Source organism: Hyperolius riggenbachi, chromosome 7 (genome assembly GCF_040937935.1).
Source record: "Hyperolius riggenbachi isolate aHypRig1 chromosome 7, aHypRig1.pri, whole genome shotgun sequence".
NCBI classification, from domain to species: Eukaryota; Metazoa; Chordata; class Amphibia; order Anura; family Hyperoliidae; genus Hyperolius; species Hyperolius riggenbachi.
The window spans coordinates 67,945,242-68,089,420 of record NC_090652.1 but is presented as its reverse complement, the minus strand read 5'-3'; the positions used below and the strand labels follow the sequence as shown (position 1 = coordinate 68,089,420).

The 144,179-nt window shown below is 45.4% G+C and overlaps 1 protein-coding gene and 1 long non-coding RNA gene across 2 annotated transcripts; both read right to left on the bottom strand.

Moving 5' to 3' along the window:
• Positions 1-56,269: 56,269 nt before the first annotated feature.
• On the bottom strand, positions 56,270-134,138 carry LOC137525544 (serine/threonine-protein kinase Nek7-like). The gene is made up of 12 exons (XM_068246674.1): positions 134,030-134,138; positions 131,916-132,005; positions 123,652-123,741; positions 115,550-115,606; positions 105,675-105,764; positions 101,919-102,008; positions 85,966-86,055; positions 79,110-79,184; positions 76,931-77,117; positions 75,353-75,485; positions 56,975-57,082; positions 56,270-56,887 (listed from the first exon to the last, which is right to left on the bottom strand). Exons 1-12 carry the CDS (start codon positions 134,055-134,057, stop codon positions 56,462-56,464), a joined length of 1,464 nt encoding a protein of 487 aa, XP_068102775.1. The 5' UTR covers positions 134,058-134,138; the 3' UTR covers positions 56,270-56,461.
• A 2-nt stretch (positions 134,139-134,140) lies between these two features.
• On the bottom strand, positions 134,141-143,748 carry LOC137525545 (uncharacterized). The gene is made up of 3 exons (XR_011022935.1): positions 143,540-143,748; positions 139,119-139,462; positions 134,141-134,212 (listed from the first exon to the last, which is right to left on the bottom strand). It is a non-coding gene; the product is annotated as an uncharacterized lncRNA (long non-coding RNA).
• Between the last annotated feature and the right edge of the window lie 431 nt (positions 143,749-144,179).

Here is a 144,179-nt window from a genome sequence, read left to right as displayed (position 1 = left end):
AGGATGTCTTGCTCTGACAGCCTCCATCACACAGTCTTGTGACTCGCCTCCCCTCCTCCTGCGGGCTTTCTGAATCTTCAGCAGCCAGCATGTGTCCCCTTCAGCTGGAAGAGAGACCTCTGTGCAGCCAGCCTTCCAGCATACACACACAGCAGCAGCCAAAATGCCTCCATTATCCTGTCTAAGTAAGTGGGCTGAGGGGGGAGAAGTCTGGAGGAATGTGTGTCTTTCTGTATTGTTTACATATATTGCTGAGTATACTGCTGTATTGTGAGTTTGTAGAGGTTTATGCAATAGTGTGTGTGTGTGTGTCTGTCTGTGTGTGTCTGTCTGTCTGTGTGTGTCTGTGTGTGTCTGTGTATGTCTATCTGTGTGTGTGTCTGTGTGTGTGTCTGTCTGTGTGTGTGTCTGTGTCTGTCTGTGTGTGTGTCTGTCTGTGTGTGTGTGTCTGTCGGTGTGTGTCTGTCTGTCGGTGTGTGTCTGTCTGTCTGTGTGTGTGTGTCTGTCTGTGTGTGTGTGTCTGTCTGTGTGTGTGTCTGTCTGTGTGTGTGCATGTCGTATTCATTTAAAATGTTATAGTGTCCCCGTTACCTTTCCTATGTTTAGCAGTCTAAAGGTGAACATTTACAGTACTATCCTGTAGCCAATTAATTGTTTCTTATTGCTGGGGTAATGGATTGTTCGTGTCCTATAACTGCTGAATTCCCACTAACCAAATTGATCACATCAGTGGAATTGATCTGTTTTTCGGATCAATACCATTTATTTGATCTTATTAGTTAGCAGGAATTTGAGAGTTAATAGGCACAACCGATTGCTTCCAATCCATTACCAAGAAAAGTCTCAATCTTCTAACTGTAATATTAAATACTTAACGCAGGAAGAAGTGAAGGCAAGACTAAATAAATTAAAATTAGACAAGGCACCTGGCCCGGATGGCATGCATCCTCGTGTCCTAAGGGAATTAAGTTCAGTTATAGATAAACCCCTTTATCTTTTCTTTTGTGACTCTCTTTCAACTGGCAGAGTCCCAGTGGATTGGCGCACAGCCCACGTTTTCCCATTATTTAAGAAGGGCAAAAAATCAGATCCAGGAAATTATAGACCTGTAAGCGTAACATCAGTTGTATGCAATCTATTTGAGGGGTTACTAAGAGATACTATACATGACTTCATAGTAGAAAATAATCTTATTTCTCAGCATCAACATGGGTTTACTAAAGACAGGTCCTGTTTGACTAACATGCTCAGCTTTTATGAGGTAGTGAATGCTAATATGGATATTGGGAATGCTGTAGATGTGAGGTTTTTTTTTGCCTTCCTCTTGATCAACAGGGATATGTGAGGGAGCAGGCTGGAGTTGTACTTTGTACTGGTTGAACTTCATGGAAGTATGTCTTTTTTCAACCAAAATAACTATGTAACTATGTGATCAGGAATGATTGATTGGCTCTGGAATTGTACCGGTAATGGACACCTTGATGCTCCCTGCACACTGCACGCGATTCCGATTTTTAATCAGTTTTTACATCCGATTCCGATTTTTAATCGTTACTGCATGCTGCATTTTTTTATCCGTTTTTCTGTTGATTGCATTCAGGGAAAATCGGAATTGCAAATCGGAATGACAAAACGGATTTGCAGTGTGCAGGGAGCCTTAGACTTGGCACTGACTTCCCCGCTCTCCACCTATACCTAGCTAACCTATATTGGCGGCACCTATACCTAGCTAACCTATACTAGATGCACCTATACCTAGCCTACCTATACTTGTGGCACCTATACCTAGCTAACCTCTACACACTCACATCTATTGGCTGTACCAATACTTAGCTAACCTACACTAGGAGCCCCTATAGCTAGCTATCTATACTGGGGGTACCTGCAGCTGGCTAACTATCCTGGCGACACCTATGCCTGGCTAGCAATACAGGGGCACCCATACCTGACTTACCTATACTTGGTTTGTAGTATGGATTTGCGAGTCCGGGGGGGGGGGGGCAATTTTTACACCCTCGCCCTGGGTGAACTTTAGCCTAGAAACTGCCCTGCCTCCTCCAGCCTTCTGGCTAGCTCCTTAGCCCTGCAGGTTCTTGCACTATGATGCATTTATACACTTCCACTCCACTCTCTGATCCTAAGGTAGTAGAAAGAGGAGGCAATTGCAAATGCATCATCAAGGGAAATGAGAATGCAGCTGGACTAACATAAAAGAAGTACAGCAATTCCTCAGATTAAAGGAAGCATAGAAGCAACAAAGATTGTGACACAAGTGTACACTGATTTATGCAATAATAATCAGGCGCAATGTCTATCACACACATTCAGAGTTAGCAGCTAGAGATGGCCTGAATGGTTCGCCGGCGAACGGTTCCAGGCGAACTTCTGGTGGTTCGCGTTCGCCATCCAAGGTGAACTTTTCCGGAAGTTCGGTTCGCCCCCATAGTGCACCATTAGGGTCAACTTTGACCCTCTACAGTCAGCAGGCACATTGTAGCCAATCAGGCTACACTCTCTCCTGGAGCCACTTCCCCCCTTATATAAGGCAGGCTCCACCGTCCATTACACTCACTCGTGTGCCTGCAATAGTGAGAGAAGGGACATTTGCTGGCAGACTCTCATAGGGAAAGATTAGTTAGGCTGTTATAGGCTTGTTAGCTTGCTCCTGGCTTCTTATTGCTAAAATAGCACCCCACAACAGTTCTTTTGAGAGCTAATCTTGTTCTTGTGATCTATTTTTTTTCTGTGTGGCCCACTGACACTTGTGCTGCATAGACAGCCTTGCTAATTCATACTGTCTGTGTGCCACTACCAGGCCCAGCACATTCAGTGACTACCTGTGTGTGTGACAGCAGGTGCACATTGTAATACCCATCACTGCATATACCTACCTGCTGTGTTTAGTGAACCCACCTCATCACTGCATATACCTACCTGTTGTATTGAGTGAACCCACCTCATCACTGCATATACCTACCTGTTGTGTTCAGTGAACCCACCTCATCACTGCATATACCTACCTGTTGTGTTTAGTGAACCCACCTCATCACTGCATACACCTACCTGTTGTGTTGAGTGAACCCACCTCATCACTGCATATACCTACCTGTTGTGTTCAGTGAACCCACCTCATCACTGCGTATACCTACCTGTTGTGTTCAGTGCACCCACCTACGTATGTGAGTGCACGCAGTGTGATATACCACTCCGTGCATACCTGTTAACTGCACCTGTGTGACTGCACATTGTATTAGTCAAGTCAGTGCATACCTTTCACTTCATCCCCCCGATATGGACAAAACAGACAAACCAGGTAGAGGAAGAGGTAGAGGCAGACCCAGAGGAAGGTCACCCGGCAGGTCTGTGCGAGGTCGTGTTGATGTGGTTTCGTGCGGCACTGGCCCAAAGTACAGTGCTCAGAAGAAGGCACGTGCCATCAACTCCCAAGATTGTCAGGACGTGGTTGACTATTTAACACAAAACACCTCATCTCCCGCAGCCACCAGCGCTACTACAAGCATCACGTCCGCTGCATTTGACACTTTGCAGGAGTTATTTGGTGGTGAAATCACTGATTCCCAGCCACTGCTGCAACAATAAGATGAAGGCGCTAAGCAAGTTACATCACCTCATATGTGTGAGTTAGGCAACACTATGGACGTAACGTGTGAGGAGAAGGATGATGAAGTACCTGCTGTTGGTGCAGTTTTTGAGGTGTCTGAGGCAAGTGAAGCTGGGCAGGATGATTATGATGATGACGATGATACGGATCCCAAGTATGTTCCCAATAGAGGAGATGAACAGGGGGACAGTTCAGAAAGGGGGTCAGAGAGGAGTAGGAGGAGACGAGTTCCTGAAAGAAGCAGGGGGAGGGTAATGATCTGCTCTGCTGTCTGCACTAGCAGACAGCTTTTTGACCATTTCTTAGGTCTGAGTGCTGCAGGTCCTTGGAAAAAAGACCTGTCTCCACTCTGCAAGTTGCAGAGCTGCTGTTCTGGGGAGGAATTTGCATACACTTGTCATGCAAATTGCTTAGCTGCTTCCTTTGATGGCTTGCAGTATAAATACCATTTCTTCCCAGAATTCCCTGCTGGTCATAGAGGTTTGTTCCTGCTAACTTACCTGGAGTTCAGCCCTCTGCTACTGTTGCTAATATTATCTTAGTGGAGTTAATTCTTGGGGAGTGCTTCTTGCCCTCCTACTTAGTGCATCAGGTTGTGTTTAATTTGTACTGCCTATTCTGTCTTATCTGTTGCTATTGTCTTGTCACCAGCGGCGGTCGACAGGAAATCGTTCTGTCTGTTGGGATCACATTCGCCCTAGCGGTAGAGGCGGTGGTTCCTTCTGTACTCTGTCTTAGGGATGCAAGCCAGAGCAGCGGTTGCTACTGGTTGCTCCTTCTGTCTGTCTGTCTGGATCGCATCCGCCCTAGCCGTAGAGGCGGTGGTTCCTTCTGTGCTCTGTCTGGGAGTGTAGGCCAGAGCTGTGGTTGCTGCTGGCTACTCCTCTCTGTCTTCTTTAGTACGAACGCTTGCTGTAGGCTCAGTGAGGTAACCGTTTTGCAAGCGTTTGCGTTCTCTATTTCGTGTTTGTGGTACATTAGTTAGTTAGGGTGGCACGCTAGGGTGGCATCACTGGGCGCCTAACGTGTGGTGATCGTGTCTTTAACGCGTTCACTGTTGTGAATGAGTGCGGAGTTCGCGTTTAGTTAGTGTTTGTTATTTTCCTTGACGTTCTTATCATTGTTATTTGCTATGTCTTTCTTGCTACACTTGTGCTCTGTCTAACTCGGTCTTGTGTCACTATTGGCAATCGCCACTCTTGCGATTGTGTTCCCACTTCATTTCCACTGTTGTGTGTTCACCGTCGCTGGGTGGCGACTAGATTGGTGGACACACATACATTCTGTCTCTGTGCTCACTCTCTCTCTCTCTGAGGGCTATCTTGCCCTGCATTGTTGCAATTCGTACAATTCCCATCTGGCATCTGTGGCAGTGCAGAGGGGTTGTTCCTCTGCACTCCACAGCTCCATCTGCCGGTGGGAATTTCCTTCTATGAGTGCATTGCACCAAGCTGGGTTCTGCCATTTTATACGCTTGTGGAGGACTTCCGCAGTGTCAGCGCACATCTTGTGCGCTGCCCACTGAGATAATTCCACAATCGTTACAGTATGACCAGCCAAACCGAAATTCCCAGTGTAGAGGGAATTTCCGATTTGTACGTTTTTGTCGAATATGGTTCTTATACCTTTAAGAGCTTTAAAAGACTAGATTCTGAAACCAAAGAGGACTTCCTTTCTGAATGTGTAAGATTTTTTGTGAATCCTACCTTTCAAACTACTGATCCATCCACGCCGTCTCTCCAATTAGCTTATACGCTATTGCAAGGAGTTCTGTTTGTGTGGGCTTATGAGATTTTGAAAAGTCATTCCTGGAATGATAATCCTTATCAGTTTCTTACATTGATTTTTTCCCACTGGTTTAAACTGCCTTGTTTACCATCTATTCTTGACGAGTGTGTACCTGCTAATCAGTCAGCTGTTCTATCCATTCCATGCAAAACCATTCAGTGTGATAATGAATGCAGTACCAGCTCCCTTTAATCTAGACGGCAGCCACTTGTAGCGGCTAAAACTAAAAGGAGAAAATCTAGGAAGGCTTCCCAGCGGAAAAATCCGTTGCCCATAGCAACTACAAATAAATAAATTATTTCTGTAAAGTCTGAAATGTGGAACACACTTGAATGTGATGAATCCAGAGAGACTTCTCAGTCTCAGGTGTTGTTGCCCCAGAGCAAAAGCATATGTGGATCCTATGATAGGCAGAATTATTCAGTATATTAAAGGTGTAAGAAAATCTATGCATGTTCCTGATCCCAACCCGTATGAGTGTTACCTTGATACAGGGTTGTTTGAGCCTCCATTTGCTTCATGGGAGATTGGGGCTTTGATTGAGGAGTTCAAGATTGATTGGAAGGCATTTTGCGATGTTTACATCACAAAAAGCGAAGTGATTCTTAATGTTTGTGTTAATTCAGACATCACCTTGGTGAATAACCATGGGGCTGAAGATAATCCAAAAGGCAAAGCATTGAACTGATAATGTCTTACCTCTGTCTCCATCTGTATTGCAAACCTTAGATACTGTTGTGAGGATAGATGTATTGGCAGGTGGAGATAGGCATCTTTTAGGTCTAGGGATGCTAGATAATCGTCCCTTTGTAACACACGAATTACTGACTGGATGTTGTCCATCTTGAATCTTCTGTACCTTACTGACTGATTCAGATTTTTCAGGTTCAGAATAAAACGAAAACTGCCCTGTGGCTTTTTTACTAGAAACACCGGGGAATAGAACCCCTGTTCCCTTTGGCATCTTGGAACCTCTCGAATCACTCTTTTCTGTAGTAGGGAGAGAACTTCTGCTTGAAGAGCTACAACCCTTTCTGGATCTCTTGGATGGGGAGTAATACAAAAGTGAGTTGGAGGAAGTTGGCTGAATTCTATATTGTAACCTTCCAATATTACTTTTAGCAACCACTGGTTTGGGAACAGAGGTTGCCACAACTCGAAGAAGTTTGCAACTCTCCCCCCCACTGGGATCCTGGCGTCATTGTTTATCTGGCTTTTTAGAGGGAACAAAATTGGATCTGGGTTTTTCTGGTCTCTAAGGGGCCCATCATTTACCCTTAGAGGACCTGGGATCTGGCTCGTTCTTGGATAAAGGACGAAAAGGACGTTTGTTCTGAAAAGGCCTCTTTTTAACTTGAAAATTTTTCTTGGTATCTGCTGCTCTGTCCAGAGTATCATCCAGCTTTGAGCCAAACAGCAAACCCCCTTCACATGGGATACCACACAACTTTGATTTTGAAGCAGTGTCACCACTCCAGGTCTTCACCCATACTCCTCTTCTTGCCGAATTAACCAAAGCTGTAGTTCTAGCAGTTAACTTAACTGTATCATCTGAGGCATCAATCAAATAATTAGAAGCATTCAAAACTTTAGGAAAGTAATTCAAAATTTCCTCTCTAGGTACTCCAGAAGCAATCTTATTCTGTACATCCACAAGCCAGGTCTTCAAAGATCTGCTTACAGCTGTGGAGGCTATGGCAGGCTTAAATGTTAGAGAAGAAGATTCCCATGCTCTTCTTAAGACATTGTCCATCTTTTTATCAATTGGATCCTTAAGATTCCCAAAATCTTCAAAGAGTAAGTCAGTCTTTTTTGACACCTTTGAAAAAGATGGATCCAATTTAGGCGGAATACCCCAAAAAACCTGGTCTTCAGGACTGAAAGGGTAACGTTTGGATAGGGATTTGGGCCAAAAAGCCCTCTTTTCCGGATTATCCCAATCCTTTTTAATCATATTTTTTAAGCGTATTATGGACTGGGATAAACCTGGATTGGGGATCCGCCAAACTCTCATACATTTCATCCAAGGGTGTCAAAGATTTCTGCTCTGACCTGATACCCATAGTGTCATGCATGGCAATCAATAAGTCTTTCATTAATTCGGGTGAAAATGAAAACTTTGGTTTATCAGGCTTAGATAAATCATCTTCTTCATTAGAAATCTCATCAAAAGGCGAAATTTCCCCATCTGATAAACCAGAACCTTCAATATCGCTTTCTCTTCTCTGTCTCCTAGAAGTAGGAGGTACGACTGGAGCTACCGTTATACTTGGAGATGATGGATTAATTACTATAGGTATTGAGTCTACAGCAGAACTGGTTCCAGGATTATCTGAAGCAGCTGAGGCGGTAGAGGCAATAGCAGAATCCTTCATTTCTTTAATTGCTGTGGACATTTCAGCCCGCATCCAACCCATTAAATCCTTGAATATGACAGGGGATTCCTCCTTAACAAGCTTATCTGTACAATGACGACACAATTTCTTAGTAGAAGAAGATGATAAATGGCTGTTACAAATGGCACATTTCTTTTCCATCTTGCTAGATCCATGCTGGCTGGAATGAGCAGAAGATCTGTCAGACTTTTCAGCTTCTTTAGCTTTATCACTTTTATCTTGTCTTTTAGGCTATAAGACATAATAAAAAATAACCAGCCAGTAGATCATTCCCTCCAGATATAATTATGTATATCAAATGTATAGCTAGCTAAGCAGAATATCGTAATCCATCTACTTGCCAGAGAGGGTTCTTGGGCAGTCTTAGCAGATTGTGCAGGAGCTGACCCAGCGGCGTCCTCCATGATTCACAGTCACAAACCAACTGAATCATGTCCACACATACTTTAAATAGATGCTGCTGATTTCATTAATCATGCGGCAGCTGCCGCCCATTGTATGCTAATTTCACCTCTTACCTCCAGGGATCAGCTGAGTGCTGATCCCAATCACCGCCGCGGCCCCTGCCGCTCAGCTCAGACCTCAGATCACGCGGGACGCCATGCGCGTGACTACTTCCGGTTCAACCGGAAGTGACCTTTCTTCCATGCGTGCGCCTGTACGCATAAATCCGCTGCCACCAATGGAGAAGCCTCCTACACGCTGCAGGGCTCCAGACTGTCTCCCTGTACAGCTGCACCTGGAGCCCTGAAAAACGCTGCCCCTGCCGCCTGACATGGATGGCACTCCTGGAGACATCGCCCACGCATCCCGTCCGGGACAGGAAACTAAACTAAGGTACTGTAGCTTGAATGTATCTTATATACTGCTGCCTATTGCTTATGCAAATGTTTGTTTTAACAGTTTCCTGTCCACAGTGCGGAGGGAGATGGGTCTCATCCAGGGGTGCTGTCCGAAATGACGTTCTGGGAAAATACACCTAGCTTGCAGTGATTAATCAAGCAGAAGCTGAGCAAGTCAGCCAGTCAGTTGGAGAGGGCTTCAGTTGCATATAGACAATGGCTATATGACCAGCAGGGGGCACCAGCGTGCAGGATATTCCCTCTCATCTGCCACCCTCCTAACTAAACTGCATGGGATACTACAATAAAATTAAAAACAATGGTGCATGAGCCAGCCTGGGGCCCCGGGAACTCTCACTGCCCGGGGCCCCAGAACCAGCATCTAACACCATATGTGAGCACAGCCAAACCCTTGGAGCTGCCACCCCAAGGCCTGTCTCCTACTGCTCTAAAACTTACCAAACACACAAATGGAGAAACTCACTCCTAAACAGTTCTCTGCTGCTTTATAAAGCCTGCAGGCTGCTTATACGCCAATGAGAAATGCACACATATAATACACCTAGCTTGCAGTGATTAATCAAGCAGAAGCTGAGCAAGTCAGCCAGTCAGTTGGAGAGGGCTTCAGTTGCATATAGACAATGGCTATATGACCAGCAGGGGGCACCAGCGTGCAGGATATTCCCTCTCATCTGCCCCCCTCCTAACTAAACTGCATGGGATACTACAATAAAATTAAAAATAATGGTGCATGAGCCAGCCTGGGGCCCCGGGAACTCTCACTGCCCGGGGCCCCAGAACCAGCATCTAACACCATATGTGAGCGCAGCCAAACCCTTGGAGCTGCCACCCCCAAGGCCTGTCTCCTACTGCTCTAAAACTTACCAAACACACAAATTGAGAAACTCACTCCCAAACAGTTCTCTGCTGCTTTATAAAGCCTGCAGGCTGCTTATAAGCCAATGAGAAATGCACACATATAATACACCTAGCTTGCAGTGATTAATCAAGCAGAAGCTGAGCAAGTCAGCCAGTCAGTTGGAGAGGTCTTCAGTTGCATATAGACAATGGCTATATGACCAGCAGGGGGCACCAGCGTGCAGGATATTCCCTCTCATCTGCCCCCCTCCTAACTAAACTGCATGGGATACTACAATAAAATTAAAAACAATGGTGCATGAGCCAGCCTGGGGCCCCGGGAACTCTCACTGCCCGGGGCCCCAGAACCAGCATCTAACACCATATGTGTCAGCGCAGCCAAACCCTTGGAGCTGCCACCCCCAAGGCCTGTCTCCTACTGCTCTAAAACTTACCAAACACACAAATGGAGAAACTCACTCCCAAACAGTTCTCTGCTGCTTTATAAAGCCTGCAGGCTGCTTATAAGCCAATGAGAAGTGCACACATAATACACCTAGCTTGCAGTGATTAATCAAGCAGAAGCTGAGCAAGTCAGCCAGTCAGTTGGAGAGGGCTTCAGTTGCATATAGACAATGGCTATATGACCAGCAGGGGGCACCAGCGTGCAGGATATTCCCTCTCATCTGCCCCCCTTCTAACTAAACTGCATGGGATACTACAATAAAATTAAAAACAATGGTGCACGAGCCAGCCTGGGGCCCCGGGAACTCTCACTGCCCGGGGCCCCAGAACCAGCATCTAACACCATATGTGAGCGCAGCCAAACCCTTGGAGCTGCCACCCCCAAGGGCTGTCTCCTACTGCTCTAAAACTTACCAAACACACAAATGGAGAAACTCACTCCCAAACAGTTCTCTGCTGCTTTATAAAGCCTGCAGGCTGCTTATAAGCCAATGAGAAATGCACACATATAATACACCTAGCTTGCAGTGATTAATCAAGCAGAAGCTGAGCAAGTCAGCCAGTCAGTTGGAGAGGTCTTCAGTTGCATATAGACAATGGCTATATGACCAGCAGGGGGCACCAGCGTGCAGGATATTCCCTCTCATCTGCCCCCCTCCTAACTAAACTGCATGGGATACTACAATAAAATTAAAAACAATGGTGCATGAGCCAGCCTGGGGCCCCGGGAACTCTCACTGCCCGGGGCCCCAGGACCAGCATCTAACACCATATGTGAGCGCAGCCAAACCCTTGGAGCTGCCACCCCCAAGGCCTGTCCCCTACTGCTCTAAAACTTACCAAACACACAAATGGAGAAACTCACTCCCAAACAGTTCTCTGCTGCTTTATAAAGCCTGCAGGCTGCTTATAAGCCAATGAGAAATGCACACATATAATACACCTAGCTAGTCACAACCTCTTCTGCAAATACATCTATTTGTCGCTCTGTTCACACCTGTAAAGGCACGTTGCCAGATGACAGTTGTTCCAGTTTTTCTGTCCTGAACACTTTGCAGTCTGGTCCACAGATCGCGGAGGCTTGCGCTTTGGAAGCGTCAGTTTCACAACCTAAAGCGATCTTAGATTCGCAAATTTTCCGTACTAACGGATTCGACATTGTTAACCGCGTCTAAGGGTGAGACAGCATTTTGGTTTTGCGAATCTGATACTGAGGGATCTTTGCGTTGTCCAGAGAAGGTTTCTGTGAGCCTGCCCTGTACCATGAATGAAACCATGGTGTCCACTCGCACTGACATTTGTGAGTCCCTTTCTTGCTCTGAAGATAGTACTGACTCTCCACCCTGTACTCTGGATGAATCAATAGTGCCCTGCATAAAATCTCCTGCAGTGACCCTAGAGGCTCATCTAGGTATTGCTACTATTCTCACCTGTTTTTCTGCTATTTTGGAATTACAGTCTAGTTTGACTGCTATGCAGAATTCTGCGTGCAGGGAGATTAGAGTCAGGCAGTCAGTGTGTGTTCCAGTAAATATTCCTGTGCATCTTGTTCATGAAGATGAAACTCAGTCTCAGCAGATTGTAGAACCATCCCTGGGATATTTGCTCTGTCCGCAAAATGTATTTGATGTTTTGCCCTGTAACATGGATAGTTCAGAATCCTTGATTTCTTTGTCAGAAAACTTGGGAAACGGTGCTTCTGAGCTTTTGTTTGATGTCCTGGAGGTCTCCGAGTTCCTCCCAAAGGGTGCAGAACTTTTAGGAGGTGCCTCCTGCCCCGCTGGGCTGTCTGAGGTATTGTCCACTTCAGTAGGCATCGCTGTTATATTTACTACTTTTGCAGCTCTTGTGGAGCTTCAGTCATGCGTAGTCAATGATGAGTTTTGGTTAGATACCATTACAGTCACATAAATTTCTGAGTCCAAGTCTTCTTTTGAAAGTCCAGTACTTGTGACCACTACTCGTGATGATCCTCTACCCGGTCCTGGTTTTGGTCTTGTCGTGACGGACTCTGAGGTTGGCAGTTCCTCGACATGTCCTGAGGTTTCTCTTGTGCTAGTGTGCCCCGATGCGCTCTGTGAGCCAGAATGCCCAAGTGTGCCTCGGTTACCAGCATGCTCAGATGCTTCCTCTGTGGAGACATGTTCTGATATTGCCTGCTGGCCTGCATGCCCAGAAGTGGTCCCTGAAAGCCCTGATCTTGATGCTTGTCCTGGTAATCCTGAATCCGGAATTGTCATGGGTTCCATAGGGGTTTTTGATAGTTCTCCATGTGAACCTAAAGATCATTCTGGTCTCTTAGGATCTCTGCGGAGCTTCAAAGTGTTCTGGGAGATTCTGGGAGAAATTTTTTTTGGTACCCTGGATGGGATCAACAGTGGCTTCTCTGTTGATACGGACACTTCGAATAGGTATTGTGGGAGGTTTGGTATTTTGGACAGTCCCTGGAAGGTGGTGGGTATTGCTCGGAGAGTGTCGATGGGTTCTTCTCTGGCATTCGCAGTCCTGATGGGTGTTACGCTGAGGCTTGTAGTACTGATGGGCATGTTTCAGAGGCTACTGCTTCTGACGACTTCGGTCTCGGGAGGATTGGGCCTTGTCGGGCTGTCCCGACCTTCATGAGTGTTCTGTCAGATTTGTTTTTTGGAAATATCAGTTTTGAGAGATGTCTGGAAGCCGTCCCTAGAGGCGGGGCGGGGGGTACTGTAATGATCTGCTCTGCTGTCTGAACTAGCAGACAGCTTCTTAACCTTTTCTTAGGTCTGAGTGCTGCAGGTCCCTGGAAAAGAGACCTGTCTCCACTCTGCAAGTTGCAGAGCTGCTGTTCTGGGGAGGAATTTGCATACACTTGTCATGCAAATTGCTTAGCTGCTTCCTTTGATGGCTTGCAGTATAAATTTCATTTCTTCCCAGAATTCCCTGCTGGCCATAGAGGTTTGTTCCTGATAACTTACCTGGAGATCAGCCCTCTGCTACTGTTGCTAATAATATCTTAGTGGGGTTAATTCTTGGGGAGTTATCCTTGCCCTCCTACTTAGTGCAGTCAGGTTGTGTTTAATTTGTACTGCCTATTCTGTCTTATCTGTTGCGATTGTCTTGTCACCAGCGGCGGTCGACAGGAAATTGTTCTGTCTGTTGGGATCGCATTCGCCCTAGCGGTAGAGGCGGTGGTTCCTTCTGTACTCTGTCTTAGGGGTGCAAGCCAGAGCAGCGGTTGCTACTGGTTGCTCCTTCTGTCTGTCTGTCATGTCTGTCTACATCAAAACCAGATGTTTCCTCAACACCTGCAGCAGCACAGAGGGGGGAGGAGGAGGAGGAAGAGTCGTGTGGGGAAGAGGATTCAGACTCTGATGATGAGGAAGGTGTTTCTGTGGAGGAGAAGGAGGCGGCGGCAGAAGAACAACCACAGCAGGCATCGCAGGGGGCTTGTTCTGCTCAACGTTCCCGTGGTATTGTTCGTGGCTGGGGGAGGAGGAGGACTTACCTGACATCACTGGGGAAGAGCAAGAGGAGATAGAGAGTACGTCTGGATCCAACTTTGTGCAGATGGTGTCTTTCATGCTGTCCAGCCTGTTGAGGGACCCCCGTATAAAAAAACTCAAGGGGAATGAGCTGTACTGGGTGGCCACACTACTAGACCCTCGGTATAGGCACAAAATGGCGGACATGTTACCAAGTCACCTGAAGGCAGAAAGGATGCAGCACATGCAGAACAAGTTGGCAAGTATGCTTTACAATGCGTATAAGGGTGAAGTCACAGCACAACGCAGTAAAGGTACCACTGCCAGTAATCCATCTCCCATGTCTACGCAGGCAAGGAGAGGATGCTCCAGCGATCTCATGGTGATGTCGGACATGCGGACATTCTTTAGTCAAATTCCTCACCTTAGCCCTTCTGGATCCACCCTCCACCAACGCCTTGTCTGGCAGGTAGCCGACTACCTGGCCTTAAGTGTGGATATAGACACTGTGAGCAGAGATGAACCCTTGGACTACTGGGTGCGCAGGCTTGACCTGTGGCCAGAGCTGTCCCAATTTGCCATCCAACTTCTGTCTTGCCCTGCCTCAAACGTCCTGTCAGAAAGGACTTTCAGCGCGGCTGGAGGCATTGTCACTGAGAAGAGAAGTCACTTAAGTCACAAAAGTGTTCAGTACCTCACCTTTATCAAAATTAATGAGGCATGGATCCCAGAGGGCTACTGCCCGCCCGAGGACTAAGTCAGTCCCCACACACACTGCAGGCCGCTTGACTGCCTTCTCCGCCACCACCAACAGGGTCCAGGACTTCAGGTGGATTCCTGAATTTTTAAGGCCGCTGCTAGCAGCGGCCGCTATACTAACTTTTCTGGTGCGTGTACATGCCTGCCTAATTTTTCTAGTTGCACTGCAGCTGCAACAACAAAACAAAAGGCATGTACATGTGCCCATTCCCCTTCGTGATCATTACCTTGCTGCAGTGAAGTACCTTGCGTATCACAATGAAGCAATGACCACCGGCTATATGAGTGTCACTGGGGTTGGCACACCAAAGACAATAAGGTCATTGCTTCATTGCTGTCAGACCAAATTTGATCAGCTGGACAGTCACTGTTGTTCTATCATTGAGCTACTACAGCCCAGCGACCATATAGGCTTGAAAACCGCCATGGCCTGCACTCTCGCCATGGTGTGCATCATTCCAGCACGGCCATCACTACACAAACAGCTGTTTGTGGTGCGTTACACAGTGAATTTGGTGTGTCAGTGTGAAGCAGTACTCTAATTACACTCCCTGATTGATGTATACACATGCAAGATGTTTGAAAGCACTTTAGGCCTGAAAATTAGCATTCAATGTGATTTCTGCCCTTAAAACGCTGCTTTGCGTCAAATCCAGATTTTTCCCCAGGACTTTTGGCATGTATCCCACTCTGCCATGCCCCCTCCAGGTGTTAGACCCGTTGAAACATCTTTTCCATCACTTTTGTGGCCAGCATAAATGTTTCTAGTTTTCAAAGTTCGCCTCCCCATTGAAGTCTATTGCGGTTTGCGAAAGTTCACGCTAACCGAACCTTCCGCGGAAGTTGGCGAACCCGGCTACCAAAAATCGGAAGTTCGGGCCATCTCTATTAGCAGCATGTGTAACTGGTTCATGTTTGCTAGATACAGATAAACATTCTGTAAATTTCCATCCATGTTGTTTGAAGGCCACACATCTCTGTACTTTGAATATATGAAAACTGGAGTAGCTACAAGATCTCCCCGATCAGAGTGTAATTTATATCTACCTATAAAGAGTACAGAATGACAACATTGCACACAGTCCGAGTCAAATGCTAACCAGGACAACACAAGCCACTGACGGAATATAAGAGCTTCTTTTGTGAGATGTCTAAAAAATAAATTACTTAGCCATGGATCCAAAAGTCATTGTTCCTATTTGTGTAATACCGTGTGGGATAATCTGTGGCATATTCAGCACTTTATTCATCATGTTAACAATTTTATTTGACAGTCTTAAAAAACAGACCACAAACTCTGCAGATAAAATTGTGTTTTCCATGAGTTTCTCCAACTTGTGTTTCTGCATCTTTCAGCCCGTTGTCTATTTCCTTCCAATTTTTACAAAAAACCCAAATGAAGCTCTCCTTGTCATCATGAAAGCATTGGATCATTATGCAAGGTTCTCATCTATGGGGCTAATGTCATGTCTTTGCTTCTTCTACTTCATTAAAATTGTCCAGTTCAGCTCCAGGTTCCTCTCCTGGCTGAAGATGAAAATCGATGTGCTGGTCCCATATCTGATAATGATAGTGGAGTTGGTGACTATTGGCTTTAGCTTCCTAAGACTAATGGTGAGGAATTCCAAATATTTCAGCATAATAAATTTCTCTCCATTAAATAAAACCAGAAATTACTCACCAGCAGAGAATCAAATAATTGGAGTGGATACAGTTATTTCCTTCATCACCGTTGTGTCCTTTGTGCTTGTGATTCTCATCACTGCCTGTACCTCAGTCTCCCTTACTCTGCATATTAAAAGGATGGAAAGAGCCACCAGCTCATTCAGTACTGTCAATGCTAAGGCTAAGAGAGTAGTACGTACTATGGTGTGTCTCTTGGTCTTCTATATGCTATATGTATTTGGCATTGCTGTCTTTATGTCCAGATACCAATCTGTTTTACATTTTTCCCTTTTACCAGTTCTGTCGTCCTCCTTCTGCCCTATTCAGACTGTTATTATAATTCTTGGTAACCCAAGATATAAGGAGAGGTTTAGCTCCATGATAGTGTGCTGTATGGATAGGAATGAGTGAGCAAGATTTTCAAGTTTTTGGATTATGCATTCCACATTGAAGTCAATGGCGCTGAGGCACTGATTTCTGTGGATAATTGCAAAGCCTGCTTACATTCTATAATTAGTCTTAAGGAAAATAAAAAAAAAAAACAAGCAAGCAAAAAAAAAAAAAATGAACAGAAAAAAATATTTTAATGTTCAAAATACTTACCTTGAGGCTAGGTTCACAGTTGGACTTAATTGTCCTGCATTATAAAGCCATATAACGCAGGTTTCCGCACTGCATTGTTAAGGCTATGCCACGTTCACAATGCAATGTTAGTGTTGAGTTGTAAATGTTGCGTTATGGTAGCGTACTGCTGCAGTGCATTACCTCCAACTGCATGCGTTACCAGATACAGGGAAGCATACTTTCCATTGCCTGTATGTATGTGACGTTAATGTTACTTAATGTGCGTTGTGACTTTTTTGTGCGTTTCATTGTAATTTTGAGTTGCAACCTTAATGCTGCATCACAATGCAATGTCCAACTGTGAACCTAGCCGTAAAGAGAGCCCGAGGTGGGCTCATAATATTAAAAAAGGAGGCTACTTGACCCGTGGGGCTGTCCAGATCAAGTAGTCTCAAAAACTGCAGCTCTCCACCGCTCCTGTGGGCCGCAATGGCCCACTTTCACTTGCGTGATCTCTTGGTCACGACACAGCAAGGAGAGACTGTGTCTCTCACCAGCACACAGGAAGGCGGTGGAATGGCAGAAGGCATGGCTAGGGAGAGAGAGCTGCCCAATGGAATCCTTCTCCCCTGTGTTTACCTCTGAGAGGGCAGAGCCCCTCAGGCATTTTATATATTAATGAAAAAAAAGGAAAAAAGGAAAAATTAAATTAAACAAGTCACTCCTTATATATTTTAGACACTCAATTTATTAAGCATATTTTTAAACACAGGTTTAATTTAAGAACCAGGCTTATCACTTTCCACCTTTAAGAACGGTACATTCATTTAGAAGAATTCTGCTTTTGAACTGGTAACAATCGTGATTGCTCCTCGGAAAGCTGTTCTGAAGTCCTGGTTTCTCAGGCTGTAAATCAGGGGATTGAGAAGTGGAAGGATCACTGTGTAGAAGACAGACACCACTTTGTCAATGGCAAAGTGAGAACTTCCACTTGGGCGAAAATAATGAAAAAAGAATGTGGCATAATATATGAAGACTACAGACAGATGAGAGGAGCATGTAGAGAAAACTTTACTTTTATTTCCTTTGTGTTGCATCTTTTGTACTGTTTTTATTATGAAGACATAGGGCAGGATGGTCATGGCAAAGCATCCAAGTCCCACAAAGCCTCCCAAGACAAGGATGAGCAGGACGTTCACATAGATGTCACTGCAGGAGATCTGAAACAACTGAGGCAAGTCACAAAAAAAAGCTTTCTACAATATGTGATTCACAAAATGTCAGTCGTACAGAACAAAGGGTGTGAATTAAAGAGTAAGTGAATCCAATAAACCACACATAAACTGTAAACTGTATACATACTTTCCAGTTAATTATCTGCATGTAGCGTAAGGGGTGACAGATAGCAATGTATCGGTCATAGGACATAACAGACAACAGAGAAATTTCAGAGGCAGCAAAGAAAATAAAGAAGAATAACTGGGTCAGGCAAGCTGTTATTGTAATTATCTTTGTCTTGGTATGAAGATCAAATAATATCCGTGGAACGATGACAGAAGAACAACAGAGGTGTAAAGTGGCCAGGTTTCCAAGAAAGAAATACATGGGTGTGTGGAGATGGGCATCAGTTATTATGAGTCCGATGATCAGCAAATTCCAGATTATTGTCAGGAGGTACATGAAAAGAAAGAAAAGAAAGAGAGGAAGCTGAAGATTTGGGTTTTCAGATAATCCAGAGAGGAACAAATCTTTTAAAGTTGTTTGATTTGCCATTAATCTATGTTAAGTCACTTGTAATAATCATGTCAAGCAAAATATTCTGCAAAGGCTAAATAAATTATTTATTCAGATTGTGTTGACAAACTTTATATTAATTGATGAATCACTTAGTAGACTGTCACTGAATTAATATTTTTCTTAAAATACAGAGGATAACATTTTCTAATGTGCAAGAAACACAAGAGAAATTTGATTTACAAATGTGCTCTCTGAAATACCTAGTCTATTGAAGAGAACCCTACAGAATGGTATTCAGACAACCCTCGTAATACCCAATGACTTGTCTTCCCTCACTTTGACCACAATCTTCTAACCTTCACCATCACTACTGTTCACTCTTTGTCACTCCCTCTCATACCAACATGATTGCACAGGGACTATTGTATCCTAAACCATACCCTGTTCACATATTTCCCGCCCCCTTCCCCCCCCCCTCCCCCCTGATTCCAGCCATAGTGTCAAAAACCCGAGTGGTTCTTGTCTTTTTCATGATTGCAAACTCAGTAAAGGACCAGCCCTTAAAGTGTTGCTATCATGTAAATCTGGCATAGCGGGGTCTGAACCCTCTATAACAGTAATTATAGATTGACGGTATACCTTGAAATGAATCAGAGCACTCAGTATATGATTTTATATCAAAAATTTTATTTGCTTATCATACAGCATATATACAAAATATGAACAGTTCCAAGTAGTGTTTCCTTTTAACAGCATTCCATCTTATCAAGGCCTTTATAGCCAAGCAATCATCAATCTTCTAAGTACATTCAAAAAAAATATAACAGTTGTGTTATCCTACTAATATAATAAATGGGAAAGTTCGGATGTTTGGATGTTTGGCTGTTTGGATGTTTGTTACTCGATCACGCAAAAAATGGCTGAACGGATTTGAATGAAATTTGGCACACACATAGTACGTTACCTGGAATAAAGTATAGGATACTTTTTATTCCCATAACCAAAAAGGGGGCGGAGACAAATACAAATTTCACTGGAAAATGTAAACTGCAGCCATTTTTACACTGTTATTGGTGGGGTTCTCAAACTTTGCACAGTTGATCGCTGGGTGACTGGGATTAATATTCAGAAAGGTGGGTGGAGTCTATAAAAGCAAATCAAAATTAACCTATTGATTTTCAAGGGGAATATTTACATTTCTGCCATTCTTGCACTGTTAATGGCACAAGCCTCAAATCTGGTACAGTTGATCATTGGGTGACTAGGGTTCAATTTCAGAAAGGGGGTGGAGCCACAAACAGCCAATTAGATTTGTTTCATTTCAATGCAAATTATTGATGCAAAACACCGCAAATATCACAAACTTGGTAATTGGTTAATTGTGTGTTAGGGTTAGAAAAGTAGGCACAGCCAACACCAGCCAAATACATAAGCGGGCAACACCGGGTCATAAGTGGGCGGAGACAATACACATTTTACTGGGAAAATGTAAACAGCAGCCATTCTTACACTGTTAATGGTAGGGTTCTCAAACTTTGCATAGTTGGTTACTGGGTGACTGGGATTAATATTCAGAAAAGTGGGTGGAGTCTATAAAAGTCAATCAAAATTAACCTCTTAATTTTCAAAGGGAATATTTACATTGCTGCCATTCTTGCACTGAAAATGGCACACGCCTCAAACCTGGTACAGTTGATCATTGGGTGACTACGGTTCAATTTCAGAAAGGGGGTGGAGCCCCAAACAGCCAATTAGATTTGTTTCATTCCAATGCAAATTATTGATGATAAACACCGCAAAGCTCACAAACTTGGTAATTGAGTAATTGATTAATTGTGCCTTAGGGTTAGAAAAGTGGGTGAAGCCAACACCAGCCAAATACATAAGTGGGCAACGCTGGGTCATAAGTGAGCGGAGACAAATACAATTTTTACTGGGAAAATGTAAACAGCAGCCATTCTTACACTGTTAATGGTAGGGTTCTCAAACTTTGCACAGTTGGTTACTGGGTGACTGGGGTTAATATTCAGAAAAGTGGGTGGAGCCTACAAAAGGCAATCAAAAATTACCTATTGATTTTTCAGGGGAGTATTTCATTGCTGCCATTCTTGCACTGTTAATGGCACAAGCTTCAAACCTGGTACAGTTGATCATTGGGTGACTGGGGTTTAAATTTATAAAAAGGGGTGGAGTCACAAACAGCCAATATAATTTGTTTCATTTTAATGCAGGTTATTGATGCCAAAGACCGCAAAGCTCACAAACTTTGTCATTGAGTAATTGATTAATTGTGTGTTAGGGTTAGGAAAAGTGGGCGCAGCCAGCACCTGCAAAATACATAATCGGGCAATGCCAGGTCATCAGTAGGCGGAGACAAATGCAAATTTCACTGAGAAAATGTAAACTGTAGCAATTGTTACACTTTTAATGGTAGGGTTCTCAAACTTTGCACAATTGGTCACTGGGTGACTGGGATTAATATTCAGAGAATTTGGTGGAGCCTACAAAAGCCAATCAAAATTCACCTATTGATTTTTAAGGGGAATATGTAATTGCTTCCATTCTTGCACTGTTAATGGCACAAGCCTTAAACCTGGTACAGTTGGTCATTGGGTGACTGGGGTTCAAATTCAGACAAAGGGGTGGAGCCACAAACAGCCAATCAGATTTGTCTAATCTCAATGCAAATTATTGATGCAAAAGACCGCAAAGCTCACAAACTTGGTTATTGAGTAATTGTGTGTTAGGGTTAGAAATAGTAGGTGGAGCCAACACCAGCCAAATACATACCTGAACAATGTTAGGAAATAAGTGGGTGGAGAAAAATACAAATTTCATTGCGCAAATGTAAACTGCAGCCATTCTTACACTGTTAATGGTAGGGTTCTCAAACTTTGCACAGTTGGTCACTGGGTGACTGGGATTACTCTTGAGAAAAGTGGGTAGAGCCAATAAAAGCCAATCAAAATCCACCTATTGATTTTTAAGGGGAATATTTAATTGCTGCCATTCTTGCACTGTTAATCACCTGTACCTGGTACAGTTGGCCATTGGGTGATTGGGGTTCAAATTCAGAAAAGGGGTGGAGCCACATCCAATCAGATTAATTGTATTTCATTGCAAATTATTGATGCCAAAGACCGCAAAGCTCACATACTTGGTCATTAAGTAATTGTGTGTTAGGGTTAGGAAAAGTGGGCAGAGCCAACACTAGCCAAATACATACCCGGGCAATGCCGGGCATCCAGCTAGTGCAGAATAAGATCAAAAGTAGTCTCATCTCTATCAATAACTGTGTATCTAGTAGCTGTGTAAAACTTGTAGTAATCTTCTTAAAGAAATAGAATAAAAAATAGCTTCTAAAAAAACTTCTTGCCAACATCTTAACAAAACTAAATGCTGAAAAATTTATAAAGTAAATCACCAGAATATTAAGCACATTACCCCTTCTCTGTCATCTCTTCAGCATCTAGAACCATGTGTGGGAAGGTAGCTTCTGCCTCATGTGTCTTCTCAGGAGATTGTTGGGCTTCTGCAAACTATGAGCTTTCAGTTCCTACTTTTGACACACACAAGCAATAGAACACAGCAATACATGCATGCAGCTACATTTGAGTCGTCAGCAGGTGCTCGTCAGCCAATCAGGATGCACTGTCATACACCCTTTACCTGCCATACCACATCTAGCAGCCATTAGCATTCAGGTGGGAGGCTTCAGTTGGACGCAAATCGCAAGATTGTGTCGCTAGCAGGACCGCCCCGTGCAGGCATCCCTCCCACAGGGGTCCCTCCCTAACCGCTCACCTGTCCGCCATGTCCTAGAGCTGAAAATAAATGTTTAAAAACACACGATTGGTTCGCACGATGGCCAGGGGCCCCGGACCTCTCTCACTGGCCGGGGCCCCAAGGCCAATGCGCGATACCTGGAGGGGAGTGCAGGTGGGCCTGGACCTCTCACACCCAGGCTCTGGACCTCTCACATCCAGAAAACCCACCAACACTGCCTCCATACTGAATGCTAAATTCGACACACACAAGCAATAGAACACAGCAATACATGCATGCAGCTACATTTGAGTCGTCAGCAGGTGCTCGTCAGCCAATCAGGATGCACTGTCATACACCCTTTACCTGCCATACCACATCTAGCAGCCATTAGCATTCAGGTGGGAGGCTTCAGTTGGACGCAAATCGCAAGATTGCGTCGCTAGCAGGACCGCCCCGTGCAGGCATCCCTCCCACAGGGGTCCCTCCCTAACCGCTCACCTGTCCGCCATGTCCTAGAGCTGAAAAAAAACGTTTAAAAACACACGATTGGTTCGCACGATGGCCAGGGGCCCCGGACCTCTCTCACTGGCCGGGGCCCCAAGGCCAATGCGCGATACCTGGAGGGGAGTGCAGGTGGGCCTGGACCTCTCACACCCAGGCTCTGGACCTCTCACATCCAGAAAACCCACCAACACTGCCTCCATACTGAATGCTAAATTCGACACACACAAGCAATAGAACACAGCAATACATGCATGCAGCTACATTTGAGTCGTCAGCAGGTGCTCGTCAGCCAATCAGGATGCACTGTCATACACCCTTTACCTGCCATACCACATCTAGCAGCCATTAGCATTCAGGTGGGAGGCTTCAGTTGGACGCAAATCGCAAGATTGCGTCGCTAGCAGGACCGCCCCGTGCAGGCATCCCTCCCACAGGGGTCCCTCCCTAACCGCTCACCTGTCCGCCATGTCCTAGAGCTGAAAAAAAACGTTTAAAAACACACGATTGGTTCGCACGATGGCCAGGGGGGCCGGGGCCCCAAGGCCAATGCGCGATACCTGGAGGGGAGTGCAGGTGGGCCTGGACCTCTCACACCCAGGCTCTGGACCTCTCACATCCAGAAAACCCACCAACACTGCCTCCATACTGAATGCTAAATTCGACACACACAAGCAATAGAAAAAAGCAATACATGCATGCAGCTACATTTGAGTCGTCAGCAGGTGCTCGTCAGCCAATCAGGATGCACTGTCATACACCCTTTACCTGCCATACCACATCTAGCAGCCATTAGCATTCAGGTGGGAGGCTTCAGTTGGACGCAAATCGCAAGATTGCGTTGCTAGCAGGACCGCCCCGTGCAGGCATCCCTCCCACAGGGGTCCCTCCCTAACCGCTCACCTGTCCGCCATGTCCTAGAGCTGAAAAAAAACGTTTAAAAACACACGATTGGTTCGCACGATGGCCAGGGGCCCCAGACCTCTCTCACTGGCCGGGGTCCCAAGGCCAATGCGCGATACCTGGAGGGGAGTGCAGGTGGGCCTGGACCTCTCACACCCAGGCTCTGGACCTCTCACATCCAGAAAACCCACCAACACTGCCTCCATACTGAATGCTAAATTCGACACACACAAGCAATAGAACACAGCAATACATGCATGCAGCTACATTTGAGTTGTCAGCAGGTGCTCGTCAGCCAATCAGGATGCACTGTCATACACCCTTTACCTGCCATACCACATCTAGCAGCCATTAGCATTCAGGTGGGAGGCTTCAGTTGGACGCAAATCGCAAGATTGCGTCGCTAGCAGGACCGCCCCGTGCAGGCATCCCTCCCACAGGGGTCCCTCCCTAACCGCTCACCTGTCCGCCATGTCCTAGAGCTGAAAAAAAACGTTTAAAAACACACGATTGGTTCGCACGATGGCCAGGGGCCCCGGACCTCTCTCACTGGCCGGGGCCCCAAGGCCAATGCGCGATACCTGGAGGGGAGTGCAGGTGGGCCTGGACCTCTCACACCCAGGCTCTGGACCTCTCACATCCAGAAAACCCACCAACACTGCCTCCATACTGAATGCTAAATTCGACACACACAAGCAATAGAACACAGCAATACATGCATGCAGCTACATTTGAGTCGTCAGCAGGTGCTCGTCAGCCAATCAGGATGCACTGTCATACACCCTTTACCTGCCATACCACATCTAGCAGCCATTAGCATTCAGGTGGGAGGCTTCAGTTGGACGCAAATCGCAAGATTGCGTCGCTAGCAGGACCGCCCCGTGCAGGCATCCCTCCCACAGGGGTCCCTCCCTAACCGCTCACCTGTCCGCCATGTCCTAGAGCTGAAAAAAAACGTTTAAAAACACACGATTGGTTCGCACGATGGCCAGGGGCCCCGGACCTCTCTCACTGGCCGGGGCCCCAAGGCCAATGCGCGATACCTGGAGGGGAGTGCAGGTGGGCCTGGACCTCTCACACCCAGGCTCTGGACCTCTCACATCCAGAAAACCCACCAACACTGCCTCCATACTGAATGCTAAATTCGACACACACAAGCAATAGAACACAGCAATACATGCATGCAGCTACATTTGAGTCGTCAGCAGGTGCTCGTCAGCCAATCAGGATGCACTGTCATACACCCTTTACCTGCCATACCACATCTAGCAGCCATTAGCATTCAGGTGGGAGGCTTCAGTTGGACGCAAATCGCAAGATTGCGTCGCTAGCAGGACCGCCCCGTGCAGGCATCCCTCCCACAGGGGTCCCTCCCTAACCGCTCACCTGTCCGCCATGTCCTAGAGCTGAAAAAAAACGTTTAAAAACACACGATTGGTTCGCACGATGGCCAGGGGCCCCGGACCTCTCTCACTGGCCGGGGCCCCAAGGCCAATGCGCAATACCTGGAGGGGAGTGCAGGTGGGCCTGGACCTCTCACACCCAGGCTCTGGACCTCTCACATCCAGAAAACCCACCAACACTGCCTCCATACTGAATGCTAAATTCGACACACACAAGCAATAGAACACAGCAATACATGCATGCAGCTACATTTGAGTCGTCAGCAGGTGCTCGTCAGCCAATCAGGATGCACTGTCATACACCCTTTACCTGCCATACCACATCTAGCAGCCATTAGCATTCAGGTGGGAGGCTTCAGTTGGACGCAAATCGCAAGATTGCGTCGCTAGCAGGACCGCCCCGTGCAGGCATCCCTCCCACAGGGGTCCCTCCTTAACCGCTCACCTGTCCGCCATGTCCTAGAGCTGAAAAAAAAACGTTTAAAAACACACGATTGGTTCGCACGATGGCCAGGGGCCCCGGACCTCTCTCACTGGCCGGGGCCCCAAGGCCAATGCGCGATACCTGGAGGGGAGTGCAGGTGGGCCTGGACCTCTCACACCCAGGCTCTGGACCTCTCACATCCAGAAAACCCACCAACACTGCCTCCATACTGAATGCTAAATTCGACACACACAAGCAATAGAACACAGCAATACATGCATGCAGCTACATTTGAGTCGTCAGCAGGTGCTCGTCAGCCAATCAGGATGCACTGTCATACACCCTTTACCTGCCATACCACATCTAGCAGCCATTAGCATTCAGGTGGGAGGCTTCAGTTGGACGCAAATCGCAAGATTGCGTCGCTAGCAGGACCGCCCCGTGCAGGCATCCCTCCCACAGGGGTCCCTCCCTAACCGCTCACCTGTCCGCCATGTCCTAGAGCTGAAAAAAAACGTTTAAAAACACACGATTGGTTCGCACGATGGCCAGGGGCCCCGGACCTCTCTCACTGGCCGGGGCCCCAAGGCCAATGCGCGATACCTGGAGGGGAGTGCAGGTGGGCCTGGACCTCTCACACCCAGGCTCTGGACCTCTCACATCCAGAAAACCCACCAACACTGCCTCCATACTGAATGCTAAATTCGACACACACAAGCAATAGAACACAGCAATACATGCATGCAGCTACATTTGAGTCGTCAGCAGGTGCTCGTCAGCCAATCAGGATGCACTGTCATACACCCTTTACCTGCCATACCACATCTAGCAGCCATTAGCATTCAGGTGGGAGGCTTCAGTTGGACGCAAATCGCAAGATTGCGTCGCTAGCAGGACCGCCCCGTGCAGGCATCCCTCCCACAGGGGTCCCTCCCTAACCGCTCACCTGTCCGCCATGTCCTAGAGCTGAAAAAAAACGTTTAAAAACACACGATTGGTTCGCACGATGGCCAGGGGCCCCGGACCTCTCTCACTGGCCGGGGCCCCAAGGCCAATGCGCGATACCTGGAGGGGAGTGCAGGTGGGCCTGGACCTCTCACACCCAGGCTCTGGACCTCTCACATCCAGAAAACCCACCAACACTGCCTCCATACTGAATGCTAAATTCGACACACACAAGCAATAGAACACAGCAATACATGCATGCAGCTACATTTGAGTCGTCAGCAGGTGCTCGTCAGCCAATCAGGATGCACTGTCATACACCCTTTACCTGCCATACCACATCTAGCAGCCATTAGCATTCAGGTGGGAGGCTTCAGTTGGACGCAAATCGCAAGATTGCGTCGCTAGCAGGACCGCCCCGTGCAGGCATCCCTCCCACAGGGGTCCCTCCCTAACCGCTCACCTGTCCGCCATGTCCTAGAGCTGAAAAAAAACGTTTAAAAACACACGATTGGTTCGCACGATGGCCAGGGGCCCCGGACCTCTCTCACTGGCCGGGGCCCCAAGGCCAATGCGCGATACCTGGAGGGGAGTGCAGGTGGGCCTGGACCTCTCACACCCAGGCTCTGGACCTCTCACATCCAGAAAACCCACCAACACTGCCTCCATACTGAATGCTAAATTCGACACACACAAGCAATAGAACACAGCAATACATGCATGCAGCTACATTTGAGTCGTCAGCAGGTGCTCGTCAGCCAATCAGGATGCACTGTCATACACCCTTTACCTGCCATACCACATCTAGCAGCCATTAGCATTCAGGTGGGAGGCTTCAGTTGGACGCAAATCGCAAGATTGCGTCGCTAGCAGGACCGCCCTGTGCAGGCATCCCTCCCACAGGGGTCCCTCCCTAACCGCTCACCTGTCCGCCATGTCCTAGAGCTGAAAAAAAACGTTTAAAAACACACGATTGGTTCGCACGATGGCCAGGGGCCCCGGACCTCTCTCACTGGCCGGGGCCCCAAGGCCAATGCGCGATACCTGGAGGGGAGTGCAGGTGGGCCTGGACCTCTCACACCCAGGCTCTGGACCTCTCACATCCAGAAAACCCACCAACACTGCCTCCATACTGAATGCTAAATTCGACACACACAAGCAATAGAACACAGCAATACATGCATGCAGCTACATTTGAGTCGTCAGCAGGTGCTCGTCAGCCAATCAGGATGCACTGTCATACACCCTTTACCTGCCATACCACATCTAGCAGCCATTAGCATTCAGGTGGGAGGCTTCAGTTGGACGCAAATCGCAAGATTGCGTCGCTAGCAGGACCGCCCCGTGCAGGCATCCCTCCCACAGGGGTCCCTCCCTAACCGCTCACCTGTCCGCCATGTCCTAGAGCTGAAAAAAAACGTTTAAAAACACACGATTGGTTCGCACGATGGCCAGGGGCCCCGGACCTCTCTCACTGGCCGGGGCCCCAAGGCCAATGCGCGATACCTGGAGGGGAGTGCAGGTGGGCCTGGACCTCTCACACCCAGGCTCTGGACCTCTCACATCCAGAAAACCCACCAACACTGCCTCCATACTGAATGCTAAATTCGACACACACAAGCAATAGAACACAGCAATACATGCATGCAGCTACATTTGAGTCGTCAGCAGGTGCTCGTCAGCCAATCAGGATGCACTGTCATACACCCTTTACCTGCCATACCACATCTAGCAGCCATTAGCATTCAGGTGGGAGGCTTCAGTTGGACGCAAATCGCAAGATTGCGTCGCTAGCAGGACCGCCCCGTGCAGGCATCCCTCCCACAGGGGTCCCTCCCTAACCGCTCACCTGTCCGCCATGTCCTAGGGCTGAAAAAAAAAGTTTAAAAACACACGATTGGTTCGCACGATGGCCAGGGGCCCCGGACCTCTCTCACTGGCCGGGGCCCCAAGGCCAATGCGCGATACCTGGAGGGGAGTGCAGGTGGGCCTGGACCTCTCACACCCAGGCTCTGGACCTCTCACATCCAGAAAACCCACCAACACTGCCTCCATACTGAATGCTAAATTCGACACACACAAGCAATAGAACACAGCAATACATGCATGCAGCTACATTTGAGTCGTCAGCAGGTGCTCGTCAGCCAATCAGGATGCACTGTCATACACCCTTTACCTGCCATACCACATCTAGCAGCCATTAGCATTCAGGTGGGAGGCTTCAGTTGGACGCAAATCGCAAGATTGCGTCGCTAGCAGGACCGCCCTGTGCAGGCATCCCTCCCACAGGGGTCCCTCCCTAACCGCTCACCTGTCCGCCATGTCCTAGAGCTGAAAAAAAACGTTTAAAAACACACGATTGGTTCGCACGATGGCCAGGGGCCCCGGACCTCTCTCACTGGCCGGGGCCCCAAGGCCAATGCGCGATACCTGGAGGGGAGTGCAGGTGGGCCTGGACCTCTCACACCCAGGCTCTGGACCTCTCACATCCAGAAAACCCACCAACACTGCCTCCATACTGAATGCTAAATTCGACACACACAAGCAATAGAACACAGCAATACATGCATGCAGCTACATTTGAGTCGTCAGCAGGTGCTCGTCAGCCAATCAGGATGCACTGTCATACACCCTTTACCTGCCATACCACATCTAGCAGCCATTAGCATTCAGGTGGGAGGCTTCAGTTGGACGCAAATCGCAAGATTGCGTCGCTAGCAGGACCGCCCCGTGCAGGCATCCCTCCCACAGGGGTCCCTCCCTAACCGCTCACCTGTCCGCCATGTCCTAGAGCTGAAAAAAAACGTTTAAAAACACACGATTGGTTCGCACGATGGCCAGGGGCCCCGGACCTCTCTCACTGGCCGGGGCCCCAAGGCCAATGCGCGATACCTGGAGGGGAGTGCAGGTGGGCCTGGACCTCTCACACCCAGGCTCTGGACCTCTCACATCCAGAAAACCCACCAACACTGCCTCCATACTGAATGCTAAATTCGACACACACAAGCAATAGAACACAGCAATACATGCATGCAGCTACATTTGAGTCATCAGCAGGTGCTCGTCAGCCAATCAGGATGCACTGTCATACACCCTTTACCTGCCATACCACATCTAGCAGCCATTAGCATTCAGGTGGGAGGCTTCAGTTGGACGCAAATCGCAAGATTGCGTCGCTAGCAGGACCGCCCCGTGCAGGCATCCCTCCCACAGGGGTCCCTCCCTAACCGCTCACCTGTCCGCCATGTCCTAGAGCTGAAAAAAAAAACGTTTAAAGACACACGATTGGTTCGCACGATGGCCAGGGGCCCCGGACCTCTCTCACTGGCCGGGGCCCCAAGGCCAATGCGCGATACCTGCGATTGGCCTTGATACCTTGCTTTTGGCCGCGATACCTGCGATTGGCCGCGATACCTTGCTTCTGCAAACTATGAGCTTTCAGTTCCTACTTTTATAGGGGTTGGAGGCAATATGGCTGCCTAATCTGGACTTTCCCTGAATCCCAGGCTCTGATTGGCTAAAGCTTCCGTGCATCAAACGCTATCTATGTTTTGAATACCTAAATCACAATATTATTGTTTATAAATTCTTAATTACCTTATCTTGTGGGAATTTACATAGGTTTGCAATGTTTACACATTCTAATCAGGTCATTTCTGACGCAGTTAATTAAATGTCTGCTGGCTGCCCCAGACATTAAGACTAAACAATGTCATTCATGACGCATTTCTGATAAAGTGTTCTCTGCTAATTAGGTTTTGGAATGTGTCTGTACTTTCACAGGTCAGGTTGACCCTATAACACTGTACACATATCTGTAAGAGCCTTCAGCAATTTAAGGCTTATTGTAGCATACAGGGCTTCTAATATACAGTGGGTTGCAAAAGTATTAATCCCCCTTGTAGTTTTCCACATTTTGTCACATTACTGCCACATACATGCATCAATTTTATTGGAATTCCACATGAAAGACCAATACAAAGTGGTGTACATGTGAGAAGTGGAACGAAAATCATACATCATTCCAAACATTTTTTACAAATCAATAACTGCAAAGTGGGGTGTGCGTAATTATTCAGCCCGCTGAGTCAATACTTTGTAGAACCACCTTTTGCTGCAATTACAGCTGCCAGTCTTTTAGGGTATGTCTCTACCAGCTTTGCACATCTAGAGACTGAAATCCTTGCCCATTCTTCTTTGCAAAAAAGCTCCAGCTTAGTCAGATTAGATGGACAGCGTTTGTGAACAGCAGTTTTCAGATCTTGCCACAGATTCTCAATTGGATTTAGATCTGGACTTTGACTGGGCCATTCTAACACATAGATATGTTTTGTTTTAAACCATTCCATTGTTGCCCTGGCTTTATGTCTAGGGTCATTGTCCTGCTGGAAGGTGAACCTCCGCCCCAGTCTCAAGTCTTTTGCGGTCTCCAAGAGGCTTTCTTCCTGTATTTGGCTCCATCCATCTTCCCATCAACTCTGACCAGCTTCCCTGTCCCTGCTGAAGAGATGCACCCCCCTGAGCATGATGCTGCCACCACCATATTTGACAGTGGGGATGGTGTGTTCAGAGTGATGTGCAGTGTTAGTTTTCTGCCACACAAAGCGTTTTGCATTTTGGCCAAAAAGTTCCATTTTGGTCTCATCTGACCAGAGCACCTTCTTCCACATTTGCTGTTGTGTTTGCAATTTGTAGTGTGAACTAGCCCTAAAAGAGAGGAAGATTAAATAATTGAAAATAATAAGGCAGAATCGTAAATACCTGATGGTTATTCAGGAGGCTAAAGACAATATTAAATTCTGATTGGCTTTTGTTAAACAAGATTATTGCCCTCATTTAAAAAAGGTTTTACAACATTCCTAAACAAATTCAAAGCCACCTTTCAGAATCATAACATTCACATTTTCTAGCATTGTAGGGACTTTTAGAGGACTCAGGTCTGGTGAGTTTCGGGCCCCTAGACCAAAGAGGTCATAGCCTAGGGTCACAAAGCTTTTTTTTTGGGCAATGATGCTGGTGACGAACGTAAATCCCCGCCATGGTCCTTAGCAAAGTCCGAAGCTCACGACATGTTGCATGCATGTAGAAGGCTTATTGTTGTACTTGCACTTCAACTTTGGGTTCCCTACATCTCTGCAAACTAGAGTTATGGGGGTGCAAAAGTGCTGAATTTTGCCATTGGCTTTCATTGGGCTTCCTATTTCACTTTCCAAAATCTCAAATTTTTTCAAAGGATGATGGCTAAGCAGTGGCAAATTTTCTAGCATTGTAGGGACTTTTAGGGGGCTCAGGACTGGTGATTTTGGGGCCCCTAGGCCAAAGAGGTCATAGCCTAGGGTCACAAAGCTTGTTTTTTTGGCAATGATGCCGGTGATGAACATAAATCGCTGCCATTGCCGTTAGCAAAGTCTGAAGCTCACGACATGTCCCATGCAGGTAGAAAGCATATTGTTGTACTTGCACTTCAACGTTGGGTTCCCTACATTTCTGCAAGCTAGAGTTTGGGGTCGCTCAGCCGTACCATTCGGCAGAAACCTGCACTTTTGTACCCTCAAAACCAATAAAAGCCTATGGGAGATTTTAGCACTTTTGCACCCCCATAACTCTGGCTTGCAGAAATGTAGGAAACTCAAAATTGGAGTGGAAGTACAACAATAGGCCGTCCTTTTGTACCTCCATGTGCCTTTTTTCACTGTACCTGTTGGAATAAATTTTCACTGAAGCATTGAGACTGGTGCCGGACCTGCTTTTCTTCTCAGCAATACAACAATATGCCTGCCTTCTACCTGCATGCGACATGTCGTGAGCTTCAGACTTTGTTAACGGCCATGGCTGTGATTTACGTTCATCACCGGCATCATTGCCAAAAAAACAAGCTTTTGTGACCCTAGGCCATCGTCCTTTGAAAAGATTTGAGATTTTTGAAAGTGAAATAGGAAGCCCAATGAAAGCCAATGTAAAAATTCAGCACTTTCGCACCCCCATAACTCTGGTTGGTTATCACCCGCCGACTTAGTAGTTAATAGCAAAGGCCCCTTACATCCTACCAAGACCAAATTTGCAGGATATGTTAAAAAAAATAGCAGGAAACAATATTTATATATATATATATATATATATATATATATATATATATATATATAATTTTTTTGTGTGCTGAGTGTGGGAAATCTTAAAAAAATGACGTGGGGTCCCCCTACTGAGCTCTCTGTAACCCCTTGTCCCCCATGCAGGTTGGAATAACCAGAATTCGGAGCCCCAGCCGCGTGCACTTCACACCCTGAGCTATACCAGCCCGCATGGTCCATGGTATGGAGGGCTCCGGGGGAGATGGGCGGCCAAGCCTTCCCCTCTCCCCCCGAGCCCATGTCTAATCCATGGACAAGGGGCTCTTCCCCACCTCTGGTGCCGCAGGTGGAGGTGGGGGCGATGTCTCCCTGGGGGGGGGTCACGGTGTCATCTGGGAGTCCCCTAAGAAGGGGACCCAGGTGCCCACCCCCCTCCCAGGAGAAATGAGACCCCTTACCCATTTCCACAAAGGGTGAAATGAAATAAAAACACGACGACGAAAAAAGTCCTTTAATGTTCTTAATTAATCAGAAATACTTACCTGTACCTTTAAAAAATGTTCCCACACCAATATCCTTGGAAATGTCTCATGGCTACAGTATCCTCTTATCTTGCGATCTTCAATTAAGTTGATTGAAGATCTCCACTGACTGGGTGCCAGCCTAGGTGGGAGTTGACAGGTGAAGGCAGGTGGGGAGAGACAGCGGGAGCTGCAGCTATGTGTCCTGTACAGGACGCATTCTAAGCTATACTAACCGCTTCATGAATGATCCGGTTCTTTTTAATTAATTGAATTTTCCCACGGTCAGAAGGAGAATTTCCTTTGAAACTTCAAAATTGATTTTCTCAAAAACTATAATGTCTTCTTGAAAAAAAAAAAGTTTCCTCTTGTAGTCACTGTCCCCCTCTACATACCCTGCAAATTTGATGTTTCTACTATGTAAGGGGACTTTGCTATTAACCGCTAAATTCGCTGGGCGTTTAATTTTCCCACGAGCAGGAGGACAATTTTAAAATTGATTTTTCTCAAAAACTATAAGGTCTTTTTGAAAAAGAAAATTTCCTCTTGTAGTCACTGAAAAAATTCAGGTGTTAGACCCCTTGAAACATCTTTTCCATCACTTTTGTGGCCAGCATAAATGTTTGTAGTTTTCAAAGTTCGCCTCCCCTATTGAAGTCTATTGCGGTTCGAAAAGTTAGCATGAACCCGAACTTTTGTGGAAGTTCGAGTTCGAGGTTCGCGAACCTAAAATCGGAGGCTCGAGACATCTCTATTCAGGAGGAAGCCAATTAACTTATCCATGCCGACATGGGGAGAAAATTCACACTTCTTGCAGATAGTGCCCTGGCTGGGTTTTCAACCAGGGACCTAATGCTACAAGACAGGAGCGCTAACATGCTGCCCAGTAAGGCTAAGAGAGATGTACGCACAATGGTGTGTCTCCTGGTCTACTATATACTATTATAGATAATATTCTAGCTTGTATGTTTCTCAGGCATTTCAGCCATTCAGTTATATTCCGATTTTTATGGTTGTTTGCTTTACCAAGTTGGGCTGTTTTCTTTCAGTCCTGATCTTTTCATTATTGTTATTCTTAGTCCCCCAAGATCTTAGGTGAGGTTAAGCTCCATGTGATTGTACTGTAGGTTGTGTGGAAAGAGGTATCAGGCACACGCAAGGTTTATTTTACACAATTTGTAGGACACCACTGAAATCCCAGATTACTGGTAGAAATAGGCACTCTGTGTACAGAATAAGACAACACAGAAAAAAAAAAACATTTCTTAGCACCACCAATCAACATTACAAAAAGTCCAAAAGTGTCATAAAGTTTAGTCATAATATATTTGTATCCCACCTCCACGCATCAATTAGCAGTTGACAGTCAGTGCTCCTACTGTACTGGGATTAAAAAAGGGGCCCTATAGGTCCAAAAATGTAACTCTTGATAATAAAAGTTGAAATGGATGAAAACATGAAGAGAGAATGATGAATAAATACATGAGCATAGCTGAGTATCCTTCTAAACACAGCCACCATATGTGCAAGGCTTACTGAGCTGCCTCAGTGTAACAAGCTTACCTTCCAGCTGCTCACGCGCGACCCAAAGGTCGCATCACACACGCGCAAGTTTTAGTGAGCCTTATAGACTCAGGAGGAGGATTTAGGATGACAGCAGGTGATGTCATAAGTGACATCACCAAAAGGGGAGTGGCTACTGATTGAGGTGTTTTGTATTTAAGACCAAGAGCATTCAGTGCTCGCTGGCCTTGATACTAATCAGTTCGCTGGTTCTTGGTCTAGTTAGCTACTTTGAGTTACATTAATATATTGTGTAGACGCACAATATATATGTACTCCAGTTAGTCAGTCTTTGTTGTTTTTTATATATACATTTGTAATTCTTTCATTATATCCTCTTGATATTGTTGAACATCTTACTGTATATTTATCTGTGTACCGATTTCTTGCTTGTTTCCTGACCTCGCTCTAGTCTAGTCCTTCTGTTCCGCTGCCATCTGATTTACGTTACCGACTCGGCCTGTCCCTGACTCTGTTACTGCCTGATCCTTGCAATACGACTGACATCTGATACACATGTATGATCCTGCTCGAATATGACTACGATTTAGCTTAACGATTCTGTTCCTCGATATCTCTAACTTGTGCACAAGTTCTGACCGTTAGATTACGCCTTGTACTTTTGTTGTGTATTTATCTGTATGTTACTCATCATCACGCACCAGCGTGATATTATCAAGGTCAATATAAAAATATATAATGGGGAAATTGCGAGAACAGATTCAGACTGTTGCCGGTACAGTTAATCACCTCACTGAGCAACTGGCCAGCCAGCAAACGCAGATAACTCAGTTATCAAATGCACTCGCTCAGATCAATTTACCAGTGAATGTTCAGCAATCTCCTCCACCGGCTCTTAATCCATCTATTGTCGAGCCGAAAATGCCATTACCTGAGAGATTCTCAGGTGCTCATTCTGAATTTTCTAATTTTCGTAATCGATGTATGTCATATTTTGAAGTAAGGTCTACATCTTCTGGTACAGAGTCTCAGAAAATGTCTCTGATCAAAACGTTATTACAAGGTGACTCGCAGACTTGGGCATATGGGTTAAGTTCTGAGGATGTAGCCCTTTCCTAAGTGGAACAGTTTTTTGATGCTATGGCAATAATTTATGCAGACCCAGATATTTCAGATACAGCCACTTGCAAATTGCGAGACTTACGTCAGGGAAAGCATACTGTCGAAGTATATGCGGCCGAGTTTAGAAAATGGTCAGTATCTGTTAAATGGGGTGAGGCAGCACTCCTCGACCAATTTCTTTTTGGCCTAGCTGATTCAGTAAATGACATGCTTGTGAGTCATCCTGAACCCGAAACTCTGGACGATGCTATTTCCCTGGCCATAAGGGTAGACAGACGGATCAGAAACAAACGTCAAAACAAAGTCTATTCTGTCTCAGGGGACCCTAGGCCAGGTAGTACATCCTCCAGTGAAGAGCCGATGCAACTGGGTTTCTCATGACTCTCACCAGCAGAGAAACTCAGAAGGAGACATGCTGGGCTTTGTATGTATTGTGGGGAGAAAGGTCACGTGGCTCAAAATTGTCCTGCAAAGGAAAAACACCAGCGCCTAGGTGAAGTTGGGGAACCTCACCTGGGCGGGCCAATTGGTCCCCTTAAAATAAAGAAAAAATCCTTTTGCCAGTCACCTTACACTGGGGTACGGCTTCATTCCAAACCGAAGCTTTTATTGACTCAGGTGCGGCAGGAAACTTTATTGATTCTGTCTTTGCAGCCAACTTGGGTATCCCAGCACTCTCTTTGCAGAACAAACTATGTCACGGCTATAGATGACACTCCTTTGCAGCCCAAACAACCCATTTCCATCACACCAGAGATTTCATTGCAGGTTGGGGCTTTACATCATGAGCAAATGCAAATGTATGTTTTCCGTATGCCTTCTAGTCCGCTTTTGTTGGTGTTACCTTGGTTACAGAAACACAACCCCCATATTAATTGGTGTTCAGGACAACTTAGGGATTGGTCACAGCATTGCCAGGATGTATGCCTACGGGGTATCCCTCTCCTCAGTCTGGGGTCAAACAGATAGCATTACCACCACCGTATGAGGATTTCTCTGATGTGTTCTCTCCTCAATCAACCGATAAGTTACCACCACACAGATCTTACGATTGCCCTACTGATTTGTTGCCCGGTACCATGCCCCCGCGAGGTCATTTATACAATCTCACAGGGCCTGAAAAACTTTCTATGAAGGAATATATTAAGGAAAACCTGGAGAAAGGTTTTATTAGACCATCCACTTCACCAGCCGGCGCCATTTTTTTTCATTGAGAAAAAAGATGGTGGGATACGCCCCTTTATTGATTACAGGGGATTGAATAAGATTACGGTTAAAAACAGATACCCACTACCTCTGATTGATGATCTATTTACACAGGTTTCAGGGGCTAAGATTTTCTCTAAATTAGATGTGCGAGGGGCATACAACCTGATCAGGGAGATAAATGGAAGACAGCCTTCAATACCCAAGACGGGCATTATGAATACCTCATGATGTCCTTCGGGTTATGTAATGCACCAGCTGTCTTCCAAGATTTCGTGAATGATGTATTTAGAGACGTATTGGGAAGATTTGTGGTCGTTTATTTAGACGACATTTTGATTTACTCTGATTCCTTGTCTGAACATCGGAGACATGTGAGATGTGTGTTACAAAAATTAAGAGAAAATTCACTGTTTGCCAAATTTGAGAAGTGTTTATTCGAAGTTGCACAGGTGCCTTTCCTGGGCTATGTCATCTTTGATACTGGGTTGTCTATGGATGAGAAAAAACTATCAGCAGTACAGAATTTGCCTCCTCCCAAAGGCCTCAAGGTCATTCAACGTTTTATAGGTTTTGCTAACTATTACCGCAGGTTTATAAAAAAGTTTCCTCTTTGGTTGCACCATTGACTGATTTAACCAAAAAGTATGCAGATCCAAACAATTGGTCACCCCAGGCTTATAAGGCATTTTCGGATCTGAAGAATGCATTCTGCTCAGCTCCGGTCCTCTCCCATGCTAATGTAAATGTACCTTTCATACTCGAGGTAGATGCTTCTGATCTAGGGGTAGGAGCCGTACTTTCCCAGTATTCAGGTCGCCCAGAAAGGTTGCATCCTTGTGCCTTCTTTTCTAAGAAATCTTCCCCTGCTGAACGTCATTATGAAGTGGGTAATTGTGAATTACTAGCAGTAAAGATGGCCTTCGAGCAGTGGAGGCACTGGTTGGAAGGAGCAATTCATCCTATAACAGTGTATACGGATCACAAGAATTTTAAAGATATTGAGGGGGCTAAATGACTAAATCCTAGACAAGCCCGATGGGCACTGTTCTTTTCTCGCTTTAAATTTTGTGATAACATACAAACCTGGGTCTAAAAACGTTAAGGCTGACGCCTTATCGAGAACTTTCGAACCTGAGTCATCCCAGGACGCAGTCCCTGAAAGTATTGTATCCTCTCAGTGTGTTCTGGCCGCCACTCATGCACAAGAACTTCCTGATTTGTACGTGGCCTTACAGCAATATCAATCAGAAAGTCCTCCGGGGAAACCCCTTAATGTTGATTATGTACCCTTGCATCTCCGACTCCAGATGCTACAGATCTTTCATGAATCCAAACTAGCAGGGCACCCAGGGGAAACCAAGACTTTGGAACTTATGTCCCGTCATGTGTGGTGGCCTTCCATTAAGAAAGATTGTAAGGCATTTGTGGCAGCCTGCACCACTTGTGCCAGGTATAAGGTATGTCGGGTGGCTCCCCGAGGTCATCTTGTACCTTTGCCCATTGCGTCGAGACCTTGGTCACATCTTTCAATGGATTTTGTAGTTGATTTACCTTCTTCAGAAGGTAACAAAGTTATTTGGGTAACAGTCGACCGATTTAGGAAAATAGCACATTTTGCACCTCTCTCTGTGTTACACATATTTTCAGATGGGGGATTCAGTTTGTGTCACATTTCTGGTGTCCTTTTTGTGATCTTTTAGGCATTAAACTCTCTTTCTCCTCTGGGTTTCATCCGGAAACCAACTGGCAAACAGAGAGAACCAACCAGTCCCTGGAGCAGTATCTCCGTTGTTTTGCATCTGACTGTCAGTACTCTTGGTTGGATTATTTACCATTTGCCGAGTTTGCATTTAATAACCTCCCTAGTTCATCCACCAAACTCTCACCATTTTGGGTTGTCTCTGGTCAGAATCCTAAGTTTACCCTTTTCCCATCTTCTCCTTCTCCACTTCCAGCCTTAGAGGAATGGAGTACTCGCATTTAGCGGATTTGGCCCCAGGTAGAGCAAAATCTACGCAGTGCTGTATCCAGACAGAAAAGATATGCTGACGCTAAACGTTCACTTGAATTAGAATTTTCCCCAGGGGATACGGTATGGGTTTCTACCTGGAATATCCCGTTACGTCAACCTTCTGCAAAATTGGGACCTAGGTTCATAGGCCCTTATCCCAATCAAGAGAAGACTAACGATTTGGTTTATAGGGTAACATTGCCTCAATCTATCAGAGGAGTTAACTCATTTCACGTTTCCCTTTTAAAACCAGCAGCAAACACAATGCTATCCTCAGCCCCTCCTCCACCCATAGAGATGGACGGTAAAACAGAATATGAAATTGAGAAAATTTGGACTCCAGGAAAATTCGGGGATCTATACAGTACTTAGTGGATTGGAAAGGGTATGTGCTGGAGGAAAGGTGTTGGGTTCTGGCCCGTCAGATTCATGCTGATCAGTTAATTCAGGATTTTCATCGGGAATTCCCTGATAAGCCTGGAGGAGAGTGTTTGGAGACCACTCCTCAAGGGGGGGGGGGGGTAATGTAACAAGCTTACCTTCCAGTGGTAGGTCACCGTAACTATGATGTATTTACTTCCACCCCACTCTCTGCACTGATCCTAAGGTAGTAGTAGGAGGAGGCAACTGCAAATGCATCATCAAGGGAGATGAGAATGCAGCTGGCCTAATGTAAAAGAAGTACACTGTCATGATATAGCAGCTAGTTATGATGTTGGGATAATACAGGAGTATATTTTCATTTTTCTATCTGCTGTGTATTAGGTCAGAGATGTAGGTATGCCAGGCTAGCAGCTGGCTTCCTAGAGTTCTGTATGTACATGTAAATTAATGCTATCATTGTCTGCTTCTAATTAGGAAACACTTAAGAGCAGGGAATGCTAAATGGATTTTCTAGCCTCTGGCAAGGAGATTGCTACTTAGTCAGTAGCCAGTCAAATCCTTACCTTTGATGCTAGGAAATACTGTCACCAATCTGTTGTCACCTGTAGCCTGTAGTGGGGAAGTCTTTTGTTGTGTGTGTGCGAAAATGCACTTTTACATGTGGAAGTTAGATCTCTGGAAATTGAATTATGTCTGAGATTTAATTAAACTAGTTCCCCGTCCAAACGGGCTTTCAGCCTCAAGGCAAATATTCCAGCATAAAAGGCAGGGGCAGATACCTAAAATCAGTCCACTCCTGACGGGAGCTGAAGCTGGACTCCCGGTCCAAGCTAAGTGGCTCCTGGTCCAACCAGAACTGTGTCCGTCTACAAAAACCAAGTCCAAGGTTCTTCTATCTTGATCCCTGTTTATGTTGGGTAAGCAAATAGCCTTGTGTGTATCTTTGTAGTTTTTATCGTTGTAACTTTTATTTTGTAACTTTTTACTTTGTTTTTTTGTACATCTTTTGTATATATTATTTTCTGCATTGTTCCACTTTTTTTTCTGGAATATTAAATCGTTATTTAATAAGTTTGACTTCTGCTGTACTAAACTAACACTCATAGCCTAGAAGAGACTGAAGTGTAACTGTGTATAAGTCCATGCCTGATTGTACGTTTGGGCAACACTACCATATGAGATTTTAATTGCATTGTGTGTATGGGCATTTTTGCGCTCGAGAGCAGAGTGGCTAACAGTATCGTTCGGAGCGACTGTTAGTGGTTTTGCTGCACGTCAGTGTAACTTGCATTACGAGTCAGTGCCTGATTGTGCCGTGTTACTGTACAACTGTACTGTGTGTGTGTGTGTGTGCGTGGCGTTCCCGTATTCGGCCTAAAGCGCAAAGCTGACCCGAATACGAAAACGCAGATTGCGCGCTGAGCACTTGACAGCTAAGTGGACGTGTCTAGCAACAGCTAGTGGTGGCAGTGAGAAGTGTTCTGAGGGGTCACAGCCTTGTTTTAGCTTGACTAAGGCTGCTTCCCCTCTCGATCTGGTCAAACCCGCAGTCGGGAACCGTATACGCAGGCATGCCGTGGGCCGGTTCCTGACATACACCAATTCCTCAGGTCTTGAATCTTTTAAAGGAAGCATAGAAGCAACAAAGATTGTTACACAAGTGTACACTGATTTATGCAATAATAATCAGGGGTAATGTCTAACAGTATCGTTCGGAACGACTGTTAGTGGTTTTGCTGCTGGACAGTGTAACTTGCATTACAAGTCAGTGCCTGATTGTGCCGTGTTACTGTACAACTGTACTGTGTGTATGTGTGTGGCGTTCCCGTATTCGGCATAAAGCGCAAAGCTGACCCGAATACGAAAATGCGGATTGCGCACTGAGCCCTCGACAGCCGAGTGGACGTGTCTAGCAACAGCTAGTGGTGGCAGTGAGAAATGTTCTGAGGGGTCACAGCCTTTTTTTAGCTTGACTAAGGCTGCTTCCCCTCTCGATCTGGTCAAACCCGCAGTTGGGAACCGTATACGCAGGCATGCCGCGGGCCGGTTCCTGACATAATTGGCTGGCAGTGGTGGGAACGTTTAGTACATTAGTACGCAGTTTAGCTCTCTATTCTGTGTACTAAAGGCTGAAAGCTGTTAGAAGCAACTAGCCTACAGAAGTCTTCTCAGTGCAGAATCTATATACTTTTTTTTTTTCAAGGATACACACTTGGTATTTTGCTACATCTCCCCCTTTTTCTTTTAATTTTACCAAACGGTGGCTCAGAAAGCAACCAGCTATGCAAGGCAAAGCAAGGAAATACTACTCAACCTGTGTGAGCACAAAGGCATCGAGACGGCGAGCGGCCAGACTAAGGAGCAGTTAGTTCATGCCCTCGAGGAGTATGATGAGGCAGAGCAAGCCCGTGCTCCACCGCCAGCGGATGCAGCTCACAACACGTCAGAGACACGTCACGGCACAGAATGTGAGTGGGGACGATGTCCTGGATGATCCACCGCACATGGAGATGACATCTCTGGAAGCTGATCTACAGCTACTGAACTCGGCTGATCCTTAACTGCGCCTAAAGCTGATCCTGGAACATCGGCAAGCCAAGAGGGAACGAGCTGAACAGCGACACCAGCTGGAGCTGGCTAAATTTCAGCAGCAGAACCGGTCTGCTGGACCCGCAGAACGTGAAGGTGAGCGAGTCCACAGAATCCCCCTGGATAAATTCCCCACTATGGACAAAGACTCTGACATAGACACTTTCCTACAGGGGTTTGAGAGGACTTGTCGGCAGTATGGGGTGCCCCGTGAACAGTGGGCAAGATATCTCACACCAGGGCTGAGAGGCAAGGCCCTGGAGGCGTTTGTGAGTCTCCCCCAGGAGGAAGAAACAGACTTTGAGGCAATTAAGAAAGCCATCACTGCGGGATACCACCTCACGCCAGAGGTGTATCGCAAACGTTTCAGGACAGTGCAGCGAGGTCCTAATGACAGTTACCTGGATCATGCTTGCAACCTGCGCACTGCCTTCCAGCAGTGGCTAAAAGGACTGTCAGTTGAAATCTTGGATGCCCTGCAGGAACTAATGATAAAAAGACCAGTTCCTCCACAATTGTCCTGTTAATGTCCGGCTGTTTGTGCTGGATCGAGAACCAAAGACAGTGGATGAGGCTGCGGAAATGGCCAATTCCTACACGGCCCATAGAGCACCCGAGTCCCGGAGGACTACTCCATCCAGCTGGAGGGGAGAACAGATTGCGAAACCTGTTTCACCCAGCACCCAGATGAGGCAAGCTGTCTCCTGGATTCAGGCAACCAACCACTGACACTCGGAAATGCTTTGTATGTGACATGGTTGGTCATATCAGCATGACTTTCCCAGAGAGGAAGAGGGAGGCCCCAAAATCCCAATGAGGCCTCAAACCCCAGTGAAGTCCCAACTGCTTTGTGTGCTACCAGAAATGCCACTGGCTATGCAGAGAATCTGCAGCTTGTCACGGTTGGGGGTACAGTTGCCACTGGGCTGAGAGACACTGGAGCAGAAGTGACTCTCATACATCCCCAGCTTGTGAACCCAGAGCAGTACATACCTGGGAAAATGATTGCTGTCAGAGGAGTCGGGGGTGTCACCCCAGCCATACCCACCGCCTTGGTCCACCTGGATTGGGGGGCCGGCAGCGGAATGAAAGAAGTAGGGGTAACTGACAAAATCCCTACCAACGTTTTGCTGGGTACTGACCTGGGATGGTTAGTAGCCCGGTATGAGCCTGATCTAACCCCCATGGAGCCCGCCTCCCCAGCAGAAGTTCAGGACTCTTGCAAAGTACTGTTTGATAACTCTGTGCAAGTGGGGGGTGCTGGTGGGCCTTCCGGGGCTATGGACAGTATAATAGGAGCCAGCCCTAGTGAGTCTCCAGTGCCTAGGCCTGGAGTGGGACCTGGTGATACCGAGAATGCAGAAACTGATGATGTCATTTATGACGCACGGACTATTGGGGCGATCGATGCAGGAACTGTTGATGCTACTTGTGCATATTATTTTATGCATTGTTCCACTTTTTTTCTGGAATATTAAATCTTTATTTAATAAGTTTGACTTTTGCTGTACTAAACTAACACTCATAGCCTAGAAGAGACTGAAGTGTAACTGTGTATAAGTCCATGCCTGATTGTACGTTTGGGCAACACTACCCTATGAGATTGTAATTGCTTTGTGTGTATGGGCATTGTTGCGCTCGAAAGCAAAATGGCTAACAGTATCGTTCGGAACGACTGTTAGTGGTTTTGCTGCTGGACAGTGTAACTTGCATTACAAGTCAGTGCCTGATTGTGCCGTGTTACTGTACAACTGTACTGTGTGTGTGTGCGTGGCGTTCCCGTATTCGGCATAAAGCGCAAAGCTGACCCGAATACGAAAATGCGGATTGCGCGCTGTGCACTCGACAGCCGAGTGGACGTGTCTAGCAACAGCTAGTGGTGGCAGTGAGAAATGTTCTGAGGGGTCACAGCCTTTTTTTAGCTTGACTAAGGCTGCTTCCCCACTCGATCTGGTCAAACCCGCAGTCGGGAACCGTATACGCAGGCATGCCGTGGGCCGGTTCCTGACATACACCAATTCCTCAGGTCTTGAATCTTTTAAAGGAAGCATAGAAGCAACAAAGATTGTTACACAAGTGTACACTGATTTATGCAATAATAATCAGGGGTAATGTCTATCTCACACATTCAGAGTTAGCAGAATATGTAAATGGTTCATGTTTGCTAGATACAGATAAACATTCTGTAAATTTCCATCCATGTTATTTGAAGGCCACACATCTCTGTACTTTGAATATATGAAAACTGGAGTAGCTACAAGATCTCTCCTGATCAGAGTGTAATTTATATCCACCTATAAAGAGTACAGAATGACAACATTGCACACAGTCCGGAGTCAAATTCTAATCAGGACAACACAAGCCACTGACGGAATATAAGAGCTTCATTTGTGAGATGTCTAAAAAATGAATTACTTAGCCATGGATCCAAAAGTCATTGTTCCTATTTGTATAATACCTTGTGGGATAATCTGTGGCATATTCAGCACTTTATTCATCATGTTAACCATTTTATTTGACAGTCTTAAAAAACAGACCATGATCTCTGCAGATAAAATTGTGTTTTCCATGAGTTTCTCCAACTTGTGTTTCTGCATTTTTCAGCCTGTTGTCTATTTCCTTCCAGTTTTTACAGAAACCCCAAATAAAGCTCTCCTCGTCATCATGAAAGCATTGAATTATTATGCAAGGTTCTCTTCTATGGGGCTAATGTCATGTCTTTGCTTCTTCTACTTCATTAAAATTGTGCAGTTCAGCTCCAGGTTCCTCTCCTGGCTGAAGATGAAAATCGATGTGCTGGTCCCATATCTGATAATGATAGTGGAGTTGGTGACTGTTGGCTTTAGCTTTCCAATAATAATGGTGAGGAATTCAAAATATTTCAGTTTAATAAATTTATCTCCATCAAATAAAACCAGAACTTACTCACCACCAGAGAATCAAATAATTGGAGTGGATACAGTCATTTCCTACATCACCGTTGTGTCCTTTGTGCTTGTGATTCTCATCACAGCCTGTACCTCAGTCGCCCTTACTCTGCATATTAAAAGGATGGAAAGAGCCACCAGTTCCTTCAGTATTGTCAATGCTAAGGCTAAGAGAGTAGTACGTACTATGGTGTGTCTCTTGGTCTTCTATATGCTATATGTATTTGGCATCATTGGCTATATGTCCAGATACCAAAATGTTTTACATTTTTCCCTCTTACCAGTTTTTTTGTCCTCCTTCTGCCCTGTTAAGGCTGTTATTATTATTCTTGGTAACCCAAGATATAAGGAGAGGTTTAGCTCAATGCTAGTGTGCTGTATGGATAAGAATGAGTGAGCAAGATCTTCACGTTTTTGGATTTTGCATTCCACATTGAAGTCAAAGGTGCTAAGGCACTGATTTCTGTGGATAATTGCAAAGCCTGCTTACATGCTATAATTAGTCTTAAAGGAGTCATCAGGCAAAACAAAAACAAAAAAAAAGCTTTACAGCCCCTAGCAGCCGATTGTTCCACGCTGACCACTCTGCTCTCCACCACCATCCCAGGCTCCCCGCATGGTGAAGAGGCCGACCTCAAGGTTGTTCCTTACTGCGCCTGCGTGAAGCGCCGCTGTCAATCATGGCCACGCTGCGTACTGCGCAGGTGCAGTAGTTCTAAGAAACTACGCCATGGCCATGATTGACAGCGTGCCTCATGCAGACGCAGTGAGGACTTCGGCCTCTGCACCGTGCGGGGAGACCAGGACGGCGGTGGAGAGCGGAGCGGTCAGCGTGGGACAGACGGCTGCAAGGGGCTGGAGAAAGCCCCAGGTGAGTAAAGCTTTTTTATTTATTTTTAGCCCGATGACTCCTTTAAATAAAAAAAGGGGGTAAAAAACAGAAAAAAAATATTTTATTGTTCAAAATACTTACCTTGAGGCTCTGTTCACAGTGGAACTTAATTGTACTGCGTTATACAACTACATGGTGTTTTTGAAAGTTTCTTTTTTTTACTTGTACCCACTATTCTCCTCAATATATGTAGCTATTGGGGACCATAACCGGTATGGGGGCTTTACTATTAACCGCTAAAGTCGGCATACAATTAAGTGGAAATTGTGCAAAAAAAAATATGCAAAATTACAAATGGATTACACAAAATCAGTTGAAGTTAAAAATTATATTTTATGTATGGGTGTAATTAAAGTAATTCCTAGGCAATCCCAAACAAAATAACAGATACTTGCCTAGGTAGACCCTCCAGAAGCTTCCTACCACCACTGCCTGGGACCATCTGGAAGACACAACTGTACTTTTGCACTTGCAGTATGGCCACACTCGTGCATGAAAAGGAGCACCCTGTTGGTGGTGGCGGAGAAGGCAGTCAAGCAGCCTGCGGGCAGAGATGCTGTGTGGGGACCGACTTAGTGGGGCAGGCAGTCATACAGTGTGCAGGCAGAGATGCTGTGTGTGGGGACTGACTTAGTCTTTGGGCAGGCCTGACCGTGCTTTGCAGACCAGGCATCCGTGGTCAGATGGACCTTTGACCCAACGCGGTGTGCCAGAGACGACACCACTTGCCTTTCAACATCACGGTACCATTTGGGTATCACCTTTTTTGAGAAATAGTTGTGGCCTGGTATCTTCCACTGTGGTGTGTGGCTTTGCTTTTGTGTGCTGCTTTTCCTCAGGTGGTCATCCCATTGCAGTTTGTGCTTTGTCATCATGTGCCTTCATAAGGAAGTTGTCCCTACACGGGTCTTGGTCTTTTAACGGCTCAATTTTCAGTGGCAGAGAGTTGAGACGGCATTGCTCTCATCTGAGGCAGACACACAAAAAAATTTCCACACCGCTGAACCCTGGGATGATGGCACTTTGGTGGCAGCCGACTGAGTGTTAAGTGGGGAGTCAGAATCAGAGCAGGAGGAGGAAGATATGCCACGGTTCCTTGCGGAAGCTGAGGAAGATGAGGTGTTCTGTGTTAAATAGTCAACTACGTCCTGACAATCTTGGGGGTTGATGGCACACGCCTTCTGAACACTGTACTTTGGTCCCGGGCCGCACAAAATCATGACAGCACAACCTCGAACAGACCTGCCGGGATGCCTGCCTCTGGCTCTGCCTCTGCCTGTTTTCTCCATATTGGGGGGGGGGGGGGGGGTGAAGTGAAAGGTATGAACTAACTTGACTAATACAATGTGCAGTCACACAGGTGCAGTGAAAAGGTATGCACAGACTGATATTACAAATGAGCAGCTGGTACACACACAGATGCAGTGCACAGTTTGGCAGTCACTGGTATATAAAACTGCGTGCAGTCTGACAGGTGCAGTGAACAAGTATGCACAGACTGGTATTACAAATTACAATTGTGCATCTGTCACACACACAGGTACAGTGAACAGTTATGCAGTGACTGGTATATAAAAGTGTGTGCAGGTGTAGTGAACAGGTATGCAATGACTGGTATCAATACAATGTGCAGCTGTCACACACACAGGTGCAGTGAACAGGTATGCACGGACTGGTATTTAAAACTGCATGATGCAATCGATATCCGCATAATGTTTTCCAAAAATCCAAAAGTTTATTTATTCAGGACGTATCCCATTACATTTACTGGCCAGTATGGAGACCCTAACTTGGGAACATAATTGGAGTTGGCTGACGATTGATGTCAAATCTCTGTACTCTTGTATACCCCATCACTTAGCCCTTACAGCACTTCAGTACCATCTTGAGAGATACTCGGACTATTCTTCGGACCTCTGGGTGTTTCTCTGTACTGCTGTAGAATATCTCCTGGCCCGCAATTATTTCATGTTCGACGGCGCCTTCTATCTCCAGAGGTGTGGAGCCTCCATGGGAGCAAAGTTCTCCCCATCCCTGGCCAATTTATACATGGGATGGTGGGAGGAGTTCCACGTCTTTGGAGATGGGGGGCGCCCGAAGGCAGGTGTTGCGTGGTACGGGAGATTCATAGACGACATTCTGATCATTTGGGACACTGACCCGACTCATGTCGGCCCTTTTATAACTCATCTGAACGACAATAAGTGTAACCTCCAGTTCACCTATGTATGGCAGCAAGATAGCATAGACTACTTGGACCTTACCCTAGGAGGAGATAGGGAAACAGGGATTATCTGTACAAAGACTTACAGAAAGTCTTGTGCAGGCAATTCTATTTTACGTGCCAACAGCTGCCACCCCACACACACTGTACGAGCGATTCCGGTGGGAGAATTCATTAGGGCCCGCAGGAACTGCTCGGACACAATCAGTGTTAATTTGGAATTTGATTTAGTGGAGAAGCGCCTGCTGGCTAGAGGATATCCCAAGTGGAACATTGATAGGGCAAGGGCAAAAGCCAGTGCCATTCCTCGGGACAAACTGGTCAGATCGAATGGGTCTAAAAAGAAGCCGTTGGAAAAACCAGTTTTTGTCACAACATACAGTGTAGAGTTCCGTCAGGTAACCAATGTGGTGAGGAAATATTTACCTATCTTGGAGGGTGATGAGGATCTACGGCCACTTCTTCGAGGGGGAGTCAGCTTTGTTAGCAGAAGGGCACCCACATTGGGAAGTCTTCTGTCGCCCAGTCTTTTCAAGCCCTCATCTAGCACCCCGACATGGCTTACTCTTAAGGGGTCATACAAATGTGGAGTGGCATCCTGCCACTATTGTCCCATGCATCATAAAACCCAGACTATTGTCTCCCTATCCAATGGACATACCTCCCCCATAAAACATTTTATAAACTGTAATACACAGAATGTAATTTATTTGATTACTTGTATTAGTTGTTCTTTACAATATGTAGGATGCACTACTAGGCCTTTGAAGGCCCGTATTGCTGAACACTATCTGGGGGCCGGTTGGCTCACTAGTAGTATTTCAAATGTGGCGAAACATTTCCGCTCAGAACATGGGGGAGATATGTCCACCTTTAGATTTCAGGGCATTGAGAGGATCTCTCTACCCAAAAGAGGGGGAGATCTTTTAGCCATGATTCGCAGAAGAGAGGCTTATTGGATCTTCTGTTTAGGGACTAGGACCCCTCTGGGCATGAATGCAAGGTGGGATTTAGCTCTAGTGACCAGTTAGATCACATATATTAGATATAAAGAACCATCCTGCTTTATTCATTTTGTCTGTGATGTTGTTTTTTGTTTTATGCTTCATCTATATCCTTTTCTTAGTCAAATGATTCCATAATGTATGGAATTATTTTGTTTTGCTACACATTGATCTGTCTTCATCTAAAGTGCGCTTCCCTGTTCTCTGGTCTTTTATATAATTGTAGGTTTTTAAACACAAATTTTAAATGTGTTATAGAGGCTGCTGTGGTGACCCTTTTCGGAGTGTGCAGACCTTTTGACTCCATCCTTGTTGGGATTGGCTGGTTTGTCTCACTTCCTGGTCCCGCCCACCATCCCCTATAAAACCATGTGGATGTAAGTCATAAAAATGGCTATGATTAAGAACCGGGATGGTTCGAAACATGTCAGTCTAAGTACTCGTTTTTACATGATTGGGATACGTCCTGAATAAATAAACTTTTGGATTTTTGGAAAACATTGTGCGGATATCGATTGCATCATACAGTGTTCCGGGCCAGGCAGCCCTTTTCCTCCAGCACTGTTTTCCATTCTGTGAGTGGAGCGGTATCTCTCCTGCTTTTTCCTATTTAAAACTGCGTGCCTTCACACAGGTGCAGTGAACAGGTATGCATGGACTGGTATCAATACAATGCACAGCTGTCACACACACACAGGTACAGTGAACAGGTATGCAGTAGTGACTGGTATATAAAACTGCATGCTGTCACGCAGGTGCAGTGAACATGAACAGGTATGCATGGACTGGTATTACAAATGTGCAGCTGTCACACACACAGGTGCAGTGAAAAGATAGACACTGAATGTGGCCCGCCACAGTATAGCAATTAGCAAGAGCCAGCTGCGACAGACAGGACTGTATATGCAAGTTTCAGTGGGCCACACAAAAAATAAAAACACATCACAAGAACATTCGCTCTCAAAAGAGCTGTTTTGGGGTGCTTTTTAGCATTAAGTACCAGCAAGGAGCAAGCTAACAAGCCTAACAAGAGCCTAACTAAGTTTTCCCTATCTCGTCTCCAATGTCTCTCCCTTCTCTCCCTAATATCTGAGCAGACTGAGTGAGAACATGGCCGACGCTGCTGCCTTTTATAAAGCCTGTTTAGCTTCCATGTGTCTGCTGACTGTAATGTAGAGGGTCAAAGTTTAGCCCAACGATGTAGTATAGGGGGCGAGTCGATCTCGCATAAAGTTCGCATTCGGTCACAAACGCGAACCACCTATGTTCACGCAAATAAGTTTGCATGCAAACAGTTCGAACCATCTCTAGCCCCAGTATATACTTCACTACCACAAACACACTTCTGCTGCCACTAGTCAGATCCTTTGTCCCCAGAAAGCATAGTGGGGTATGTCACAGCACTGACACAACAGCACAACAATGGGCTCGATTCACAAAAGGGTGCTAACTTAGTTAGCACGCCTAAAAGCTTTGGGCGTGCTAACTAGGGTGCTAAGCAGTTAGCACGGCCAAAGCTTTTATTGTTCGCGCACAAAGTTTTGCATGCTAAGTTAGCATGCGAAACATCGCATCGGGTGCGCTGAAAACATTGCATCAGGAGCGCCTAAAACATCGCACTGGGTGTGCCCGAAGTTTCTGCACACCTGATGCGACGTTTTGCGCGCATCGCGCAGCACCAAACTTTGCGCATGCTAAATTAGCACGCAAAAGTTTGTGCGCCCTAAAGACCTTTGGGCGTGCTAAGGGACTTTTCACAGGCGTGCTAACACTTAGCACCAGTGGTGCTCATCAGGATCTCATGAACATGGGTAACCCATGATCACAAGTTTTTTAGCATGAATCCGGGCTCAAATTCGTATCCGGAGGGTCGATACCGGTCACAGGTCCGAATTTGAATGCATCCAGATTTTACACTCAAATCCGGCCGTGATCACGAATCCAGATTCTGCTAGGCGTGCAGTATCCAGGGGATGACATCGTTGGACCAATCAGAAGGCCCCCAGGCCTGGCCCTAGCAACCAATCAGAGGAGGGGAGCCTGGCCCTCTTTTAAATAACACTAAACTGAATCTAAATATGGAATATGGGATCAGAGGCAGACTAAACCAGGGATGAGCAGAAACTACGCCAGTGCGAATTTACACATCGTAGTTCGCATCTACGCATCGTAGTTCATAGGCGAAGTTTCAAAACTACGCTTGCGAATTTACGCGTAGCAAAGTACCGCTACACGTAGCTTATGCCCACTATGCGTAGTTAACATGTGTATTGCGTAGTGAACTACGAATGCGTTACTCGCGTTTAATTTTCCGCATGCGATTGTATGCATACAAATTTACGCATTAGAAAGGGGACTGTACGCATAGAAGGGTTCACAGTATATGCCTTTATAAAGAAATTAATGCGTACAATTTTCTGCATACGGGCATAAAAATCTGCATACACTACACTTCGCACTACGCGTAATTGCGTATTTTAACGCGTATTCTACAAAATGCATACGAAGCGAAATTTGTTTTCGAAGCCGTAGTTTGGTGAAGCGTAACTGCGTAAAACTACGCGTATTTCCAGCGTAGCGAAGTTGGCTGACTACGACCATCCCTGGACTAAACATCAATAGAGAGAATCTTTCTATCCCTGATACATGGCAACACACGAAGGATTATGCCCTGCTACCCACACTATAGATTAAGAGAGACACCCCCCCCCCCCCCTCTCCAAGATCAGCTACCCACTAGATACAAAATCAACATTTAATATCCACAATAAAGGGCATACCTTATAATATAAGATGCAGTTAAGTAAACAAATAGTTAAATGAGGTCTCAGTTAGACCTAAGTTGATGGCTATTAGGTTTTATCTACGTATACAGTACATGCTTAAGTGATTTTGATCTCTCCAGATGTTAACAATAAGTAATAGAATGAACGAATAATTATAGCTGGGAAGATGACAGGTTTACAGCTTTCGCTTTGTTGTTGGTTTCGGCCGACTGAAGACACCAAAGCCTGGACATATGGAAGAGGAACGGCCATTGGATACCGATATGGTCATGCAAATTCCAATGGACTTTACTCATATCTAGGAGAACTTTCCTGTCCTGCCTTACTTACTGTTAAGATATGTCAATGCTTCAGATGTAAAATTGTTTTATGATCAATAAAACATTTCTATTGATAAAAAAAAAAACGTATATGTGATAATGATGTCACCAGATGATGTAGGGTACTTGTACTTTATTAAAATTGCATTTGGACTTTCAAGAAAATCAGCACGGAGTGACAGACAGCAGAGTAGAAGACACTAGTACACTAACTGTCTAACTGTCACACTGACACTGCTGCTCAGCACAGCAGCACTGCAGTAATCTGATTCTGTAGTAAGCTAACACAGTATTACTCTAACAACTGACTAGCACTGCAGTACTAACTACACAATAACACAGTAATCTTACCTATACTGTAGCTAAGGCTAATAGCAGGCCAGCAGCAGGCTTAGCCTGTGCACAGCACATACAGACACAGGACCTAACTAGCAGCTGCTGCAGCCCAGAGTCTGACTGACTGTCACACTAACTAAAATCAAAATACAAGCTAGCTAACTAAAAAACAATAAAATAGTGGTATAGTACAGGTGTTTATGTGTAAAAACGCTACAGTATACAGCACTTGCTTAGCCAACAGCACCGGAGATGTCTCTCAGAGAGCAGTCACAGCAAGGACGATTTTCTCATTATGGCTCCTGACTTATATACAGGAGGGGCTGGCCTGGGTTCTCCTCTGTGATTGGTTGCTAGAGCTTTGGCTGGGAGCCCTCTGATTTTCTCAATGAGGTCATGGAGCCCTCTGATTGGCTCAGTGACATCATCTGTGTAATGCTACCCGGATTCGGATATCCGACCCAGATATCCAGATTTCTATCCGGATTTTGCATGTGTATGCGTATTCAGATTCCGGATTTGGACCGCTATTCGGAATCCGGATCTGAGGTCGGATAGCTGAAAAAGTTCAGATAATCCGGGTAGTTCGGGTACCCGGAATCCGGATGAGCATCACTGGTGGTCGTACAACATGGCCAGCTGCAAGATGGATGCCCTCGTGGAGAGGTAAGTAAACGCTGCCCCGCCCAACAAGCACATCCTTTACAAACCTCCCTTATGGATAAACTCTTACATTCAGGTCCATACACCATGGACCCAACCACAATATACAGAGGAGCTGCTGACTCTGGCCCTAGTATAGTATAATGGTGCGGGTATTTTTCATGAGAAGAGCAGATTCTGACTCTGGCCCTGGTGTCAGCTCGAAATTACATGAAAATTACACAAAATTTGTGAAATTACAGTTCCTGATTACATTTAAACAAAATAATTTGCAACAAATTTTTCATTATGATTTTGCATTGTAATTGCAAATTAGGATGCATCATTACAATTATGTGAAATTTGCGCTCATCAGTCATCACTAGGTAAGTGTTTTTTTCATAGATGGGTACATCCTACTAATATAATAAATGGGAAAGTTCGGATTTTTGGATGTTTGGATGTTTGTTACTCGATCACGCAAAAACGGCTGAACGGATTTGAATGAAATTTGGCACACACATAGTACATTACCTGGAATAAAGTATAGGATACTTTTTATTCCCATAACCAAAAAGAGACAAATACAAATTTCACTGGAAAATGTAAACTGCAGCCATTCTTACACGGTTACACTGGAGGAGTGTTTAGCTTCTAAGGGTAGAATGGTTAATTTGCATATTTTCAGCAGTGATGCACTGGGAGACATCTCAAGCTCACTCCAACCTGAATTATCACAAATTATTTCTGTTTTAAGAAAGCAAACTTTTGTTTTTCTTAACATCTTAGTAAGGGGGCTTTTAGGACCATTGTAGTCCCTTACACACTCCAATGAGTTCTGGGTCACCATGAGCTCGCTGTTTAGTCTGTACCTCTCGGTGTTACAAGCCCTAATGCATAGAGCCACATTAATCCATGTTATGCACTGATGAGGATCAAACAATCCAAAACAGACTGTATGCATGTTGGATTATTATGGCTCTGTACAAATTAACAAGATGACACATCATTGCATTCCAGTGGTTCTGGAGGTGTGTTTAGCTTCTAAGGGTAACAATGGTTAATTTGCATATATTCAGCAGTGATGCACTGGGAGACATCTTAAGCTCACTCCAACCTGAATTATTGCAAATTCTTTCTGTGTTAAGAAAGCAAACTTTTGTTTTGCTTACACTGTTAATGGTAGGGTTCTCAAACTTTGCATGGTTGGTTTTCAAGGAGAATATTTCTGCCATTCTTGCACTGTTAATGGCACAACCCTCAAACCTGGTATCGTTGATCATTGGGTGACTGGGGTTCAATTTCAGAAAGGGGGTGGAGCCAAAAATAGACAATCAGATTTGTTTTATTCCAATGCAAATTATTGTTGCCAAACACCGCAAAGCTCACAAACTTGGTAATTGAGTAATTGATTAATTGTGTGTTAGGGTTAGGAAAGTGGGCACAGCCAACACCAGCCAAATACATAAGCGGGCAATGCAAGGTCATAAGTGGGCGGAGACAAATACACATTTTACTGGGGAAATGTAAACATCAGCCATTCTTACACTGTTAATGGTAGGGTTCTCAAACTTTGCACAGTTGGTTACTGGGTGACTGGAATTAATATTCAGAAAAGTAGGTGGAGCCTACAAAAAACAATTCAAAAATTACCTATTGATTTTTCAGGAGAGTATTTCATTGCTGCCAATCTTGCACTGTTAATGGCACAAGACTCAAACCTGGTACAGTTGATCATTGCATGACTGGGAGTTAAATTTATATAAGGGGGTGGAGCCCCAAACAGCCAATCTGATTTGTTTCATTTTAATGCAGGTTATTGATGCCAAAGCTCACAAACTTGGTCATTGAGTAATTGTGTGTTAGGGTTAGGGTTAGGAAAAGTGGGCGCAGCCAACACCAGCCAAATACATAATCGGGCAATGCCGGGTCATCAGTAGGTGGAGACAAATACAAATTCCACTGAGAAAATGTAAACTGCAGCAATTCTTACACTATTAATGGTAGGGTTCTCAAACTTTGCACAGTTGGTCACTGGGTGACTGAGATTAATATTCAGAAAAGTGGGTGGAGCCTACAAAAGTCAATCAAAATCCACCTATTAATCTTTAAGGGGAATATTTAATTGATGCCATTCTTGCACTGTTAATGGCACAAACCTCTTGCACTGTTAATCACCTGTACCTGGTACAGTTGGTCATTGGGTGATTGGGGTTTAAATTCAGAAAAGGGGTGGAGCCACAGCCAATCAGATTTAATTTATTTCAATGCAAATTATTGATGCCAAAGACTGCAAAGCTCACAAACTTCGTCATTAAGTAATTTTGTGTTAGGGTTAGGAAAAGTGGGTGGAGCCAACACTAGACAAATACATACCTGGGTAATGCCAAGTCATCAGTGGGCGGAGACAAACACAAATTTCACTGGGAAAATGTAAACTGCAGCTATTCTTACAGTATTAATTGTAGGGTTCTAAAACTTTGCACAGTTGGTCACTGGGTAACTGGGATTAATATTCAGAAAAGTGGGTGGAGCCTACAAAAAAACAATCACAATTCACCTATTGATTTTCAAGGCAAATATTTAATTGCAGCCATTTTTGCACTGTTAATGGCACAAGCCTCAAACCTGGTACAGTTGATCATTGGGTGACTGGGGTTAAATATTTAGAAAAGGGGTGGGGCCACAAACAGTGAATCAGATGTGTTTCATTTCAATGAAAATTATTCATGTCAAAGACCACAAATCTCACAAACTTGGTCATTGACTATTGACAATTGTGCGTTAGGGTTAGAAAAAGTGGCCACAGCAACAGCAGCCAAATATATACCCGGGAGACATTAGGACATCAGTGGGTGGAGAAAAATACAAATTTCACTGCTAGAATGTAAACTGAAATTTGGCACACACATAGTACATTACATGGAATAAAGTATAGGATACTTTTTATTCCCATAACCAAAAAGGGGGCAGAGACAAATACAAATTTCACTGGAAAATGTAAACTGCCGCCATTCTTACACTGTTACACTGTTAAGCTTCTAAGGGCACAATGGTGAATTTGCATATATTCAGCAGTGATGCACTGGGAGACATCTCAAGCTCACTCCAACCTGAATTATCGCAAATTCTTTCTGTTTTAAGAAAGCAAACTTTTGTTTTTCTTACACTGTTAATGGTAGGGTTCTTAAACTTTGCACCGTTGGTCACTGGGTGACTGGGATTAATATTCAGAAAAGTGGGTGGAGCCTACAAAAGCTAATCAAAATTCACCTATTGATTTTCAAAGGAGTGGAGCCACAGCCAATTTGATTTATTTCATTTCAATGCCAATTATTGATGCCAAAGACCACAAAGCTCACAAACTAGGTCATCCTTGAGTAATTGTGTGTTGGGATTAAAAAAAAAAAGTGGGCAGAGCTAACACTAGCCAATTACATACCCGGGCAACGCCGGGCGACCAGCTAGGGTTATAATAATGTTGAGAAACAATAAAAAAGACCATAATAACAGGAAAAAATGTCTTGACCTGCTGGATCTTTTTATGAGAACCCTTCTGAAGATGTTTGGAGCTTTCTGGAGATATTTCAGTAAGTCAGGTCCCAGTGTGTTGCAATAAGTTGGTTTCAAACACAGTATACAAAAGTGATTTAGATACTTATCTTTCCTTTAAAAAAAAAAGTCCATATAACTGTTGTTTGAAAACTTTGCCTAATAAACATAGTTGAAACCTTACTGTCTCTGCATGGTGCTCATGTTTGTCTGAATCTAAGCAATGTAAGATAATAGCTGATAACCTGGTCACCATGTGTAGCCATAGCGTTTTGTGAGGTCCACACCTTCCATATTCTTCATAGCAATAACCATATCGGAGGCAGTTGGTCGCTGCTTTGGGTCATAAGACAAACAGGTTTTCACAATAGGGAGCTGTTTAAGATTCATTGAAGCTAATGGCCGTGGTGGCAGTTTCAGGAACATGTCATGAAATATTTCTGTATATGTGTTCCAAGGTTTTTGCTTAGTGAAAAGTTCAGCAATTGTAGCTCCAACTGACCACATGTCAGACATTTTGGTTGCTGGTTGGCTGTCCATGACGCATTCAGGAGCCATGTACGCAACAGTCCCTCCGCTTGGTCCAATCATTTGATACATTTGAGTACAAATCGCTACTCGAAGATTTGCCATCCCCCAGTCTGTTAGACGAGTTTTTTTTGTCCTGGCTTCAACCTGTGAAAAACAATAAATGGGTTGTTTTCAAAACAATCAGAAATAGAAGAAAACAAATCTATAAGAAAAACACATTTTTAAACTTACCAGAATATTAGCCGGCTTGATATCTTTATGTATTATATTTTTGGAATGAATATACTGAATGGCCAGCGACATCTCTAGGCCAACATATAATTTGTCTTCCTCTGAGATCTATAAAAAGAAACATATAATTATGTAGATTGTGTCGCAGCCTGATATGAAGACATACTGTACACAAAGATTTTTTTTTTCAGCTGTTTTGCTCAATAGAATTCATGAAAAGTGAAAGAATACAGTATGCACATTGTGGACTGCTCAATAAAGATCCCCTAAACACAACCCCTGACTATTTTTGGCCTAAGCATAAAAGCTAAAGGTCCCTGAGCTCTGTTCTCGCAAATTTATAGCAGAATAGAAGCTAAGAGAAAGCTTCCTTTTATACTGTACTAGCCGACCCGTGGCGTAGCATACGCCGCATAAGAGGGTAGAGGGCAGGAAGGGGGTATTGGGCACAGCGGCGGGGAGGGGGGTTGGACCACCCCTCAACTGAGTCCCCCGTGTGTGCTCTACCTCCAGCTTAAGCTCAGCAGGAACCCCCCCTGACCTGGGTCCCCCATGTGCCCCCTCCTGCTTAAGCAAAGTACTTACTTACTATTAGTAAGAGGCAGCAGGCAGGGATGACTCACCTCTTCCGTGTTCCATCGTGCGTTCCACTGTCGTCACTTCCTGCAATGCCACACACTGTATTGGTGTAATTTGCCTTTTTAAAACAGAAGAAAAACTGCAATAATTCAGCTATAAGTGAACATTTGTGGTTACCCACAATGCACTGCTACTAAATATGCAAATTACCCCTTTTCCCCCTTGGTAAGCCAAGCAAGCATCCAGAACCACTGGTGTATAGCAAGCCTATAGCTTTCAATTTTACACAGCCATATCAAACCCACATGTAGACAGCCTGTTTCAGACTTTTGGTCCTCTTCAGTACATGGCAGGGATTGATACGGCTGTATGAGATAGGGCTTGGACCAGTACAACAGAGTAACCAAGCAGCTCAGGGTGACCCCAACCACTCGGAATGTATAGGGGGATAAAAGGGACCAAAAAGACCTCCTACTAAAAAAAGCAAAGCTTGCTGTAATTTGCCTTCCTAAAACAGAAGGAAATACGCAATAATTCAGCTATAAGTGAACACGTGTGATTACCCACAATGCACTGTTACTAAATATGCAAATTATTCCTTTTCCCCCTTGGTAAGCCAAGCAAGCATCCAGAACCACTGGTGTATAGCAAACCTACAGCTTTAAATTTTACACAGCCATATCAAACCCACATGTGACAGCCTGTTTCAGACTTTTGGTCTTCATCTGTACATGGCAAGGATTGATATGGCTGTATGAGATAGGGCTTGGACCAGTACAACAGAGTAACCAAGCAGCTAAGAGTGACCCAAACCACTCGGAGTGTATAGGTGGATACAGGGCCGCCATCGGAAATTTTGTGGCCCCTCACAAATCATCAGTCCGCCCCCCCCCCCCCCCAAACTGAGAAATGTGCATAGCCATTACATGTTGGCAGAGCTAGTTGGAGGCTTGCTGTCCACAAATTAATCACGAATAACCACAGTGGATACTCGTGATTCAAGTTAGCTCTAATTGCCACAGCTGAGCGGCTAGATGCGGCAGGGTTAATTACCCAGAACGCCGCTCTCCGTCCAGCGTTTCAATGAGGTGCAAGTGTCCGAATGGACGCGTTGCAAGCCTCGATATCAAGCACTTCCTCCTTCAAGCCGGAAGGAGGAAGTGCTCCATCATTTTTTTAGAACCTCCCAGTTTTATTTTCTGTTTAAAAAAGCTAAAAAAGTAGGTTTAATGCTATTGTCTCATATGGTAATGATTCAGCTTTTCATATAGTCTCGCAGTTAGCAATCATGTGACCCCCAACAAGACAAATTCAGCAATCATGAGGCCCCCAACAAGACAAATTCAGCAATCATGAGGCCCCCAACAAGACAAATTCAGCAATCATGAGGCCCCCAACAAGACAAATTCAGCAATCGTGAGACCCCCAACAAGACAAATTCAGCAATCATGAGGCCCCAACAAATCATGAGGTCCCCAACAAATCATGAGGCCCCCAACAAGTAAAAATTCAATCATTAGGCCCCCAACAAGACAAATTCAGCAGTCATGAGGCACATAAATAGACAGCATTTCACATAAATAGGCAGAATGCCCCCTTATTATGGTAGACACCTCTCACCTGGATTCTGACAGGGACCCCCAGGTTAGGTAGTGAGTGACATGGAGCCCTTTTAGGTAGTGAGTGAGTGACAGGAAGCCCCTTTAGGGAGTGAGTGAGTGACAGGGAGCCCCTTTAGGGAGTGAGTGAGTGACAGGGAGGCCCTTTAGGGAGTGAGTGAGTGACAGGGAGCCCCTTTAGCTAGTGAGTGAGTGACAGGGAGCCCCTTTAGCTAGTGAGTGAGTGACAGGGAGCCCCTTTAGGGAGTGAGTGAGTGTGACAGGGCGCTGGACGCACCCGCTCTATATGCGGAAGTGACGTCACTTCCGCATATCAGTGCGGGCGCTGGGTCCTAGCGCTCGCACTATTGTCGCCGCCTGATCGGGGTCTGACGCGGCGGCGGAGGCGGCGGCTAGAGGGATGGAGGGAGGGAGCAGCGGCCAGGGGAGGTTGAGTGGCGGTCGGGCGGCACCCACTAGGGCCGCGGCGGAGATGGGGCCCCCCTGCAGGCCCGGGCCCGTGACGGGAGTCACGGATGTCCCCCCCTGATGGCGGGCCTGGGTGGATAAAAGGGTCCAAAAAGACCTTCTACTAAAAAAACAAAGCTTGGTGTAATTTGCCTTTTTAAAACTGAAGAAAATCTGCAATAATTCAGCTATAAGTGAACATTTGTGATTACCCACAATGGACTGCTGCTAAATATGCAAATTATTCCTTTTCACCCTTGGTAAGTCAAGCAAGCCTATAGCTTTAAACATACTCTGAAGCGAGAATAAATCTCGCTTCAGAGCTCATAGTTAGCAGGTGCATGTGTGCCCCTGCTAAAACGCCGATATCCCACGGCTAAACGGGGGTTCCTTCACCCCCAAACCCACCCCTGCAAGACTAGGTCGCAAGTTGGTCGTAAAATTTTCTCTTCCTGGAGGCAAGGCTAACGGCTGCAGCCCTGCCTCCAGTCGCAGAAGGAAGACTGAGAGGGGCAGGGAGAGGCAGAGATACGCGTCTGACAGACTCACGTGGGGCAGCGCTGCGGCGGTTAGCCCAGCCCCAACCAGGAAGCGATCCCCCACTGTACAGAGGGGATTTGGGGGTGGAGGGACCCTCGTTAAGCCACGTGATAGCGGCGTTTTAGCAGGGGCACACATGCCCCTGCTAACTATGAAGTCTGAAGTGAGATTTATTTTCGCTTCAGACTCTCTTTAAGTTTTACACAATCATATCAAACCCACATGTGACAGTCTATTTCAGACTTTTGGCCCTCATCAGTACTTAGCAGGGATAGATATGGCTGTATGAGATAGGGCTTGGACCAGTACTACAGAGTGACCAAGCAGCTCAGGGTGACCCAAACTACTAAGAAAGTATAGGAGGATAAAAGAGACCAAAAATCCCTCCTACTAATTACACTCCTGGTGTAATTTTCCTTCTTAAAACAGAAGCAAATCTGCAATAATTCAGCTATAAGTAAACATTTGTGGTTACCCACAATGCACTGCTACTGAATATGCAAATTATCCCTCTTTGCCCTTGGTTTGATATGACACTACTTTTCTTCTTGCTTGGACCAGCCCCTTCTTCTTGCTTGGACCAGGCCTGGGGGCAGGGCGCTACTTCTTCTTCTTGCTTGAAGGTTGAGGCACTTACTCTATTATATATATAGATAGAATCCAGCCAGATAAAAAGTGTAGGATTGTGTAGGATTTCCCTGCAAAGAATACAAATATAGTGCAATATCGTTTTCAGTGAACCACCCAGTGATTCACTTCACACAACTGTGTAAGAGATAGCCTCCACCACAAAACAGAGGAAACAGGGGGGTATTTTCTTCCCCCTTAGTGAGTCTCACTCACCAGAAGCTTGCTTGTATTTCAGCATATAAGCCCTCCAACCTGGGCAACAACTGTATGGGACCTTCAGATATAGAAAAACGGGACTCGCATAGCGTAAAAAACCTTTTACATTTATTGCTAAAACCTTGTATAAAATATGCGTACCAGATTGAAGTTTTCACAAGCGTTTATCTATGGTGCCAGCACCGCCGCGGTCGGATCTCCGCTGCACGCCACAGTTCCCCGCCTGGATCACTTCCTCCCTTCGTCCCTCGTGACTCCTTAGCTCCGCCCTAGGGACGAAGGGAGGAAGTGATCCAGGCGGGGAACTGTGGCGTGCAGTGGAGATCCGACCGCGGCGGTGCTGGCACCATAGATAAACGCTTGTGAAAACTTCAATCTGGTACGCATATTTTATACAAGGTTTTAGCAATAAATGTAAAAGTTTTTTTACGCTATGCGAGTCCCATTTTTCTATATCTGAAGGTCCTATACAGTTGTTGCCCAGGTTGGAGGGCTTATATGCCCGAAATACAAGCAAGCTTCTGGTGAGTGAGACTCACTAAGGGGGAAGAAAATACCCCCCTGTTTCCTCTGTTTTGTGGTGGAGGCTATCTCTTACACAGTTGTGTGAAGTGAATCACTGGGTGGTTCATTGAAAACGATATTGCACTATATTTGGATTCTTTGCAGGGAAATCCTACACTCATGCTGAGATCAGGATTGTGATCGCAACTTTTTATCTGGCTGGATTCTAACGGAGGAGTGTGTGTACTCAAGCAAAGTCTGCGGATCCCCTATATACATTGGTGACATTTGTGCTATATTTATCTATACAGATCTTGTCAAAAGTGCTGTGGAGCGCAGTCCTTTCTTGCCTTTTGGGGCATTGTTGATTATATATATAGATAGGGGAGTGGAGACCTTGTCCAGGTCACTCACTGCATTCTGGATTCTGGGACCAAACAGGAAACTAAAGCTCCACTACTTCAGACATGAGCCTAAACACTTTTCGTGTAAATCCAAATGCAGCTCCCGACCACCTAACGCTGATGGGTGGTGGGAGCATGGCTCACTGGTGCCAAAGTGTGGTGGGCGGGATTAGCAGGGAACATGCACTCGCTCGCACGTGCGTTCCTTGCTCATAAACAAAGCAGGGGACAGAGATCAGCCTGCCAGCCACGATCTGAGCTGGCAGGCTGAAATAAAGAAAAAAAGAAACAAAAACATAAATATATGAGTACAGTGCTGTGATCTAGAGCAGCTCTGTACAGAGGCCATCCCTGTCACTAAACTGTCCATAGCAAAGGCTCACAATCTAATACCATGCATAGGCTGATGCTTATGCATGTATAATGCAGTGCACTCTAAAGATTGCAGCAGCAATCAGAGACCACCAAAAGATAGCTCTATTAGAGGGAAGAAAAGGAGGTAAAATGAATTTGGGTGCTAAGTTGTATGACCGAGCAATAAACTGTTAAATTTGTGAAGTGCTAAATTGTAAAAAATGGCCCGGTCACCAGGGGGGAATAAACCTCTGGTCCTCAAGTGGTTAATAGAGATGGTCAGCAATGCTAATTTCCAATTCCAATGGAATTTCACAATCCGAGAAGTGTCTTTCTGATTTCCGAGTAAATTGTAATTTCCTATTCCTTTGTAAGGTTTTGCAATTGTTGTTAATAAAGTTAGCTGATTAGATCTGATTCAAATGCCCTAAATAAAGATGGACCAACAGGTTCTGGTTAATAATATTATCAAATGAAGTTACATATAGGTATGTCCCTTTTAGCCTTCATAAGATGCTATGATATAGGCATAAAGGGCTTTTGGGGAAAACTAGACTTTCAACATATTGTAATGGATAGCGGAGATACGGCCACAACAGCAAGCGGCATGGCGGCTATCTCCGCGTCGCAGCCGGCGGTTTCCGCCACGCAGTTACACGCTGGTGCTTTGCCTGGTCCTTCTATTGCTCATAGACTAAGGGCTACGCATGCGCGTGCCAGGCGACAGGACCTTTATGCAACTAGAAGGGGAGTCAGCTAATCAGGCGATCAGCTGACTCCAGCTATGCTCCGGATTGGTTGAGTGTCTGGGGCGGCGCTGTAGAGCGCTTGCAGTATATATAGGACAGGTCATTCAGTTGCTCCGTGTCTGCTGTTGCAAATGCTACGTGTTAGCACTCAGACCTAGTCAGATCCCAAAGTGTGCTAGAACCAGCAGGAGCTGGGGATCCATACTTAGCCAGATTCTGTTGATAGCTTAAAGTACTAATTGAATTGTATTATTTGTTATGACCTTCTGCTAGCTTGACTACTCTTCTGTTTACTGATCCTGTACCTTTGCCTATCTGATATAGTTGCCGACTCTGCCTGAAACACTACTCTGATCTAGCTTTCTGTCTCTGTACCGTATCTGTCCGCTCGTTGCCAAACCTGCTTGTCTGACTCTCCTGTCCTCACCAGTGAGCCTAGTCACTGGTGAGGGATCCTCTGCTAGCATCACCTGCTTCACAGGTGAATACTGGCTGCAGTACTATCTGAATCACCTGCCACACAGGTGATCAGTAGCTGCAGTACAGTCTGAATCACCTGCTCCTCGGGTGGTCAGTTGCTGCAGTACAGTCTTTATCAGCTGCTCCTCAGGTGAATAGTCACTACAGTACTATCCTTTCTAACCTGCCCCTCAGGTGATAGTGACTACACTACAGTCTGAATCACCCGCCCCTCGGGTGACCAGTACGGTTGTTAATTATAGTTCTACCCGCTCCTCGGGTGAACTATCTCACTATTGTCTGTATCTCCAGCTTGCTGGAGTTTGTATTCCTGTGTTATATAGAGATATTCCTATCTCCCAGCTCCTCTGGGAAAGCGGGTATCTCTATCATTACTGTTGCACCAAACACCAACCCTTACATTGGTTGTCCTGTTTCTGGCTATACCAGTATTATTGGGGATTCTGCAGATCACATATAATCAGGTATAGCATCTGTATTATTGGTGATACTGCAGATCACCCATAATCAGAGAAATTCTGTTCTCGCTGACACCAATCGTTTCAGAACAGCAGACCAAACATTATGGATGCACTGCGTAGTCATGTTGAAGTCCTGACCACCGTGGTAAACAATCTTTCCGGGGTGATCATTAACCAACAAATCCAGATTACACAACTGTCTGGGGTTGTTCAGGTACTTCAAACGACTATAGATACAGTGCGATCTCCTCCAGTCACGGAACTTCGTTTGTCCGTACCTGAAAAGTTTTCTGGGCATAGATCTGACTTTCAGAATTTCAGGAATCGTGTGTTGTCTTACTTAGAGTTAAGGTCCAGTCTGTCAGGATCTGAGAACCAGAGGGTAACATTTGTAAAGACCCTACTGTCAGGAGATTCACAATCATGGTCATATAGTCTGCAGGCTGAGCATAAGGCCTTATCTTCAGTTCAGGAGTTTTTTAAGACCATGGCCGTTATATATACGATGATCCGGATATTGCTATCACTGCTGAAAGGAAACTAAAGACTCTCAGGCAGGGACGTAATCCGGTGGAGGTTTATGCCGCAGAGTTTTGGAGGTGGGCTGTATCAGCTAGATGGGGAACATATGCATTGTTAGACTGTTTCCTATCAGGATTATCTGATGCAGTTTCTGATTTGATGTTAGGGCACCCTGAACCTAAATCCCTAGACGAAGCAATTTCGTTGGCGGTACGGGTTGATCGCTGCCTTCGTTATCAAAGACAGACCCGTGGGAGAAACGCTGTAAGATCTGTTTCCTACTCCTCTTCTCCACCCTCGTCACCTCAAGACAAACCGATGCAGATTGGTCATTCTAGGTTAACGCAACTGGAAAAGAATTGCAGAAGGTCAGAAAGACTCTATCTATACTGTGCTGAGGAGGGTCATATTGTCCAGAATTGTCCTAAGAAGTCGGGAAACGCTGCCGCCTAGGTGTAGTCAGAGGTAATACCCTAGGCGAGTAGTTTCTACCTCTAAAAAATAACTGTTTGCTCCTCCCTTGCTCCATTACCTGGGAGGGTCGGGCCACGGCCACAGAGGCATTCGTGGACTCGGGCTCTGCAGCTAATTTTATAGACTATGACTTTGTGAAAAAAATTGGGTATTCCTTTACTCCCGCTGGATCGTCAGATTCTGGTCACAGCAATAGATGATTCTCTGTTACAGTGTAGACAGCCTCTTTCCCAGGCTCCCTCGTTGTTATGTACTATAAGGGTGCTACATAAGGAGAAACTTCAGTTCTTTGTCCTGCAAATGGCAACCTCTACCATTATCCTCAGTGTGCCCTGTTTGCAACTACACTCCCCTCAGATTGACTGGGCTTCCGGTCAGCTACAGAGCTGGTCAACCCATTGTCATCATCATTGTTTGGAGAGAGTTGCTGTCACCAAGGTTCAGGTGAAAGGGGTGCCAGTGCAGTACGCAGAGTTTTCTGACGTGTTTTGTCCCAAATCAGCAGACAAACTCCCACCTCATCGAAGTTTCGATTGTCCCATTGAGTTAAGATCAGGTTGTATGCCTCCTAGGGGTCATCTCTATAATTTGTCTGGGCCCGAGAAGATGGCTATGCAGGAATACATTAAGGAAAATTTGGCCAAGGGCTTCATCCGTCCTTCCAGATCCCCAGCGGGGGCTGGGTTCTTTTTTGGGCAAAAGAAGGACGGTGGGCTCAGACCTTGTATTGACTATCAGGGGTTAAATAAGATCACAGTGAAAAATCGCTATCTACTGCCGTTGATAGACGATCTGTTTTCTCAGGTGACCAATGCCAGTATTTTCTCTAAACTGGACCCTCGAGGGGCATACAACCTGGTACGCATTAGGGACGGTGACGAATGGAAGACGGCATTCAACACGCCCGACGGGCACTACGAGTATCTGGTCATGCCCTTCGGGTTGTGTAATGCGCCTGCCATCTTCCAAGAATTGATTAATGACGTTTTTAGGGAGGTTCTGGGAAAATTTGTGCTAGTGTATTTATACCGGTTGAACTCGATGGACGTATGTCTTTTTTTAACCAAAATAACTATGTAACTATGTATTTGGACGATATACTGATCTTTTCACCCAACCTAACTGAACATCGTAATCATGTGAAGTTTGTGTTACGTAAATTAAGGCAGAACTCATTGTACGCCAAGTTGGAGAAGTGCCTCTTCGAGGTCACTCAAGTCCCTTTTCTGGGCTATGTTATTTCCACTTCAGGCCTTTCCATGGATCCTGAAAAGGTCTCTGCTGTGTTGGAGTGGCTGCAACCTGTAGGTTTGAAGGCACTCCAGAGATTTCTTGGCTTCGCCAATTACTACAGGAAGTTCATCAAAGGGTTTTCCTCTGTAGTGTCACCCCTAACCAACCTTACCAAGAAAGGGGCTGACACTTACCATTGGTCGGCCGAGGCACAGTCTTCCTTTGCGGCACTTAAAAAGCTATTTTGTTCTGCTCCAATTCTGAGACACGTGGATGTCACTTTCCCCTTCATCGTTGAGGTATATGCATCAGAGATTGGGGTTGGGGCTGTACTGTCTCAGCGCTTTGGCTTACAAGGCAAACTCCATCCCTGTGCCTTCTTTTCTCGTAGGTTCTCTCCAGCTGAGAGGAACTACAATATTGGCATTCGGGAGCTTCTGGCCACTAAGTTAGCCTTTGAAAAGTGGCGTCATTGGCTTGAAGGGGCAGAACATACAATTACAGTTTATACTGATCATAAAAATGTGGAGTACATTGAAGGGGCCAAACGACTCAGTCCAAGACAGGCCCGCTGGTCCCTGTTCTTTTCAAGGTTCAGATTCATGATAATGTACACCCCAGGAAGTAAGAATGTAAAAGCAGATGCATTGTCTAGGTGCTTTGAGCCTGAGACAGTTCAGCCTGCAACCCCTGAGACAATCTTACCTCAGAAACTGGTGGTAGCAGCCACGGAAACCTGGGAGGATTGGGCATTTACGTTAGGGCCTTACCAACAGGATATCCCAGAAGGGAAGCCCGAGGGGGTTCTCTTTGTACCACTTCCCTTTCGCTTACAACTCTTGCAACTATTTCATACCCATAAGAATGCAGGGCATCCCGGAGCTGCTCGAACTCAAGATCTTTTGGCCAGATGTGTATGGTGACCATCTTTGATTGCAAGGAGTTTGTAAGGTAATGCTCTGTGTGTGCCAGAAGTAAGCCATCTCGTCAGGCACCGGTGGGTACACTTCAGTCTCTACCAGTGCCAAACGAACCCTGGACTCATTTGTCTATGGACTTTGTGGGAGAACTCCCCAGCTCTGAGGGCAAGACGGTCATCTGGGTGGTAGTTGATAGGTTCAGTAAAATGGATCATTTCGTACCTCTGAAAGGACTCCCCTCGGCCCAGGAATTGGCTGATCTCTTCATCCAGCACATTTTCTGGCTGCATGGCATTCCGGAAAATGTAGTGTCAGATAGGGGAGTCCAGTTTGTGTCAAAATTCTGGAGAACCTTTTGCCATCAGCTCAATATGAACCTTTCATTTTCATCAGGCTACCACCCACAGACCAATGGATAGACCGAAAGGGTTAACCAGTCTTTGGAACAATTTCTTAGATGTTATGTGGCAGATGCGCAATCAGATTGGGTAAAGTTCCTGCCATTTGCGGAGTTTGCGCATAATAATCTGAAGAGTTCTTCTTCAGGTTTTTCTCCATTTCAGGTGGTCTACGGAAGATCTCCTAAGTTTTCTCCTTTGCCAGTGGCATCTTCTCCCTTTCCGGCCCTAGAAGATTGGCAAAGGGCTTTGAGGGAGATTTGGGTCTTAGTTAAGAGAAATCTGGGGAAAGCCTTCCAGACTCAGAAAAAACAGGCAGATAAGAGACGCTCTGAAGAGTGGAAGTTTTCCGACATCTAGCGTTGAAGCAACCATCACCCAAGTTGGGACACAGATTCATAGGCCCATACCCTGTGTCCAAAAAAGATTAATGATGTGACATATGTGATTGATCTCCCAGCCAGCATGAGAGGTGTGAGATCATTCCATGTTTCCTTGCTTAACCACTTGCCGACCGCCTACTTCATATTGGCGGCGGCAAAGTGGCAGCCCCAGGACCACGTAACGCAGATTGGCGTCAGGTCCTGGGGCACTCTCTGGCCGGGGATCGCGCGCTGGGATGCGCGCGCATCCATCGGCAATAGGCTCCGCCCACCCGCGACGTCAACCCGCCGGCCAATCGGAAGCGCCGGCGGGTTGTTAACCCGACGATCGCCGGATAGGAAGCGTATAATACGCTTTGTAATGTTTACAAAGTGTATTATACAGGCTGCCTCCTGCCCTGGTGGTCCCAGTGTCCGAGGGACCACCAGGGCAGGCTGCAGCCACCCTAGTCTGCACCCAAACACACTGATCTGCCCCCCCCTGCCCCCTGATCGCCCACAGTACCCCTCAGACCCCCCCTGCCCACCCCCCAGACCACCATTTGCACACAATCACCCCCCTAATCACCCATCAATCACTCCCTGTCACTATCTGTCAACGCTATTTTTTTTTTAGTCCCTAAACTGCCCCCTGCTCCCTCCTGATCACCCCCCCACCCCTCAGATTCTCCCCAGACCCCCCCAGACCCTCCCCCCCCGTGTACTGTATGCATCTATCCCCCCTGATCAACTGTCAATCACCTGTCAATCACCTGTCAATCACCCGTCAATCACCCGTCAATCACCCCCTGTCACTGCCACCCATCAATCAGCCCCTAACCTGCCCCTTGCGGGCAATCTGATCACCCACCCACACCAATAGATCGCCCGCAGATCCGACATCAGATCACCTCCCAAATCCATCGTTTACATCTATTCTCTCCTCTAAACATCCACTAATTACCCATCAATCACCCATCAATCACCCCCTATCACCACCTGTCACTGTTACCCATCAGATTAGACCCTTGCGAGCACCCAATCGCCCACCCACACACTCAGATTGCCCTCAAACCCCCCCTTATCGATTCGCCAGTGCATTATTTACATCCGTTCTTCCCTGTAATAACCCACTGATCACCTGTCAATCACCCCCTGTCACTGCCACCCATCAATCACCCCCTGTCACTGCCACCCATCAATCAGCCCCTAACCTGCCCCTTGCGGGCAATCTGATCACCCACCCACACCAATAGATCGCCTGCAGATCCGACATCAGATCACCTCCCAAATCCATCGTTTACATCTATTCTCTCCTCTAAACACCCACTAATTACCCATCAATCACCCATCAATCACCCCCTATCACCACCTGTCACTGTTACCCATCAGATTAGACCCTTGCGGGCACCCAATCGCCCACCCACACACTCAGATTGCCCTCAGCCCCCCCCTTATCGATTCGCCAGTGCATTATTTACATCCGTTCTTCCCTGTAATAACCCACTGATCACCTGTCAATCACCCCCTGTCACTGCCACCCATCAATCAGCCCCTAACCTGCCCCTTGCGGGCAATCTGATCACCCACCCACACCAATAGATCGCCCGCAGATCCGACATCAGATCACCTCCCAAATCCATCGTTTACATCTATTCTCTCCTCTAAACACCCACTAATTACCCATCAATCACCCATCAATCACCCCCTATCACCACCTGTCACTGTTACCCATCAGATTAGACCCTTGCGGGCACCCAATCGCCCGCCCACACACTCAGATTGCCCTCAAACCCCCCCTTATCGATTCGCCAGTGCATTATTTACATCCGTTCTTCCCTGTAATAACCCACTGATCACCTGTCAATCACCCCCTGTCACTGCCACCCATCAATCACCCCCTGTCACTGCCACCCATCAATCAGCCCCTAACCTGCCCCTTGCGGGCAATCTGATCACCCACCCACACCAATAGATCGCCCGCAGATCCGACATCAGATCACCTCCCAAGCGCAGTGTTTACATCTATTCTCTCCTCTAAACACCCACTAATTACCCATCAATCACCCCCTATCACCACCTGTCACTGTTACCCATCAGATTAGACCCTAATCTGCCCCTTGCGGGCACCCAATCACCCGCCCACACGCTCAGATTGCCCTCAGACCCCCCCCTTATCAATTCGCCAGTGCAATATTTACATCTGTTATTCCCTGTAATAACCCACTTATCACCTGTCAATCACCCATCAATCACCCCCTGTCACTGCCACCCATCAATCACCCCCTGTCACTGCCACCCATCAATCAGCCCCTAACCTGCCCCTTGCGGGCAATCTGATCACCCACCCACACCAATAGATCGCCCGCAGATCCGACATCAGATCACCTCCCAAGTGCAGTGTTTACATCTCTTCTCTCCTCTAAACACCCACTAATTACCCATCAATCACCCCCTATCACCACCTGTCACTGTTACCCATCAGATTAGACCCTAATCTGCCCCTTGCGGGCACCCAATAACCCGCCCACACCTCAGAACGCCCTCAGACCCCAGCCCTGATCACCTCGCTAGTGCATTGCTTGCATCTATTTCCCCCCTCTAATCACACCTTGAGACACCCATAAATCACCTCCTGTCACCCCCTAGCACACCTACCCATCAGATCAGGCCCTAATTTGCCCCGTGTGGGCTCCTGATCACTCGGCCAAACCCTCAGATCCCCCTCAGACCCCCTTCCGATCACCTCCCCAGTGCATTGATTGCATCTATTTTCCCCTCTAACCGCCCCCTGAGACACCCATCAATCACCTCCTGTCACCCCCCTAGCACTCCTATCCATCAGATCAGGCCCAATACATCCTGTCATCTAAGAGGCCACCCTGCTTATGACCGTTTCCACAAAATTTGCCCCCTCATAGACCACCTGTCATCAAAATTTGCAGATGCTTATACCCCTGAACAGTCATTTTGAGAAATTTGGTTTCCAGACTACTCACAGTTTTGGGCCCGTAAAATGCCAGGGCAGTATAGGAACCCCACAAGTGACCCCATTTTAGAAAGAAGACACCCCAAGGTATTCTGTTAGGTGTATGATGAGTTCATAGAAGATTTTAATTTTTGTCAAAAGTTAGCGGAAATTGGATTTTTATTGTTTTTTTTCACAAAGTGTCATTTTTCACTAACTTGTGACAAAAAATAAAATCTTCTATGAACTCACCATACCCCTAACGGAATACCTTGGGGTGTCGTCTTTCTAAAATGGGGTCACTTGTGGGGTTCCTATACTGCCCTGGAATTTTAGGGGCCCTAAACCGTGGGGAGTAGTCTAGAAAACAAATGCCTCAAAATGACCTGTGAATAGGACGTTGGGCCCCTTAGCGCACCTAGGCTGCAAAAAAGTGTCACACATGTAGTATCGCCATACTCAGGAGAAGTAGTATAATGTGTTTTGTGGTGTATTTTTACACATACCCATGCTGGGTGGGAGAAATCTCTCTGTAAATGGACAATTGTGTGTAAAAAAAATCAAAAATGTGTCATTTACAGAGATATTTCTCCCACCCAGCATGGTTATATGTAAAAATACACCACAAAACACATTATACTACTTCTTCTGAGTACGGCGATACCACATGTGTGACACTTTTTTGCAGCCTAACTGTGCTAAGTCCAATGAGTACCTTTAGGATTTCACAGGTCATTTTGAGACATTTGGGTTCAAGACGACTACTCACGGTTTAGGGCCCCTAAAATGCCAGGGCAGTATTGGAACCCCACAAATGACCCCATTCTAGAAAGAATACACCCCAAGGTATTCCGTTAGGAGTATGGTGAGTTCATAGAAGATTTTATTTTTTGTCACAAGTTAGCGGAAATTGATATGTATTGTTTTTTTTTTCACAAAGTGTCATTTTCCGCTAACTTGTGACAAAAAAAAAATCTTCTATGAACTCACCATACCCCTAACGGAATACCTTGGGGTGTCTTCATTCTAAAATGGGGTCACTTGTGGGGTTCCTATACTGCCCTGGCATTTTAGGGGCCCTAAACCGTGAGGAGCAGTCTAGAATCCAAATGCCTCAAAATGACCTGTGAATAGGACGTTAGGCCCCTTAGCGCACCTAGGTTGCAAAAAAGTGTCACACATGTGGTATCGCCGTACTCAAAAGAAGTAGTATAATGTGTTTTGAGGTGTATTTTTATACATACCCATGCTGGGTGGGAGAAATCTCTCTGTAAATGGACAATTGTGTGTAAAAAAAAATCAAATAATTGTCATTTACAGAGATATTTCTCCCACCTAGCATCTGTATGTGTAAAAATACACCCCAAAACACATTATACTACTTCTCCTGAGTACGGCGGTACCACATGTGTGGCACTTTTTTGCACCCTAAGTGCGCTAAGGGGCCCAAAGTCCAATGAGTACCTTTAGGATTTCACAGGTCATTTTGCGACATTGGGTTTCAAGACTACTCCTCACGGTTTAGGGCCCCTAAAATGCCAGGGCAGTATAGGAACCCCACAAATGACCCCATTTTAGAAAGAAGACACCCCAAGGTATTCCGTTAGGAGTATGGTGAGTTCATAGAAGATTTTATTTTTGTCACAAGTTAGCAGAAAATGACACTTTGTGAAAAAAAAACAATTAAAATCAATTTCCGCTAACTTGTGACAAAAAAAAAAAATCTTCTATGAACTCACCATCCTCCTAATGGAATACCTTGGGGTGTCTTCTTTCTAAAATGGGGTAATTTGTGGGATTCCTATACTGTCCTGGCATTTTAGGGGCCCTAAACCGTGAGGAGCAGTCTTGAAATGAAATTTCTCAAAATGACCTGTGAAATCCTAAAGGTACTCATTGGACTTTGGGCCCCTTAGCGCAGTTAGGGTGCGAAAAAGTGCCACACATGTGGTATCGCCGTACTCAGGAGAAGTAGTATAATGTGTTTTGGGGTGTATTTTTCCACATACCCATGGTGAGTGGGAGAAATATCTCTATAAATTGACAATTGTGTGTAAAAAAAATAAAACAATTGTCATTTACGGAGATATTTCTCCCACCCAGCATGGGTATGTGTAAAAATACACCCCAAAACACATTATACTACTTCTCCTGAGTACGGCAATACCACATGTGTGGCACTTTTTTGCAGCCTAACTGCGCTAAGGGGCCCAAAGTCCAATGAGCATCTTTAGGCTTTACAGGAGTGCTTACAATTAGGCACCCCCCAAAATGCCAGGACAGTGAACACACCCCACAAATGACCCCATTTTGGAAAGTAGACACTTCAAGGTATTCAGAGAGTAGCATAGTGAGTCCGTGGCAGATTTCATTTTTTTTTGTCGCAAGTTAGAAGAAATGGAAACTTTTTTTTTTTTGTTACAAAGTGTCATTTTCCGCTAACTTGTGACAAAAAATAAAATCTTCTATGAACTCACCATGCCTCTCACTGAATACTTTGGGATGTCTTCTTTCCAAAATGGGGTCATTTGGGGGGGATTTGTACTATCCTGGAATTTTAGCCCCTCATGAAACCTGACAGGTGCGCAGAAAAGTCAGAGATGCTTGAAAATGGGAAAATTCACTTTTGGCACCATAGTTTGTAAACGCTATAACTTTTACCCAATCCAATAAATATACACTGAATGTTTTTTTTTTTTTTATCAAAGACATGTAGCAGAATAACTTTCGCGCTCAAATGTATAGGAAATTTTACTTTATTTGAAAAATGTCAGCACAGAAAGTTAAAAAAGTCATTTTTTTGACAAAATTCATGTCTTTCTTGATGAATATAATAAAAAGTAAAACTCGCAGCAGCAATCAAATAGCACCGAAAGAAAGCTGTATTAGTGACAAGAAAAGGAGGTAAAATTCATTTAGGTGGTAGGTTGTATGACTGAGCAATAAACCGTGAAAGCTGCAGTGGTCCGAATGGAAAAAAAGGCTCTGGTCCTTAAGGGGTTTTATGACTGCAGTCCTTAAGTGGTTAAGCCTGCTCTGCATGTGGATTCCCCCCTCCCCCCCCCCCCCCTGTGATGATTGACGACCAACCTGAGTATGAGATTGAGAAAATTTTGGATTCTCGATTGGTGCAGAATTCTGTACAGTACCTGGTTCATTGGAAGGGGTATGGCCTAGAGGAGAGAACTTGGGTGCCGGAGTGTCCTATGCATGTGGAGTAGTTAAAGAAAGAGTTTCATGAGTTACACCCGGAGAAACCGGGTAGGAAGTGTCCGGGGTCCACTCCTCAGGGGGGGGGGGGGGTACTGTAATGGATAGCGGAGATACGGCCACAACAGCAAGCGGCATGGCGGCTATCTCCGCGTCGCAGCCGGCGAATTCCGCCGTGCAGTTACACTCTGGTGCTTTGCCTGGTCCTTCTATTGCTCATAGACTAAGGGATACGCGCGCGCGCGCCAGGCGACAGGATCTTTATGCAACTAGAAGGGGAGTCAGCTGATCAGGCAATCAGTTGACTCCAGCTATGCTTCGGATTGGTTGAGTGACTGGGGCGGGGCTGTGGAGCGCTTGCAGTATATGTAGGACAGGTCATTCAGTTGCTCCGCGTCTGCTGTTGCAAATGCTACATGTTAGCACTCAGACCTAGTCAGATCCCAAAGTGTGCTAGAACCAGCAGGAGCTGGGGATCCACACTTAGCCAGATTCTGGTGATCAGTAGGTGATCAGTAGCTGTAGTACAGTCTGAATCACCTGCTCCTCAGGTGATCAGTAGCTTCAGTACAGTCTGAATCACCTGCTCCTCAGGTGGTCAGTTGCTGCAGTACAGTCTTTATCAGCTGCTCCTCAGGTGAATAGTCACTACAGTACTATCCTTTCTACCTGCCCCTCAGGTGATAATGACTACACTAGTCTGAATCACCTGCCCCTCGGGTGACCAGTACGGTTGTTGATTATAGTTCTACCCGCTCCTCGGGTGAACTATCTCACTATTGTCTGTATCTCCAGCTTGCTGGAGTTTGTATTCCTGTGTTATATAGAGATATTCCTATCTCCCATCTCAGCTCCTCTGGGAAAGCGGGTATCTCTATCATTACTGTTGCACCAAACACCTACCCTTACATTGGTTGTCCTGTTTCTGGTTATACCAGTATTATTGGTGATTCTGCAGATCACACATAATCAGGTATAGCATCTGTATTATTGGTGATACTGCAGATCACCAATAATCAGAAAAATTCTGTTCAGGAATAATTGATTCGTCAGGAATCGAGCGGCGCATTCGATGCGGGAACGAACTGTGTGTATTCAGCATAAGGTTTTTCACCTTACCCTGCATCAACTGGGATATGTGCAGGTTCAGGATGGTGTTTTTATTTTATTTTTTTTGGTTGGACTGGATGGACCGATGTCTTTTTTCAGCCAAACTAACTATGCAACACCTGCTTTCTGTGCATTAATGTCACTGCTCACTGTTCATATTTCAATTTGTATGCAAACTACTTATTGGTTAGGGCTTACCTGTACAATAGAGTTGGGGCTGTGAAGAATTCTTTCCAAATTATCACCATGAATATACTCATTTGCCAGCAAAATGTGTGTGTCTGTTCTTGCAGCTGCCATGAGCTTCACAATGTGGGTATGATTCAATGATCTAAATAAATGTAAATAATAATAAAAACTAAAGTGAAGCTCAACTGTCACAGATAAAAAAAAGCCATACTTTTCTGGTGAGCTCCATACAATGCAGAGATTTTAGCAAAGTAAATTGCACAGCACTTCCTGAATCTGCTGCACACATTCTGAAACTGGAGCGATATTGGGCCCAGAGCATTGAGAATATGCGTATGCAAAACAATAATCACCGGGACATTTGGGCACCAGGAAATTGCCGACAGAAAAATAACATTTACTAATATTCTACTATTTTACAGTGGTAATTCCGGTAAGCATCACCAATATTTTACTACAGCTAAACCTAGCCCTACTCTCACACAGAACTCTGCCCCCTTCAATGCCCAACCCCTAACCACCCTTCCCGCTGATGCCTAACCCACACACCCTGGGGCCTAACCCTAACCACCCTCCTCTCTAATGCCTAACCTTAACCCACACACCCTGGTGCCTAACCTTAACCACCCTCCCCGCTGATGCCTAACCCACACACCCTGGGGCCTAACCCTAACCACCCTCCTCTCTAATGCCTAACCTTAACCCACACACCCTGGTGCCTAACCTTAACCACCCTCCCCGCTGATGCCTAACCCACACACCCTGGTGCCTAACCCTAACTACCCTCATCTCTAATGCCTAACCCTAACCTACACACCCTGGTGCCTAACCCTAACCACCCTCCCCACTGATGCCTAACCCTAACCCACACACCCTGGTGCCTAACCCTAACTACCCTCCTCTCTAATGCCTAACCCTAACCCACACACCCTGGTGCCTAACCCTAACCACCCTCCCCACTGATGCCTAATCCTAACCCACACACCCTGGTGCCTAACCCTAACCACCCTCCCCGCTGATGCCTAACCCTAACCCACACACCCTGGTGCCTAACCTTAAAAAAACCCTTACTGATGCCTAACCTTAACCATCTTCCCCTTCCTGATGACTAAACAAAACCCCCCACCTCAAATCTGCCACAAAAAAAATGAAAAATACCAATGTAAAAGTAGGTGCCCATACAAATATTGTTTACAGATAGAAATTTGGGCACCAGAGAGGCCCAATAAATAGTGGGTGCCGAGGCCACCCGCTATGCAAATTGTGGCTATAAATAGCGAGTGCAAACTGAATAATTGAGATATTCCTGAAGAGGTCCAATGGTATTGTGGTCAGTAGATCATGATGGCCACTACAGTGACTTTACTTTTTCTTCTGTAGACATGGAAGGGTCAGCTTGACCTCATCCTTCTGTAGTGTCAAACTATCATTCTTTGGAACACTGTCATGTTGGAAGATCATAAAGTTCAATGTTGGTGCTTGTAGGGTAGAAAGGATCTCCCTGCTTTGCGTTTAGTCCTCTTACATTGTGTGAATGGCATTTATGCAGTACAAATTACATACAAAAAGAATGGGAAAAAAACTTACATGCTGACTTGTATTTCAAGGAATATATCATTAAAGTCTTCATTAGAACATACAATTTTCTTAACTGCAGCAGGTGTGCCTTGGTAAGAGCCTTTGTACACAGTCCCAAAGCTTCCGGCTCCAAGTTTAAATCGCTCATCAATTAGTATCTCTTTTTCGGGTACAAACTGCACCTGGGGTAATGGTACTGTTGCATGTAAAACAGATCCAAAATAATAAATAATGAGGCACTTTTTGAGAATTGAGCAAAGACATTTTTGCAGCTGCTTACATTGATGGGCAACATACACATCATTAACTCAGAAATACTTAAAAGGTAAATCTGCTGCTGCTGCTGCTGCTGCTGCTGCTACTACTGCTACTATGAATACTACTACTACTACTACTACTACTACTACTACTACTACTACTACTACTACTACTACTACTACTACTACTACTGCTACTACTACTACTACTACTTCAGAACTATAAAAACGAAAAACGCATGCAGCGATCATAATGTCAAATGCAGAATAAAGTGAATATGAAAAAGAAAAATGGGAAGTAGATGCCGGTCATATGGGTTTTGCACTATTTGACTTAAAGAATTTTTCTACTTACAAATATGTGTGTAATTGGCTCTAAACTTTATTCCCATATTTTAAATTGAGTTTTCAAATGTTAATATGAGGAAAAATATACCACAATGGAAAGGACCAGTGTGGTTTGAATTATAAAACACATTTCTTATGAAATCGTTTTGGTATGTGTGACTAGGGGTGTGGCAATCTGTGTTTGTGAGTATACAATTCTATCAATTAAAAAACCTGTATACCATTGATTTTACACTATTGGGGCTCCTGAATCTTCCTTTTTGTCTCTACGTTGTCTGATGTGTTCAGGAATCACTACTAAGACAAAGCTTTAAAGACCAATGCTTTGCACCTATAAAAGATAACACCTGAGTAGCTGATCATTTTTGTAGTGGTCCCTTAATTTTGTTCAGAGCTGTATATGGTGGCACATTGAATGTGTGAACTGTGCGACTTTCACTGGCCCAAACACATTTGTGTGTGAAATCATGTGTTATGTGTGTTATGGATATATACAGTATACAGTGGCTTGCAAAAGTATTCGGCCCCCTTGAAGTTTTCCACATATTATCACATTACTGCCACAAACATGAATCAATTTTATTGGAATTCCATGGGAAAGACCAATACAAAGTGGTGTACACGTGAGAAGTGGAACGAAAATCATACATGATTCCAAACAATTTTTACAAATCAATAACTGCAAAGTGGGGTGTGCGTAATTATTCAGCCCCCTTTGGTCTGAGTGCAGTCAGTTGCCCATAGACATTGCCTGATGAGTGCTAATGACTAAATAGAGTGCACCTGTGTGTAATCTAATGTGGCAGTGGCTTCAATTAGCGGTGATAAGAAGTAAGGCGGTATGTGAAAAGAAGGGGCATGGTAGCCACACGGACACAGTACAACACACATCATTTCCGCATGTGACTTCACTTCCGTCACATCCGCATTTTCAGTGCTGTATGTTTGTGGGGGGGGGGGGGTATCCTCTTCTCACTCTTGGCCGCAGGTGATAAGAGAGCGGACATGGAGGCAGCAAGCAGGACACTGGGAGCACTGGCGGACAGGCAGCATACTGGGAGTGGGAGGTAGCGATCACAACACAGGACGGGGCAGGAATGGTGCCCATGGGTGCTATGGCGCCCATAGCACAAGCCATGCCTGCACCCCTCAAGATACACCACTGCTGGCAACGTAAGTATAGCGATTGCCTACCCATTCAGCCTGTCTTCATGTGCCTTCCGCTGCCTACCCTCACGCAGCATGTGGGGAGGACAAGCAGGGGCCCCCAGGAGCCCGGCCCGGTCACAATGGCAACTGCTGCGACCACAGCCCCTACGCCACTACCCTATGCTTATTTCGCATTTTTTTTTTAATATTGTTATTTGTTTTTGTTTTTTTTACAGCAAGTAGGCTTTTTTGCCACTTTACAAATAACAGAGAAAATTAAAGTTTTAGTGAATGCTGTTAACTTTTTCTCTTTTTCACCACTTGAAAACCATGTTAAGAAAACTACCAATTTTCACAATTGTATAAGTTGTGTGTCAGTTGCACTTGTGTCTGTTAATTCAAACAGTTGTAATACTTTGTGGGATAGAGCTTACCTCCTACTGGAATCTTCTTTTGATCCTCCTCAATTCCGCTATCTTTATTTTCCACTTTCTTAACGGGTACCTGAACTAACAATGAGATACATAGTTACTTAAAATACTAGTCCTACTATACAACTGTCTGAAGTCCCTTTTATTTTCTTGTAAAAGGCATCTGTACCATTTAAAAAAAAAACAAAATTACAGTTGTACAATCATCTAAGAGGACAGAAGGTTCTGGATCACTTAGAGCAGATCTTCCCAACCCTGTCCTCAAGTACCACCAACAGTGCATGTTTTGTGGAAATCTACAGAAGTAGTTAATCAGCTCAGCTGAGACACTAATTACCTCACTTGTGAATGTTTGTACGTTTTTTTTTTTTAATTTTTTCCCGCAAAACATGCACCGTTGGCGGTACTTTAGGACAGGGGTTGGGAAGCATTGCCTTAGAGACTTCCTGTTCCTCTCTGCACCTCCTTGTTTCCATTGCCAGGCCCGTTTGGATCTCCCACTGGCTGTGTCTTTTGGTATTCTTAGAAGTGCTCCGCACTGTGCACTCTTGAGTGCAGACTTGTGCTTGCACAGAAAAGAGCAGCTCGTCTTCAGAGACCCGAGTACTACCATGGTCTTCTTAGGCCCGGTTCACATTAGCGTTCCCTGTCCGGATCCGCCTGATCGGATCCGGACCGCATACTGTACAAACGGAACGTACGTTCCGCATAGCAATGCAAAGGCTATGCAAACGTTCACACACGTACGTTCCGTACAGTACGGAGCCGGATCGGATCCGGACTCCGGAGGCTTTTCCAACATGCGCTATTTTTTGGGTCCAGCTCATCCGGCCCACGCACCTGGAACGGATCCTGACTGCACCATGCGGATGTGGAAACCTATGGGGAACGGAAAGCACAGAACACACAGGATGCAAACACCTGACGTTCTACCCCACTTCCTATGCGGATTCTAGCGGCCATTTCGGATGGGGACACATGGGGAGCAGTGGAGCAGCAGTGACTAAACGTGCTGGAGTGTGCTGGAGCTGTTTGGCAGTATGTCGGGAGGTGGAGGTGAGGCCTACAGCGGAGGACCTGATTCTACAGGTGCACCAGGTGCACCATCTGCAGACCCCAAGGTAATTTTGTTATTTTTTTTGTTTTTAAACCCCACGGATCCGGATGCATGCCTGATGCAAACGGACCGGATCCGGATCAGGTCCTGATACGATCCGGATCCGGTCCTTTTGCAAGCCAAAACGCAAGTGTGAACAGGGCCTAAGGAAACCCAAAGGTCTCTTTGATGTTAAAGTCAAAGCATGGACATTAAAGCCCAGCAGTGAGGGGATGCAGAAAGGAATGGGAATGTTCTAAAGGATCCAGAGCCTTCCCTCCTCTTTGGTGAGTATTTAACTTTTTTTTGAATGATACTGTTATCCTACTCCTGCTAGAAAAAAATATATAATAAATTCACATCAATATCTACTACATTGCAAAAAAATTACTGGTTGCAATACTGCTCTAGAAATTTTCTCTCTTTCCAAAGGAGTGATTGAAAAAAAAAAATAAAAAAAAAAAAATAGCTTTCATTTCAGAAAAAAAATCTCATACACAATGAGATACTTTAGATTGTTCCATTTTTTATGAACTTGTGGGCGCGATTTTGATTTTTTCATGCACAAAATGATCAACCTACTGAGGGGCAAATCCAAAAGCATCCCAAAAATCAAAGTGAATGATGCATTGTACTAGTGAACTACTACTTACCTAAAAGCCCAGAGTATAAACCTGGCCAGTTGACCGCTTTGTGTATTCTGTCCCCCCCCCCCCTTTTTTTTTCTCTGCGGTTCTGTGGGGCTCTCGTGGAAGTTATGATTATGTTTGTCTATTGTGTAGTTGGTGCCACTTTAATTAGCACAATTCCCATTATGGGATAGGTCCCATGGTAACTGAATGTAGCTGATATTGCAGAATTTCTCTCCTCAGACATGTGATCACTGAGCTAGTTGTGGATTGAGTTTCGTCAGTCCCCCTATTACACTGAAGGGTCTTCCGGGTAGGTGTTCCAGCAATGGATGCTGCATAGGACACATTTTCTGACTCCTTGCCACACCTACCGGATTATTCCACCATCGGCTTCAGAGTGGAATCCCCCTTTCAATGAGTCTCCCACTTTCCGCCATGCCTAGACAGTCTGAGGTGGAACCTGGCGGTGTCCGATAGACCAAGACATAATGTCCCAAAGGTGTTCTATTGGATTTAGGTCAGGTGAGATGGGGACAATCAGTTCTATCAATTCCTTCATCCTTCAGGGCCTGCTTCCATACTCTCACCGCATGAGGCAGGTATTATTGTGGACCAGGTGAAATCCAGGACCCACTATACCAGCATAAGGTCTGGTAATGGGTACAAGGATTTTATCTCAGTACCTAATGACAGTCAAGGTTCTATTGTCTAGCCTTTAAAGACTCTGTGTGTCCCTCTATGGATATGACTCTCCAGACCAGGCTCGGACTGACCCACCAAATCACCGATTTTTCCATGGGGGGAAGCCTCTCCCCCTCCCTCACCCAGGCCCCCCCTCCCCCTTCCGCGCTCCCCCCCCCCCCTCCAAAATTGCAGCCAGCCAGCAGCAGCAGCAGGGAATAGCTTACCGGCATGAGATCCATAGCTCTGTGTGCCGCTGGCTGGTCTGGTCTCCTGCACTGCTGTCCAATCACGCTCTCGCAGTACTTCCTGCGAGAGCGTGATTGGTCAGTGCAGTGCAGGAGACCAGACCAGCCAGCGGCACACAGAGCTATGGATCTGATCATCCCAGTAAGTGATTCCCTGCTGCTGCTGCCGCTGGCTGGCTGTAATTTTGGAGGGGAGGGGAGCGCGGAAGGGGGGCCCTAGGTGCTCTGTGCACAATCCCCCCCTTCCTGCGCTGTGCCCCCATCCTTCTCAGCTCTGGGACCCCCACTAACTGGGGACCAGCCTTTGTGGGCATATCTGCCGCCAATCTGATTTAATTTTGTGGGGATATCTGCTGCCAATCTATTTGCATTTTGTGGGGATATCTGCCGCCAATCTAATTGCATTTTGTGGGGATATCTGCCGCCAATCTAATTGCATTTTGTGGGGATATCTGCCGCCAATCTGATTGTATTTTGTTGTGCTCTGAGCACAATCTCCCCCCTTCCTGCGCTGTGCCCCCCTCCTTCTCAGCTCTGGGGCCCCCACTAACTGGGGACGTGCCTTTGTGGGGATATCTGCCGCCAATCTGATTGCATTTTGTGGGGATATCTGCCACCAATCTAATTGCAATTTGTGGGGATATCTGCCGCCAATCTGATTGTATTTTGTGGGGAAATCTGCTGAAAATCTAATTGCATTTTGTGGGGATATCTGCCGCCAATCTGATTGTATTTTGTTGGGAAATCTGCCGCAATCTCATAGCATTTTGTGGGGATATCTGCCGACAATCTATTTGCATTTTGTGGGGATATCTGCTGCCAATTTGATTGCATTTTGTGGGGATATCTGCCGCCAATCTATTTGCATTTTGTGGGGATATCTGCTGCCAATCTAATTGCAATTTGTGGGGATATCTGCCGCCAATCTGATTGTATTTTGTGGGGAAATCTGCCGAAAATCTAATTGCATTTTGTGGGGATATCTGCCGCCAATCTGATTGTATTTTGTTGGGAAATCTGCCGCCAATCTCATAGCATTTTGTGGGGATATCTGCTGCCAATCTATTTGCATTTTCTGGGGATATATGCTGCCAATCTAATTGCAATTTGTGGGGATATCTGCCGCCAATCTGATTGTATTTTGTGGGGAAATCTGCCGAAAATCTAATTGCATTTTGTGGGGATATATGCCACCAACCTGATTGTATTTTGTTGGGAAATCTTCCACCAATCTCATAGCATTTTGTGGGGATATCTGCCGCCAATCTATTTGCATTTTGTGGGGATATCTGCTGCCAATCTAATTGCAATTTGTGGGGATATCTGCCACCAATCTAATTGTATTTTGTTGGGAAATCTGCCACCAATCTAATTGCATTTTGTGGGGATATCTGCCGCCAATCAGATTGCATTTTGTGGGGATATCTGCCGCCAATCTATTTGAATTTTGTGTGGATATCTGCTGCCAATCTAATTGTAATTTGTGGGGATATCTGCCGCCAATCTGATTGTATTTTGTGGGGAAATCTGCCGCCAATCTAATTGCATTTTGTGGGATATCTGCCGCCAATCTGATTGTATTTTGTTGGGAAATCTGCCGCCAATCTGATTGAATTTTGTGGGAAAATCTGCCGCCAATCTATTTGCATTTTGTGGGGATATCTGCTGCCAATCTAATTGCAATTTGTGGGAATATCTGCTGCCAATCTAATTGCAATTTGTAGGGATATCTGCCACCAATCTAATTGTATTTTGTGGGGAAATCTGCCACCAATCAAATTGCATTTTGTGGGGATATCTGCTGCCAATCTAATTGCATTTTGTGGGGATATCTGCCACCAATCTGATTGTATTTTGTGGGGAAGTCTGCTGCCAATCTGATTGCATTTTGTCAGGAAATCTGCTGCTATTTGACTACTTGATGAATTATCATGAGACATGTAACTACTTGATTATTTTATCTAAAATGTATCTGGTCAGACCTAATGTCTGTGAATAACACCGCTACTTATTTTGTGTTTTTTTTCTTATCTTTATTTTTTTAAAGTCTGCCCATGACTCATCATGACCACGCCCATGTTCCAGTGCATGGTGACACTCATTTATTTTTGCTGCGGCGCATTGCGAGCGCCGCATGTAGACATATCCCTATTGGAGACTGTCCTCAGAAGTACTCACAATCTATTCCCTACCATAAAATCATGCAAAATTTCTAGAGTATATATGCATGTGAGCCCAAAATGGGGGGGGGGGGGGGAGAAGGGATCGGAGGGGGGAGGAGGAGGAGAGGGGGGCGGGCCCTAGGCTGAAACTTCCTTGGTGGGCCCTTAGTGTCCCAGTCCGACCCTGCTCCAGACCATCATTGACCCACCACCAAAATGGCTATGCTGAACAATGTTAGGCAACATAAAATTATCCACATGTCATGTGTTCTCTTGGTGAACCTGCCCTCATATGTGAAAAGTGCAGGCTGACAATTGTTAACCTATCAATTTTGGTACAGTATTTCTTTCTCACTTTTTCTAGCCATAGTATAGATCAGGGCTTCCCAACCCTGTCCTCAAGTACCACCAACAGTGCATGTTTTGCAGAAAACCACATACATGCACAGGTGAGGTAATTAGTGTCTCAGCAGAGCTGATTTACTACCTCTGTGGATTTCCACAAAACATGCACTGTTGGTGGTCCTTGAGGACAGGGTTGATAAAGTATAGATAAAGTCTGCACACTCCAGAGTAAAATCTCTAATAAAGCTTAATTGGCAGATCACAGCATAGAATCAGCTAACATGTTTCAAACTAAAATGTCCTTACTCATAGCCTTCATTAAATGTTTTGAGTAAGTACATTTTAGTCTGAAGCATGTTAGCCAATTTTATGCTGTGCCTGTTATCTGCAAATAAAGCTTCTTTGGACTTTTTACCCTGGATTGTGTGGACTTCATCTATACAACAGTCTACCAGTAGTGGTGTGCAGGAACAATGCCTATGAGTAATTACGCATTGTAATCATAATGCAAAAGTTACTGATCACGCATAATAATTTTGCATCCAAACATAATCGCTAACCGTAATTATGCATGTTAGCAAAATTTACGTAAAAGTTTTTGTTTGCGCTAATTACGTATATAGACATAGGTTTTTTTTGTTTGTTTTTACAAACAAACTAATTTTTTGCATTGAATATTTTAATAATAGCCACGCATGTGCAGTACACTGGCTGATGAACGCAATTTTTGTTCGCATACAAATGCATTTTTCACATTGAATATTTAACTAATAGCCACACATGTACAGTACACTGGCGAATAGATGTGAATACATTGAATGTGAAATTAGGCATAATTACAGGTGTAATTATGATTCACAAACACAGTATGTTGTACGTAACATAATCACAATTACACAATGCGTTATTGTGAAAAATTATGGGAAATTTTGTGTCACCGTAATTGACCCATTACGAGCACCTCTATCTTCCAGAACCTTTAGTTAGGTAGCGAGAGGTAGTTATTTTCCTTTATTGGAGAAAAGGAGGAAGGTCAGCTCAACCTGCTGGTTAAAAAGTCCAATTTTTATTGAGGAATAAGCATGCTGGACAAAGCAATTAGCTCAAGCGTATCGGAGCACACAACACTCCTTAGTCATAGCTCCTTTTCCTTTACCCTCTTGTTGTCATGCACTTTTTTCAGTTTATAGATTATAAATAAAAGTAACCATTTATTAAATTCTGTTTCCAACAAGATAGAAGGAATTAATGTTGAAAAAAAAAAATTTCACTGCCTTATAAATTCAATAAAAGGGATAAAGAAGCCCTCTGCAACGCTAATTGCATTAGTTTGTTAGTTCAAACAGCTCAACCGCATCACATAATATTATTACATGAGCACATTTGGGCTCACACTGCTGGTATCTCCATTGGATCTATTACAATGCAGCATCAGGCCTCTCAGATTAAAGTGTCAGACAGAGTCCAACACTTGGATCTTCCCGGCACCACGCCACGCAGTGTAATTGCGTACTAGGCGGGGTTGTTTTGGCCCCTGCTTATGGACTGCTCACCTCCTCACACTGGTCCAAGGAGGCAGAGAACCACAGATCACCGAGATCCCCTCATGTCTCCTCCACACAGCGGATGAAATAGTAAGTACCAAGGGAGTTGTGGGTTATCTCAAAATTGGATCGGAATGGGTTAAATCCTTACTTTCTACTGGATTCTTCTTCTGATCCTTCTGGATTTCTCCATCTTCTATTCCAGCTTTATGTTGAAAATCTTTGACCAGAGTATTTTTCTCTGTAGATAACAGTATGGATGCATATCAATGTAACAGACACGTCTTAGGGAAAAAAATGCTGAACACTTACCAACACCTACCACAAGAGAAAGATTTGCCAGCTACGTAACTCTATTTTGCAACCTGTCTCTCTTTCCCAAAAAAAAACAAAAAAAAAAACCCAGAAATGTGTGAGACTTGATTTACACTCTATTTGCATACACATTTTTGCTTCTAGCACACACCATGCACATTTGTAAGTGTTTAAAACAGGGCCGGATTTACCATAAGGCAGTGTAGGCACGTGCCTACAGGCACTTGATGATGGAAAGGTGGCTCACTCCCCTCCCCAAGTGCCTCCCTCTTGTCTTACCTATGAAGAGTCTAAAGGCTGGTTCAGACGGACGCTTGCAGAGCGTTTACCGCAAGAGTTCGGAACGTCGAGGTAAACGCTCCCATTCAAGTGAATGGGGGCGTTTACACAGAGCTTTTGTGCGCTTTTACCCGAACGCGACGTTCGGGTCCCGATTTTCGCGAGCGTTCGAGCTGTCCCTGGAAGCGACATGTCGCTTCCAGGGAGCGGCCAACCGCGCCAGCTAATGTTCCCCTAGGGAAAAAAAATGCGACCGCATCGGAACACGACCGAAGGCTACTGAAAGCCTGACCGCGCAGCCGCCGCAACGCCCCCAGACGCGACGCTACGCAGATGTCCGTCTGAACCAGCCCTTAAGCAGAGAGTAAATGAGAGGCTACTTCACCTGGGTCTCGGCATTTCACTGAACAGGTCTCCCTTCATGGGCATCTCTAGCTAACTAATACTTGGGGGCACCTCTAGCTACTTAATACTGAGGATAGGTCTGGCTACTTAATATTAACCACTTGACGACCAGGGATTTTTTCAGTGATCGGTGCTGCGTGGGCTCTACAGCCCGCAGCACCGATCAGGAGTGCAGCAGGGCGATCAGACTACCCCCCTTTTTCCCCCACTAGGGAGATGTCCTGCTGGGTGGGTCTGATCGCCGCCGGCTGCATTTGCTTAGCGGGGGCTCTTCAAAGCCCCCCTCCGCAGCGTTCTCCGCCCTCTCGCCTGCTCCCTCCCTCTCCCTTCCCCTCTGAGCGGCGCAGGATGGATATCCGTCCTGCGCCTGATAGGATAGGCTTCCGCCTATCAGATGCCGGCGATCCCCGGCCAATCAGAGGCTGGGGATCGCCGATCTCCGTCACAACGCTGCTACGTAGCAGCGCCGTATTGATGTAAACAGCGGGGAATTCTTCCCCGCGTGTTTACATTTTGCCAGTGAGCCGCGATCGGCGGCTCTCTGGCTGTTCACGGAGACACCCTCCGTGAACTGACATGGAAAGGCCGCTCGTTCCATGGAAACCCTCAGCCAACCAGATTACGCCAATCGGCGTTAGCTGGTCGTCAAGAGGTTAAGGGGAACCTGTAGCTACCTATGTCGGGTAAGGGAGAAGTGACAGCTGTTACAGCCAGTACACTTGCAGTGCGGTTCGGCAGGTGTTTGTGGGTTTACGGGGGTGAGGTCTAGAGCGCCAGGACATCTGTGCCTATGCTCCTGTATTTTAAATCTGGGCCAGGTTTAAAATATTTACTTTAACCCCTTGTGGACCACAGTGTTAAACTCCATCTAAAGACCAGGCCATCTTTTGTAAAATAGGCCACTGCAGCTTTAAGGCCAAGCTGCAGGGCCACACAACATAGCACACAAGTAATTTCCCCTCCCCCCTTTTCCCCCACCAACAGAGCTTTCTGTTGGTGGGGTCTGATCATCCCTGAGATGTTTATTTACTTTTTATCAATATTTATTGTATTATTTTTTAAATAAATGTGTCAATTTTTTTTCCTTTTTATACAAACCCCTCCCTCCCTCCCCCCGCCAGCGTGCGCGCAATCTCCTGCAAAAGCAAGCCTGATCGGCGGTCTTAGGGCTGCCACCGCTGTCACGCCCATCAGCGTGATGCGGTCCTCAGGTAGTTAAATAAAAATGTGATTATTATAATAATTTTTTGTTTGTTTTTTTTCAAAATGGATTAAAAAAAAAAAAAACTATTCCTAGTATTTATTTTACATTTTCTGTGCAGCATTTTAGCAGTTTAAATGCAACTAAGGTTATATTTTCCATTCATTAGCCGAACTATTAGGGCCCTTTCACAAGGAGCAAAAAGATCTCAATATAACAGTCAAACAGTTGCATCACCTTCGTGTTACAGCCCTTGTAAGGCGGGGGGTTTCAGTCATTCCTCAGCATGCACGTAAACTTACACTTAGGAGGAGCAGAATTACCCCTAAGGATACTGCATCATATGCTACATCCATTATAAGGGCAGCACAGTGGCGTAGTGGTTAGCTCTCTCGCCTTGCAGCGCTGGGTCCCTGGTTCGAATCCCAGCCAGGGCACTATCTGCAAAGAGTTTGTATGTTCTCTCCGTGTCTGCGTGGGTTTCCTCCGGGCACTCCGGTTTCCTCCCACATTCCAAAAACATACAGATAAGTTAATTGGCTCCCCCTAAAAATTGGCCCTAGACTACAGTACTTACACTACATAATATAGACATATGTCAATGGTAGGGATTAGATTGTGAGCTCCTTTGAGGGACAGTTAGTGACAAGATATATATACATTGTACAGCGCTGCGTAATATGTCGGCGCTATATAAATAATAATAATAATAATAATCACCTTTTGCTTGGAAAAGCACTACTTTGTAAAGCTTACTTTTGGTATGAGAAGGTTTTTAAACACACCCATTACCAACCAATGGCTGGAACACTGAGCACACAAAGTAATATGTGTACTGTTAGTAACATTCCCATTTGCACTAATTTACCCGGTAGTAAGTGACACTTTCTTGATAAAGGGAATGCCAAGAAAACACAGGTCTGAAAGTCTTGGCCACACCAATTAACATGGAAGTGCAGGGGAAAGATGCTAGACTAAGGGGTTAATGGATGTGAATACATTGAATGTGAAATTACGTGTAATTGCATAATTGCAGGTGTAATTACAATTCACAAATGCAGTATGTTGTACGTGACATAATCACAAATACGCAATGCGTTATTGTGAAAAATTATGGGACATTTTGTGTCACTGTAACTGTCCCATTACGAGCACCTCTATCTTCCAGTGCTTTGGCTTCAGAACCTTTAGTTAGGTGGCGAGAGATAGTTCTTTCCCTTTATTGGAGAAAAGGAGGAAGGTCAGCTCAACCAGCTGGTTAAAAAGTCCAATTTTTATTGAGGAATAAGCATACTGGACAAAGCAATTAGCTCAAGCGTATCGGAGCACACAACACTCCTTAGTCATAGCTCCTTTTCCTTTACCCTTTTGTTGCCATGCACTTTTTTCAGTTTATAGATTATAAATAAAAGTAACCATTTATTAAATTCTGTTTCCAACAAGGTAGAAGGAATTAATGTTGAAAAAAATATATGATTTTTCATTGCCTTATAAATCCAATAAAAGGGATAAAGAAGCCCTCTGCAGCGCTAATTGCATTAGTTTGTTAGTTCAAACAGCTCAAACGCATCACATAATATTATCACATGGGCACATTTGAGCTCCCACTGCCGGCATCTCCATTGGATCTATTCCAATGCAGCATCAGGCCTCTCAGATTAAAGTGTCAGACTGAGTCCGACACTTGGATCTCCCCGGCACCACGCCGCGCAGGGTAATTGCATACTAGGCGGGTTGTTTGGCCCCTGCTTATGGACTGGTCACCTCCTCACTCTGGTCCGAGGAGGCAGAGAACCACAGATCACCGAGATCACCTCATGTCACCTCCAGTCAGCGGATGAAAAATTAAGTACCAAGGGAGTTGTGGGTTATCTCAAAATTGTATTGGAAAGGGTTAAATCCTTACTTTCTACTGGATTCTTCTTCTGATCCTTCTGGATTTTTCCATCTTCTATTCCGGCTTTCTGTTGAAAATCTTTGACCAGAGTATCTTTCTCTGTAGATAACAGGATGGGTGCATATCATTGTAACTAGTGTTGGGCGAACAGTGTTCGCCACTGTTCGGGTTCTGCAGAACATCACCCTGTTCGGGTGATGTTCGAGTTCGGCCAAACACCTGATGGTGTTCGGCCAAACCGTTCGGCCACATGGCCGAACTAAGAGCGCATGGCCGAACGTTCCCGAACGTTCGGCTAGCGCTGTGATTGGCCGAACGGGTCACGTGGTTCGGACTCGAACGCGCTCTGATTGGCCGAACTGTCACATGGTTCGGGTAAATAAATACCCGATCCACGTCATATTTCCGCCATTTGTCTGTGGGTTTAGCTTTGGGTAGGCAGGCAGGGTAATTCGCGCTCCAGCCACGCTAGCCAGTGTCCCCCCAGTCATTGTGTCGCTGCTGGGAATAGTAGTACACCGCTCGCTCAGCATTCTGTTTACTGCCACTCTGTGTATCTCGCTCAGCCACACTATATAGCATTCTGTTTACTGTTCTGTGTCTGCTGGGAATAGTAGTACACCGCTCGCTCAGCCACACTATATAGCATTCTGTTTACTGCCACTCTGTGTACCTCGCTCAGCCACACTATATAGCATTCTGTTTACTGTTCTGTGTCTGCTGGGAATAGTAGTACACCGCTCGCTCAGCCACACTATATAGCATTCTGTTTACTGCCACTCTGTGTCTGCTGGGAATAGTAGTACACCGCTCACCCGCCACTGTATAGCATTGTGCTCTGTGTCGCTGCTGGGAATAGTGGTACACCGCTCACCCGCCACTGTATAGCATTGTGCTCTGTGTCGCTGCTGGGAATAGTGGTACACCGCTCACCCGCCACTGTATAGCATTGTGCTCTGTGTCGCTGCTGGGAATAGTGGTACACCGCTCAGCCACACTATATAGCATTCTGTTTACTGTTCTGTGTCTGCTGGGAATAGTAGTACACCGCTCGCTCAGCCACACTATATAGCATTCTGTTTACTGCCACTCTGTGTACCTCGCTCAGCCACACTATATAGCATTCTGTTTACTGCCACTCTGTGTCTGCTGGGAATAGTAGTACACCGCTCACCCGCCACTGTATAGCATTGTGCTCTGTGTCGCTGCTGGGAATAGTGGTACACCGCTCACCCGCCACTGTATAGCATTGTGCTCTGTGTCGCTGCTGGGAATAGTGGTACACCGCTCAGCCACACTATATAGCATTCTGTTTACTGTTCTGTGTCTGTTGGGAATAGTAGTACACCGCTCGCTCAGCCACACTATATAGCATTCTGTTTACTGCCACTCTGTGTACCTCGCTCAGCCACACTATATAGCATTCTGTTTACTGCCACTCTGTGTCTGCTGAGAATAGTAGTACACCGCTCACCCGCCACTGTATAGCATTGTGCTCTGTGTCGCTGCTGGGAATAGTGGTACACCGCTCAGCCACACTATATAGCATTCTGTTTACTGTTCTGTGTCTGCTGGGAATAGTAGTACACCGCTCGCTCAGCCACACTACATAGCATTCTGTTTACTGCCACTCTGTGTACCTCACTCAGCCACACTATATAGCATTCTGTTTACTGCCACTCTGTGTCTGCTGGGAATAGTAGTACACCGCTCACCCGCCACTGTATAGCATTGTGCTCTGTGTCACTGCTGGGAATAGTGGTACACCGCTCAGCCACACTATATAGCATTCTGTTTACTGTTCTGTGTCTGCTGGGAATAGTAGTACACCGCTCGCTCAGCCACACTATATAGCATTCTGTTTACTGCCACTCTGTGTACCTCGCTCAGCCACACTATATAGCATTCTGTTTACTGCCACTCTGTGTCTGCTGGGAATAGTAGTACACCGCACACCCGCCACTGTATAGCATTGTGCTCTGTGTCGCTGCTGGGAATAGTGGTACACCGCTCAGCCACACTATATAGCATTCTGTTTACTGTTCTGTGTCTGCTGGGAATAGTAGTACACCGCTCGCTCAGCCACACTATATAGCATTCTGTTTACTGCCACTCTGTGTACCTCGCTCAGCCACACTATATAGCATTCTGTTTACTGCCACTCTGTGTCTGCTGGGAATAGTAGTACACCGCTCACCCGCCACTGTATAGCATTGTGCTCTGTGTCGCTGCTGGGAATAGTGGTACACCGCTCACCCGCCACTGTATAGCATTGTGCTCTGTGTCGCTGCTGGGAATAGTGGTACACCGCTCAGCCACACTATATAGCATTCTGTTTACTGTTCTGTGTCTGTTGGGAATAGTAGTACACCGCTCGCTCAGCCACACTATATAGCATTCTGTTTACTGCCACTCTGTGTACCTCGCTCAGCCACACTATATAGCATTCTGTTTACTGCCACTCTGTGTCTGCTGGGAATAGTAGTACACTGCTCACCCGCCACTGTATAGCATTGTGCTCTGTGTCGCTGCTGGGAATAGTGGTACACCGCTCAGCCACACTATATAGCATTCTGTTTACTGTTCTGTGTCTGCTGGGAATAGTAGTACACCGCTCGCTCAGCCACACTACATAGCATTCTGTTTACTGCCACTCTGTGTACCTCACTCAGCCACACTATATAGCATTCTGTTTACTGCCACTCTGTGTCTGCTGGGAATAGTAGTACACCGCTCACCCGCCACTGTATAGCATTGTGCTCTGTGTCACTGCTGGGAATAGTGGTACACCGCTCAGCCACACTATATAGCATTCTGTTTACTGTTCTGTGTCTGCTGGGAATAGTAGTACACCGCTCGCTCAGCCACACTATATAGCATTCTGTTTACTGCCACTCTGTGTACCTCGCTCAGCCACACTATATAGCATTCTGTTTACTGCCACTCTGTGTCTGCTGGGAATAGTAGTACACCGCACACCCGCCACTGTATAGCATTGTGCTCTGTGTCGCTGCTGGGAATAGTGGTACACCGCTCAGCCACACTATATAGCATTCTGTTTACTGTTCTGTGTCTGCGGGGAATAGTAGTACACCGCTCGCTCAGCCACACTATATAGCATTCTGTTTACTGCCACTCTGTGTACCTCGCTCAGCCACACTATATAGCATTCTGTTTACTGCCACTCTGTGTCTGCTGGGAATAGTAGTACACCACTCACCCGCCACTGTATAGCATTGTGCTCTGTGTCGCTGCTGGGAATAGTGGTACACCGCTCACCCGCCACTGTATAGCATTGTGCTCTGTGTCGCTGCTGGGAATAGTGGTACACCGCTCACCTGCCACTGTATAGCATTGTGCTCTGTGTCGCTGCTGGGAATAGTGGTACACCGCTCACCCGCCACTGTATAGCATTGTGCTCTGTGTCGCTGCTGGGAATAGTGGTACACCGCTCACCCGCCACTGTATAGCATTTCTGTACTGCCACTGTACTGCTGCCAGTCAGCGTGTACTTTAAGGATAAGTGAAATGAGGAAGAAATCCGGTGAAAGAGGGAGGGGCAAGGGAAGAGGTGTTTCCCCTGACGGTTCACGTACAGGCCACAGGGGAGCACCCAAGAAAACCCACTCAATACCGCCCATGTTGTCCAGGACAACAACCCTCACAAATCCAAAAGAACAGGACCAGATAATTACTTGGATGACCTCTCAAGCGTCCAGCAGTGGGTTAAGCAGCACCAGCACATCACGCACGAGGTCCGAGTCCTCAGCCAGTTACAAGGAGCCAGTGGGCACAAAGCTGACACAACCGGCAGCGACACCACGCACACAACTGCCAGATAACCAGTCCGATAAATTACCTCAGGACATAATGGGGTATTCGCAGGAGCTATTCCCAGCCCAACAAACTTCCACCTTTCAAAGGTCAATGGAGGAACAGCCAGAAATGTTGTGCCCGGATTCACAACCATTAACTGTGGGAAATGCACCGCGCACTGAAACACAAGGCGAGTCCGAGGAGGACTCGGAAACCCAAATCCCAGATCAAGTTGGGCAGGAGGGGTTGTAATTGCAGGAGGTCGGCCGACAAGATCTGGAAGACGATGTTGGAGTGAACTGCGCAGAGGTTGTTCTGGGGAGCTCTACTCCACGGCGGCGGCCCCCCACAATGACATATGATGAGTTTGAGGAGATGGAAGAGGAGGGTACGGACAATGTGGACAGAGACCCAGATTTTGTTTGTGAACGAGAACATCGCCGTCGTAGCAGCAGCACAGATGAGTCTGTTGAAGAACCCACTGCTGCACGAGTTCGCCTTGTGCCACAAGGTAGGCGGCGCGCAATTTCAGGCACCACAAGCGTGGAAGTTCAAGTGAGAGGCAAAAGAGGAGCAAACAGAAATCGCCAGCAAGGTCTGGGCTTTCTTTGAAGACTGCACTGAGGATGTTACCATGACGATTTGCAAGGTGTGCAAGACCCGCCTGAGCAGGGGGAAAAGTATTAACAACTTCTCCACCACCAGCATGAGCCGCCACATGCTATCCAAACATCCCACTCTGTGGGCAAACGCGGCAGGACAGGGTACCAGCAACACTGCCTCCCTTGGGTTCACCAGACTCACCACCAGACCCGCCTCAGCAGCAGCAGTAGCCCAGCCATTGCGTGGTTCACAACATTCACAAACATCAGACGACGCTGACACTGTCACTTTCCGGAGTAGTGCTCTTGAGGTCTCCCAGTGTTCATCAAACACAACAACCAACAGCCCTTCCATGTGCAGCGCTACGGTTCAGTTGTCTGTGTCGGAGATGTTTGAGCGCAAGAGGAAATTGCCAGCAAATGACCCCCGGGCCGTGGCAGTAACAGCCAGCATAGCCAAGCTTCTGGCCTGCGAAATGCTGCCATATCGAGTGGTGGAGACAAACAGCTTCAAGGGCATGATGTCAGTGGCCATCCCACATTACGTGGTTCCCAGCCGCTACCACTTTGCGCGCTCTGCAGTGCCTGAGTTGCATGAGCACGTGGTCAGCAAAATAACCCGAAGCTTGAAGAATGCCGTTGCCTGCAAGGTTCACCTCACCACTGACACCTGGACGAGTGCGTTCGGCCAGGGTCGATACATCTCCCTTACCGCGCACTGGGTGAACCTTGTGGAGCCTGGCAGCGATTCCTCACCTGCTATGGCGCGGGTGTTGCCCACGCCGCAAACAGCTGCACCGCCGTCCCTCCCACTGGATAACAACAGCAGCACCTACCTCTCTGACTCCTTCTCCTCCAACGCATCTCAAAGCTGTACCTCATCCGGAAACGCTAACCCAGCAGCAGTAGGATCATGGAAGCAGTGCAGCACAGCTGTTGGCATGCGTCAGCAAGCGTTGCTGAAGCTGATCTGCCTTGGGGATAAGCAGCACACAGGGGAGGAAATTTGGAGGGGAATAAAGGAACAGACGGATTTGTGGCTGGCACCGCTGGACCTGAAACCGGGCATGGTTGTGTGTGATAATGGGAGTAATCTCATTCGCGCTTTAAGGTTGGCTAAGCTGACACACATCCCTTGCCTGGCGCACGTGATGAACCTAGTAGTTCAGCGGTTCCTGAGGACATACCCAGTGGCCGATCTTCTGTTGAAGGTGCGACGAGTGGCCAAACATTGCAGAAATTCCAGTACTGCTTCGGGGGCACTCGCCAAGATGCAGGAGCGCTTCAATCTCCCCCACCATCGCTTGCTGTGTGATGTCCCTACGCGCTGGAATTATACGCTGCACATGCTAGCCCGCTTTTGCGAGCAGAAGAGTGCAGTGGTCCAGTACATGATGGCGCAGTACCGAGGCGCATCCGGACAGCTGCCAAGCTTCTGTGGATCCGATTGGGCCAACATGTTGGACCTCTGCCAAGTCCTCCAAAATTTTAAGCAATCCACGTTGCTTGTGAGCAGTGACAACTCTTCAGTCAGCATTACCATACCACTGCTGTGTTTACTAAAGAGGTCAATGTTGAAAATCAAGGAAACAGCTGTCATGATGCAACTGGGGGAACCAACATCAGGCCATCCGCCTCAGGAAACGCTGGCCCCAGCAGCTATGACGAAGAAGAGGAGGAGGAACAGCTGGAGTTGGAGCAGGAATTTCCTGCCACCACTGACGAGGGCCAGAGCGGTGCACGTTGGACTTCCACAATTCAGTGCGAATGGTCAGCAGAAGCAGACCAGGAAGAAGGTGACGACTATGATGCATCACAACAACTATCACAACGCTCACAAGAGGATGATAAGGATTCTGGCAGGACTCTGGCACACATGGCTCAATTCATGCTAGACTGCATTGAACGCGATCCATGCATTGTGAGCATTCTGGACAACACCAATTACTGGGTTTATACCCTTCTGGATCCACGGTACAAACACAATGTTCCAAAACTGCTTGAAGAAAGAGTCAGACAGGTCAAAATGGAAGAATACCAGCAGGCCCTTGTGGAGACTTTAGAGAGGAGATTGACATCCTCCCCCTCCTCTAGCCAGTTGTACGCCGACAGACTGACTTCCGCAAACCCAGGACAATCAGGAGGGCAGCAAACAACACAAGCCGCAGCTAGTGCCCAAAAGGGAATGGTATCGGCAGTGTCCTTGGAGTGGGAAAATTTTATGACACCCATGCAGCAGCAGCCCACAGAACAGCAAGCGTGCAGATCCACCTCCAACACCGATCGCCTGGAGAAGATGGTCAAGGACTACATGTCAGATGGCGTAGCTGTGTTGAACAATCCATCTGCACCCTTCAACTATTGGGTATCGAAGCTAGACACCTGGCACGAACTGGCAATGTACGCAATAGAGGTGCTGGCTTGCCCGGCAGCCAGCGTTATGTCAGAACGCTGTTTCAGTGCTGCAGGAGGCATCGTCACAGATCGGCGTATCCGCCTCTCCACAGAAAATGCAGACCGTCTGACTCAAATTAAAATGAATCAATCCTGGATTGGAAACGACTACGCAACACTCCTGGACCCCAACCAAGTAACATGAACAATGACCATCTGTGATGGGTTAGCGTTTCCAGTCCCTGTTTATTGAACCTCTCATCTTTATTACATTTATGACTGCATGGAGGCAAAAAGCATTGCTATATCCGCACGCTATTTGTCCTCATGCAAGGCCTGGGATGTTGTGTCTCAAAAAGCGTGGCCTTCTCCTCCTGCGGCTCCTCCTGTTCCCTCACGTGTGCTGCTGCTGCTGCTGGGTTAGCGTTTCTGGTCCCTGTTTATTGAACCTCTCATCTTTATTACATTTATGACTGCATGGCGGCAAAAAGCATTGCTATATCCGCACGCTATTTGTCCTCATGCAAGGCCTGGGATGTTGTGTCTCAAAAAGCGTGGCCTTCTCCTCCTGCGCCTCCTCCTGTTCCCTCACGTGTGCTGCTGCTGCTGCTGGGTTAGCGTTTCCGGTCCCTGTTTATTGAACCTCTCATCTTTATTACATTTATGACTGCATGGCGGCAAAAAGCATTGCTATATCCGCACGCTATTTGTCCTCATGCAAGGCCTGGGATGTTGTGTCTCAAAAAGCGTGGCCTTCTCCTCCTGCGGCTCCTCCTGTTCCCTCACGTGTGCTGCTGCTGCTGGGTTAGCGTTTCCGGTCCCTGTTTATTGAACCTCTCATCTTTATTACATTTATGACTGCATGGCGGCAAAAAGCATTGCTATATCCGCACGCTATTTGTCCTCATGCAAGGCCTGGGATGTTGTGTCTCAAAAAGCGTGGCCTTCTCCTCCTGCGCCTCCTCCTGTTCCCTCACGTGTGCTGCTGCTGCTGCTGCTGGGTTAGCGTTTCCGGTCCCTGTTTATTGAACCTCTCATATTTATTACATTTATGACTGCATGGCAGCAAAAAGCATTGCTATATCCGCACGCTATTTGTCCTCATGCAAGGCCTGGGATGTTGTGTCTCAAAAAGCGTGGCCTTCTCCTTCTGCGGCTCCTCCTGTTCCCTCACGTGTGCTGCTGCTGCTGCTGGGTTAGCCTTTCCGGTCCCTGTTTATTGAACCTCTCATCTTTATTACATTTATGACTGCATGGCGGCAAAAAGCATTGCTATATCCGCACGCTATTTGTCCTCATGCAAGGCCTGGGATGTTGTGTCTCAAAAAGCGTGGCCTTCTCCTCCTGCGGCTCCTCCTGTTCCCTCATGTGTGCTGCTGCTGCTGCTGCTGGTTAGCGTTTCCGGTCCCTGTTTATTGAACCTCTCATCTTTATTACATTTATGAATGCATGGCGGCAAAAAGCATTGCTATATCCGCACGCTATTTGTCCTCATGCAAGGCCTGGGATGTTGTGTCTCAAAAAGCGTGGCCTTCTCCTCCTGCGCCTCCTCCTGTTCCATCACGTGTTCTGCTGCTTGTGCTGGGTTAGCGTTACCGGTCCCTTTTCCTGGAACCTCTTCTCTGTATTACATTTATGACTGCATGGCGACAAAAAGCATGTTACCTGTGCAAAGAAACATGACATTTTCCACATTTAAAAGACAGTTTTTCCTTTGCAACTTTACAATCAATTTTCTCAAAAACTATAAGCTCTTTTTCAAATATTTTTTTTCCTCTTGTACCCACTCCCAAGGTGCACATACCCTGCAAATTTGGGGTATGTAGCATGTAAGGAAGCTTTACAAAGCACGAAAGTTCGGGTCCCCATTGACTTCCATTATGTTCGGAGTTCGGCGCGAACACCCGAACATCGCGGCGATGTTCGGCGAACGTTCGCGAACCCGAACATCTAGGTGTTCGCCCAACACTAATTGTAACAGACACGTCTTAGGAAAAAAAATACTAAACACTTACCAACACCTACCACAAGAGAAAGATTTGCCAGCTACGTAACTCTATTTTGCAACCTGTCTCTCTTTCCCAAAAAAACCCAGAAATGTGTGAGACTTGATGTACACTATATTTGCATACACATTTTTGCTTCCAGCACACACCATGCACATTTGTAAGTGTTTAACCACTTTGAATCCCTTGCTACGCTTATCTACTCCCCACAAAACTTCATCTGAAGCTCAGGGGAGTAGATAGGCGTACTTGTGGTAAACAGTGTGCTGTATGCCCAATAAGCTATCTGATTATGTATATAGGGTATCATTTTAACCGTGACAAGTGAGAGAATAGATTTTGTGGTGTTTGACAACTGAGGGCTAAGTCATGTGATTTTTTTTTCCGGAAAACTGAATGAAAAGCAATAAAACTGTTATTTTCATGTACTCTATACCCCTAAATAAATACTTGTAAAAAAAAAACAAAAGTGACAGCATTGAAAAGAGAATACATAGTTACCCTAGGGACTTAGCTTTTAAAATATGTATGCCATGAGAGTGTATTACTGTTAATCATGAAGATAAGGGCTTTTAATTACTGATAGAGTACAATGAGAAAAAAAAACACAAACCAGAAACTAATATATTATCGTCATACATTATACTAGGAACATTATTTAAATGTTGAGATAAGCAGGATAAATTAGCAAATACAATGTGTGGGTTTTACCTATGGTAACATTGTTTATTTGAAAACTATAGTGGATGGAAATGGAGCAATAGTGTATTTTTTCTTTTTTTTCTCATTTTTCCCTTTAAAATGCACAGATAATAACATAATTACTAAAAGCAAATATCACCCTCACAAAGCATAATTTGTGGCAAAAAAAAACAAGATATAGATCATTTACATCTGATGAGTAGCAATAAAGTTATTGGTGAATGAATGGGAGGAGAGCTGAAATGTGAAAATTGATCTGGTTATTAAGCAAAAAACCCTGTGGTGCTGAAGTGGTTAAAACAGGACCGGATTTACCATAAGGCACTGAAGGCACGTGCCTACAGGCGCTTGATAATGGGAAGGTGGCTCACTCGTCTCCCCAAGTGCCTCCCTCCTGTCTTACCTATGAAGAGTCTCAAGCAGAAAGTAAATGAGAGGCTACTTCACCTGGGTCTCGGCATTTCACTGAACAAGTCTCCCTTCGTGGGCATCTCTAGCTACCTAATACTTGGGGGCACCTCTAGCTACTTAATACTGAGGATAGCTCTGGCTACCTAATATTAAGGGGCACCTGTAGCTACCTATGTCGGGTAAGGGAGAAGTGACAGCTGTTACAGCCAGTACACTTGCAGTGCGGTTTGGCAGGTGTTTGTGGGTTTACGGGGGTGAGGTCTAGAGTGCCAGGCCATCTGTGCCTATGCTCCTGTGTTGTAAATCCAGGCCTGGTTTAAAATATTTACTTTAACCCCTTGAGGACCACAGTGTTAAACTCCCTCTAAAGACCAGGCAATTTTTTGTAAAATAGGCCACTGCAGCTTTAAGGTCAAGCTGCAGGGTCACACAACACAGCACACAAGTGATTCCCCTCCCCTCTTTTCCCCCACCAACAGAGCTTTCTGTTGGTGGGGTCTGATCATCCCCCAGATGTTTATATACTTTTTATCAATATTTATTGTATTATTTTTTAAATAAATGTCTATTTTATTCTTATCATACAAACCCCTCCCTCCCCCCGCCAGCGTGCGCGCAATCTCCTGCAAAAGCAAGCCCCAGGACTTTACGCCGATCAACGGTCTTAGGGCTGTCACCGCTGTCACGCCCATCAGCGTGATGCGGTCATCAGGTAGTTAAATACAAATCTGATTATTATTATTATAATTGCTTTTTTTTTTTTTTTTTTTTCAAAATGGATTAAAAAAAATAAAACTGTTCCTATTCTTTATTTTACATTTTCTGTGCAGCATTTTAGCAGTTTAAATGCAACTACGGTTATATTTTCCATTCATTAGCCGAACTATTAGGGCCCTTTAACAAGGAGCAAAAAGATCTCAATATAACAGCCAAAAAGTTGCATCACCTTTTGCTTGGAAAAGCACTACTTTGTAAAGCTTACTTTTGATATGAGAAGGTTATAAACACATCCATTACCAACCAATGGCTGGAACACTGAGCACACTAAGTAATGTGTGTACTGTTAGTAACATTCCCATTTGCACTAATTTACCCGGTAGTAAGTGACACTTTCTTGATGAAGGAAATGCCAAGAAAACACAGGTCTGAAAGTCTTGGCCACACCAATTATCATGGAAGTGCAGGGGGAAGATGCTAGACTAAGGGGTTAATGGATGTGAATACATTGAATGTGAAATTACGTGTAATTGCATAATTACAGGTGTTATTACATTTCACAAACGTAGTATGTTGTACGTGACATAATCACAATTACGCAATGTGTTATTGTGAAAAATTATGGGAAAATTTGTGTCACCGTAACTGTCCCATTACGAGCACCGCTATCTTCCAGTGCTTTGGCTTCCAGAACCTTTAGTTAGGTGATGAGAGGTAGTTATTTTCCTTTATTGAGGAATAAGCATACTGGACAAAGGAATTAACTCAAGCGTATCGGAGCACACAACACTCCTTAGTCTTAGCTCCTTTTCCTTTACCCTTTTGTTGCCATACACTTTTTTTCAGTTTATAGATTATAAATACAATTAACCATTGATTAAATTCTGTTTCCAACAAGGTAGAAGGAATTAATGTAGAATTTTTTTTTTTTTTTACTGCCTTCTAAATCCAATAAAAGAGATAAAGAAGCCCTTTGCAGCGCTAATTGCATTAGTTTGTTAGTTCAAACAGCTCAAAAGCATCACATAATATTATTACATGGGCACATTTGGGCTCCCACTGCCGGCATCTCCATTGGATCGATTCCAATGCAGCATCAGGCCTCTCAGATTAAAGTGTCAGACTGAGTCCGACACTTGGATCTCACCGGCACCACGCCGCGCAGTGTAATAGCGTACTAGGCGGGGTTGTTTGGCCCATGCTTATGGACTGGTCACCTCCTCACACTGGTCTGAGGAGGCAGAGAACCACAGATCACCGAGATCACCTCATGTCTCCTCCACTCAGTGGATGAAAAATTAAGTACCAAGGGAGTTGTGGGTTATCTCAAAATTGGATCGGAAAGGGTTAAATCCTTACTTTCTACTGGATTTTTCTTCTGATCCTTCTGGATTTTTCCATCTTCAATTCCAGCTTTCTGTTGAAAATCTTTGACCAGAGTATCTTTCTCTGTAGATAACAGGATGGATGCATATCATTGTAACAGACACGCCTTAGGGAAAAATACTAAACACTTACCAACACCTACCACAAGAGAAAGATTTGCCAGCTACGTAACTCTATTTTTCAACCTGTCTCTTTCAAAAAGACTTGATTTACACTATATTTGCATACACATTTTTGCTTCCAGCACACGCCATGCACATTTGTAAGTGTTTAAAACAGGGCCGGATTTACCATAAGGCACTGTAGGCACGTGCCTACAGGCGCTTGATGATGGAAAGGTGGCTCACTCGTCTCCCCAAGTGCCTCCCTCTTGTCTTGCCTATGAAGAGTCTTAAGCAGAGTGTAAATGAGAGGCTACTTCACCTGGGTCTCGGCATTTCACTGAACAGGTCTCCCTTCATGGGCATCTCTAGCTACCTAATACTTGGGGGCACCTCTAGCTACTTAATACTGAGGGTACCTCTGGCTACCTAATATTAAGGGGCACCTGAAGCTACCTATGTTGGGTAAGAGAGAAGTGACAGCTGTTACAGCCAGTACACTTGCAGTGCGGTTTGGCAGGTGTTTGTGGGTTTACGGGGGTGAGGTCTAGAGCGCCAGGCCTTCTGTGCCTATAGGCTCCTGTGTTGTAAATCCAGGCCTGGTTTAAAATACTTACTTTAACCTCTTGAGGACCACAGTGTTAAACTCCCTCTAAAGACCAGGCCATCTTTTGTAAAATAGGCCACTGCAGCTTTAAGGCCAAGCTGTAGGGCCACACAACACAGCACACAAGTGATCCCCCCCCCTTTTATCCCCACCAACAGAGCTTTCTGTTAGTGGGGTATGATCGTCCCCAGATGTTTATTTTCTTTTTTATCAATATTTATTGTATTATTTATTAAATAAATGTGTCTATTTTTTTTTCTTTTTATACAAACCCCTCCCTCCCCCCGCCAGCGTGAGCACAATCTCCTGCAAAAGCAAGCCCCAGGACTTTACGCAGAACGGCGGTCTTAGGGCTGCCACCGCTGTCACGCCCATCGGTGTGATGCGGTCCTCAGGTAGTTAAATAAAAATGTGATTATTATTATAATTGTTTGTTTTTTTTGTTTTTTTTTTTTCAAAATGGATTAAAGAAAAAAACAAACAAAACTGTTCCTAGTATTTATTTTACATTTTCTGTGCAGCATGTTAGCAGTTAAAATGCAACTACGGTTATATTTTACATTCATTAGCCAAACTATTAGGGCCCTTTCACATGGAGCAAAAATATCTCAATATAACAGTCAAAAAGTTGCATCACCTTTTGCTTGGAAAAGCACTACTTTGTAAGGCTTACTTTTGATATGAGAAGGTTATAAACACACCCCATACCACCCAATGGCTGGAACACTGAGCACACTAAGCAATATGTGTACTGTTAGTAACATTCCCATTTGCAGCAATTTACCCGGTAGTAACTGACACTTTCTTGATAAAGGGAATGCCAAGAAAACACAGGTCTGAAAGTCTTGGCCACACCAATTAACATGGAAGTGCAGGGGGAAGATGCTAGACTAAGGGGTTTTATCTCTTCCCTGCTTTCAGAAGCCATTTACTGACAGGAAAGTGTTTTATGGCTGAATTACTTATGCTAAAGTCTGACCCAGTCTGACCCAGTCCTGACCCGGACAGAAACTGTCACTTGCATACCTAATGTTAATGTTTAGCTCTTTCAGGCCTAGCTATCTGTGTGCTTGGCACTATACAGACACAATTCTATGTCATCATGACACATGCCCCTTCGGTTGTCCTTTAAGAGGGTCTGCAATGTGGCTGATATTTCCTGAGGCACCTTTCACACCAGGACATTTTCATTGTGTTGCGCTACCCTTTTTACCGCAGGGTAAAGCAATGAAAGTCAATGGGACATTTCAGTTCGGATGTGATGTGACGCGAAAGCATCAGCGCATTACTGTTCTACATTCACAGCAATGTGTGGCAACCGGAAATTATGTAAGTGAACAGCAACGTGCATGTTTCTGACTGAAGTCTGACTGGATTGGCTGCAAACCTGTTTCAGGTGTGTTATTCAGACACTACTGTAGCCATAGAGATTAGTAGAGCTGCCAGACAACTGGTATTGTTTAACCACTTAGTGACAAGCTGACTTATAAAAACGTCCTGCTAGAGCCTCTTAATGGCTCCAGGACGCTTTGATAAGTCAGACGGTGCTGCTGCTGTGCGCGTGCACCCCACACGTGCACGTGCATTCCCGTGCACGTGAAAATAGTGAAAAAAACACCCACCAAAGAAAAAATACACCTATATTTCCAAATACTATATTGTCACCATACTTTGTACTAGGGACATAATTAAAATCTTGTGATAACCAGGACAAATAAGATAAAATGTGTGGGTTTTATGTACAGTAGCAGTGTTTATATTGAAACTATAGGGCATGAAATTGGAGAAATGGTGTAATTTTTCATTTTTTCCTTGTTTTTCCCTTTAAAATGCAAAGAAAATAAAGTAATTACTGAAAACAAATATCAACCCCAAAAAGTCCAATTGGTGGTAAAAAAAACAAGATATACCTAATTTAATTGTGATTAGTAGTGATCAAGCTATTGGCAAATGAAAGGGATGAGCACTAGTGTTGGGCGAACAGTGTTCGCCACTGTTCGGGTTCTGCAGAACATCACCCTGTTCGGGTGATGTTCGAGTTCGGCCGAACACCTGATGGTGTTCGGCCAAACCATTCGGGTTCGCCCGAACTACTAAATGCCCGGCCGAACAGGGCCCCTGTTCGGCCGAACAGGGCCCTGTTCGGCCGAATACCGCCCCCCTATGGGGTCGCAGGCATAAGGGGGGAGCATGCCCCGATCGCGATGACGCATACGAGGGTACGCATCACGCGTACCATCGTATGCGTCATCACGTAGAGGACGTGAGGTCAGAGAAAGGGCGGAAGTACCACAAGGGTACTACCGCTGAACCGCCCGCTGCCTGGCCTCAACGCGTCATACTCAGACTCCTCCTCCTCATTTACACCACTGCCAGCCAGCCACTGCAGCAGCCACCACCGGTAATATTTAACTTTACGCCAACTTTTTTATGGGGAAGCGGGCAGAGGGGGGAGCGCTAGCGGAGGGGGTGGGGGGAATTTCCGACCCCCCCCCCCCCCCCCCGCGATCGGGGCATGCTCCCCCCTTATGCCTGTGACCCCATAGGGGGGCCGTATTGCGGCATGTTCGGGTCCCCATTGACTTGCATTGAGTTCGGGGTTCGGGCCGAACACGCCGAACATCTGGCCCATGTTCGGCCTGTTCGGCCCGAACCCGAACATCCAGGTGTTCGCCCATCACTAATGAGCACTGAAAGGTGAAAAACGCTCTTGTCCATTAGGGCAGAGTTCCCCAACCCTGTCCTCAAGGCCCACCAACAGTGCATGTTTTGCAGAAAATCACACACAAGCACAGGTAATTAGTGTCTCAGCAGAGCTAATTTACTACCTCTCTGGATTTCTACCAAACATGCACTGTTGGTGGGCCTTGAGGACAGGGTTGGGGAACACTGCGTTAGGGTAAAAACGCCTTTGGGGTGAAGTTAAAAGAACATAAATATGGCAGCCTCCATATCCCACTAACTTTAGGTGAACTTTAATTCAAATAGCTTTAAATTATTGTGTTCTGGGAGAAAGCTTACCTTGTACTGCCCCCTTCTTCTGAGCCTGTTGGACTCCTCCAGGTTCATTTTCATGATTTGGGTTTAACCCCTTAAGCACAGCTTTCATCTCTGTAGGGGGGAAAGGGCAGTGTTACTATAGAGGACAGGACAGATATACTGTAGATCATTAACACAAACATCAAATTTAAGTACAAAAATAATAACAACAACAATAATAATAATAATTATTATTATTATACATTAACAAAAATTAAGTACACTTTTCACATTTTTGTGAATATTTTATTACATGTTTTCGTGGGACAACACTTTGTAGTTAGTTTACAGCTTGTATAACAGTCTGAATTTGCAATCTCATCTAAATAACTAAACACACAGCTATAGATGTCTAAATTACTGGCAACAAAAGTGAGTACACCCCTAAGTAAAGAATGTTTAAATTCTTTCTAATTAGATATTTTCCCTCCACGGGGTCATATTACTCATTAGTGTGACAATGTCTCAGGTGCAAATTGGGAGCAGGTATGTTAAATGTGTTGTTATCACTTTCACACTCTCTTGTACTGGTCACTCGAAGTTCAACATGACACCTAATGGCGGGAAACTTTCTGAGGATCTTTCAAAAAAAAAAAAAGTTGCTCTACATAAAGATTTCCTAGGCAATGAAAAGATTGTCAACACCTTGAAACTGAACTGCAGCATGGTGGCTAAGACCATACAGTGGTTTAACAGGACAGGCTCCCCTCAGAGCAGGCCTGAACATGGTCAACCAAAGAAACTGAGTGCACTTGCTCAGCACCAAAACCAGGAGTTGTCTTTTGCAAATTGACATATGAGTGCTGCTGGCAACATTTCTGCAGAGGTTGAAGAGGTGGGGGTCAACCTGTCAATTTTTAGTCCATATGCGACATACTGCATTAAACTGGTCTACACTCTGCATGACAGTTATCCCAGAATGAAGCTTGAGACCAAGATTAACTCATTTGGTTCTGATGGTGTCAAGCCTGTAGGGAGCCAGGGGAGGATGCACAGACTGTCCTTTTCAAAAAGACAGAAACAAATAGGCTCAGGGGAAAATATTTATAGGAGTTTGCAAGTTTTATTGTAAAATTTGCAACTGCACAGAGCCATTGGCCCAGGATCTTAATATGCAATATAAAGTACTGAAATGGTAAAAATTAAACACATAGGAAGAGATGCTTAATTTTTAATGTGCACTATAATGTTTAAAAGTAGTGATTGAAATTAACATAATTGAAGTGGGCAATGCTTTGGAGGCAATTAAGAAAGATGACTTTAGCTACTATCATAAGGTAAGTGTATATCTGTGTGGGTCTCGGGTGCTCCCTTCACATTGGAGAGGGTTAACCTTGTCCTTGACCTATAGAAAAGGTGAGAACGGGAGCCCTTATGGTGCAGTATTGTTAGTAAAAATTGGAGGTGTAAATTTGTGAATACGATATACTCACAAAGGAAGGTTGCAGTCCTGCAACCAACGTAAATGCCTGTGGAAAGATAACCGTCTCCGCTCGGTATCCCGGACCCTCTGGATCTGGGTGGCCACTCTCCTCCTTTAACCCTGTTTCCTGGTAGATAATGTCGCCCAGGGATAGGGATGACACCTCAAGGAGGTGTGGAGTATACAAGTGAAGCACTTTGGTGGAGGCACCCAAAAGTATGTTATAGCAACAGCTAGATAATTTTACTCATAAAATTGGATAAAAATAAAAATAAGTAAATAAAAATATATATGGTATGATGAGGAGGTCCAAAGAAGACTCACGTGGGTAGAAAAAGGAGTCTTTATTAAAATAACGGTTATACTGTAGACAACGCGTTTCACGGGACTCAGCCCGCTTCCTCAGGTCAATAAAACAGATAACCTAAAATAAAACATTTGTTTCCAGCAATTTGCTCATAAAATTAAAACAAAACTCTGCACGACTAAGTTATCTCCACCTTTTTCTTGTTATACTATCACTGTAATATTATCTTCCATCATATAAGATTACTAGACCTTCATTGTACAATACTTTCCTGACAAAATCAGATCATATATTAATATACTTGCTACGTAGTAAAATAGCACCCTATTCACTTCATATAAGCATTTTTTTCATATGGCATCACAATAAAATAACATAACACCTGATAACATCTGCAGTTAACATTACGCAAGGAGAATAGTACATACAGCTATATTCATCTTAAATAAGCTTAAAAATTCCCTATTATCTTTACTGTTTCTGACTTGCAAGAGGAAAAAAAAAGAAAAAAAAAATGCAAGCCCTGTTGAAATGTCAGCAAGCTATGTGTATAATCAGTAACATGCATATATAACCAAGTTTTTCATATGGCATCACAGCAAGCAATAAATGCAAGCCCTGTAAATATATCAGCAGTGACTGACAGAGACTTCTGGTGTGCAGACATTAATATGATCACAAATATGATCACAAATGAAGAGGAGGAGGCTTTGGAGTAATGAGCAAATAATTGAATTGTGTGGTCATAACAAAAAAGTGGGAAGAAGAACACTGCGTTCCAAGAAAACACTTTCTACCTATTGTGAAACTTCTATGGACATTCAGCAGTAAAAGCTCACGTGTGTCGAAGTGGACATGACTCTTTAGTAATAGCTTTGAAGAGCCATGTTCGCTCTGATTACTGCTGAATGTCCATAGATGTTACTAACAATACAGATTGGATTTTATTCAACTCATCGGTGTATCGATATCCTTTCCTATACAAACAGAGCTAATACAGATAACACTGAATGCTCTAACAGAAATAACGCAAAATCTAGATATAAACCACTTCAGGAAGAGAGCAATTTTCCCATATCAGCACCACTGCTCCCATTAATTTGCCAATAACTTTATTACTACTTATTACACCTAAACAATCTATATATATATTTTTTTTTTCAGGACAAATTGGCCTTTTAGTATGTAATAATGTTGTTTAGTAATTACCTTATTTTTCTATGCATTTTAAGGTGAAAATAAGGCAAAAATACTTTTTCTCCATTTATATTCATGATAGCTTTACAATAATTAGTGCTAACTTTAAACACACAAATTGTATTTGCTTATCTACCCTGGTTATTACAACGTTCCTAGTCCAATGTATGGTGACAATATTGTATTTGAAAATAAAGGTGTCTCTTTTTTTTTCATTTTTTTACTTTTTCATTGTACACTATGGATGATTACAAGACCTTATTTGCAAAAATAATAGTAACATACGTTCATGGTATATATATATATATATATATATATATATATATATATATATATATATATATATATAATTAAAAGCCAAGTTCCTAAGGCAACAACATGTTTTTTTTCTTTCATATTCTGTCACTTTGTTTGCATTTTACAAGTCTTTTATTTTTGTACAGAATATACAAAAATGTAATTGCTTTTGATTCAGTTTGTGACTACAAAGAATGAACAAGACATAGGCCACCTACCCCTAAAACTCTCCAAACTCTATTCTACTACTTATTATGGGTAAAATGATACCACATATGTCTCTTGTAGTTTTGCTAAAACTTTCCCAAGTTTGATCATAATCTTGAAAATGACTGTTTTATGTTTCATTGAGTTTGTCCCTACCCATTTTTATGTGACATGGATCCAAGCTTTAAAACACACAATGTATTCTGCAATTTGTCGGGATTAAAATGATACTACATGTGCCTAATTTAGTAACAAACTGGTAGTGCACTCTCCACAATTACACTGGACAAATATATCCATCCAGTTGTCTTTAAAGGACAACTGAATTGAGAATAATGTGGAGGCTGATATATTTATTTCCTTTTAAACAATACCAGTTGCCTGGCAGCCCTGCTGATCTGTTTGACTGCAGTAGTGTCCTAATAGCACCAGAAACAAGCATGCAGCTAATCTTGTCAGATCTGGCAATAATGTCAAACACCTGATCTGTTGCATGCTTGTTCAGGGGCTATGGCTAAATGTATTAGAGGCAGATGATCAGCAGGATAGCCAGGGCAACTGGTATTGCTTAAACGGAAATAAATATGGCAGCCACCATATCTCTCTTGCTTCAATTGTCCTTTAAGTGGTTACAACCTGGCTAAAGGCATAATGACTATTAATTAATTTATACTGAGGAGTCTTACATCCTTATTGAAATATTACTACAAAATTATAATACCCAATTAAAAAAATACATATAATCCCAGTTATTGAAAATTACACATAAAATAATCTCAAAGTCTTCCCAACCTTTAAGAGTACCTCCTCAGGTGTATGCACTTTTTCATGGGAATCGATCCAAGAGAATATCAATATTTTATGATTATTAACCAAAAAAGAAAATTCTATAGACACAGTTATGCACTACTAATCTATTGTGCCTGGGTTGGGTATTTCACCAACACTCTTTTATTGCTCAATAGAAACTCATGAATATTTTTTTGAAAGGGGCCACACCATTTTATAAACGAAATTAATTTTTGATTATTTATATGCATGTTATGTATTGTTAGACAATCCTCTTAATTGTGATATGTAGACTTACATGAATTTTGTATGATAGTAGAAGATAATCCTCATTTTTGGATGTTTTCAAAAATGTTTGTTTAACATGAAAGAAGAATGATATTTACGATTTAATATTCACAAGTAGTGTCCTGTTGTAGGGGCTGCTTTTTCTCACTCATTTTAATAAAATTTCTGATTATTTAACTACATATATACAAAGACAGAAGTCAGACCTGCATGTGGAGACTGTTATACTCAAATTGGAGTAACACGTTAACCGATTTGCGATCTAGTGCAGCTCTGTACGAGGGACAGCTCTGTCAATGAGCTATCCCCAGGAGAGGCTCACAATCTTATCCCTCTCATAGGCTGATGCCTATGAGAAGTGATGCTAGTGGTGGATCTCAGCGGGGAGGTAGGGAAGGGGTTAGAGAGGGACAATAAATAAATAGCTATATTTATAAAAAACAAAAACAAACTATAAGGCCTCTTTCACAGTGCAACGTTAAAGTAACAAATTAAAACAACATTTAACGCAGAATAACTCACTGCAATGAAAAATCAATGCCCCATTCACAGTGCCCTCGTTGCGTTGGTGACTAACGCTGCACGTTAAGTGTAAATGCTGCATGCTGTGCGTTATACACGTTATTGGCTGTGTTGGACTGTTTGCACATGCTCAGTAATAACGTGGAAGCATACTTTTCAGTGCCTGTATGCTCTACAGTATGCGACGATAACGGGGCATTCAGTTGTGTTGCAACTTTTTTGGGGGCGTTGTGGTGTATTTTGCATTGCGACTTTAACGCAACCTGTGCTGCCCGCTGTCTCCTTATTGCTGCCTCAGATCAGCGCTGCCTCCCCATCAGAAGAGTCATTGGCCACATGCGATAGGTGAAGGGAACGCACCACTTTTACCGGGGGGAGGGGGAGGGAGTTAAAACACGTTGCTACTTGTAAAATTAAATATGCTCTTAGTTCAGGCTGGAGCCTAAACTACATTTCCTCCTGCTTGGAATTTACAGCTCCAGCTCTGGAGACTGGTGAGCGATTAAGACAGAAAAGAGGAAATGTGAGCACTCCAGCTCCCCCCTCCCTTGGGGAAAAGGGGCCGCCCGCCACCCAGAGGAGCAGAGACATAGACACATGGGCACGGAAGACTGAAATCCATATAAATTCAAAGGGTTCACATACTTTTTACTGCTACTGTACATAGTTGTATTTATTCTGAGGAAGCGTTCCCTTGTCTACAGAGTCAGGCACAGCAACAAAACATATAGATGACTTGTTATTCATCATGCACTGTGACTTCAGAGGGTGCTGCGGCAGCTAAGAGGACCCCAGCAGCACTGACACCTTTGCGGCAGGAACCTTGGGATGCGCCTGCTGCCACACCCACTTCATTGCACTCCTTCTATTGCTTCCACAGGCAAACCCCAGGTTCCCACCTAATCAATCATTTCATTTTCCCACTCACCAGGGGCATAATTACAAATCATAGGGCCCCAGAAAAGCTTTGATGGGGCCCATTAAGATTCAAAACTTTTCCTTTGCCTCTTCTTGGTGACCCTCACAGTCTGAGGGCCCATCACACAAAGCTCATAAAACAAGTGTGGCCATTAGGATCTTCACACCTGTAACAAAAACACCTGATCTAAAGTATCAGAGAAAGGGAAGGTTGGTAGTTGGGACTAGAGATGTCCCGACTGGTTCCAGGCAAACTTTGGGTGGTTCGCATTCGCCAGCGAAGGCGAACTTTTACGGAAGTTTGGTTTGCCCCATAATGCTCCATTAAGGTTAACTTTGACCCTCTAAATCACAGTCAGCAGGCACATTGTCACCAATCAGACCACACTCACTCCTGGAGCCCCACCCCCTTATAAAAGGCAATGTCCTCCAGCCATTTTACTCACTTGTCTGCCTACAGTAATTAGTTAAGGGACAGCTGCTGACAGACTCTGCTAGGGAGAGCTTAGTTAGGCTCTTGTTGGCTTACTCCTAGCTGATTGTTATTCCTTATATTGCACCCCACAACACCTCTCTCTCCTGCCTCCTCCCAGAGGGAGGAGGAGGGTCTTGTCTTCCAGGGAATTGTAGGATTTCAAAAGCCAGCTTACATACATTGGCCGGGAATCAAACCCAGGTCTAGTGCTTGGAAGGCAGCTCTCCTCACCCCTATACCACCACCAACACTACATGCTAAAGCCAGCCTAGCATGTACCATTATGATATATCCAAGAGAAAAATGAGCTTGCTTAGGGATTTGTAGCATGTCAAAAGCCAACTCACATACATTGGCCAGGAATCGAACCCAGGCCTACCACTTGGTAGGCTGCTATCCTAACCATTATACCACCAACACAGCACACTACAATTCTACATGCTGAAGCCAGCCTAGCATGTACCATTGTGATATAGCCAAGAGAAAAATGAGCTTGCTTAGGGATTTGTAGGATGTCAAAAGCCAACTCACATACATTATTCAGGAATCAAACCCAGGCCTACCGCTTGGTAGGCTGCTATCCTAACCATTATACCACCAACACAACACACTACAATGCTACATGCTGAAGCCAGCTTAGCATGTACCATTATGATATATCCAAGAGAAAAATGAGATTGCTTAGGAATTTGTAGGATTTCAAAAGCCAACTCACATACATTGGCCTGGAATTAAACCCAGGCCTACTGCTTGGTAGGCTGCTATCCACACCATTATACCACCAACACTACATGCTGAAACTTCTTGGAGCAGACTTACTTCCTTCCTGAAAAAGACACACATACATTCCCATAAAATCATTCAACAGGAACTGCGTGCACAGTTTTTGTGGTACACAGTCTCTGTAGCACATTTGGTTAGCGTGTTTGGCTGTTAACTGAAAAGTTGGTGGTTCAAGCCCACCCAGGCATGGCCTTGCTTTTTGTGTTCAACGGTTGTTCAAAGAGAACCCCAGTTAGCCATGTAGACTAATTTTTCTCTCGGGTATATCACAAAGGTACATGCTAGGCTGGCTTCAGCATGTAGCATTGTAGCATGCTGTGTTGGTGGTATAATGGTTAGGATTGCAGCCAAGTGGTAGGCCTGGGTTCGATTCCTGGCCAATGTATGTGAGTTCGCTTTTGACATCCTACAAATCCCTAAGCAAGCTAATTTTTCTCTTGGATATATCATAATGGTACATGCTAGGCTGGCTTCAGCATGTAGTGTTGGTGGTGGTATAGTGGTGAGGAGAGCTGCCTACCAAGCACTAGACCTGGGTTCGATTCCAGGCCAATGTATATAAGCTGACTTTTGAAATCCTACAATTCCCTGGAAGACAAGACCCTCCTCCAGAGGAGGAGGAGGAGAGAAAGAGGAGGGAGAGAGGGAGCTGTTACGGGGTGCAATATAAGGAATAACAATCAGCCAGGAGCAAGCTAACAAGCCTACAAGAGCCTAACTAAGCTATTCCTAGCAGAGTCTGTCAGCAGCTGTCTTAACTAATTACTGTATGCTGACGAGTGAGTAAAACGGCTGGAGAACCTTGCCTTTTATAAGGGTGGTGGGGCTGCAGGAGTGAGTGTAGTCTGATTGGTGAGTGACAATGTGCCTGCTGACTGTGAAGTAGAGGGTCAAAGTTGACCCTCATGGAGCCTAATGGGGGCGAACCGAACTTTCGCAAAAGTTCGCCTTCGCGCACGAGAGAGAGAGAGAGAGAGAGACCACCGAAGGGGATTTTGACCATTTGAAGAGACTTTGGAAGCATTTTAAGCCATTTTCAGGTCACTTCCTGTTTTCTATCCGGATATCCGAATCTGGACGGATATTGGGCTCGGATATCCGAGTTTACTCGGATACCAAAAAGTTCGGATTCGGGTATCCGATTCGGATATTTGGGTATCCGGATCAATTTGGATTTTGAAAAGGGGTATCCGAGCCCCCCCTGGTAGTGATGGCCATGCTGGACTGGTGCGCACAATGGCGAGAATGCAGGCGATGGCGGTTTTCCAGCCCATATGGTCGGGCTGAGGTAGCCCAATGACAGAACAACAGTGACTGTCCAGCTGATCGAATTTGGTCTCTCCACAATGAAGCAACGACCTTATTACCTTGGGTGTGCCCACCAACACACTCATATAGGTTATTGCTTCATTGTGATATGCAAGCCCCTTCACCGCGGCAAGGTAATAATCATGAAGGGGAATTGACACATGTATATGCCTTTTGTTTTGTTGTTGCGACCGCAGTGCAGCCAGAAAAATTAAGCATGTACACGCAAAAAATATTCTTTTTGTTAGCGGCCGCTGCTAGCAAATTCAAGAATCCACCTGGCATCCTGGACCCTGTTGGTGGTGGCGGAGGAGACAGTCAAGCGGCCTGCAGGCAGATATGCTGTGTGGGGACTGACTTACTGCTGACTGACTGCTGTATAATGATGAGACAAATACACTTTAAATCCTATAACGAGAATCTGTTATGAAGGGCAAGTCTGCCATCCATTCAAGTGAAAGGTATGCACTGACTGGTAAAATACAATGTGCAGTTACAGAGATGCAGTGAAAGGTATGCAGTGACTGCTGGTATAATACAATGTGCAGTCACACAGATGCACTAAAAGGTATGCACTGACTGCTGGTATAATACAATGTGCAGTCACACAGATGCAGTGAAAAGGTATGCACTGACTGGTATATAAAACAGTGTGCAGTCACACAGATGCAGTGAACGATATGCAGTGACTGGTGGTTTAATACAATGTGCAGTCACACAGATTCAGTGAAAGGTATGCACTTAATGTGCTGGGCCTGGCACAATATAGCAATTAGCAAGGGCCAGCTGTGACAGACAGGGCTGTATATGAAGTGTTAGTGGCACACACACACACACACACACACACACACACACACACACACACACACACACACACACACACACACACACAAACACACACACACACAACAACATTAGTTCTCAAAAAAGCTGTTTTGTGGTACTCTTTCCCAACAAATATTAGCAAGGATCAAGCTAACAAGACCTAGCTAACGCTTTCCCTATCTCTCCAGCAACCTCTCCCTTTTCTCACTAGCAGCAGGCAGCAGACAGAGTGAGAACATGGCCAACGCTGGTGCCTTTTATAAGTGGGGGGGGGGGATGTCGAGGAGGGAGTGCAGCCTGATTGGCTGCCCTGTGTCTGCTGACTGTGATGTAGAGGGTCAAAGTTTAGCCCAATGATGTGGTATAGGGGGCGGGCCAAACTCGCTATGTGTTTGCGATTCGACGCGAACACGAACCCCCGATGTTTGCGTGAACAAGTTCCTCGGGGAACAGTTCGGGCCATCGCTAATCAAGTTATGTTAATATAAACATTTTCATAGCTTTGGGAGGAAACTTACCTTCTAAGAGCTTCTTCTGCTGAATCTGCTTCATTTCTTGGTCTTTGTTCTTAACTGCTTTATAAATACAATAAATAAATGAATAAACTACTGGTTTATTATCCTCAAATAAACCAATCCTCTCTGGTGAGAAAATGCAGAATAACTATACAAGACTGCACAGATATATAACATTATAACAGACATCTGTTCATAAAAATGGATAAACACACATCATCAACATCTACTGAAAGTGGACCTGAACTCTTGCACAGGACAGAAGGAAAGCATAGATACACGCACCCACAATGTATTTAGAGAGTTTAGCTTCTCTAATTCCCACTCATCTGTGACCAAGCACAAGTTGTAATTTGATCTCTCAGCTGTGTCAGCTGACTGCCATGGCAGAGCAATTAATTTATAAACACATGATGTTAACGATATGCCTACTTTCATGAAAGCAGGAAGTGGACACACTGCACATTTATTGCAGGATTTGTATCAGCTGTAACAAAGAAATGCTTTTATATAAAGGTAATTATGCTGTTGCTTATCTTTTAGAGCGGAGAGGAAGTTCTGAGTTCAGGTCTGCTTTAAAGAGAACGATTTACCAACTGCACTTTTTTTGTATCTATTTCTAACCTCATTCTTTCAAAAGAAGAAATAAAGAAAGCTATTGTATAATTCAGATCAGAGTGAGGTCAGAGCAATATTTTTCCATTTTAGAAAGCCAGTTCTGGCTTTGGCATCCAGTGAAGTAAGTGGATCATTTCAGCTCTGATCCCATTTTCTCCTCTGACCATTCTCGCTGTTACACAGCCCTAGAGATGGATCAAACCTCCAATTGTAGGTTCGCAAACCTCAAACGCGAACATCTGCAAAAGTTCAGTTCGCACAAACTTTCGCGAACCGCAATAGACTTCAATCAGGAGGCGAACTTTGAAAACTAGAAACACTTATGCTGGCCACAAAAGTGATGGAAAAGATGTTTCAAGGGGTCTAACACCTGGAGGGGGGCATGGCGGAGTGGGATGCACGGCAAAAGTCCCCGGGAAAAATCTGGATTTGACGCACAGCAGCGCTTTAAGGGCAGAAATCATATTGCATGCTAAATTGGTGGCCTAAAGTGCTTTAATACATCTTGCAAGTGTATACATTAATCAGGTAGTGTAATTAGTGTACTGCTTCACACTGACAGACCAAACTCACTGTGTAATGCACCGCAAACAGCTGATTGTGTAGTGATGGCCATGCTGGACTGGTGCGCACCATGGCCAGAGTGCAGGCGATAGCGGTTTTCAAGCCCATATGGTAGCCGGGCTGAGATAGCTCAATGACAGAACAACAGTGACTGTCCAGCTGATTGAATTTGGTCTGTCCACAATAAAGCAACGACCTTATGATCTGTGGTGTGCCACCCCCACCCGAGACACTCATATAGCCGGCGGTCATTGTTTCATGGTGATACGCAAGCCCCTTCACTGCGGCAAGGAAACGATCATGAAGGGGAATTGACACATGTACATGCCTTTTGTTTTGTTGTTGCAGCCGCAGCGCAGCCAGAAAAATTAGGCAGGCATGTACACGCAGCAGAAAAAGTAGTATAGCGGCAGCTGCTAGCAGCGGCCGTAAAAATTCAGGAATCCGTCTGGAGTCCTGGACCCTATTGTTGGTGGCGGAGAAGGCAGTCAACCGGCCTGCAGGCAGAGATGCTGTTTGGGGAGTGACTTGGGGCAGGCAGTCACATGGCACACAGACAGAGGTGCTGTGTGTGGGGACTGGCTTAGTCTTTGGGCGGGCAGTAGCCCTCCAGGATCCATGCCTTATTCATTTTGATAAAGGTGAGGTACTGAACACTTTTGTGACCTAGGCGACTTCTCTTCTCAGACAGTGACAATTCCTCCAGCTGTGCTGAAGGTCCTTTCTGACAGGACGCAAGACGGAAGTTGGATGGCAAATTGTGACAGCTCTGGCCACAGGTCAAGCCTACACACCCAGTAGTCCAGGGGTTCATCGCAGCTCACAGTGTCTACATCCACACTTAAAGGAATACTTAAGTCAAAAAAAAAAAAATGACATTTACTCACCTGGGGCATCCCTCAGCACCCCGAAGCTGGATGGTGCCCTCGCAGCCCCGCTCCGATCGTCCTGTCCCCGCCGGCGGCTACTTCCGGTTCGGCGACAGCCGCCGACAGGCTGGGAACGCGGCTGATTTTCCGCGTTCCCAGCCGCTGCTATCACTCTCTATGCTGCTATAGCGTATATATATACGCTATAGCAGCATAGAGAGTGATAGCAGCGGCTGGGAACGCGGAACATCAGCGTATATATATATATATATATAGCGTATATATATATACGCTATAGCAGCATAGAGAGTGATAGCAGCGGCTGGGAACGCGGAAAATCAGCCGCGTTCCCAGCCTGTCGGCGGCTGTCGCCGAACCGGAAGTAGCCGCCGGCGGGGACAGGACGATCGGAGCGGGGCTGCGAGGGCACCATCCAGCTTCGGGGTGCTGAGGGATGCCCCAGGTGAGTAAATGTCATTTTTTTTTTTGACTTAAGTATTCCTTTAAAGGATACCCGAACTGACATGTGACATGATGAGATAGACATGTGTATGTACAGTGTATAGCACACAAATAACTATGCTGTGTTCCTTTTTTTCTTTCTCTGCCTGAAAGAGTTAAATATCAGGTATGCAAGAGGCTGACTCATTCCTGACTCAGACAGGAAGTGACTACAGTGTGACCCTCACTGATAAGAAGTTCGAACTATAAAACACTTTACTAGCAGAAAATTGAGAGCAAGAAAGAGGTAAAAAAAGGGGGAATTTCTTATCAGTGAGGGTCACACTGTAGTCACTTCCTGTCTGAGTCAGGTAGAGAAAGAAAAAAAGAAACATAGCATAGTTATTGGTGTGCTACGCACTGTACATACACATGTCTATCACATCATGTCACATGTCAGTTTGGGTATCCTTTAAGGCCAGGTAGTCAGCTACCTGCCGGTTGAGGCGTTGGTGGAGGATGGATCCGGAAGGGCTAAGGTGAGACGTTGGACTAAAGAATGTCTGCATGCCTGACATCACCATGAGATCGCTAGAGTGCCCTGTCCTTGCCTACGTGGACATGGTAGGAGGAGGAAGATTACTGGCAATGGCACCTTTATTCCGTTGTGCTGTGACATCATCCTTAAACGCACTGTAAAGCATAGTTGCCAACTTGTTCTACAAGTGCTACATCCTTTCTGCCTTCAGGTGAGTTGGTAACATCTCCGCCACTTTGTGCCCATACTCTAGTCTAGTAGAGTGGCCACCCAGTACAGGTGAATCCCCTTGAGTTTGTTTATACGGTGCCCCTCAACAGGCTGGACAGCATGAAAGTCGCCATCTGCACAAATTTGGATGCAGACTATAATAGATAGCGGAGATGCCGCCGCAGTGGTGAGCGGAATGGCGGCTGTCTCCGCGTCTCAGCCGGCGGCCTCCGCCGCGCAATTACATGGTGGAGTTTTGCCTGGTCCTTCAGTTGCACATAGACTGAGGGCTACGTGCACGCGCGTCGCGCGCCAGGCGACAGGGCCTTTATGCAAATAGAAGGGGAGTCAGCTGATCGGCCGGTCAGCTGACTCCAGCAGTGCTCCTGATTGGCTGAGTGACTGGGCCGGCGCTGTGGGGCGCTCTCAGTATATACAGGTATAGGACCTGCCTGTCAGTAGCTCCTCATCTGCTGTTGCAAATGCTACGTGTTAGCACTCAGACCTTAGTCAGATCCCAAAGTGTGCTAGAACCAGCAGGAGCTGGGGATCCACACTTAGTCAGATTCTATTGATAGCTAAAGTACTAATTGAATTGTATTATTTGTTATGACCTTCTGCTAGCCTTGACTAGTCTTCTGCCTACTGATTCTGTGTTTCTGCCTATCTGATCCTGTTGCCGACTCAGCCTGAACACTACTCTGATTTAGCCTTCTGTCTTTGTACCGTATCTGTTCTTTTGTTACCGAATCTGCTTGTCTGACTCTCCTGCCCTCACCAGTGAGCCTAGTCCTGGTGAGGGATTCTCTGTACAGTCTGAATCACCTGCTCCTCAGGTGACCGGTAGCTGCAGTACAGTCTTAATCACCTGCTCCTCAGGTGATTAGGAGCTACAGTACAGTGTTGATCTCCTGCCCCTCAGGTGACCACCGGCTGCAGTGCAGTCTGAATCACCCGCTCCACGGGTGATCTGTATACGTTGTCTTACTGTGCACCACCCGCTCCTCGGGTGAACTGATTACTAGTTAATCTGCATCTCCGGCTTGCTGGAATGCTGATCCCTGTGTTCTATAGAGATATCTCCCTCTACTAGCTCCTCTGGGAAGTTGGTATCTCTATCTGTATTACTGTTGCACCAAACACCTATCTTTACATCTGGTTGTCCTGTGTCTCACTATACTCGCATTATTGGTGATTCTGCAGATCACTACATAATCAGGTATAGCATCTCTATTATTGGTGATACTGCAGATCACCAATAATCAGAAAATCTGTTCTTGCTGACACCAATCGTTACACAGACATACTATCCATCTCCTCTTGCTCTTCCTCAGTGATGTCAGGTAAGTTCTCCTCCTCCCCCAGCCACAAAGAATACCACGGGAAAGTTGAGCATCACAAGCCCCCTGCGACGCCTGCTGTTGTTGTTCTTCTGCCTCCTCCTAAAAAAAAAACAAAAAAACACCTTCCTCATCATCTGACTCCTCTTCCCCACACAATTCTTCCTCCTCCCCCCTCCTCTGTGCTGCCACAGGTGTTGAGGAAACATCTGTTTTTGAGAATTGATCCTACAACTCTTCCTCCTGTTCCTATAACTTTTCCTGTTCACACTCCTGCACAGCTTGATCCACCACTCTACGCATAGCACACTCCATGTAGAAAGCATATGGGATCAAGTCGCTGATGGCACCTTCACTGGGACTCACCATGTTTTTCACCTTCTCAAACGGCCGCATGAGCCTGCAGGCATTTCGCATGAGTGTCCAGTACTTTGGCCAGAACATCCCCATCTCCCCAGAGTATGTCCTTCTACTGTAGTTGTAGAGATACTGGTTGACAGCTTTCTCCTGTTGTAGCAGGCGGTTAAACATAAGGGGAGTTGAATTCCAGCCAATCGGGCTATCGTAAATCAAGAGTATCACCCGCAAGTCCTTTCTCCCCTCAATATCGGCCAAGCGTGCCATGGCCGTGTAAGACCGCCTGAAATGCCCACACAACTTCCTGGACTGCTTCAGGACATCCTGTAAGCCTGGGTACTTACACACAATTCTCTGAATTATTAGATTCAGCACATGTGCTATGCAGGGTACATGTGTCAACTTTCCCAAAGTCAAAGTCGAAATGAGATTGCTGCCTTTGTCACACACCACATTGCCGATCTCCAGTTGGTGCGGGGTCAGCCACTGATCCACCTGTTTGTTAAGAGCATCCAGGAGAGCTGCTCCAGTGTGACTCTCCGCTTTGAGGCAAGACAAGTCTAAGATGGCGTGACACTGTCATACGTGGCATGCAGCATAGGCCCTGGGAAGCTGGGGCTGTGTAGCAGGAGAGAAGATTGCAGCACCAGTAGAGTTGTACTGCCACTCAGCCAAAGAGGAGGAGGAGTATGGCAGTGAAGAGGATGTAGCAGGAGGAGTAGGAGGAGAAGGAGAGGAGGTGGCAGGAGGCCTGCCTGCAAGTCGCGGAGGTGTCACAACTAGGTCCGCTGCACAGCCATACACTCCCTGCTTGCCAGTGGTCACCAGGTTGACACAATGGGCTGTGTAAGTAATGTACCTGCCCTGACCGTGCTTGGCAGACCAGGCATCCATGGTCAGATGGACCCTTGACCCAACGCTGTGTGCCAGAGATGACACCACTTGCCTTTCAACTTCACGGTACAGTTTGTGTACCGTCTTTTTTGAGAAATAATTGCGGCTTGGTACGTTCCACTGCGGTGTCCCAATGGCCACAAATTTTTGGAAAGCCCTAGAGTCCACCAGCTGGTATGGTAACAGCTGGCGAGCTAACAGTTCCGCCAAGCCAGCTGTCAGATGCCGGGCAAGGGGGTGACTGGCAGACATTGGCTTCTTCCGCTCAAAGATTTCTCTCACGGACACCTGGCTCCTGCTGTGGGCAGAGCTCAAGGTGAGAGGCGGAGTGGAGGAGGGTGGCTGTGAAGGTGCAAGGGAGAAGGCGGCCGAAGATGATGCACCTGAAGGAGGAAGAGGAGAAGGAGGATGGCTTTGCTTTTGTGTGCTGCTTTTCCTCAGGTGGTCTTCCTATTGCAGTTTGTGGCTTTTCTCCATGTGCCTTCGTAAGGCAGTTGTCCCTACACAGGTGTTGGCCTTTCCACAGCTCAATTTTTGGTGGCAGAGAGAACAGATGGCTTTGCTCTCATCTGAGGCAGACACACAAAACATTTCCACACCGCTAAACCCTGGGGTGATGGCACTATGGTGGCATCAGCAGCTGACATTGAAGGGCATGTTGGCTGGCTGTCCATAGGTGGCAATAGATGGTGCCGGACACTGCCACCAGCTGTTTCTGATGACGAGCTACCCCTGCTTCTTTCAGCAACTCGTCTCCTCCTACTCCTTTCTAAGTCCCCCTCTGAACTGTCCCCCTGTTCATCTCCTGTATTGGGAACCTCACGTGACATCCATATCATCATAATCATCATCATCATCATAATCATCCTCCCCAGCTTCGCTTGTATCAGACACCTCCAAAACTGCACCAACAGCAGGTACTTCATCATCCTCCTCCTCACACCTTACGTCCATAGTGTCGTCTAACTCCAACATATCAGGTGGTGTAACTTGCTTAGCGCCTTCATCTTGTTGTAACAATAATGGCTGTGCCTGTGAATCAGTGAATTCCCCAGCAAATAACTCCTGTGGAGTGTCAAATGTAGCGGATGTGGTGCTTGTAGTAGCGCTGGTGGCTGCTGAAGATGAGGTGTTCTGTGTTAAATAGTTAACCACGTCCTGACAATCTTGGGAGTTGATAGGACGTGCCTTCTTCTGAGCACTGTACTTTGGTCCAGGGCCGCACAAAATCATGTCAGCACAACCTCGAACAGACCTGCCGGGTTGCCTGCCTTTGGGTCTGCCTCTGCCTGTTTTGTCCATATCGGGGAGGATGAAGTGAAATGTATGTACTGACTTGACTACTACAATGTGCAGTCACACCAGTGCAGTGAAAGGTATGCAGTGACTGGTATTACAATACAATGTGCAGCTGTCACACAGGTGCAGTTAACAGGTATGCAGTGACTGGCATATAAAACAGTGTGCGGTCACACAGGTGCAGTGAACAGGTATGCAGTGACTGGTATTACAAATGTGCAGCTGTCACACACACACAGGTACCCTGAACAGATATGCAGTGACTAGTATTATAAATTTACAACTGTCACACACACAGATACCGTGAACAAGTATGCAGTGACTGGTATATAACACTGTGTGCTGTCACGTAGGTGCACTGAACAGGTATGCATTGACTGGTATCAATAAAACTGGGATCAAATTACAACTTGTGCTTAGTCACAGATGAGGGGGAATTAGACAGCTAAACCCTCTAAATACATACAGGGTGCATTTCTATGATTTTCCTTCTGTGCAAGAGTTTAGGTCTGTGTGCCTGATGTGTGCCTGTGTCTCTCTCTCTGCCTCACAGTGTAAAGTAAACAGTCTACAGACAAGAAGAGCTCAAATGAATGGGGGGGGGGGGGGAAGCATGCAATAACAGGAATAAAATATAGTGTCTTCTCTTCAGATCCTTTGTAGCTGTTCTTCTCATATGATCTGTGAGAAAGCAGTGTGTGTGTGTATGTGGGCAGCGCATAAATAAACAGTAAATTATTAATCTGTGAATAGTGACAGAGAAGTGGAACCTATCTACACGGTGTAGCTCTAGCCTCTTGCCTCGGCGCCGACACAAATTGTTACAAACAGCTGGTAAACAAGGCATTTTTTTCACACAGGCTGTGATGAGAGATTTCTGAAAAGCTTTCTATCGTTGCTGGTTAAAAACTCTATAGGTATGTGGGGTTTACAGAAGGACAGTTTCTTTGATAGGTGTTATTTAAGGAAACGTACCTCCCAAGATCTTCTTCCGCTGAATCTGCCAGCTTTCTTCATCTTCGTTTTTATTCAATGGTTTACTGTTCTCAAATAGGCTAATCCTCTCTGATGAGAAAATGGAGAATAACTGTACAAGACTGCACTGATGCATATGATTATAGCAGACACCCAGGGCCGGGCCGAGGCAGAGGCTGGAGAGGCTCCAGCCTCAGGGCGCAGTGTAGGAGGGGGCGCACAATTCATTCAGCTGTCATTCCCAATTGTGTTTAAAACAGAAAGAAATAAGAAAAGGGGCTACATGACAGTGACTGCAAGCCAGATAACTAGATATTAAGGTGTTGGGGAGGTTGTGGGCCTTGGGGCACCTATTAGTCTAATAGCAATCAGTGTGTGACGGCTGGGTGGGAGGGAGGGGGGGCGCACTTTGGTGTCTCAGCCTTGGGTGCTGAAGGACCTTGTCCCGCCTCTGCAGACACCAACTAGGAAACAAAATTAGCAAACATGAAAACCTAATGCATCAAGAAATGTTTTACCAACTGCAGTGTTTTACTGTTGTAAAACTCCTCTCTGTCTCTCTCCCTTTCTCTTTTAAAAGAACAAATAAGAAAGCTATAGTAAAAGTATAATACAGATCAGGGTAGCAAGCACCATAGTAATTCCTTGATTTTAGATTTTTCATCATGCAAGCTTACTATTGTACAATATAGTAAGGAAAAAAAGTGAGTCTTTTGGCCAGTGCACACCAAAAAGCGCTAGTGTGAAAGCAAATGCTCAGTGATTTTTGAAGAAATGTTTTAAGGGGATTCTAGGCATGTGCCTAGCGATTTTCTAAGCATGGCTAGCGATTTTTTGAGTGTTTTGGTGTAGAGTTTTTTCTTTTTTGTTACTGTAGAGCTGTACTGTAACTGAACAGCTTCTGTAACAAAAACCCTTGGAAAATCTCTCTGATCTAGAGCTTTTAAGAGCGAAATTCCACTTTCTTATACTTAATATTGAGGCTGAAACGCCTTAGAAATCAGCAAAGATGCTGCAGAACCTGCGTTTGCTTTTGGAAAAAAGCACATTGCTCTGGTGTGCTCCATTCCATTCAAATACTTTAGCCATGTACCCTTCAAAGCGATGGCGTTTTATAAAGTGCTCAGAAGCCCTTTTGAGGCTCGATTCACAAAAGGGTGCTAACTCAGTTAGCACGCCCAAAGCTTTTATGGATCGCGCGCAATGTTTAGCTAACTGTTTACATCCTCACTGTCACTCTCCGCTGCTCCCCCGCCTCCTCTATATCACCTCTCCACGCCTGCGTCCCTTCCCTCCCCGCTGATTGGAGGGAAGTGATGGAGGCGGGGAGCGGCAATATAGAGGAGGCGGGGGAGCGGCGCCGGCGGAGAGTGGCAGTGTGGATGTAAACAGCTTGCTAGCGACACGCTGCATGTCGCGCTAGCACGGCGGTTTGATTTATGGGGGTCAGCAGAGCGCAGGGGGGGGGGCTGGGAGGGAGACAGTATAGCAACAGAGGCTGGTGATTATATGCAGAACCAGCCTCTGTGTGCTAATAAGATTCTTAGAACCCACCTCAGGTTATCTTTAGTAGGTTTTTCAGATAGTGACAATGAATAAGCATTTAGAAGATTAACTACAAACGATGGAGATTTTGCTTCTTCGTGCTTTGTCAAAAGACCTTTGACAGTGTGTCTTTATTTGTGATAATCAGAATCAGAATCAGAATCAATTTATTTCGCCAAGTGCAGCGGTTGCCGCACCCGGAATTATTTGTGGTACACATTGGCATAGAGCATAGTACGACAACAACAACAACAACAACAACAGAACATAACTAGCAAGTAGCAATACAGAAATGCATTGAGGAACAGATGCAGGCATTGAAAAACGTAGTAGTACGAGTCCATGTGCAAAATGAACATACATAGAACGTAGCAGCTGGTCCTGCAATTTGGTTAATAAGTCCTAGGTGCAAGTACAATGAAATGAGGAATCGCCCCAGGTTGAGTACCTACAGGCTATTTAGGTCTGGGTGTCAGACCTGCTATTTGGCTTTGCTGTGTGCATGGCTCGAGTTCAGAAGGCACACTGCTTGGGGGAAAAAGGAGTTTCTATGTCTGGAGGTTTTGGTGGAAATAGCTCTATAGCGGTGGTCGGAGCGCATGCGGTTGAAAAAGCGACCGCTGGGGTGGAGGGGGTCTTGCGTGATCCTATTTGCCCTTGTTCTCAGCCTGGAAGCATGGAGGAGGTCCAGTGGTGGCAAGGGTGTACCGATAATTCTTTCTGCGGCCTTGATAACTCTATGTAGTCTGTACTTGTCACTTGTGGTGGCGCCGCCATACCACACGATGATGGAGGAGCACAGGATAGACTCGATGGTGGCAGTGTAGAAGCTTGACATCAGCTCCTGCGGCATGCCAAACTTCCTTAGCTGTCTTAGGAAGAACAGCCGTTGTTGAGCCTTCTTTTGGCATTTAGTGGTGTTTTCTCTCCATCTCAAGTCATTTGTGATGGTGGTGCCCAAGAAACGAACACTTGATACTCTGGTGACCTCTGTGCCTGCGATGAAGGTCGGGTTAAGTGGGGGAGGGCGCTTCCTGAAATCCACAACCAGCTCGACAGTCTTTGCAGCATTAAGGACGAGCATGTTATCCTTGCACCAGTTGCAGATGCGCTCAATCTCACTGTGGTAGGAGCGTTCATCCCCTCCCCTGATGAGTCCTAGTACGGTGGTGTCATCCGCAAATTTGATGACCTTTACACAGTCGGCAGTTGAGGTGCATCCGTTCGTATATAGGGAAAAAAAGATCGGGGACAGTACGCAGCCTTGGGGGGCACCAGTGTTTGTGGTCCTCACTCGGGAGAGGCAGCTGCCGAGTTTGACCTGTTGCGTCCTGTTTGTGAGAAAGTCTTTGATCCAATCGCAGAGAGTTCGATCAAGTCCGAGTTGCGCTAAGTTGTTGTGCAGGATGACCGGACTGATTGTATTAAAGGCAGAGCTGAAGTCTAAGAAGAGGATCCTAGCGTAGGTGTTGGGTCTGTCCAGATGTTCCATGATGAATTCCAGGCTGATGTTGATGGCATCCTCTGTGGACCTGTTTGCTCTATATGCAAATTGAAGTGGATCTAGGAGAGCATCGGTGGAGGCTTTCAGATGTCTGAGGACCAGTTTTTCAAAGATCTTCATGACAGTAGGGGTCAGGGCAACGGGTCTGTAGTTGTTGAGGTCCGTGTCCCCTGTTTTTTTTGGTACAGGGATGATGGTGGACCTTTTGAGGCAGGAGGGTACTCTACCCCTTGCCAAGGAGGTCTGAAAAATGGCAGTCAGTACAGGGGCTAGCTGGCTAGCGCATGTTCTCAGGCACATGGATGACACGCCGTCTGGACCAGAGGCTTTCCTTGGATTCAGTTTCCGGAGGTGCCCGAGAACGTCGGTCGCTTGGACTTCTAACGGTACTGGGAGGGCCCTGTCTTCGCTAGGGGAAGTGGTTGAGGGGGGTGCCCTGGGGGTGGCTCCGTGGTCGCCAATGGTGGAGGGTTGGTTTTCAAACCTACAGTAGAATTAGTTTAGTTTTTCAGCTAGTGCAAGGCTCGGGGGAGCGTGTTGAGGAGGAGGTTTGAAGTTCGTGGCTGCCCTGAGGCCTTGCCAGACCTCCCGTGCATTGTTGGATCGAAGGCTGAGGCCTAACTTACTGGAGTAGTCCTTCTTTGCCGCACCAAGTTCGCGCTTAAGGGTGTACCTGGCTGCCTTGAACTCCTCCGGTGTGCCGGACTTGTGCGCTACTTCCTTAATTTTCCGGAGCCGGCGTAGCTTGCCATTAAACCAAGGCTTGTTGTTAGGGTAGACCCTAAATGTCTTTGTGGGAATGCACAACTCCTCGCAGAAGCTGATGTAGGAGATGACGTTCTCCGTCCATTCTTCCAGGCAGGGTGCTTGAAGGACCTCCCAGTCGGTGCAATCAAAGCAGGCCTGTAGCTGCAGCTTAGCATCCTCTGTCCACTTTCTTACGGTCTTGAAGACTGGCTTGGAAGACTCAAGGTGTCTCCTGTAGGTGGGTATGAGGTGGATTAGACAGTGGTCAGAGTTGCCTAGGGGTGCCCGACGAGTGGGCTTGTATGCGTCTTTGAGGATCGTGTAGCAATGGTCCAGGGTGTTTTGATCCCTGGTGGGGCAAGTGATGTGCTGTTTGTAGCGAGGCATCTCCGTGCAGAGGTTCGCGCTGTTAAAGTCCCCACAGATGATGAAGAGGGAGTCTGGGAGGGATGTCTCCCACCGTGAGATGATGTCGCTGAGCATGCCCAGCGCGATCTTGGTGTTTGCGCTAGGGGGGATGTAAACACCCACAAGAATGTAGGAGGAGAACTCTCTTGGAGAGTACTGCGGTCTGCAGTTGATGGCTAGGAGCTCAATGTCTGGGGAACAGCGGTTGTCTATGATGGATGTGTTTGTGCACCAAGAGGCCTTAATGTAGAAGCAGATGCCGCCTCCCCTGTGTTTACCGGAGAGTGCGCTGTCTCGATCTGCTCTGAAGAAGTTGAAACCTGGTAGTTGGAGGCAGTGGCGTTCCTACCATAGGGCGGCATGGGGCGCCCCGCACCGGGTGTCGGGCGCCCCAGGGGGTGTCATCAAGGCCCCCACATTGGCCTGTGCCGGCCGGACAGGAGGGGGAAAGCAACCCGGAAAGGAGGGGTGGCGGGGAAAGCGGCGGGGAGGGGGGCCGGACCCCCCACCTCCCTCACCTGGGTCCCCTCCTTCTGGCGCTTCACCCTCCTAATTAGCAGCAGCTTGATGAGCGGGCAGGAGCGGGCGGAGAAGACTTACTCACCTACTTCCTGCGTTCCAGGCGATGGCAAATAGCGTCATCGTCACCTGACGCTGGTCTCCACCTTCTCCACCGCCCACTGTGCTTCCTGATTTGCGGAAGCACAGTGAGCGACAGAGAGACCAGCGTCACGTGAGGATGACGTTATGCGCCATCGCCTGGAGCAGGTGAGTAAGTCCTCCCCGCCCGCTTCGCTAAGCTGCTGGCTGCTGCTAATTAGGAGGGGGAAGCGCCGGAAGGAGGGGACCCCGCCACCCCACCTTCCAAGCTTCCCTCATACCGGGGGCCACTATGCTACACTGGGGGCACCTATGCTACACTGGGGGCCACTATGCTACACTGGGGGCCACTATGCTACACTGGGGGCCACTATGCTACACTGGGGGCACCTATGCTACACTGGCGGCCACTATGCTACACTGGGGGCCACTATGCTACACTGGGGGCCACTATGCTACACTGGGGGCCACCATGCTACACTGGGGGCCACTATGCTACACTGGGGGCCACTATGCTACACTGGGGGCACCTATGCTACACTGGGGGCACCTATGCTACACTGGGGGCCACTATGCTACACTGGGGGCCACTATGCTACACTGGGGGCCACTATGCTACACTGGCGGCCACTATGCTACACTGGCGGCCACTATGCTACACTGGGGGCCACTATGCTACACTGGGGGCCACTATGCTACACTGGGGGCACCTATGCTACACTGGGACCACTATGCTACACTGGGGCCACTATGCTACACTAAACTATACTGGGGCCACTATGCTATACTGGGGCAACTATACTAGCTATACTGGGGCAGTGGCGGTGCCAGGGGGGTGGTTTGGGTGCTGAAGCACCCCCTAATATTGTCCAAGCACCCCCAGCGTGAACTGATTTTCGGCGTCTAATAGACGCTGTGTCAGTTCACTGACAGCAGCAGCCCGCAGCTCCAACAGCGGCAGAGCAGGGCTACAGTAAAATGGCGTCCGAAGCCCTGCTCTGGAGACTGAGTCTGCAATGCAGGGCTTCGGGCGCCATTTTCCCGTAGCCCTGCTCTCACCGCGGGAGTTTCAGTTGCTGGCTGCAGAGGATCGTGAGAGCTGCGCGCCGGACGGAGGCCGGGACAGGAGGTCTGCTGCTGCTTCAGGTGAGTAAATTTTTATTTAATTTATATTAGCAGGTGTATCGACTGTTCTGGCCAGGTCTGCTACATGATTGAAGTGTTTTCTGGCCAGGTTGCCACATGATTGCATATATTTTCTGGGCAAATCTGCCGACATGATTGCATGTATTTTCTGGGCAAATCTGTCGACATGATTGCATGTATTTTCTGGGCAAATCTGCCGACATGATTGCATGTATTTTCTGGGCAAATCTGCCGACATGATTGCATGTATTTTCTGGGCAAATCTGCCGACATGATTGCATGTATTTTCTGGGCAAATCTGCCGACATGATTGCATGTATTTTCTGGGCAAATCTGCCGACATGATTACATGTATTTTCTGGGCAAATCTGCCGACATGATTGAACGTGTTTTTTGGGCAAATCTGCCGACATGATTGAACGTGTTTTTTGGGCAAATCTGCCGACATGATTGCATATATTTTCTGGGCAAATCTGCCGACATGATTGCATGTATTTTCTGGGCAAATCTGCCGACATGATTGCATGTATTTTCTGGGCAAATCTGCCGACATGATTGCATGTATTTTCTGGGCAAATCTGCCGACATGATTGCATGTATTTTCTGGGCAAATCTGCCGACATGATTGAACGTGTTTTTTGGGCAAATCTGCCGACATGATTGAACGTGTTTTTTGGGCAAATCTGCCGACATGATTGAACTATTTTCTGGTCAAATCTGTTCACATTACGTGTATTTTCTTGAGAAAACCTGAACAATTATGTGAATTTTCTGGGGAAAGGCCCACTGTCTTTGTGTTGCACTTTTAAGGGGAACCCGAGGTGAGAATAATATTGGGCTGCAATATTTATCTCCTTTTAAGCAATACCAGCTGCCTGGCTGCTGTGCTGGTCCTCTGCATCTAATTCTTTAAACCATAGACCCTGAATAAGCAAGCAGCAGGTCAGGGGCTTCTGACAATATTGTCAGAACTGACAAGATTAGCTGCATGCTTGTTTCTGGTGTAATTCAGTTCACTACTGCAGCCAAATAGATCAGCAGGGCTGCCTATTGTTTAAAAGAAAATGAATATGGCAGCCTCCATATCACTCTTATCCCGGGTTCACTTTAAATTAGTTAGCTCTGCCCTCATCCGGTCATGGCCACGCCCATTTTTCGCCGCGGCGCGCAATGCGCGCCGCATGTTATAACCGCACCCATTTTTTGTTAGCTATACTGGTGCCACTATACTATACTATACTAAGGACAACTTTAGGGGGGGGAGCGAGCCTACACCTGGCATTACCCGCCGTGTCACGTTTAGCATGCCACATTTGCTGTTTTTTTTTTTTTAATGGGGGGGGGGGGGTGTCTTTTTAATACCCAGCACCGGGTGTCAAATGCCCTAGGTACGCCACTGGTTGGAGGGAGTTGTCTGGGATGGTGTCATTCAGCCACGTTTCAGTAAAACAAAGGACTGGGGTATTTGCGCCCATAGGTCGGTTGCTGCCAAGTAGTACGAGCAGCTCGTCAAGCTTGTTCGGGAGGGAGCAGACATTAGAAAGGAGAATGGCTGGGATGGGTGACCGCAGGCCTTTCTTTTTGAGCCTCACTTGTACTCCTGCCCTCTTTCCCCTGGGGCGGAGGTACCTGCTGGCCCGCCTGTCCTTCCTGGTGAGTAACTTGATGTGATCCCAGGTTATGTTCCACAGGGGTGCATGGGTCGCTGGGCTGCAGGCCTCCCATTGCAGAAGTTACTCTCTGCTGTACGTGGTGATGCATGTGGCACTTGGGGGGTGCAGCTGATTCGGAGCCATGGAGCCACGGTGGCGGGAGAGGGGTGAGGGTGCAGTTTGCGGTGGGCCCCCTTTGGGGCAGTGGGTAGCCCCAGCACCTTCTTCCCTGAAAGCAGGAAGTAGTTGCACTGCAGATTTATTTCAGGACACACTGCAGATTTAATTCCCAGATTTTTGCGGCTGTAAAACAGGTCTTTTCCTTTAAGGATTATTAAATTGCTTATTTTCCAGGGCTGCGGCCGGCTGGATCAGTAAGGGGTACCCAGTGAGTGGAAGGGCAGCAGCAGGGCCCGATAGGTGGAATGACTTGCAGCAGGACCCAGTAGGTGGAAGGGCAATAAGGGGTACCCCGTGGGTGGGGGGGCAGCAGCAGGACCGGGGGCACAGAGTGCAGATTGTGGAGTGAGGGTGGCCTCCCTCACAGGAAAGGGGGGACACAGGGAACGGAGCCCTGAAGCAGAGCCAGATGATTAGGGTAGCAGCAATCATATCAAGTTATGTTAACATGAACAGCTTAATGACTTTGGAAGGACACTTACCTGCCATGGACTTTCTACGCTGATTCTTCCATTTTTCTTCATCTTTGTTTTCAAATACCGGTTTGCCATCTTCAACTAATCCAATCCTCGCTGTTGAGAAAATGCAGAATTACTGTACAAGAAAGCACAGAAACATATGATTGTAAAAGACACCTGCTAGGAAAAATGCAAAAACACATGTCAGCACCTATTTGCATCAAGAAAATGCTTTTTTTTTTAATATATTTTTTGTGGAATTTTTAGAACAAAATACAAAGGGGAAACGACAATATAGCAGACATGTAAATCTACAGTGGCAATATCATGTTCAAACCACACATACAGGTCATTAACAAGTACAAAAAGAGTAATTTGGCACCAACATATCCAAATAGCCATCTCATTGGCAACACCTCTACCCTTAGATGTATGTAAAGTGTGTATATATATATATATATATATATATATATATATATATATATATATATATATATATATATATATATAATCTATCTATCAGTTGGGGCCAGTCGGCGCATGCGCAATCTGACCAGGCGCTCCCCTATCTTACTCCCTTTGCCGATAGCGTTCTACGCCTGCACAGTAGTAACACGCTGTGAGACGCTGTGATAGGCTGAAGCCTATCACAGCCAATCGCGCTGATAGGCTGGCCAGGGGAGGGAGGGAGGGATGGGACAATAATAAAAATAATTAAAAAAAACAACAACATTTTATTCAAAAATAGTATAAATAAATATTTATAAAAAAAAACAAACAAACAAACATTGGGGGAGCCATCAGACCCCACCGCTATTTTTGCAGATGATACAAAATTGTGCAGAATCATCAACTCTCAGGAAGATAGGGACATATTGCAACAGGATCTGGATAGGATGGCTATATGGGCACATAAATGGCAGATGAAATTCAATGTTGAAAAATGTAAAGTCCTGCATTTTGGTCGTACCAATGGTCTAGCAAATAAATGGGATACATTTGGGGACCTCAAACCTGGAGAAGGATTTAGGAGTACTCATCGACAACAAGTTAAATAATCGTATTCAATGCCAAGCCACTGCAGCTAAAGCTAATAAAATTTTGGGATGCATTAAAAAGGAAATAAAAACTTGAGATGCTAGCATAATATTGCCCCTGTTTAACTCTCTAGTAAGGCCACATGTGGAATATGGAATTCAGTTCTGGGCACCACATTACAGGAAAAATATTACAGTTTTAGAGCAGGTGCAGAGATGAGGAACACAATTAATACGTGGAATGGAAGGTCTCACTTACCAATAACGGTTAGATAAACTGGGTTTATTTAGTCTAAAGAAAGTACACCTTAGAGGGGATATAATTAACATGTATAAATACATCAGAGGGCAATATAATAGCTTGGCGGATGAGCTTTTTGTCCCTAGGCCTTCTCAAAGGACTAGAGGACATGATCTGCGCATGGAGGAAAAACGTTTTAGCCATTTATTTAGGAAAGGGTTCTTTACAGTAAGAGTGATTAAGATGTGGAATGCATTGCCACAGGAAGTAGTTATGGCAAATTCTATACCTGCATTTAAAGGGGGCTTAGATGCTTTCCTTGCGTTGGAAGACATCCATGGCTACAATTACTAGGTAATGCCTAATGATGTTGATCCAGGGATTTTATCTGATTGCCATCTGGAGTCGGGATGACATTTTTTCCCTTTTGGGGCTTTTTGCCTTCCTCTGGATCAACAGGGATATGTGAACAAGAGGTGGTCTAAGGACAAGGTCATAAGGGGACAAGTGGTGCACTATTATTACAAGCTGAAGTGGCATTCCATGATCAGCCTCAGAACTGAAAAAGACAAGAGGTGGAGCCTAAAAGGATAGGCAGTGTATTTCCAAAACAGTTCTTAGTGTAAATGTATCTTCCTTCTTAATGATGTTGCCATTGAAAATTTTGATCGTCTCCATTGTGCATAGACATCACAGGTAGCAGGTAGCAATTACATTGTATGGAGTAGATGAATATCAATGCACAGCATAGGATTTTTTTTCCTAACTAGCCCATAAATTATATGTGTCGGTGAACATCTCTGTATTGGCACATGACACGCAGTTACTGGATGGATTACATACAGCACAAGACAACTTACCTATGCTCTCATGAATTATTGCCTTCATTCTCAAAAGTTCATCATAATCTTTCTCCTCTTCCCTGAACAGGAACAAATCTCTGGCCAGTGAACCAATGCTGGGCTGGTTTTCCACTGTTCTCTCTCGTACTGCAGAGCTGCTGTCTAGTACGTCGTCACCCACCACAATTACATTTTCCTTTCCTATAACCAGAAGGAAACAAGAACTGTTTAGAATAACTTGTTATAAATGGCATAAAATTAAGCAGGTAGATTTTCCGATCTATTATTTTCTCACTTATGATAAGGGATGAGTTTATGAACTTGAATCTCTGTTGCCCCAGAGTTGGAACAGAAACAGAGAGAGCCTTTATACATGCGGGCCATGGCAGAAGGGGCTAACTCATCCTTGTCACCGCCTCTGGCCGCTGTGCTTCATCACATCTATACTTTTTCCTTCACAGCCAGAAGGAGGAAGTGTTGGAGGGATGGAAAGCAACACAAACAGCTGTGAACAGGGGAAGAGGCAAGGGTGAGTTAATCCCCCTACCACGGCCCATATGTATAAAGGCCCTGTTTCTGTTCCAAAATCAACATCTATTCTACATTAAAGTGCACCTGAACTCTTGCACAGGATAGAAGGAAAACCTAGATAAATGCACCCTGTATGCATTTAGAGAGTTTAGCCTGTTTAATTTCCCCTCATTTGTGTAATCCCAAGTTGTAATTTGATCTCTCTCCAGTGTCACATTGTGTCACATGACTGCCATGGCAGAGATGGCAAATAAGCTCATTTGAAAGCACAGGCTGTTAACAATATGTCTGTTTCCATGACTCAGGAAGTAGAAACGGTGCAGATTTATTTTAGGATTTGTATCAGCTGTAACAAAGAAACACGTTTTGTTTAAAGGCTATTACGCTGTACTGTATCTTTTAGAGCAGAGAGGATGTTCTGAGTTCCGGTCTGCTTTCAGACCTCCAGGGAAAATGTTATCTAATTTTTTCCTACTGTCTTTTTAATGTTACTGGCTGCTCCTCTCCAGTGCTGGAAAACTGTCAGTAGCAGGAGACCTGTACGGTGATGGTTGGGTATGCTTGTCTGACATGATAAATACATTCTGTACTTTCAATAGACTTTTTCTATACAGCTCACATACTGCAGTCAGTAGTGTTATCTGCATGGTGTATTGAGGTCAACCTCATTGTTCCCCAGCAAATTGTAAATGTTTTATGTGTAATATCTCAGATGGAGATGTTTTCTCATACCAGCTATGTGAAAAGGTTTTCCTACTTTCTAATGCCCTGTGAGAGGCTTTTTCATAAATGTCATGCTCTTCACCAGAGCATAGATCTGCTGCATCTGGAAGTGCAGGGGCACAGCAATAGGGGTTGCAGAGGTTGCATTCACATCGGGGTCCTTGGGCCAGAGGGGCCCTGAAGGGCCCCCCCCCCCTTAACTTCAGTATTAGCTCTCTATTGGCCCTGTGCTCATAATAATGACTTCTATAGATACTTTGAATAGTGGTAATCATTGACAAACTGTTCCTCATCCCCTTCTTGCACCGCTGACACTGTAGTTGTCATGGCAGGTTTTGGTGCGCCGTATCAATTGTTACATGTAGAATGTTTGGGGGGCCCCAATGTAAAACATGCATCAGGGCCAGTGATGGGCCGAAATTACGCATATGTGAAATTTTGCATTGAAATTCGCATTTTCATATTGTAATCGTAATGCGAAATTTGAGGAAAAATCGTAATTGATTTCGTATGTAATAGTAGTATTTCATAATTTCACGTAATTTTTCGTGTAATTTTCGTGCAATTTTGCAAAATTTTGTGCCAAGTGCCGAGTTTGGCGGTGAATAGCAAAGCCCCCATACATGCTATTGCTACTAAAATTGCTACATATGTTAAGGAGAATAGTGGGTATAAGCCAAAAAAAATAATTTTTCAAAAAGACATTCTAGTTTTTGAGAAAATCGATTTTGAATATGCAAAGAAAACTTGTTTTTAAACTGTAATTTTTCCAAGTTTAAAACCATTTTTTCTTTGCATTTTTAAATCGATTTTCTCAAAAACTATATGGCCTATTTGGATTTCCCCTTGTACCCACTATGCCCTTTAACATAGGTAGCAATTTTGGTGTCGGTAGCATGTATGGGGGCTTTGCTATTAACCTCCAAAGTCGGCACAAAATTACGCAACATTTTGCAAAAATTACACACATTTTTATGCAAAATTACGACTGACTGCAAAATCAATTTAGTTTGCAAATCGTAATTACGTATAGGCATAATTGCAAAAATGTACACAAAATTTAGTGAAATCACAATTTTGCTGATTACTATCATCACTAATCGGGGCCCACAGCTCCTTAGCTACACCACTGTGGAAGTGCTTTTAAACTCTTTTCCAAATGAAACCCAGTTTACCCCTGAATTATTTATGGAAAGTATGTGTAACGATTGGTGTTAGCAAATAACAGTTCTGATTATTTGGTGATAGCAGTATCACCAATAATGCAGACACTATATCTGATTATATGGTGATCTGCAGAATCACCAATAATACAAATATAGCAAACACTAAGGTAAAAACGTGACCTTAGTCACCACTTTATTGCACTAAGTGTAGTGATTGGTGCAAACAGTAATTTACGGATAGTTTCTAAGCAGTAAGCTCACCAGCGGAGCTGGAGGTTACAGATAGCTGCACAGAGAACACCTCACCAGTGACAAGGGCTCATTGGTGAGAGAGAGAGAGAGTGGTCAGACAGATCGAGTTGGCAACAGACGGGCAGATAAAGTACAAAATCGACAGGCAGAATCAGAGTAAGGTTCAGGCAAAAGGGTCGGCAACAAGATCAGAAGGACAAAGGTACAGAATCGATAAGCAAAGAGTGGTCAGGACAGGCCAGAGTCATACACACATAATATCACAGTAATCAGTTATTATTACAGCTATCAAAGGTCTGAGCGCTAACACGGAGTATTCGCAACAACAGACAAGGAACAACTGGCAGCGGGGCTCTATATATGCTGAGGATAACTCAGCAGAGCCGCCCAGAAGCCCAGCCAATCGGATGGCTAGCTGGAGTCAGCTGACCGGTGGATCAGCTGACTCCCCTTCTTGTAGCATAAAGGTCCTGCCGCTGTACGCGCAGCCCACATTCTGTGCACGGCTGAAGGACCTGGCAAAGGCGCACTACATGTTCGAGCAGCAGGGACCGCCGCCAGCTGGGATGCGGAAGCGGCGGATCTGCCGCTCTCCGCTGCGGCGGTGTCCCCGCCGTTCATTACAGTATGCCACATACTTACTGGAGTTGACATTTTTACAAACTATGTCTATGAAAGACACGGCCAATTTCAAAGACAAGAGTTAGAAATTGGATGATTGTATGCTCTTACTGGTGAATTCACCATTGTTTGCTCTTAAGGTGGCCACACACCATACAATTTTTTGTATCTGTTCAATTTCAGAATTGCAATCCATTTTTCTGACCGATTGTAATAGTTCAAAAATATGTACTGCATATGTTCATTTTTTCCCCAACTATGATAAAAATATTTAAATAAATGCTGAGAAAATTGCTAGGGTGTGTATATTAATACATTGACAATCTAACACACACCATACAATCTTTAGAAACATTGAAGAAAAATTGCCAGCATTCCGGATGGATAAAAATAAAAAAAGGGGAAATCCGATCAGATTTTTCAGTCAAATGAAAAAAAAAAAAAAAAAAAAAAAGCTTTCGATTTGGGAGATCCAATCATATTTATTGAATTGCTGTAAAATCAGGTCATTTTATTGTATTGTGTGTGGCCACCTTTACACAATAAACCTAGTTTCAAAATGCTGTGAGCATATAACAGGTACACTAACTCCATAATCACAATAATACAATACTTGTATTATTACTACTAGGTAGATAATGTATGATATAGTCTAGTGGCATTCAGTAGGTGAAGTCCACCTTCTCAAAGGGGACTCCCAGATGCCACCATGAACCCCCCCCGGGCATCATCGGCCCCCACCTCCTCCTGAGGCCCTGGAAGTGGGAAAGAGCCCCTTATCAATGGATTGGACAAGAGCTCTGGGAGAGAGGGGGAGGCTTGACTGCCCCTCTCTTCCAGAGCTCACCTATATGATGCACCATGTTGGCTGGTATAGCTCAGGCCGGGCCGGGGCTCCGCATACTGGCTATCCCAGCCTGCATGGGGGACAAGGGATTAAAGAGGCTCAGGAGGAGGGACCCCGTGTCATTTTTTTAAATTTCCCACACTCTGAACAAAAACGAAAACAAAAAATAATGGTCTAAAAAATAGGAAAAGTTGCCAGGGATCCTTATACAGCCATATTGCAGCTGTACAGCAATCCCTCGCCAAAGCGCTACCACCTCCACGGGGTCAGTACGCACTGTGTACTGACCTCCTGGAAACCCCATCATGAAATTCATTGCTCTTTCTTTCGATACATGTAAATTTACACTATCATTAAGTTAAAACTTTATCTGTCACTTAACACATTTAGATATATACTTTTTTCTTATTGTAACTTTAAAATTGATTTTCTCCAAAACTACAAGGTATTTTTTAAAATGTTTTCCTCTTGTTCCCACTGTCCTTTGCTATTAATTGCTGAAGTTGGCAGGCATTGACTTTAATGTAAAAGATGCAAACACATTTTTGACAAAAAAGTTTGCGTAAAATGCAAACGGTGAACAACTTAAGTTCACTAGGAACTGTCCGCCGGCAAACTGTTCGGGCCATCACTATTTAGGAAAAAAGATGCACCATTCAACCCTGAAAACTTTGTATGTGCAAATACCTGCTAATTTCCTCCTTTCCAGCAATATACTGATGTCCAGAGTTCATTATTCGCAGCAAAAAGTGGTCATCTGCTGGTTCCTCTGCAGCCATATAATAGATGAAGAAAACAGGAAACAGGGCCGGCCAGAAACAGATTTAGCCTTCCAGAAGCTCCTATTACTGCTATAACTATTGTGATTAAGCTACACTAAACTTTTGTAATATTTTTCAGAGTACCGCTGTATTAATGACAATATCAGCATAATGGAGTCATTAGAATACACATTCTATGGTCTTACCAAGGTGATCGCTCAGGGCTTTGAGCTCACAGTCATACAGGGAATCCGCAACATCAGTAAAATATATTTGTCCTCGGTTCCTTGCATGGTAGAGAATAGCGAACTGGCATTTTAGCATCTCTGAGTTGAATAAATGATGATCTATGGAGCCATAGACACTGCGCACGCTTAACCAGTTCCCCAGTTCAGATTTCTGCAGGTAATCCATCAGCCACTGATAATTCTTTTTCGCTGACTTTGAAAAGATGCTGATAGTAAAGTATGACATAGCGCTTTCCTGTGATGTAAATCTTGTTAGTAGGTGGAAAATGAAGTTATTTTTCCTCTCACACCAACTTCATCAGCTAGTTAAAAAAAAAAGATATATCAGAAAAATATTGTTTTGCTAATTAACCACTTCAGCCTTCAGTCGTTTTCACTTTATGCATCCGAGCAATGTTCACCTCCCATTCGTTAGCCTTTAACTTTGTCACTACTTATCACAATGAACTGATCTATATCTTGTTTTTTCCGCCATCAATTAGGCTTTCTTTGAGTGGGACATTTTGCTAAGGGCCCGTTTCCACTATCGCGAATCCGCATGCGGGCAACGCATGCGGATCCGCACAGTCAGTACAAGTGGATGGGACTGTTTCCACTTGTGCGTTTCCCCGCACGTTTTTCTGTGCAGAAAAAATCTGCAGGGTAGGGGCCTCAGAATTCGCCTGCGTGTGGAATGCAGGCGAATCGCACACAATGTATTTAATAGGGAAATCGCATGCGTTTTCCCCATGCGGTTTTTGCCGCGATTTCGCATGCGATTTCGCATAGGTACCCATGTTAATTCACACAGGCAGTGACATGGTTAAAATCGCATACAGCCTTACCTATGCGAAATCGCATGCGAAATCGCGGCAAAAAACGCATGCGGAATCGCACCCGCATGCGATTTGCCTGCGGTGATTCGCCGGCGATTTCGTAACGCTACAGTGGAAACGGGCCCTAAGAGCTACTTTACTGTAAATGCATTTTAACAGGAAGAATAAGAAAAATAATGAAACTATTCATTATTTCTCAGTTTAAAACCCATGTATTGTATTTGCCTAAGGCTGGTTTCACAGTGGGACGTTAAAGTCCCACGTTACAGCAGCCAGTAACGCAGCCTAACTCACAGCACTGTAAAATCAATGTGCTGTTCACAGTGCCCACGTTGCGTTAGGTAGTAACGCAGCACGTTTAAACAAAGTGCTGCATGCTGTACGTTATACTTGGCTAAGCAGCGTTAGACTGTTTGCACATGCTCAGTAATGTTGAAGGAGGAGGTCTCCCCTCCTCCTCCGTGGCCAGCCACATGGCTAATTAATATTCACTGCACTGTGGTGACTCCTGGTGGTACTGTAGTGTTGTCCGGATAATGAATGAATCGTTCATTTGATCCGGATCTTTTTTGTGAGTCGAATCATCCAGATCATTACAATGAAAGATTCAGTTCACAGTGGATGTCTTTCTGGAAGAAACAGGAACATACAGAATGTACAGTGCAGGGAAAGTCCTGTTCTGCTAGTCATGTCACCCAATCTGCTTCCCTAGTAAAATGATTCAAAGGATTCGGTTCAAAGATCCGGATCTTTTCAATGATCCGATTCAAATGATCAGAATCTTTAAAAAGATCCGGACTTCCTATCACTAACCTGGATTGGCTGCTTTGAGAGCTGCATAATGGTGGCCATACATGGTACAATTTTTTCATTCAATCTTACCATTTCTATGTAATATCAGGGAACTGCCTAAATTATCCTTTCAGTACATTCACTTAATTTACCCTTATACTACATAGAAATGGTAAGATTGGATGAAAAAATTGTACCATGTATGGCCACCATAACACAGCTCAATCTGACGTCCAACTTCAACACCACCATGCGTTGCATTAGGGGCACGTTATGGGACCATAACGTCCCCTAAAATGCAACGTCTTGGTGGGAAAGTAGCCTAATAGTCCCGGGTATTACACCGTTTAAATTATGTCCCTATCACAATGTATGGCAACCATATTTTATTTGGAAATAAAAGTGCATTTTTCCCATTTTGCATCCATCACTATTTACAAGCTTATAATAATATAATAAATAAATAAATAAATATTTCATCTTTACATGCATATTTAAAAAGTTTAGACCCTTAGGTAAATATTTACATTTTTTTTTATTATATTGTTGTTGTTTTTTATTAGACATTTTATTTGGGTATTTTTGGGAGGGTGGGATGTAAATTTTAATTTTTTTTATGTAAGGATGTGTTTATTATTATTTTTTTTTTTACATATAGGTGTAGTTTTACTATTTGGCCACAAGATGGCAGCCATGAGTTTGTTTACATTACGTCACTCTAAGCTTAACATGTACGCTTAGAGGGACGTAGGGGGACCTAAGAGGCAGAAAAAGCGAGGCTTCCGAGAGAAGCCATTGCTTTTTCTGATGGGGAAAGGGATCACTGATCAGGCACCATGGCCGATTCATTGATCCCTCAGCTAATGAACCGCGGGCCGGGAGTGCACGTGCATACGCGCGATCGGCCGCGGAAGCGCACATGGCCTTCTGGTCGTAGCCTCTATGTCCAGAAGGCTTAAATGGTTAAAGGGAACATAAACTGAGAAGGATATGGATTTTTCTTTTAAAATAATACTAGTTGCCTGACTCTCCTGCTGAACATGTGTCTAATACTTTTAGCCACAGCCGCTCAACAAGCATGCAGATCAGGTGCTCTGACTGAAGTCAGACTGGATTAGCTGCATGCTTGTTTCAGGTCTGTGATTCAACCACTACTGTAGTCAACGAGATCAGCAGGACTGCCAGGCAACTGGTATTGTTTAAAAGGAAACATCCATATCTCTCTCAGTTTAGGATCCATTTAGAGAAGAGAAGCTGTCAGCCATATCTCAGAAAAAAACACACACATATATAAGTATTGTAAGTAATTGGTAGCATTGTGAAATGAGTGTTTCGGGACACATCACCAGTACAGTCTTCTGCAGGCACTAGTTAGGAAGTACGAGGAGTGCCTACCAATAAAACTGTCATCATACAACATTTGGCTATACGTTCCATGGATTCCCCCATGCTATTTGATGAGGCACAAGATTTGTCTGTGAAAAGTAAAATATAAGACGCAGATAGTGATCCTCTTAGACCATGTGCTCAGGACATGAGGACGGAAGAAAGTACAGCTCTGATAAATACCTGGGGCTTTCTCCTGCTCCATAAATACGTCTTAGTCCCACGTCATCCCCCCGTGGTCTCCCGTTCAGACGCGGTGAGCTCCATTACCAGGCTCAATTAATGCCAGACAGGGTCTACTGTGCATGTGCAGACCTCACGCACATGCACAGTAGACCCGGACTGACGTCACTGAGCGATCGCTGCTCGGAGACTGTTAGACGGCGAAACCGCCGCGGCGTCTAACAGGGCTGTACAGCACTGCGATCTAAGGCAGCGCTGTACTGGAGATTGGGGACAGCCGTGTGACACGGCTGTCCCCCTGGGAGACACAGAAGCAATCGGCAGTGATAGGCTGACAGGGAGAGGGAGGGAGGGAGGGTGGGAAAAAAAAGTGTTTTCATTAATAAAAAAATAAGAAACATATTTGTAAAAAAATAAACATTGGGGGAGCGATCAGACCCCACCAACAAAAAGCTCTGTTGGTGGGGAGAAAAGGGGTGGGGGATCACTTGTGTGCTGAGTTGCACGGACCTGCAGCAAGCCCTTAAAGCTGCAGTGGCCTATTTAGTTAAAAATGGCCAGGCACTAGGGTGGTTTAACACCGTGGTCCTCAAGTGGTTAAAGGAAACATCTGGGGTAGAAAAAAGAAAGATCTACTTATCCGGTGCTTCCTCCAGCCCCTGGCAGGTAATATGTCCCTCGCCACTGCTTTCGGAGTCTCGGGATTCCCTTCATTTCAGATGTTGACCGGTCCAGGTTGGCATCTACCGCGTCTGCGCAAGCCCTGCTGTCAATCACTCTCACATAATCTGGAGTGCTGGAGGAAGCCCCGGGTAAGTAGATCTCATTTTGTTTCTACCTCAGATGCTTCCTTTAATGCTGAAACAAGCATGCAGAAAATCCAGCCAGACTTCAGTCAGGAACACCTGATCTGCATGCTTGTTCAGGGTCTGTGGCTAAAAGCATTACAGGCAGAGGAACAGTAGGATAGCCAGGCAACTGGAATTGATTAAAAGAGAATAAATATGGCAGCCTCCATATCCCTCAGTTAAGATGTACTTTAGGATCAGTTGTTCACACTCGCCACCCAATAAAATGTGATTTATAATAAACACAGGTCAGCTTTTCTGGTGTTCTTTAACCCCCATTAGGCATTTGTAAGTTAGGAAATGCTGAGAAATGTTGCTGTGTTGCCAATTATGCAGATAATTGTAGCAACCTCACCTGTTGTATTTGCAGCTCCTGGTCACTCTATCCTGGTTATTTCATTAATCCAATGGCTTTCTTGGCTATCACTTTAACTTTCTTTTATCCAGTTTGTGAGACTTTGCAGGTGGCTGTCATTGAGTTGATCTGCGTTCAGCTCTTCTTATCTAAATTATAACCTTTTCAGAGAAATATTAACTTAAAGATGAACTTTAACCCAGGATTGAACATCTTTCCCACAAGAAATCTTTATCTTATCTCTAATAGATCATCAGGAAATACTGTGTTACTGATATTGTGATGAAACCCCTACCACAATGGGATGTCAGGACCATGGCCCTGAGGGATTCCTGTCTAGGAACCTGGTTACATTGGGAGAAATACCATCTGTTTCCAACTGCTAAGCAAGCAGTATCTTCTTCTATGCATATAACACTTATATACAAATAATAATAATATTTTGCCGTTCACATTGTTAGTGGGTGCCTGTTCAGTAAGCCAGCACCTATTTCAGTAAGGAGTTTCTTGGGCAAGTCTCCTTAACACTGCTACTGCCTACTGAGTGCGCTCTAGTGGCTGCCTCGCAAGCGCTTTGAGTCCGACAGGAGAAAGGCGCTATACAAATACTGCCATTATTATAGGGAATTATTGGTGGGTG

Excerpts from the sequence above, each read along its gene's own strand:
- LOC137525544 (XM_068246674.1), bottom strand. The coding sequence starts at position 134,057 with ATGAAGGCAATAATTCATGAGAGCATAG. Across the intron at positions 123,742-131,915 it reads GCGTAGAAAGTCCATGGCAG|AGAGGATTAGCCTATTTGAG; the intron begins GTAAGTGTCCTT and ends TTTTCTCATCAG. Across the intron at positions 102,009-105,674 it reads GAAGAAGGGGGCAGTACAAG|AGAAAGATACTCTGGTCAAA; the intron begins GTAAGCTTTCTC and ends TGTTATCTACAG.